The sequence below is a fragment of the Medicago sativa genome, chromosome 7, assembly GCF_051527215.1.
Source record: "Medicago sativa cultivar Bolivia chromosome 7, Bolivia_mono, whole genome shotgun sequence".
NCBI classification, from domain to species: Eukaryota; Viridiplantae; Streptophyta; class Magnoliopsida; order Fabales; family Fabaceae; genus Medicago; species Medicago sativa.
Window position 1 is genome coordinate 82,647,949 of NC_140755.1, and position 139,369 is coordinate 82,787,317.

A 139,369-nucleotide genomic window follows, 5' to 3' on the forward strand; every position below is an offset into this window, starting at 1 on the left:
AAGAAATCAACAATGAAATTAGCAATCTAAGAATAAAATCTAAGTAATAAGTTATCCACTTGCTCCGACGTGATGATATTGCCGTCCACAAAAACGCTCTTCTCACATTCTTCCGATGTGCCAGAATCTTGATCCACCATGTAAGTTACCTTCATTCTTCTTTTCCCTGTCTACATCGAACAAGTAAATTTTATCTAAACAATATTGTCAATTAATTAATTTTAGAACAAGTGGCAGCAAGTCTCTTACTATAACAAAGGGTACAAAAGTTATTATAGAATGATTTAACATCGTGTAATGATTAAGAATGGTAATATAAATAATTACTATGCTATGTATAATTCACATGTGTTGCTGCAAAATCACATGAATAGAGGATGGAAGGGTAACTTACAAGCTTCAATTTTAATTGCTAAATGGTGTATGCAATAGGAACTTTCATTCAATTTGACCAACGTGGGGTTTGAGGTTAGTAGACAAATCGTAAAACCTGTTTGAAGCTTTCTTTTTAGAATATTTACATATCAAATTGGAGCTTCACTATACTAAGATTGTTTTTTGTATGTGAAGAATCAATGAACGCTCTGTAGCCATTCGATGTTTTCTATGCAAATGATAACATGATAAGTGTGATACTGTTAGTCGGATAGAAGTGTGTTAGCCATTTAATTTTCTACCACGACTATAATAATGTATTATGTATAATACTAAGATCTTCAACACATTATGACTCTGAGACAAACCTTTATTACTTTTCAGAGTTGCGATTTCAGCTCTATGTACTAATTATTCTATGTGATATGTGCAGTGTCCTTCATCTTTTGTTTAGTTCATTCTCTTCATTTCTTTAGCTATATTTCCTTTGTACTATTTTGAGTTTGTTTTATCTTTATGTTTATGATAAACATACATATGGTTAAGGGTTTTGAGGTCCTTATGGGAGCATATGGATGTTAAATGAAGTAAAAGGTTGTGGTTATATATGGTCCCCTGTATGTATAAAATATTGTTTAGTATCCCCCTTTTTTTTTTGAGAGAGCCACTAATCATATGGTTAATTATTGACTCACTTTTTTTTGTCAAATTCATCTTTGTGACCATAATGAGTTTGTATCGATTGTTGTCATAATGTAGGTTGTGCGAACGTAGGGCTTTTTAAAGGAAAGGCTGGAGTAAGCTTAATTTGGAGTTTGGATAGTGTTTGATGACTACTAATTGAGTTATGAAGGGAGTTTGCAACCTTTTGGTTCCATTGTGCAGTGAAGAAAAGATGAAAATATAGCTGAAATTGAAATTCTTAACTTATGTTGAAAGGTTATGATTCTCATTCTTCACTCCTGTAATCTCTGGGTTAAAAAAATTCATCTTTTTTGGGATACATGCTTTGATTTCATTTTAGTTTGAATTATTATAGTCATTGAAATTAAAATTGTTGAAAGGTTATGATTCTCATTCTTCACTCCTGTTTTGAAGGTTAAGTTTTTCAGTTTCCTTCCAAACTCAACCTTAAATGAATTTGATTGGATCATATATTTTACGAAAGAGCAGTGATTTGGTTTAAAGGTAACATAATTTTGTAAAACATGGTCCCTGTGAGAAAGAAACAAAATAAGAATTGATATGGTAAAGATTAGTTTATGTGTATTTCTTGGTATAGTTGATAATATATTTTGATGTTTATTCTGTTTGCTATGTTTTTGATCCTGCAACTAGATTATGAATATAAGCTTCTCTTTGTGATGGAAATTCAGATTTATATCTTAATTAATTTCCTTGCAGGTATCGTGTTAGACAAGTTGGATGTAACATCAAACTACGCAGGAAAAGCAACATAGCTACACTTGATAAGCACATATCTTCTGATTGCACGATACCTGCAGAAGGCCAGAAGCTATGGGTTGAACCATTCGTTCTCAAGATATCTTCACAGCAAAAGCAGCAATGAGTTTATTATTGTTTTCTTTTGTTTCAGATCTGATAAGAAATGATAGTAACATAAACTAAGTGTTTGGTTTATGGTCATGATAGTTGCTTAATTCCCAACTTGCATTGGCTTAGAATGACATTTTTCAGTGAATTTTTGACTCTGCTTCAATTTCTTATTGGAAGTTTTTGAGAAATCTAATTTGGTTTGACAATTTAGCCGTGTTTCTGTCATTGGTTTGTTGTTCGGTTTTTGAAAATGTTAAATAAAATTTACATGACTTTTGCTTAAACTTATGATATGCAGCTGAAAACGAAGTCTTCCAAAATGTGTAAACATTGAACACTAATAGACATGACTTTTGGGTACTGTTTTGCTGCTAAAACCACTTTGTAGCCTCCTTTTGGTGTAGTTTAGTGCGGCTGTCTTAGGGCGCGAAGCATGCCTAGCTTTGCTAAGTTGTTATAGCAGCAACTTTGGTTCTCCAATTGTTAGGAGTTTTAGTGGGGCTGTGTTCCGTTTCTGTGCAGAACCTGTGTTAGGAACTATTTATAATTAGATGCAAGTAAGTGTTGTTCTGATATTCATCAGATTTTAAGTTATCCTTATGGTGCTGAACTGTAAATGACTATTTTAGTTGCTACCGTGTTTTTGCAGGGTATTTCAGTATGTACGTGTTGTTATTAGCAATATTTTCATTGTTTAAAACCACTAATGAACAATATTAGCTGCTCAATCCTTCTGTCGATCTAAAGGACATTATCTCTATTGGTATGTTCAATTATATTATGCAGATTTCAGTTTTTAACATGTTTAAATTAAGTTATATATGTTAATATAAACACTCATACCTATAAAACTGTCTGTATTTTGCCAGATTATCAGGTTAATTGGAAGACAACTTTGCATGTTGTTTAGCCATCTTCGTTGTAGGACCTACCCGTAAATGGATCCTTTGAGAAGCTATGATTTTAAATTGTTAATCCATTAATGTATGCTCTATAAGTCGCATATATTTAAAATTCAACAAATGTATTGGCATTATAATATCAGAAACCATCTGGACTATTACAACAAATGTATTGTCATTATGTGATGGAATTGTATTGAGTTAGTTATCTTGATATTACTATTTCTATTTTTTTTATCTCAATCCAGAAGTTTATGGTTTAAAAAATGTGTAGTTATACGAATAAAGGCCTTTGCACACTTGAAACTCTAACTTCCTTTAAGATATGTTTAGGAAAAATTTGATCTTGCATTGTATTGAAAATACGGTGTCAACAATGCGGTTTCTTCTTGGCAGCTTTCTAATCCAGCCATGTTGACACATACGTTGGTGTTATAATTCTCATTCCAAGTATGTATTAATTGGCAGCTTTATAATTCAATCATGTTGACACAGACATCGGTGTAATCCTTTATATCTCAAATTGCAATCAAACTTATAGAGTCATATATGCTCATTCAAAAAAAAAAAAAACTTACTGATAGGTAAAAACTTATTTATATTAAACAAGTTATTGTATATACGTATAACATGAGTTTTGTAGACAGACCTTATGATATTTCGCACCTATATTTTTTAATAAAAAGTGCAGATAATGTTTTGAACTATATATATGACCCGTGCGGCGGCACGGGTGAAAAGTCTAGTTAGGATGAAGTCATAATTAGGCGATTAGTCTACAATCGGTTTTCAATTTGATCACAATTGAGTTTAATTTAATCTTTTTGTTTTTTGGCAATTAGGCTGAAGTTATACATGCCTTTGAAAAAAATCTCCCATACATACATTTCATATTCAATCAAACGAGACATGGCATGCATCTATCACATTCTCAAAAAAAAAAAAACCCTTACATGTGGCAATCTTAGTAATCCCATACAAAAAATTAATTAAGAACAAGTTTTAATGATAATATATTTTTTTTATAAGAGTTTTTTTTTTATAGAGATTTTTTTTTATAAGAGTTTTAATGACACGACTTAAATTACCATTCTATTTACTTCAGTCATATTTCTGTCTCCAAATTATTTTTATTATGTGATCTTTCTTTAACATGTTTCTTTGTGACAAAAATAATCAATATTCAACAAATCAAGTCTATACAATATATCGATAAAATTCAAAGCTGCTAAAATAGAAAAGATGAATCTGCGAAAAAAGACACAACATTCACGCTAACATTAAAAAAAAATGGTAGTATTTTTGCCTCTTAAAAAAATGGTAGTGTACATATGTCTACAAATAAGACTATTTAAATCTCTAGAATACTCATGTCTCTCGATAACGTTGACGTTGCTAAAATCATTGATTGGATCTTGACTTGATCAAAGATAATATTTCAACCCGAATCAAATAAACGCATCACAAAGATGAGAAATCACACTCCACAAAGAAACAAACAAAGTATTACTTTTTAGGAAAAAAAAATTATTTTTATTTTTGGGAAACATGAAATGTTATAAATTAGATGCAAAAAATACGAACATTTTTATTACAAACGAAACATATGGCATAAACAAAAATGAAATTATTGTAAAAAAAATGCAAACAAGCCAACATCATCATTAAAATATCTAATTTTGTGAATGAGTGAAAATATGAGACAATTTGTTGGGAAAACACAAGACAAATATTTGTCACTAATAAATATAAAAAATCATGAGACATATATTTATCATTGATACATAAAAATATACGGGACATATATTTGTCGTTACCACATAAAAAAATGGGAGTAAAATTCATGAGACATATATTTATCACTAATACATAGAAATATTAAACAAATATACGTCACTGAAAAAATATAAAAAACATATACATCGGACTATTATTTGTCATTTATACATAAAAAATACGGGACAAATATTTATCATTGATACAATTATGCTCATTTTATGTGAGAACCAAATAATCATATTCATCCTCTTATATTTTAATTTGTTTACGGTTAATGTACCTTCAACCATAGTAACGTTAGTTTGAGTACAAATTGATATGGAGTAGTTTTTAATTAGACCTAAAATAATCAGTTCAAATCATAAAATTGCACCATTATAATAATCATTTTAAAAGTTAAATTTGAGTGCAATCAACCATTTTAAATGTGAAACAAATACATTATAGTTTGAATTCCATCATAGATTCTGTTTTCTTAAAAAGTTGTCTGTAATTTGACAAGTTTGGTAGATATAAGGAAAAGTTGGATTGTAGAAAAAGAACGTGAGCAACATATCTCTGTGCCATCTATGATTTAACGATACAAAAACACCCATCTATTTTGGTTTTTCCTGTTATCGATTATCGATATAAGATTGTTGTTGGTAAACCAAGATCTGCAAGTTCTTAATTATCTTATCCAATGATAAGATGAAATCTCATTCAAGAAATTAATAACAAAAATGATATTAACTATATTATTAAACCAACAATCACAATATCTCTCGATTCAAAAAAAACTTTCTTTGTAAAGGGTAGCTAAATTAGTACTTATCAGAAAATCCTATTGTCCATACAAATTGTCCTAGAACTTGCTCAAATTGGAATGGACAGAGACAATTGAAGAGAGCACCACACATTTTAGTTCATTGTCTTGCCAAACTAGGCTTGAGTTTGGAATTCGAAGATTTCATAATAAGTAGCAACTGTCTTTTGAAATAAGAGCAAAATTAAAATCCACGTTTTGGAATCATTCAGGAACAAAGTCAAAAAAAAAAGAATAACATGATCAAACGAAGTTTAAAGGGCGGCGGTGTGTGATGGGAGAGAGGAAGAGAAGCAGGATAGGCGGGAGAGAAGGAAGAGAGGACATTTGGAGGAGGGAAGCGAGGTAGAAAAATTGGAGAAGAGGAGGTCAAATTAAAATTAAAGACTTTAAGGGTAAAGAGGTAATTTAGTTTTAAAAACTCATTCTCTTATGAATCAAGCATGTATTTAGTTAAGATCTTCCCACCTCATTCCCTTCCTTCATCTTCCCTCTTTTAAACCAAACATATATTTAATGAGAAATGATATTTTGACAACCACTTTTTGACAACTTTTGGACAACTTTCTTTCTCATACTCACATGATGTTGTTATCTTCTTTCTTCCTTTTTCTCTCTCCATTGTTTTTGACCAATAAGAAGTGAGAAAAACAAGGTTGTCAACAAAGCTGTCATCAAATGGATGTCAAAATATCATTACTCATATTTAATTAAAATATCTCTCATTCATTCCCTTCCCTCCATTAAAATCTCTCATCTATATTAAATCAGTTGGACCCTAAGAAGAATGAAAGGTTCAAAAGCATGAAAGGTTTGGATAATCCTATGCTCTTCCACCAATCAACTAAACTCGACCCCATTTGTAACTAATACTTTATAAAATAATCTTGAACCTTTAATATGAAATAGCTTTATCATCTTGATTACTATGAATTTATATTTTAAGAGAAGTAAAATATTAACATCGTTTTATTTAAAAATTAGCAAATTTTTATTTGTTTTTATATAAATAAAACTTCATACACAGGGATGAATATTTATGAATAAAGTTATTTTAATATAATCGACATCTTTTTATTTTAAAAAGATCAATATTCTTTATGTATAATTAATATTTAAAACCATAGGAACATGAATAAATTTTTACAAGTAAGAAAATATGACAAAGATACTCTACGTGTGCATAACTCAGTTAGTAGGGACAATACATTGTTATATGCAGGGATCCAAGTTTGAACCCCGGACACTTCACTTATTCATCTTAAAAGGTGAATTCTAGCCACTGAGCTATTTGACCAAACAAAAAGAGAAAAATAGACTACATATCTTAGGACGAAATTCGAAGTTGAGTTCGTCACATTATTACTAAAATAACTTTAACAATGGACCATGACCCTTTTATTAATTTCATTATTTTATATATTTGTATAAAAAAAAAAGTTTGTCAATATATTTGTATAAAAATACAGAGTTATGCAGCATGGTATAAAATTATATATAATTTTGAATTTTTATCCCATCGTTGACTGTAAGTTTGGTTAATCTAAAACGTAAAACTAAAGATTTAATTTGTATACATCGATACTAGAAAAATCTTTTACACATATGTTTGACCAAATTACACCATGATACCACTTTTTAAGTTAGTTCCTAAAATACCGCAAAAAAAAATTATTTGACGTGATTTAGCTAAATATAAAAGAATTTACACCATCAATGCATGAAGATTAATCTCTAAAACTAAATTCTTTTTTTAACAGTGATTTATTTACCCGTGCTTGACACGGGCTCCAAACTAGTTACTCCCTCTGGTCCTTAATATAAGAGAAAATTCTTTTTTTAGGTTCATTGAATAAATGATGTATTTAGTCTATATTGTAGTCCAAATACATTAATTATTCAATGAACCTAAAAAAAGATTCTTCTCTTATATTAAGGACCAGAGGGAGTATCATAGAATGAAAGATTAAGTATCCCATTTCTCATTAAATAAAGACAAGACCCAAGGGTAGTTGGTGGTTGGAATAATGCAATTATAGGAAGAGGTCAACGGTAGGTGGTTATATTTAAACCTTCAATGATTGGCATACCCGTTTCTTCTTTTAGTAATGCAATTCATTGTATACTGGAACTAGGGCTGGACAGATTGGGCCGACCCGTCCAAAACCGGCCGGCCCGCAAGCAAAAAAAGATAAACGGGCGGGGCGACCCGTTTAGGCGGGTCATCGGGTTTAAAGATTCGGTTTAAGGTGGTTAGTGGTTGTCGAGTACGGTTCACGAAATCCAACCCATAGATACCCGAAACCCGACCGATACTCTTAATTCAAAATTCAATACTGGCTGGATGTGACTAGGCAGTAGTAGAAGAGAATCAGAGATAACACTAATAAAATAATACCCTTGAAAAGTGGTAGCCACTTTCTAAAAACCATCAATTTTCTCTCTCCCCAAAACCAACGTACAAAACTAGGGGCTGTATTATGCCTTTTGAATTTCATTTTACTTTATCACAGACTGATTTTTTTCCTTCTTTCATAAAATTTCATTCTCTTCACATTCTTGAAGCATGAAGGTGGAAGAACATTAACAACATTAGCAGAGAAAATGTTACAAGGCCATAACTCAATGGATTCTTCTTCTTTCTTTGATTTTTTTATTTACATTCTCCACTTAGATCTTGCTGTATCACTTCTTCTATCTTCTTCAACAAGAGATTTAGATTTGTTTCTGGATGTGTAGTGCTCATATTATGAATTTGAGAAAAAAATTCGAACAAATTTTATTTACTGTAAAACCGATGCAATCCGCTCGATCGACCGCATAAACCGCCGAAACCGTAACCATTGAAACCGAAGAATGTGATGGACGGAGACGGATGATGATATTCCAACCGTGGGTTGTGTCGGTTCTGGATGTTGAACTCGAAATCCGGCCGAACCCGTCCGCTGTCCAGCCCTAACTGGAACTATCATTTATGATCTATTCCTTCAAAAAAAAAATCATTTATGATCTATTGAATTCATTCATAAAAATTAAGTGGGAGAACTATGATCGGTCCGCATATAAAATGGGTGAATTAAAGTTTTCATTCTAAAATTCTTATCGATCAAAGATGAATGATTTAAGGTTAATTTTGACCTAAATTACATAAGAATTGTTTTTAGTTAAATACTAAGTGGATTTCACATGTTTTTAAACTTATTTTGTTTGTTTTTGTGGTTTTGTCGTGTTTGTCCAACTTTGTTTGATTTGATTTTTCATTTTCGTGTGGTGTTTTTGATTTCTCGTCTCGTACAATGTTTATTTGATTCAGGTTGAATGATTAACTTTTAGTAAGTGTTGATTCAATTGATGACTTTGGTGTTGTCAACGTTGCAAATACGGACACGTTAGTTTTCCAGAGACTTGAATATAATCATATTTGTACACATAAGTACTTTGTCTTTTTATGCTATTATAACATGGATGATGTAAGTTTGTTCGCAGATCCATCTTTTTTGTTTTTAGCAACTTTGAATTTGTATTGTATCGATGTACTCGATCAATTTGAATGAATGGATATCGTTTATTTTTAGATTTAGATATGAATTTGTCTCATTTAAGAGTCATCGAGTTCAACTTCTTGAAATTAAGACATGTCAATTAACAAATAATAACCATAATCGTAGTTTACTTTAATGCTGAAACAAAAACATATGAACATGCATATACGACATGTTTGATATATCAAAGATGTTAGAGATAAGTTTTAGGAAGAAGTCTCTTAACGATAACGATCTCAAACATAAAGAGAGAAATACATATAATGATCATCCATTAACTTGTGGTTCTTCCTTCCTCAATCAAGACTTCTTATGTGTTAGACACTCTTCATATGGAAAGAAGAAACAATATACAATTTCTCTGATATATTGGAAACCATAATCTATTTATAGTTTGACGACCGATTAGAATTTTCATCATTTAGCTTCTTAACTTCTTTGATCCCTTAACTCAACCAAGTGAACTAATCATCCCCGTCAATTGGATTTTAAATATATAATCATTTTACTAATACTAGCGTTAAGACGATGACTCATCTTTTCGCTTTTCTATTACGTTGAATTGTATATACATTTTGAACATACTACACTCAAATAGAGATTTAGTCTACATTGTTCCTATTGTAGTTGAGTTGTTTCTATATAATGAAATTTTACTAACTTTGTTAATTGAACATTTATATTTAAATGAAGGGTATGATTAGAAGAAAAAAACCTACACCAAAATCATTTTTGTAAAAGAAAGATGTTCATAACATTTAATTAATAATAAGAGTATCAATACAAGAGGGTATATCCAAATAAGTGGTGAGACTAACTGATAACGTGGCTGCCCTTGCAAGGGCGTGAGCAACCGCATTTGATTCTCATCTATTAAACTCCACTCAAGAGTTTGTAAACTGAGAAGCAAAAATATTCCTTCGCTGAGATATATATTGTTAAATTCCGTAGCAACTACCCGACAGTTGTGAAAGCTGATTGTCGTTGTTTTGGAGTCGAGCACGAAGTCCACATCATCAAATTGTATGTCTGCTAACCCATTTTAAAGCATGAAATAATTCTAACGCTTCAGCAACATCCACATGACACATAGGAGAAAGCACATGGTTCTTGACAACACAAAATCCCCATCCTCGCCACGTAAACACATGCCAATACTTGTTATGTTCAACTGACCTGAGAAAGAAGCTGATCAGCTGAAGTAGAAATCAAATCAGCTTGAGGGTCCGCTGCAACAGACATGGGGGGCTGCTCTAAAGACTATGTCGAGAACTGCATATTCCAAGGTGTAGTTGTGCGAGGTTGATTATGGCGAACATCGTTGTGATGGCGTTCTCAAGCGTCCAATCCTCCAACATTTGATGAGCTCTAACAACCACTTGAGCGACCGTTTTGTGACATCATAAAACCCTTTTTTTTTCAAGTCATAAAATCCCTTTTATAGATAGGTATAGAATTGATATCACACAGGACACTAGTATAAATAGCATGCTTTTGTACCATTGTTTTTCATCTCATCACAAAACAAAGTAACACAACAACAAGTGTTTTGTTCTAGTAGAGTTAGAGAGAAAAAATATAGAAAGAAAGAAATAGTTTTTCCTTGTGAGGCTTCTCCTAGGTAGTATCAGTATTCTCCTATTTACAAGAGAGGGTGGTAATTGTACTCTCCTTGCATTTAGAGAGAGGTCCTGTAATTTCTTCCACTTAGTGAAAGTTCTCTACTCTTGCCCCATGGTTTTTTCCCCTTATTTGTTGAGGGGTTTCCGCGTAAAAATATTGTGTGTTCAGTTCCTCTTTTCTCGTCTCTTATTTTAGCTGCGTGATAATATTTTCTTACTCTGGTACCTAACAATTTTACCCCATCTTAATATTTTTGATATTCTAAATTTTATGCTAGCCCTGTCACTGTTCTCAATATCGCACCAACTATATATAAAGGACCCAACAAATACAAAAACACAAACACACTCGCTATCATTATTTTCAATAGGGGATGGGAACCACTAGCCAAGAAACTATACCTCTTCTTCAAGACATGAAGGTGACAATCCACAAAACTTCAATGATTTTTCCATCAAAACAAATCGAAAAGAAATCCTTGTTCTTATCAAACATAGACAAGGTTCTCGATTTTCACGTGAAAACGGTTCAATTCTTCGAAGCAAACAAAGATTTCCCTCCTCAAATAGTGACCGAGAAGTTAAAGAAAGCTTTAGAAGATGCTCTAGTAGCTTATGACTTCCTTGCTGGAAGATTAAAGATGAACTCTGAAACCAACAGGTTGGAAATAGATTGCAATGCAGAAGGTGTTGGTTTTGTTGTGGCTTCTAGTGAATACAAATTGGATCAAATTGGAAACTTGGGTTATCCTAATCAAGCTTTTGGACAATTTGTTCACAATGCAAAAGATTTCCATAAGATAGGTGATATACCGCTATGTGTTGTCCAGGTACAAATATATTCTTGTCAATTTATCATCCTTAGTAAAGGTTTCCTTAAGTAAAGGTTTTTGAGATTTTGATAAACACATTTTGTTCGTATAAAATCTGTATTTGTCCATAGTTTTTCACAATAATGAGGATCATGACATTGCGACACCTTTGACATATTTTATTTTAGATTGAATTACAATTTCAAATGTTTATATGTTTTTTTTTAAGGAATTGTTTAAGTGATTTTTTTTTAAGGATGGAATTGTTTGAATGTTATGATCGTGTAATTTTAGTCTCTCAAATTCTTATTGCGCAAATTGAAATTTGCAAGTATTACAATTGTTAAAATTTAACCCTGCATCCATTAATCGCCAAATTTTTTTTAATCATCCATTAACCGTTTTTTTGACGTTAACCCTTTGGTTCTCAAAAAGGAGTATTGATAATCCCGGGAAGAAAGTAAAGTTTGACAAAGAATTGTTTCACTAAAAAATAAAACTAGGTTTTGCAAAACACAAGTCTGATCTAGTAAGTTTAAATTTGTCTTGTAGCCCGTCATTAGCTTATTTTTAGGTCTAAGCATGACATTTTCAAAAGAATTTTTTGACATGTTAGCAATCTACTCACAAGAGTTTTACCATTAAAATCTACTCAACTAATCATTTTCTTCGGAAAAACGGTTGTTTTGATCCGTGACTTTTCACCTCACTGTCACAATGATCCATGACTCAGGATTAAATGCAAAATAGTCCCTGGATGTGTACCTCCGTTAGCCAGTTTAATCCTTAAAGTTAAAATGACTGTTAAATGCCGAGTTTGCTATATATAGATTTGTTTGACAAGAAAGTGTGAATGGATCTAGGAATCAAAGTGACAGTAAACAATTCAAAATTAACACACACAAATCTCTAAATCCCTAAATCCTAATTCATCCCTCTCAAACGAATTTGTAACCATTCTCCTTCTTCTTCCCACTCTTCCCATCCAATCAAATGAAGTTGACATTATTTTTACTCAAACTTGGAGCTAATTAAAGACCAGATCGCTGCTATCAAGGATGCAATTGTGATGATTTGTTTGAAGTTGCTCAAATTTTCCAAATATTTTTCAGGGATGAGCTTGTGTGTAGCTTTTCATATTGAAAATCACTATTATTACACCGAGATTATAAAAGAGTGATGCTATTGCTGGCGACAATTATCATCAAGAAAACATAGCGAATGAATTTTCTTCGTTGGATTAGGATGGTTAGTGGAATACAAGGGTGGGTCCAACTAAAATTAAATGTTGCTACAGTATAAATATATGCATCGTGAAACTTTCGTGAAGTTTTTTGTCGCAACAAGTAGCATTTTCCATTATAAAATTCCTCAGCTTTAATGCATTTGAAACATTTTGAAATGTGTTATTATCGCTGGCATAAATTTACACCATCAACAACTCTTTTACAATCAAGTACAAAATCGACATTAACAAACTGTTGATTAGAGATACAATCCAAAGATGTATGCAATCCAACAGCCTTCCCCACATCTACATCACAAAGAGAGGTAAACCATTCCGTTCTTGCAAGAACAAATGCTCGATCATCATCCCTAAGACACATACCCAGCCCAACCTTGTTAAGAGAAGTGGAAAAATGTTTGTTTGTACATTTAAATATGCACTGTTTTTTTTTTTTTTACGGTATGCACATGGTTTTTCTTTGTCATTAAATGCGTTTGTTCTTTCAAGAGATTTTTGTTATTAAATGCGTTTGTTTGTTGTTATAAATGTGTTTATTTTTTCAAGAGATAATCTAATTAAGAGGGTTTATCCACATTGTTATAAATGACAAATAATAGTCCGATGTACTCCCTCCGGTCCTATTTATAAGAAAATTTTCAAAAAAAAAATTTGGTCCTATATATAAGAAAAAGTCACAACTTTAAGATACATTTATTGTTTAAAAGACTTCTCTAACCCTCATTTAATGTTTGTCTTTTTAATATTGGTGGGTATACTTAATACTTCACAAAATTTTATAAGGGTGTATTTGTAAAAATATTCAAAAAATTACAACCACTAATGATTGTCTTGGTTTTGATGATTTTTGGTTTCTTTTCTTATAAAAAGGACCGGAGGAGTATATAAAATCGATTGTATTTAATTCTATCATCAATGTGAGTTAAAATTGTATGGCTAATATGTTAACCAGTGCTCCGAGTGCATTAATTAAAGAAGTCAAAAAAGAAAGTTTTAAGTTGAAAATGACACATTTTAGGTTTTTTAGAAAATGATTGTACAATTTCTAATGTAATATTGCTATATTTGATTCTTGGGTTATGTTAACCGGTGCCCCGAAGCAATGTTTAAGGAAACCAAAAAAAGTTCGGGATAAATTCTTGATAAAATTTCTTGGACAAATAACATTACTGTTTCTTTTAACTCCATTTTAAGAACTTTTCTCTACTTTGCAATCTTTCATTTTTCTCATTCAAGTATGATTAAATATTGTTTGCTTCTTTTCTAATTTGTTTGGATACCTTTTAAAATAATTACTTTAATTACATATGTTTACTATTCAGCATTTCCCTTCGGGAGCGTTTGTTTCAAGTCATATTTGGAGATTCCTGGGAATATGATAGTAGGAAAGATATATTTCTATGTTTGTTTCAAATTTTTAAAATTTTATTCATGGGAATAGAAGTTTCTGAGAATGTTGTTTTGTTCATAAGGAAATTAGGAGGAATAAAGGTGAGAATAAAATCATTAATTAATATCCATAAATATCATTTTATCATTCATTTCCAGGAATACTTTAAATACTAACTAAACACATTTTCTCAGTAAATCCGCGAATAAAATTCCCATCCTTATATTCCCAGAAAAATTATTCCCAAGATTATATTTTGTAAACTTGAAACAAACGACCCCTTATACTATTGATTGGGTTTGGGACGTTTGGCTGGCTTTTTTTTTTCCAGCTACTTGCGATTTGGTGTCCTGCACGTGTTTTCTTTGTCTAGGTTTTGGCTTGTTTTGTTGTTATGTTTCGACAGTTTTAGGTTTGGATATTCTGCATATATACGGCGTCCGTGTTCTATTTTATTTATTTGTGCCTTGCTCTGTGCGTCTTTTGTATATAAAACATTTAATAAACTTTAGTTGTTTCAAAGAAAAAAGATTAGATCTTTAATTTATGTAAATGCAACTCGTTTGGTAGTTTCATAAACATTAGTATACTCTCCCAAAAATAAACATTAGTATACGGCGGTCAGAGTTTAAACCTTAAATTTCCCACTTATCCACACTTATAGTGTGCGAGTATAACAACGAGGCAAGTTGACAAAAAAAGATATTTAATTTTTTGGTTGAAAAATATATGAAACATTATTTCAATTAGGGTTGGGAATAGGCCAGGCCAGACCAGACTTTGATAGGCCTGAGCCTGGCCTATGAAAAAATTTGCAAGCCTGAGCCTGGCCTATGGCCTTTCAGAGGCCTATTTTTTTGGCCTGACCTGGCCTATTTAAAAGCCTGGCCTGGCCTGAAAGCCTATTTACAGGCCTACTTATTATTAAAGTCATTGAATATTCCATTTTATCTACTTCTAAATAGGCTAAATAGGCCTTAAAGCCTATTTCATTGCAAGGCTTGTCTATCACTATAAAGCCTATTTCACTATAAGGTCTTAAAACCTATTTAAAAAGTCCATTATTTGAGTTGTTTATTTAATTTTATGTTTGATATAAATTATATTTTATTATAAATAAAAAATAAATTTTAATAATATGCATAAATAGGCTGGCATATTAGGCTTCATAGGCTTTTTTTAATAGCCTAAGCCTCACCTATTTACTTAAATTGGTTTGTTCAAAAGCCTAAGCCAAGCCTTTTTAATAAACAGGCCAATCTAGGCCAAGCCTAAACAGGCCAGGCCGTAGGCCACTGTAGGCCGGCCTCGCCAATTCCCAACCCTAATTTCAATCATAATTGATCGAAATTAAGTTTAATTAGAAACTAATGCTGTTACATTAATTGCTTCACAGCTAACATCCTTCAAGTGTGGTGGTCTCGCAATAGGCTTCACAACAAGCCATGCAATCTTTGACGGACTTAGCTTTAAAAATTTCTTAGACAACCTTGCTTCATTGGCTACCAACATGCAATTGACTGTGACACCCTTCCATGACAGACAACTCCTGGCTGCACGATCCCCTCCACATGTCAACTTCCCCCACCCTGAGATGATCAAGGTCGATAATCTACCTTTAGGCATTAAATCTGGTGTCTTTGAAGCATCCTCAGAAGAACTTGACTTCATGGTTTTTCAACTGACATATGAAGATATCAACAACCTTAAGGAAAAGGCAAAAGGTAATAACACCTCTCGTGTCAACAGTTTTAATGTTGTCACCGCACATATATGGAGATGTAAAGCATTGTCTAAATCATACGATCCTAATAGATCATCTGCTATTTTGTATGCGGTTGATATACGTTCAAGATTTAATCCTCCATTGCCAAAAGCGTACACTGGGAATGCAGTATTAACAGCGTACGCTTCGACAAAGTGTGAGGAACTGAAGGAAGGTGAATTTTCAAGGTTGGTGGATATGGTGGAGGAGGGTTCAAGAAGAATGAGTGATGAGTATGCAAGATCTATTATTGACTGGGGAGAGTTGTATAATGGTTTTCCAAATGGGGATGTTTTGGTGTCTTCATGGTGGAGGTTAGGGTTTGAGGAGGTGGAATATCCATGGGGGAAGCCTAAATATTGTTGTCCGGTGGTTTATCATAGGAAGGATATTATACTATTAGTTCCTTCTTTTAATGGAGGTGAAGGTGGTGGTGATGGAGTAAATATTATAGTGGCTCTTCCTCATGATGAAATGGAAAAATTTAAGAGTTTATTTTACACTTTTTTGATTTAATCTATATTGATGTATGAAATCTACAAGTCTAGTCTTCATGACATGGTTATATATGCGGAGAAATAAACATAATCGAGTTGTAATAATTATTTAAAGAGGTGTGTTATTTGAACAACCATTTGTGTGACAACTTTTAGGACAACCATATATTTACAAAGAAAAGTAGATATTAACGCAGAAACCAAAACCATAGAGAGAGAAAGTTAAAACATAATGTGGGTATGAAAGATAAAGTTGTCATAAAATGTTTGTACAAATGCCATTTCTCTTGTTTAAATATTGATGTGATTATCTTCTATGCTATATATATAAAGAAAAGAAAAAAACTTAGGTACAATTCCTTAAGTGTTTTTCGAATAGTTTTGTATTAAATTTACTTCCTTTTTCAATTTTACCTTTTGTTAAAGTATTCATTTACTATTTTATCCTTTTTATAATATTACTTAAATTATTAATTAAAAAATAGTTAAATACCATTGTAATAGGAACCAACTCACTATAATAGGAACAATATTATCTATAAAAGCATACAAGGGAATGAAGGATTTTGATTTAGATTTTACATTATTTCAATTATACCCTTAAACAAATTTTCCTATAAGAATTATATGTTGTTAGTGTTATTGAAATCGATAAGAGTTTAAACGCCACAAACTTCTAAACATATAATTTCAACCAAAATCTAACTAATTTTAATTAAAATATAAATTTTATAAAAAAATATTATTAATGATTTACACGCGTTATCGCAATAAAAAGAATAGATAGACGAACATGGGTCCTCGTCTTACGCTAGTATGGATTAAGCATTTAAATATTATTTACGTTTACTTACAAATACTCTACCCGTTGATTTTTTTTTTCTAGTTACACCCCAAAAAATTTAGGTTATAACCAAAATTTCGTCAATATTTACCATAATAGCCCTTACTCTTATATTAACTTTACAAACCCTATTTTTTTTACTCATTCTTTCTCTTCATCTCTCTCACAAATTTGCTTAAGGGTAATTAGAAGTAAAAAAAAAGTCACATAAAAACCATATATTTCTTTTATTATATATATATATATATATATATATATATATATATATATATATATATATATAAGTGGCTAAATTTTGTGGTTGCCCTGTCAATGACATATATGTTTGCTTTTGGGTGGAACGAGGGAGGAGATGCTTTGAATTAGAGGCGATATTTGTTTGTGTGGGAAGAGAAGTTGGTAGTGGAGTGTAGCGCTTTACTTAACAATGTTATTTTACAAGTTAGCAACAGAGGTCATTGACAGTGAAAATTAGATTCGCCGGTTGGTTAGCCTGTCAGTGGAACATATATCAGTTGTTACTTCAGTTTGTTCCCCATGTTCATACTCTTGTTTCAGATCTTCTTTGACACAAGAACATTCCTTAATTTAGGCTAGACATCCTTAATTAAGACTCTCAACTTTGTGTTAGAGGGTGTGGTGCTTCAGAATCAGCTAATCACTTGATTTTGAATTGTAATTTCTTCAGCAGCATTTGTTAGCATGTTCGGCATTGGATTGATTTCTCTTCGGTTGATCCTTCAAATATTTCAGATCATTGTATGCAATTTGTCTTTTTAACATGTTGTTCAAAAGTATGACGATCTTTTATGTATGTTATTTGGTTTTCATTCGTTTGGGTAATTTGGAAACAGAGAAATAATAGAATATTTAGTCAAAAGAAAATCCCTATTCATCATGTTTTAGATAAAGACAAGTTACTTTCCTAGTCGCTGAAGGCATAATATGTTAATTTAACTTTTGGTTATCATGGTTGGTAGCTTAGCCTTTTCTCTTGTTTGAGCATTGATTAACAACACTATTTCTTCTTCTACTCTTTTCAGTCGTTTGTGTTACTCTGGTATTTCTCTTTAGTACATCTTGTACTGTTGTGAGGAATACTTTTTATTGTTAATATAATTCATTTTATTTTGTTAAAAAAAGATAAATTATCTATTGCATTAAAATCTGTGCTTTTTCTAAGGAAAAATTACGCCCATCTCTCTTTAATTTCATCTACAATTACAATATAGAGGAATTTTATGTATTGTTTAGATATATCACAGAAAAAGTGTGTCACGTGAAAATATATGAAGAAAGGGAGTGCAAATTTCTCTCACAGCTGTTTGTTTTAAATAAAAGTAAAATTGAGTGTATTTTTCTTGAAGGATGAGAAGAAACCCAAAAATGATCGATAGAGAATGAAAGTTGAATAAAGAAAAGAATTTTAGTGGGGTCATGGAAAAGATCTTATTAATATTGTTAGCTACTCGCTCCGTTTTAAAATGAGTGTCGCTTTAGCCAATTGCACACAAATTAAGGAATGGAATAAAGTAGTCAAATGTCATAGCAATTTTACCAAATTATCCTAATCAACTATTGGTTTGATTTTCATTAAAGAAAAAATAATACTTTGGAAGTAGTGTAACATAGTATTAATTGAAGGGTACAATTGAAAAGAAAAAGTTATTATTGCATTGAAAACCGAAAGTGACATTCATTTTGAAACAAATTTTTTTGGCTAAAGCGACACTCATTTTAAAATGAAGGGAGTATGCTACAAGTGGTTGTTCATAAAGGCCTGGGGGTATATCTTTTGTTCTGCCAAGTTGTTGTTTGGAGGATAAAAAAGGTTTAGTAATGATTTGAAATTGAGCTGGAAATGACTATTATATGACTTGAGATTCTCTTTATTTAATTGACATTTTAATTTGGTGAGAGATAGATTTATAAAATAAAATAATAATATGGAGTTTAATATTGGATAAAATAATTTTTGTACAGACTATATTTATCTCACAACCGAACTTTGGATTATTAGAACTTTCTTTTCATGGGAACCTGATGATGAACACCAAAACAACATTTTAAAATAATATTATTATATTTTATAAGTTTATCTCTTTGTTAGGGCTGAAAATGAGTCGAGTCGAGTCGAACCTGTCTGAGCTCGACTCGACTCGATAAAAATTGGTTCGGCTCGAAACTCGACTCGAGTTTGAAACGAACCTTTTTTATAGCTCGAGTTCGGCTCGTTTAAAGTTCACGAACAACTCGGTTTGGCTCGTTAGGTTCAACTCGTCTACTCGAATTGTATACTTCAAAAGCTTTTTTTCTTCAAAAAAGTTTTTTTTTTTTGTCAAAAATACATGTCTTTGACTTAAAAAAAAAACAAAAATATAACTTCAATAAAACTATGAAGGTAGAAAGTAGGGCTGGACAAGATGGTCCGACCCGCCCCGGAACCGGCCGAACCGCAAGAAAATAAAGGTGAACGGGCGGGTCAAACCGGGTTGGCGATTTGGCGGGTTGGGGAATTCGGTTTGTGCTGGGTAGTAAGGGACGGTTACGGGGGGTGTGTATAGCACCGTTTTAAACCGAACCCGAACCGCAGTTAAGCCCAATATGTTTTTCAACTCAGTCCAGCCCAAACAGCCTCCATATAAATACTTAATTTTTTTCCCACTGAAACCCTAGATGCATTTGTGCCGCCGTTTCACTCTTTCACTCAAATCTTCTCCAGTTCATCTTTCTGTTTTGCTTCCCTGTTTCTTGTTCAGCTGTACCGCAGCTTCATGAATCTATTCCTGTACATCACAGTTCATCATCTTTATCATTCTATGCATCATCATCAGACTACATCATCACCATCTTCATTGTTGTAGCATAATTTTTCTTTCTCTTCTATTTTCGAATCTGGGTTTATTCGTACTAGATCATAATCTTCATTGTTCATCATAGTTTTACTGGTTTATTTGTGGATGGAATCATATGTCTTCTCCTCTGTCAAATCTGGATTTGTGTTCTTTTAAACCCGATACAAACCACCCGAAACAACCGCCCAAACCGAGAAACCGAAATCTCGGTTACCCGAAGCTGAAACGGACGAAGAAGGGGGTGGTTTTGTCACCCGCGGTTTACGGCGGAATGAGGTTTTGGCCCCGAAAACCGGCCGAAACCGTCCGCTGTCCACCCCTAGTAGAAAGGCAGTAGCACTTACTACTGTAGCGCATACCATGTTTTACGTTGTACTCATCATCATCCACCTCTCTTATATATACACTCTTACTCTCTAATATTTTCAAAACACCCGATGTGGGACTATTTGTGTACAAATGTTTGTTTAAAAGCCTTCAAAAGATATTAACTTTTTTCCTTCTATCATTACAATTATCGTTGATTATTATATAAATTAGTAATAATTCCTATCAGAAAAGTACATAATTATTAGAAGAAGCTTGTAATAAATTACATATTATATAAAAATATGCAAAATAATATTTTATATATATCGAGCTGATTCATGAACCAAACGAGTCGAACCATACTCAACTCAAGTTCGACTCATTTATTTAACGAGCTTAATTTTCAACTCAAGTTCGACTCATTTGGTTCATGAACCAAGTTCAACGAATCAATTATCAAATCGAGTCTCGAACTATTTACGAATTGGTTCGGTTCATTGCCAGCCCTACTCTTTGTAAATCAAAGTGTTCATTAAACATAGAGAATCTTGACCACAAATATATACACACGCAAAAGAAAACATGAAATATCACATATTTTTTAAATGTATAAAATTTTATAAAATTGATCTACTCAATAAAAAAAGTTTAGTTTGACAACAAATCTTATTCCTTGATTAATCCTAAAACAATCACTAAAATATTTCATGAGATTAAATATTTAGCAATTTCTCTCATAATTTTTGGCACTAAGAAGTTTTGAAATATACAAGTATCATATAGGAAATTTAAAATTTGAATTTAATTTTTTTTTTGAAGAGTAATTTAAAATATTTAAATAAAGCAATGTTGTATATCAAGCGAGAGAAAACGTCCCGAGGGCATAGCGAAACTAAATGGACCAATAGAAAAGCAAGGCCAACAAAATTCATGGGAGTTGGGTTGAAAAAATGGGAGTCAATAAAAAAGTGACAATGAATGGAATACACGTCGGGATCAATTTGCTAGATATCTTTCGCGAGATCCATCATTTCCCTTTAAATAAATATTAGTAAATGAGATGTCATTGAATGATGAATGCGTATTCAAACTTAAGGTTGATAGGGCAAACTCTCTATCAACCTCGAGTTTGAATACGCATTCATTGTCTAATTATTTTAAATTGAATTCAAATTTTAAACTAATAGAATTCCCTTATTTATTATGATAACATAATTCAGTTGATAGCTGCATTTGAAATGTGTGAGTCTTAACCATTAAATTATTTGACAAACAAAAAGAATCACCGATTTTTTATCATCATTTTCTCTTCTCATGGATTTCCTCTTCCTCACTTTTCCGTCGCCACAACTTTTCTTAATCTTTTTTTACATTGATTCCTCATAGGAATCACAAATTAGGGAGATTTTGGACGGGACATTTTCATCAGTGGAATTAGGATGTGGGAAATGGGAATAGAGGGAATATTTTCTAGCCAAGAGGGATGGAATCTTATGTCTGTGTATGTTTTTCTTTTTTAGTGCTTGATTCAACATGTATGGACAGTATGGTGACTTGTAAGACTTAAATTTTATCACATTATAATACGAGTGAGTGAGATTGAACAACCGCTCATAACAAACAAGAGCAAAAAAAACATTATTCAAAAATCATTTTTTTTAGATATTATTTCGTAATGTTTTTTTGAAAAAAATCAAAAATGGTATATAGAACAAAAAAAAGGAAGTCTTCGATGCACAAGGTGTGCCTAGGACACTCCTAATAGAAACACTTGTACAATGTTACAAATCAGTTAGTCAATGCCCAAACATAATAAAGGGCTTGACCACCACGAAGTAAAAGTAAAAACAAAGTTTGTGTTACTAACCTTAAACCACCTTAACGAGTAGCGCTTTACTTTATCTAACAACTGGTCTATGGAACTTTCTACATTATTAAAGAATCTATTGTTATGATCATTCCATGTAGTCCAGATAAAAAGTAACCAAACTAGTTGCATAAAAGAATTTATTTCGTAATATTAAATATTAATAGATTGTATATTATATTTTGAATCAGACATAACACTTTATCATAACTTTAAACTATCGTAACTTCAAGGACTTTTTCCTTTCTTATTTTAGAATCCTTAAAGAATATGTTGTGATATTCGTTAACAAGACCCTATTTTTAATCATAAGTCTAATCATATTTCATTTGATTAATTCAATGATGAGATTTATTGTTGTAGTAATAAAAACAAATTTATACACAGTACAGGATTTTTTTTTTTGAAAGATACACGGTACAAGATTTATCTCCTATATTTATGTACCAGACAAATACCCACAATGCTCAACAATAATTGACATTAATTAAAGTAAAAAACAACAATAATTGACATTAATTAAATATTTAATTCATAGACACAGATAATATAAAGAGATTTTATATTAGAAAAAAAACATATTTGAAAAGTTCTTACACAGTTACTCAATCATAATTTGTTTTAGGGTAATGCTAGTTAATGAAGTCGAAAGAGGAAATTTTAAGTCAAAAAAGGAAGTTTTTAATGCATTGATTACACAACTTTAAATGCAGATATTCCCCTTTTGGGGTCATTATTTAAGCATTTAATGCAAATATTACTATAACTGACTTCTTAACCAATATTCTGGAGGCAATGGTTAGCAAGACCCTTTGTTTTATTAGTTAGTTAATCATAATTATTCAAACATTCAAAAAAGTAATTTCATCATATCTAACTTGAAAGTAATACAAATAAATGTTATGATTTATCGACGATGTAAATCTTTTTACAAAGGCATCAAAATTAGCCCCTCATTGTAATAAGAGTTTAGTGGATATATCAACTAAATCGAACTCCGTATAGTTATAATGATTGAATGACATATTGAAAACACATTATATCCTATGTGATTTCTAATTTGAATTATGTTGTTGATTCATTTTTTAGTAAGTACTTTCTCGACGAGAAAGACAAAGGTGTATATAAACAAAAATTAAGATAAAAATATAATCAAAAGCTATTGTATAAACATGTAATTACACAATATTTTACATCCTGATTGTTAATTGAAAATCGGATGATTCAGATTGCGAGCTAACAAAAGCATCTGCAAATAATCTTGATTTTCGATCATAAATTGTGTAGCTAAGTGTTGTGTGTCAAGTGTAAATTAGAAGTCTCAGATTAAATGGAAAAGCGGATGTTGATCAACATAAAAATGATATGACTCATATACCTAATATATTAAAGTTTTAGATTAAGATGTGATGTTCAACTTACTTGTGTATTTAGAGTTGCTTTTAGCCTAATATGATGATCGCTCAAACCCCCCTCATGATCCAACAGTGGTATCAGAGCATATGGTTATTGATCTAATCTGATCAGAAGAACAATGTTTGGTGAGCAACGAGGTGGTTGGAACGACAGGGGTGCACGCAGAAGACACTATGATGCTCAAGTTAGCATGTCAGCAAATACGAGTTAAAGGAGAGATTGATCATACCTTGGAGGACTATTTAATTCCTCTTTTATTGAGTTAAAAGGGGAATCCACCATTAAAGGTAGATATCTATAAATCGACAGTTACAAAAGGTGGTGTTTTGTAACCGTCGACCGTTGAGGTGTAAAAGGGGGTATAAAGGCGTTATGATTCCGTAAGAGTCTTAAGCTTCTATATGTTGTGAGCTTACCCCTCTTGCAAGAGGAGAGTGTGAATAGCGTTTGTTGGACCCAATGGATTGGGCATAGTTCTTGGATCCTATATTAGGAGCAAGGTCTCCGGACAATCTAGAACAATTACTAAAGGGACTGGTTCCTCATCTCAAAAGTCTTTCTAACAACGGTGGTTAGGCCAGACAAGTGTATGTGGATGAAAAGAAACATATGCTCGAGGGGGAACCTAATAAGATGAATGCGATGAACTCACACTTAAAAATCATACATTAGATGAAAAAGAGAATGTTAAATAACATATAAGCGGCATGATCCATATTGATCAAAAGTCCCACATTGATCGAAAGTCATAAGATCTTAATATAAGATATGGTGTCTAACTAACTTTTTTAGTTGTCATTAATCGAAAATATTAATCCTTTAAACTTCCCTAATGATGCAATTACAGTCTAATCCAAATTCAAGAATCGTATATATGTCATTCAAGAATATCAATACAGTAGACAAAAGAGCAAGGTTCCAAAAAGATTAATTAAACAAGTAATGGGTAGCCACAAAAGTTACAAGCTTCCGAGGCCAGTGCTCTTTTTCATTAAAAGGCAAATTCAAAGGGGACGATAAAGTGCAAAAGCTGAACATCACCACGTGCTTGCAAGTGGTTCTAATGGTCTGTTTAATCTTTTAGACAGAATGTAATGAGATTCCTAATAGGAGCACAAGTAGATCAACAAGATGAGGACATAATGCAAAGATGAGTTAATTTCTAACCAATAAATGTTGTAGTTCTTTATATGAGATAAAATAATTATTCCTAGATATTGAATATTTTCATTTTAGCCAATCGGATGCTGAAACGTTTTCGGTCATTTTCATTCAAAAAGTTATGGCTGTGTAACCTAATCATTCATACATTACGGAAGCAAAATCCTTCTAATGTTTTTGTTTTGCATTGCTTTTAACACACATATAGCTAGGTGGGCAGCTTTAATTAGTCGATGTTTTACTAATGTCGAAAACTTGACTGCCATAATTTGAACATTGACACATAACTGGAAGGAGATGACAAATGATTTCTTTTGTAGACTGCGGCTAGTTAGAACACTATATTAGGTTCATGGTTAGAGTAAAGGCTTAGAAAACACATTTTTTTAAGAAGCCTCGGCAACATTCATTTTAACACTTTTTTTTTTTATTGATTAAAATCTATATGGGTTTTGATTAAAGAAAATTCACATGAGTCTTATCAAATTATACGGGTTTTGATAACGTTTTTGTTATTTATCTTTTTTTTTTCTTCTCTATTTTGATTCTTTATCTTCTAAAATGATGATATTATTGTTCTTTTTTACATAATAAATTAAAAAGTCAACAAATCTATTAAAAAGCCCATAAATTCATCAAACTCATAAACACACTCAAATATTAATAACATTCATCTTTATATTCAACACAAACTCAAACATTTGTCAAAGAAACCCATATTTAAAAAGAAAACTCAAATCTCTCTCTTGTGAGCCGTCACAAAAACCCTAGTTTCTTCTCCTTCATCCACCAAAGAGGGGTGATTTAGGATCAATTTTTGACCCAAAATCACCCCTCTAACTCGTTTTTCTCTTTCCCTTTTATTGAAATAAGTGATTTTCACATCTATTTCGTTTTTTATTTTGTGATTTCGTCGTCTTCGTGCGACATTGGTTGTTCGTCGTCTTTGTGCGACGATGTTTGTTTTTGTTACTAATATTTTAAGGTGATTGCTTAACAGGTGTGGCTTGAATGCTCATGTTACAATCACCACTAGAGTTTCATATTAATTCTGAAATAGAAAGGACTTTCAAGAGTACAAGAAAGATGTTTAAATCAAAGACAAATCCAAATCAAGAGCAACTAGATCCTAACTTTGTGCAGATCAGTTGCAGCTCCAACAAAACTAGCTTAGAGGAGGATCATTCAAACAAGACAGCGAACAAAAAAATAACACAATTGATATGCCAAATGACAAGGATATATCGATCTATCAAGGAGTATGCATTGTTTGATCCAAGCACCCTACAAACAAGCAAAGTGAGACCATATATCACCACTGCTCAGTTTGAATTCAAACATGTGATGTTCCATATGCTGATCTACACTAGAAACAGTTCACATAAGTAGTAGAAAATTTAAAGATTCCAAGTGTAGAAGATGATGATTTCAAACTCAAATTGTTCCCATATTCTCTCGGTCTCGCAATATCATCTTTAGGTGTTTTTTTTGTATTGTTTTATGTTTGAGTTTGTTTTTATTTTGTTTTGATAAAATTTTCGAGAAAGAGAGAAGCCATTGTTGTTCTGGCTACTTGTTTTAGCAATTGTAGATTTTCAATGAACAATGATGTGCTTTGTACTTGGTTATGTTATTTGTTGTTTTGCTAATTTGGATTATCAGTTAATTTAAAACATTCATATTTTCACTATATATGTTGACATGCAACATGCAATCCTTTAATAGTCATCACTATAAACTTTTGAGATTTTTTCCCTGGTTTGTAATTTATAAATACACAGTGTTATGTGTTTTCCTGGACCAGGATTTGGTGCTGTAGAAAAGCACACATTTTGGTGCTATAATAAATCCCAGCCACTGATATAAAAATGGACGGTTCAGATTAGACACCAGTTTAACATGGTTTAATGATCTGAACCATTGATCTAAATTGGACAGTCCTGATTTGTTACAGCACCCTGCTGTAACAGCAGAAAATCCAAATCCATGTTTTCCTACCCTAAATGGATCAGATTAATAGAAAAATTGATGATAATTAATTTCTCGTTGTAGGTTTGAGTGGATAAAATTGTAGGTTAGGGACGGGTTCAGGTTTGGGGATGGAAAAACTTCTTTTTTATTTAAAAAATGATTTCACTACAAGAATGGGGATACCCGAGCCAACATGGGACGAGGACGGGGAAGGTAAAAACCATCCCCGCCACATTGCTATGTATACTCTAAAGTCTAAACTATCTAACAATAAACAAATATTTACTAGGTCAACAATACGATGGACTTAGAACACCTCTAATGGTAAACTCCATCCAAAAGTATTTTATGGGTCCCATTATAGGTACATCGTCTTGAATCAGCTCATTTATTTTTTACTTCAACGGTGAAACTTTAAAATACTCATAATTTTACCTCACTTATAAATATTTTATTTATATTTTGGTTTATTGCTAAATATATTATTATGTTGGCGTGGTCAAGTGGAACAACTTCATAAAAGTGTTGTTCTTGGTGTGAAAAACTATTTAACGAAGGTCCATTGAAGGTGCTCCTAGACCATCCACTATTGTGGATGCTTAGCTCATTAAGCCACGAGGGAAGATGTCAATGGTGCATATGGAGCAAGAGCGCTCAATTAAGCACTTTTGTGTGGGTCTCATAGTTCTTTAATATGAGCATAATATAATGATGATAGATTATATTACGTTATTGGTGTGACCTATTTAAAACTTTTTTATTTTAGAAATGTTGGTTGAAATGATTGAGTGCTTATTAAGTATTATTATTAAAAAAGTTATTAACAAATAATGTACAAGTAAGATCTATTTACGTACCAAAAAATAGATATATCTATTTTGGATGATAATGGATCCTCTCATATCCGCGGAACACTTGAGTGGTCACAATCAAGGTTGTCAAAATCGGAACTTTACTTCAGGTCGAAAGGGAATAGCAAAATCGGGACACGTAAAATCGCAATCAAAATCGAAGGATTTTACTCAAGGACTTTTGTAGAATCCATATAGAAAATTGTAAAATCGCAATCAAAATCGATGGATTTTACCCAAAAAAATTAATACTAATTATATGTTATAAATGGTATATAGTCATAAATGACTTTGTTATAAGAAATCGTAAAATCGCAATCAAAATCTATGGATTTTGTCTATTTTGGGATTCTACTATGGATTTGAGTCGTTGAAGGTGAAGAAAGTCGCAAAATCCTGGATTTTAGGATTTAAGTCGGGATTTTGACATCAATGGTCACAATAACAAATGTAAAACATTTGGAGTAAATTCAAGCAGAAAGATTGGTACGCAACAGGAAAGGAATATTTATCCATGACCTCTATCTTTCTTCTATAAATACCTCTAGCAATTGGAGGTTTACCCTAAGACAAATTTGTGTATAGAAGTGTGAGAACTGAGAACCACATATGGCCGGTAGCAGTAGGAATCCACTGGCTGTAGGGCGTGTAATAGGGGATGTGATAGACTCCTTTGAAAGTTCCATTCCTCTCCGAGTGACCTATGGTAATAAAGATGTGAATAATGGTTGTGAGCTCAAACCTTCTCAAATTGGCAATCAACCCAGAGTGAGTGTTGGTGGAAACGATCTCAGAAACCTCTACACCCTAGTAATTTACATTATATAGTCTTATTTCTTTGTTGTTTTTGAAATACATTTTTATATTTAACACAAGTCTATAGTTAGCCTATTATCATAATGTAGTTTCTAATTTCTTGCTCTATTTTTATAGGTTATGGTGGATCCTGATTCACCTAGCCCAAGTAACCCCACTTTTAAGGAGTACCTCCACTGGTGAGTAAATCAATTACATGCCTTATGCTGCTTATGATTTACCTAAGACTTTTGTTAAATAATATATAGCTAACACTCTTCTCTCAATAAACTTTAGGTTGGTGACTGATATTCCAGGAACCACTGAAGTCACTTTCGGTATGGATATTTTATACATGAATCTGTTACTTGTTAGGTCAAATAATATAACAAGAACTCAATGGGCAACTATTCTTTCATTTGTGACTTTTTACAAATAAAGTTAGAGGGTATCTGAAGCATTTGAGTAATCACATTACTGAGTGTGTTTGGATGAGATACTTAGAAATTTTAGAGAAACTAGAATTTTAAGAATTCAAATACTTCAATTGAATTCTCTTCATTTCTAATTTTTCTTGCTTGGATAGAATAATATGATTCTCCAGTCTTAAACTTGGATTATTTTTATGAAATTTCAGAAAAGTTGAGGGATTAACTTCAAAATATGAAAAAAGGACTAATTTACAATTTTTAAAAATTATAGGGACCAATTTGCAGTTTTTGAAAATTTAAAGGGACCAATTTGTATTTTTTAAAAATATAGGGACCAAATTTCAAAATTTTAATAATATATAGGGACTCATGTAATTTTTTTTAAAATATAGGAACCAATTTGCATAATTTGAAAGTGTTAAAAAGATCAATTTGAAATTTACATTGTATAGACTATTAGAGTAATGAAGAAATTTTAATTTTTTTGGTTTTTAGCTGTTATTTGAAATTTCAAAAATTTAGCTTTGAATTGAAGTTGAGTTTAACATAATCACCACATGCCAATATGATTTTGGTAAAAACCAATGCATTAGAACTTCAAAAAAACATTGTGTTGCCATAGTTTTGTCAAATTCAGAGTCAATCCAAACATCTAAGAAATGAAAAATAAATCCATTGTAGCATATTCATTTATTGTTTATGTGAATAACAAATTAAGAACAACACTAGAATTATTTTCATAATTTTACTTATTAAAGAGAAAGACTACATGGTTATGCCTATTGGTAGAATTGTTCATTTGCAAAGTTACATTTTCCACCCTAGTTAATTTTGAGTTTGATTGATTTGCACATAGGTAATGAGGTTGTAAATTATGAAAGGCCACGACCCACTTCGGGGATCCATCGTTTCGTGTTTGTCCTATTTCATCAACAATGTAGACAAAGGGTTTATGCTCCAGGATGGCGACAAAATTTCAACACAAGAGAATTTGCTGAACTCTACAATCTTGGATCACCTGTTGCTGCTGTCTTCTTCAATTGTCAAAGGGAGAGTGGCTCTGGCGGAAGAACCTTTAGATAATTATTATATTAACTATATGAAATTAAAATTAAAGTGGAAGCTTAGGGCTGGTTTGGTATCACAATGTATCATCATGAGTCAAGACATTGTAATAGCAAACATATACGTAGTTAAGTTAGTTAGTAGTTAAATACTGCAACACCCAAATAAAAGTTAATTATATTTACATATACACATTATACACTCACACACGCCAAATTAATACACAATTGTAAAAGTAGCAAATACTAAGTATAGATATGTGTGTCGTTTTATGTTTGTGTCTGTATAATGTATCGTATATTATCATCAATCAATAAAGAGCTTCCCACTGCCCATTGATATATGTCACCGACGTGTGCAAAACGACATCTTCCTCAAACTCAATATATGTTTTTTTCTTTCTTTAAATAAAAAAATAAAGTTGAAAAGAAAGAAAGAAAAAAAGTTAAAATGGCAAACCCTTTCTCAATGAAAATATCTTCAGTGTTGTATTCTACATGGTAGCTGCTGTCACTGCAAACCACAAACAGATCCAATTTTCCACTCATATCAGAAACAGATGAAATAATTTGGTAATCTTTTTTGTATGTTCCCCAAATCAAAAACCATACAGTGAATTGAGAAACATCATACTCAAAATCTCGAATCAAAAACCCTAATTAATCAATGGTTACCTGTGTTAGATAATAACTAGACCATCGACCTGGGTCTTACCGATTAAAAAGACACCAATTCGTCTGTTTTTAATACTTGTCAAGAAAAACATATTATTCCAAAATAAAAGATAGTTCACATATAAGTCGTACCATTTTTTAAGTTTAAAAATCTTTAAGAACGACTAAAAGTGAGTATTTTTGAATGGGGGATCATTTCCGCATTTGAGTAAAAATAGAGAGACAAAAACGCTCCTAACTAAGATGTTTGAACACGTCATATCCTCTTTGATTGGAGCAAGTTGAGACCAATTCCTTCAAAAGAGAGTCCTGTTATACCACAGGTGAACAATGATTACACTTTATCTTATATGTCGTAATAGAAGCAAGTTATATCAATGCAAGTTTAGCAACCGTTATGCTGGCTGAGTTTTTTCTGTCTGTATTTTTCTGTTTTGACAGCATTTTTGCTGCTGTTTCTGTGTAGCAGAGTCGTGCTTTTGTTAGGATCGGCTGATTTTATGTTTTTGTGGGTGTGTGGATTAGTTGTTGTCACTTTGTTTTTAGGCCAACCATCAGAGCACCCAACTTGATCTGTGCAGCTTCACAAATTCTGCGCACAACTATCTTCCGTTTCCACTTGCCGGTTATTTTCATGTGATGGTACGATATAGATCCAAAAAAAAAAAAAAAAGAATGCAGTTACGGCAGTTAGGGAAGAAGCGGAGGAGTAAGGAGTAATAGATTGAAAAACGTGGTTGGGAAATTCAATCAGCTTATACAACATGTATATCAAAAGGTCTGTTACTCAAGTCATCATCAAAAATTGGTATTTGATATTGAAAGTAGCGGCAACGCAAATCGGCCACAAACAATTGCAGAACTCTTAAAAACTTGGTGTTTATTCCTATTCAACTTGGTACCAATTCTATGGTGATTCTAATCATTTTTAATAAGAATGCAAAATATGCTGAATTTCAGTTCAAAACAATCAAATTATGATACAATAAATTCAAGAACAATGATCACAAAAATACCACAAATGAATCAATCCAAGTTATCAAATTCATACCATTATTTTCAACCTCTTGCTTGGATGAACGGTGTTCTTGATCAGCATCAACAGATTCCTCAATTTTAGCTTCTTTGACCTTCATATCCTTCTCCTTCTCTTTGACCACGTTCTCCTTCCTCCCAGAGCAATATGAAAAGGAACTTCAGTTCCACTATTAAACTCAACAACAAACAACCACCTGCGTTACCATGAAAAAGTACATCAACCAAAAATCATGATTCAGATATAACCAAACACAAAATCTCTACCTGATAGATATCAGCATAGCTTAGAGTATGGAATTGCAGAGAAAATCAATTAAGAAAAATTGAAAATACAAAAGGAATGAGAAAGATAAGGCAAATAGAATAACGCAAAAATGATCGAGGTCGAAAGATTAATAGATAGAGATTAAAATCTGATGAAAGGCATCACATTAAGAAAAATAACGTGATTTTCTGCTTATCTGATTTGTTGGGTTTTGGGATTAGTATTAGCGGATTAGAGGAGGGAAAATAGGGAAAAATTGTTAGGCTTTTGGAGTGAATTTTGGTTCATTGTATAGGGTCTCAAAATAGGTTAGGGGTAATACAATAAAAGTTAGCTTAGGTTTTAGGTTAAAATTAGGGCTAAAATAATCACTCGGGTTAACTTTTATATATAAGAAGAAGTATTGGGCTTAAAGTTATTGGACTTTTATATTAGCCGGTTAGAGTCCATTAGGTTTATTATATATTCTCTTATAACATTTTTGTAATGTTAAGCTATTATTACTCTATGAAACCCCAGCCATTTTGTTTTCCCTATTCTCTCTTTCTCTATCTATTTTGTATTGGTATTGTTAACATGGTATCAAGAGCATGGTTTGATCCGCCTTGAACTGTTTGGTTTGTTCCACTTCTTCGGTTTGTTCTTCTCGCTTTCTCGCTCTCTTCTGTTTGATTTGATTCTGTCGTTTAATTTTGGATGGATTTTATAAATTGGATTGGATATCTGTTTGAAAGTCGGTGTCTCTGTTTAGTTTTGATTGCCCTCGCAAACTTGGGTTGGATTATTTCTTCGTCTTGGTTGGTCACGATTTGCAATTGCTAGTTTCAGCATATGTCTAAGTTGTTGCAATTGGAAGCTACGGTCCATGTATTTCTTTGAATTGGTAATTTCGTTTTGTCCTATTGCACCGTCGGTTTGCGGTTTGCGGTTTGCTTCGGTTTTCTTTTTAAGCTAAGTGAAGAATAATGAATTCATCAAAGCATTATAATTTGTTGGTATTTGGTTTATGCATCACGTGTTCATTCACCTTCTTGGATTCTTGCATTGTTATTGTTGTTGTTGAAGACATCCAACATATTGATTATTACTTGGCAGGGCCGTTCCAACGAATTTGGAGGCTCGGGCCGGAAGTAAAATGAGGCTCATTCATACAATGTGTTTTGGAAAGGGGAAAACGCTAATTTTTTTTTTTTGAAACTGCATATATTTCAAGTGCCAAGCACCAGGAGTGCACTAAATGGCAAACTGTTACAACAGATAAAATAAAGTGCCCAGCCTACTATACCAAAGCAAACAGCGGTAAAGGACACAGCAGAAAAAAAAGGCCAGCAACAGGAAAGAAACCAAAAAGCCATACACCAAAAGAAAAATAAACAAAATCCCTCCCAAAATACCGAAACAGCAACAGCAAAACATGCTACAACAGCATAGGAACTGGTATGTTAGTGGGGGGTACTAGGCTGTAAATATTTTTTGGAGGCCCATACCTTGGGGAGGCCTGGTGCTATAGCGCTGCTTGCACCCCCCAGGGTCCGGCCCTGTTACTTGGATAGTAAGTGGTGGATTGATGTGGGTGGCACGTGAGTGCTAATTGGATTCATTGAGCAATAGGTTACTAATTTGATTGCTGCAAGTGATATTATTATGTTATTGGAATATTGTGTTGATAGTATGATGTGGCTTAGCATATGGATGTTGATGATTTAGTGGTTTTCACCATTGGGTACGTGGTCTTGTTTTCTTGGTTTATTTATTTGAGTGTAGCTTTGAGTTTGAGTTACTTTTTTTTAGTCTTCGTGTGTTTCTTTGTGTTTGTATTTGGTTAATTGGTTGTTCGTTTATGTCTGTCTTGGTTGCTTTGGTTCAGCTTCTCTTGGTTCGTTTGGTTTTGTTCGTTTTGGTTCTTCAAGCTGTCTTGATTTAGTTTTGTTCGATTTAGTTTGGTTCAATTTGTTTGGTTGTTGGGTGAGTCAAAGTAGTGCTCACAATTTGGTTTCTCCCCCCCTTCTGATTCTTCAATTTGGTTGTTTGGTAAGTCTAGTTCTCACTTATGGTTGTTTGGTGAGTCGAGTGCTCACAATTTGGTTTCTTCTCCCCGTGAGTCTAGTTCTCACTTTTGGTTGTTTGGTGAGTCGAGTGCTCACAATTTGCTTTCTTCTCCCCCTTTTTGATTCTTCAATTTGGTTGTTTAGTGAGTCTAGTTCTCACATTTGGTTGTTTGGTGAGTCGAGTGCTCACAATTTGGTTTCTTCTCCCCCTTTTGATTCTTCGATTGATTGCACTTCTCCCCCCTTTTGATTCTTCTGATTGCACTTCTCCCACTTTTGATGATTCTTTGGTTACTCCTCTATTGGTTCTTATGTATGATTGCTTCTCTCTACCGGTTCTTTTGTTTGGATGGTTCTCTCCTTGATTGGTTGATGGTGATGGTGATGGTTCTTGCTGCTCTTCCTACGAAGATAACTCATTTTGGTTGGTTGCCGCTCTCCATTGGTTTTGCTGACAGCTGATTTGGTTTATTTTTCTGGGTTAATTTGTAACAAGCTTAAAGCTTAGTAAGCTTCAGCTTGAGGGGTAGTGTTAGAACTTTATATTATTTAGTATGTTTTTCGTATTTTGTTTGACAAACTCACAATGTTTCTTGTTAACTCATTGTGAGTTTGAGGGTAGATGTTAGATAATAAAGTATTGGGCTTAAGTTATTGGACCTTTATATTAGCCGGTTAGAGTCCATTAGGTTTATTATATATTCTCTTATAACATTTTTGTAATGTTAAGCTATTATTATTCTATGAAACCCCAGCCGTTTTGTTTTCCCTATTCTCTCTTTCTCTATTTTGTATTGGTATTGTTAACAACCTGAAAGTGATGGTGGTGGCAGATCTGGAGGTTGCAGTTGTAAGTTGTGTTATTTTTGAAGTTCAATTGAAATTAAGAAATGTTTGTTATTCATTATTTTTACCATTGATTTCACTCAAGACTTTGTTTTAAATTAGTTTAACCATTAGTTGTACCATTAGTTGTACAACTACTGGCGAGTTCATTCAAATTTATTAATTTGGAGTTTAGATTAGATAACCCTATTTTATACTTGACTTTTGTATACTTAGGTACTTTGTTTTAAATTTTCTATTTCTATCTAAGGATGATATTATGGCTGACCCACTGCAGTTCTTGTTTATATTATACTTACAATATATGTATATGTATACAAGGTAATTTCAAATACTACTTTTTAGGTACTTCATGCAACATATACCTCATTGGGGTTCACCATATTTATGATGAGGTTAGTTTCTTGATCTGGCCTAACATGTGATGGTACTGATATGTTTAAGCTTCAGTCACATATCTTTTTCTGGGTAATAGTACACTGTGTGAATTTAGTATTTTTCTTATTCTATTTTTGCAATATTTGCTATTCAAGTAATATTCCTGTCATTGAACAAGTATTGATAATAATATTCCTGTCATTGAACAAGTATTGATAATTAATGAAAATATATACAAAAAAAAACTATTGAAAATAAAATTTTTAAGCTTGTTTTTAAATGAAATATTGGAAGTATGTATCATGTAGGTACTGAAATGCAATAACTATTGAAAATAAAATTTTTAAGCTTGTTTTTAAATGAAATATTGTAAGTATGTATCATGTAGGGACTGAAATGCAATTTTTTTAAGTCAAGGTGATATTTTTTTTTTAGAGAAATGTTAACTTGTGCCCTTAAGGCACACGTTAATGAATCAAATATAAAAACAATTTATTGGAATGTGTGCATTACATTTAATCTTTAATTTTTTAATGGATTGAATGCACAAAATTTTAGAGAATATTTCTTCTTTTGAGTTTCTTAACATGTGCCCTAAGGGCACAAATTAACACTACCTTTTTTTTATGTTCAATTGGTCATGTAGGGACTGAAATGTAAAAAAGTTAATCATAGGGGCTAAAATGAAATTTGATTATTTTATTTGAGGACCAGAACAAATTTTTAGGACCAAAATGAAATAATTGTTTTTACAAGGACCATTTTGAAAAAAATAATTAAGGGACTAAAATGATAAGTATATTACAAGGACAGCACTTTTATTTGATGATTTTTTAAGATTTTTTTTAAAACTTAAATACTCACTTTTATTTTCATTTATATTTATATTAGACACATTTTTTGTACCACAAAAGACACATATATTCTGATTTTACTGCAAAATTACACACATGTATACACTCTTAAACATGATCATATATTCGAGAACATAAACATGACTAAAATGAATTACTTTTAAGTTTATTGCTGGTAGTGGTCAGAAAACACTTTATTGATGCTGTGTTTAATGTAGTAAAATTTAATATAAAGCAGTTGTGACATGTAATTTGTATTTGTATTGCGATTTCCTATTCGTGTAATTTGTATTTGTATTGCGATTTCCTATTGGTTTTGCAATTGTATTAAGTTTAAATCTTACATCAAGAGAAACCCTGCTTGCTCTACATGCTCAAATTAGTCCTATTGCTTTGAGACCTTTTGTCTCACGCTTGAAGCCTTTTCCCCCAAAAATATCAATGAATAAAATAAAAATAAAAATATGCCAAAAAGAAACCCTTTGAACAAAGATAATATCTATCTCCAGCTGGAAATGGAAAAATGAAAATATCTTCAAAGTTTTGCACTCATTGAAAACCTGTGCGTCACATCATTTTTCCTAACAACGAAATCACAATTTCTACACAATTTTTTCATTCAAATCAGAATCACAAAAACAAGTTGAATATAGTATTGTAGATGCAAATTGAGTTGTAAGAGTTCATACTTCATACTTAAATCAGAAACCCTAACTAACTAACTAACATTTCATTGAAATAGATGGTGGTGGAGGATATACCTGATGCCGCGGCGGTGGTGAGGGATGACTTTACTCTGCCGGTGAAAGTCAGATTATGATAGTGGTGGTGTTGGCGATGAGTTGTTTGTGATGATTCAAGTCGATCCACCAGCAGGTATTTTACTGGTTAATAATTTGATAGCCACTTTACACACTTGAGTGATGTAAGTTTGAAGATTATTAGTTCTGTCCAATTCTTGTAGAATAATCACTGTAAATACAAGTTTTTGATCCCATGGAACGAAAGTAATCGCCATGAATTAGTTGGTCAAATATATTGTTGTTCCTAAGAGAAGTAACTTTTTTTTTTTATTTGTTGAAACATAGTTCAATTAGTCATGTAGAGTAACTAACATTCAATTAGTCATGTAGAGTAACTAACAACAAAAAAGTAAAAAAAAATAAAAATGGGGACTAAATATTTAATGAAGGTTTATCATTTAATTCATACTCCCTTCGTCCCTATATGTAAACACCCTTTTATTAGAGGGAAAGGGTGGTTACATATAGGGACGGAGGGAGTAATCACTAACCTCATTTTCTCCATTATCATAATTGTTTGAAGCCATTAGTTTTTTTAAGACTTTTTAGGATTATTTTCGTGAGTTTAAGGTTGTTAATATTTTTCCGAAAAATTATGCTGAAGATATGAATGAATGCGAAAAAATAAAGAGTGTAGGAAAGAAAAAAATGGACAAAAGAAATTATAGTAGTTCCTCTTCTAACCTAGGCGAACCGAATCCACATCAGAATGAGAGGGATCCCGAATCCATGCAAGTATGAGACTACATGGTTAAAAGAATGTTTATAAGAATTGTTTAGTACTATGTATACCAACAAGATGCCTTCTTGCTTTTTGTTGGTAAGTTATGTATGATATAGAGACTAAAAATGTCTTAGACAAAACAAAAAACAAAAAGACTGAAATGCAATTTTTAACAAAACAAAAAGATTGAAATGCAATTTTTAGTCAGTTTGATATTTTTCATGTTCAATGTGTCATCATGTAGGGACTGAAATGCTAAAAAGCTACAGGGGCTAAAATGAAATATAATTATTTTATTTTTTAGGATTAGAAGAACTAATTTTTTTAGGACCAAAATGAAATTATTTTTTTTTACAAGGACCATTTTGAAAACAAAATTAATGGACTAAAATGATAAGTATATTACACTACCACAAAATATAAGAGTGTTTTTAAATTGAACATTTTTTTTGAGATTTTTTTAAAACTTAAATGCTCACTTTTTTATTTTTGGTCATTTTTTATTTGTGGTCAGGTAGCCTAGTGGCTAAAATTTACCTTTTTTAAGGCGAATAAGTGGGGTGTCTGGGGTTCGAACCCTGCCTGCATATAACAATGCATGTCCCTGCCAACTGAGCTATGCTCGCGGGGACTAAATGTTTATTTTCATTTCTATTAAACATGAACATATTGTTGGAACAAAATGTGTTTAACATTACCCTATAGAGTTTTGATGATAATAAGGTATTAAAAAATTGTCAATTGGATATGCTAATATTTGTTCAGGTGTACAGGACCATAGACAAAAAAATTTGGTATCTTTATTAGGTTCTGAAAGAACAAAAGAGAGCAATGAAATCAACAAGAATGAAGCTTGAAGCATCTGAAGAAAAGAGGTTCTGAAGACAAGTGATCCTGAAGTGATGACGTCATCAGAAGCACCTCATCAGAAGCAAGTTCACCAGAAGCACATTTTCCCTAGAAGCTCTGAAGATCATCAGGAGCTGAAGATCATCACAAGCTTAGAAGAATCAAAGCTTCAAAAATGTTGTTCAAAAGATTTAATCACTCCTAGCATTGCAGAAGACCATAAGAGTGAAGCAACGACTAATTCAAAAGGATATGAAGGCATTGGATGTTGGTTTCTTGAAGAGCGTTGAAAAAGGACAATTGTACGAATTGTACAACCACTACCTCCACTACTCTGTTTTGTCTCTGCAACAAGACAAATACAACAGCTATGCCTGCACCAGTGTTCCTCCAGACTTGGAATGGATTTGAAATTGATCCTTCATAGGACAATAACCACATCGGGGAAAAGATCATTGATGATTTGATCACCACTGACCAGTGATTTCAATAGGAGAAAACGAAGAAAAATCTAACACAATAAGAAAAATGAATTATTTTGCAAGTTTAATTTATTGTTTTAACTGTAATTGCAAAAACACTTTAATTAATTCTAAGTTTATTGAGGCTTCATCATTGCAAAAACACATAAAGCAGTTGTGACATGTAATTTGTACTGTGATTCCTAGTGGAAGAGCATCAAGAAGAGTTGCCCTCCTGTACATGCTCAAATTAGTCCTATTGCTTCAACTATAGCGATATTCAGGTCCTCTTTCGCAGATAAAATAAAATAAAATTATTAACAAATGCAACAACAACAAAAATAGCAGGAACGTGTGCGAGACCATACCTCCCACGCTTGAAGCTTTTTTTTCCCCAAATGTATAAATAAACCAATTTTTTTTTTAAATATGCATAAAACAAAGAGTTTAACGACGGTGCGAGAACTGCCCAAAACAATTAACATGGCAATTCTGAGTGTTGGTTGTGGTGCAAAGTTGTTTTGAACTCTCGAGTCATCATCATTAAACTTTAAAACAAAACCCTTTAGGATAATATCTACAGCTAGAAGGGAAAAAAGAAAATATCTTCAAAGCACTGTTTTGCACTCAGTGGATACTTGTGCGTCACCTGGTTAGTAAATCATCTCTCCTGAAAGGAAATCACAGTTTCTGCAACAATTTTTTCTTTTATTTCTTAAATATTTACTATTCCCTTCAAATCACAAGCAAGTTGAATGATGTAGATGCACGGTGAGTTTCAAGAATTCCTACACAATAAGAAACCCTAACTAACCAACAGTTCATTCAAAGACGGATATACCTGATTATTGTGACTGTAAAAGTCAGATTATGAAGGCGCAGGTGTTGATGGATCGATTATTTGCAGTTCAGTAACAATCTGCAGTTTTCCACTGTACTTTGTTCTTGATCCATAGTTCTAACTTCTACACACCGTGCTGGGCTGATTTTGATAATGAGTATGAGGGATTTCTGTTTTTTATTTCAAATATATATCTATATAAAACCTATCTAATATTGTTGTAAAAGTTGTGTGATTATGAATGAAATGAAATTTATGCAGGTTGTTGGATGGGTTCGTTAAGATTTTCACAATGAGTTTTGAGTTTTCTACCTTTGCAGTTTCGGTGAGTTATTTTTATTTACTTTAGTTGTTCAATTAGTCATGTAGGGACCAAAATGCAAAAAAGTAAAAAAAAAATATAGGGATTGCAATGAAAAAGATTTAAGGACTAGAACAAAATTTTGAGGATCAAAGTGAAATAAATTTTTACAACGTCCACATATATTTTGAGGATCAAAGTATTTCTTAACTAAACATATTTTGAGATTCTTTTACCAAACTTTTAAGATATTTTAAAACTTAAACACTCACATTTTCATTTAAATTAAGATAACTCTGTATAAACTGATTTATTTCATTGCATTTTTATATAGTGAATAAAGTGTGTGTATTCATTTAAGAAAAAAGTGCGTGTAAGTGTGCTATATAGTCAACCATAAAATAATCACTTTAAAACTATGAAACACCGATCCAAACACTAGACATGATACTCAAACGTAACTCTGAGAGTAATTTAAAAAAGGGAAATGTTAACCAGTGTCCAGGAATTATAGAGGGAAATATTCTATTAGAAACTGAGTATTCTACTACTTTTTGAAAGTTAAAAAAGTGTTCTTTTCTATGCAAAATTTGACTTTTCTTTCTACTTTTAGTTCCTTAACTAGTGCCACGGGACTAGGATAATATCTCCCGCTGGAAGAAAAACAAAAAGGAAAGCCCTAGTAAATAAAATATTTTCAATGCAAAATGGAAAATAAAATATTATAATTAAAATATCTCAAAACAAAACCCTTTGAACTAGGATAATATCTCCAGCTGGAAGAAAAACAAAAAGAAAATATCTTCAAAGCACTGTAACTGTTCTGCACTCAGTGGCTACTACCATCACCTAGTAAACCATCTCTCTTTGCAAAGAAATCACACTTTAATTTCTGCAGAAACAGCTACTCTTTTTCATCTATTTCTAATCTAACATTTCTCCCAAATTAGAAACCACGAAGGAGAGAGAGTTGGGTAGCTCAAGTGCTTTGAGCAGAGAGAAAATGAGTTAGTGGTTCTTGGCTCAAACCTGAACGAAGAAATAAATCTAAATTTAACAACTAATTACTAGCCTTTGCGCTCGAAATGAAAATAAAAGAAACCAACATGAAGAACATAGATGCAGAGAGATTTGTTAGAGTTCACACTCAAATCAGAAACCCTAACTAACCTGCAATTCACTGAAAGAGATAGCAGTGGAAGATATACCTGATGCTGCTACAGTTGTAGCGGAGGACTCTGTTTTGTGACAGTGAAGGTGAGATTGTGGCAATGGTGGTGTTGAGGGAAGGATTAGTTTCAGTTCAGAAACGATATCCACTCTCCACCGTACGATGTGCTTGATCTACACTTGTACACCGTGCTGATTTTCATGATGAATATGCCTGATTTCTGTTTTCCATTTCCAATATATATCTATCTAATATTTGCAGGTAATGTCAATGAGTTCATTCAAATTTTCATCATGAGCTTTTTTTTGAAGAAAAATCCTGAGTTATACTGCTATCATTGCAGCTTCTGTGAGTTCAGTCAAACTATGGATGAATTTTTTGGTGTGGATTGAACTTTAGATTGAATATGTGCTTGTTTGGGCTGGAGTTTGCAAGCACAAAAGCAAGTTTGGGGGATTTCCAAAGCAAAAACCACCGTGATTTTTAAAATCTAACAATTGAAGCTTTTGGGTTAACATGGGTTGAAAACGTTGTTTTTATAGAAAACGTGGGTTGGAAAAGCTGAGGAACAGGCTATAGTCTATTTTTTTTTATTCACATCTGATTTATTTATTTATTGGGAAATGTTAACCAATGCCCCGGGGCACTGGTTAAGAGTCAAATATAGTAGTATTTTGCATTGAAAGTTGAGTGATCATTGCATTAAAAGCATAAAAAATGTCTTTTTTGATTTAAAGTTTCCATTTTTGACTTCCTTAACCAGTGGGCACTGGTTAACATGACCCTTATTTATTTATTTATGCTTGCCTTTTTGTGATTATGACTTACCTATACGTGTTTTGCTTTATAGGGTCAAATATGGCATTGAATTGTGACGGATCCAAGTCAATCCACTAGCAGGTAGTATTAAATTGGCTAAAAAGTTTTGGTAGTTAAAGTTTGCACTCATGATTTTTTTTATTGAAAGAGGTTTGCACTCATGAATCATGATGTCGGTTGGAAGAGTAGTTTTGTCCTATTATCATAGAGTAATCACATTATTGGGTCAAATTAATCTTTCAACTGACAGTGAGTAGTGTTCAAAACAAAAAAAAAAAAAAATTGACTCAATAATATGATTACTCTACAGTAACAGGACAAAACTAATTTTTCAACCGACATCACACCAGTGCAAACATATTACTCCCTTCGTTCGGAATAACTGACCCATTATCTAAAAAAAAGTGTTCTAAAATAACTGACTCATTTTAATTTTCAATACAACTTTCATCATTCCCAATACAATATAACACTAAATAATACTACTTTTATCATTCCCAATACAATATATTCCACTTTCCCCTTTATTTATACACTTTTCTTAATCTGTGTGAAAAACCAAAGTAGGTCAATTATACCGGGACGGAGGTAGTAATGTTTAGAAAAATTAATGTAAAATACTCCCTCCGTTTCAAAATGAGTGTTGTTTTAGGCTTTGGCATACATATTAAGAAATGGAATAAAATAATCATTGGATATAACGCTTTTACTAAATTGCCCTTACTTTATAAGAAAAAGACAAAATTAAAGTTGCATTGAAAATTGTGTGAGAGAAAAGTTGGAGTATTTATTGAGGGTAAAGTTGAAAGAAAAAAATTAGAGTTGTATTGAAAATGTAAAGTGACATCCATTTTGAAAGAAATTTTTTTTTTGCTAAAATGACACTCATTTTAAAACGGAGGGAGTAGAGTTTAATTTTTGTGAAACGCGTTGGTCAACTTCTAATGAGTTGTTGCATATGCAAATACTCTCCAAGAGTGTGAATTCAACTTTGTTGTTTGTGATATAGAGTATTGGTGAAATCTATTATGGTTACACTGAATAGTGTTGGAATTGGTTGGACGGCCTATAAGGGTCTACTAGGCTGTATTATGTTATGGGTCATGTTAACCAATGCCCCCGGGGCAATAGTTAAGGAAGCCAAAAGTGGAAATTTTAAGTCAAAAATAACACTTTTTAAGCTTTTAATGCAATGACAGCACAAATTTCAATGCAAGATACTACTATATTTAACTCCTTAACCAGTGCCCCGGGGACATTGGTTAACATTTCCCTTATGTTATATATTCCCTCCGTCCCGCAATACTTGACCTACTTGGCCATTTCACACAGATCAAGAAAAGTGTAAAGATGAAAGAAAGATAATGATATTTTTACTCAATTGCCCTTATTATTATTTTTAAACCTTCACTTTTTTAAGTAATGATTACTTTCTTTGTTCCACTACAAACTTTTACATGAAGACCACAAAAAGTAACTATAAGGGGTAAACTTGTCAAATTAAGCTTAAAAGTTTGAGAAAGTCAAGTATTGTGGGACAATTTTTTTTCCAAATATGTCAAGTATTGCAGGACGGAGGGAGTATCAAACTAGACTTTTTTGTTAAATAGGGCAGACTAAAGTTTTTTAGAAGTCTTTATAACTTCAAAGTTATGACCGCGAGCCACAGAAGAAAAAAAAAAGAAACAAAGCCTTTCAGACCTATGATGTTGGTCTACCTAAGTAACAATGGTTAATATTTTTTTATCATTATAAATTTGTTAACTTTTTCGGTAATTTAAAATTATTAGCGCATATTAATTTTTTGCATATTTAAATGTATTATTATAAACTATTATTGAACTATAATAGCATATGTGGTCAAATCCTCTAAAATGTCTTGTTAAATATTCAAATGGAGTTTAATCTTTTTGGTCTATTAGTTCGTTAATATATTTAAACACGGATTATATTACTTTTTTAAATGTCTTCGTATAAAATATAGACTTTTAAATAGGTTAACAAGTCACATCAGACTTTCAAAAGTTAGATTTAAGTTTAAAAATAAGCTTATGATAAACTAAAGTCTAAAATTAGGCCTATGTTTCTACCTTCCCCGTAAGCAACCCAACTCCAAGAAATGATTTTGACATGCCCTACAATTTCTAAAAATTTAAGTTAATTGTTGCTAGAGTTGTCAATTATTTTTTAGGCTAAACTATATCGAACATCCTTTAAGTTATTTAATTATAATACGTTGGTTCTTTAAGTTTTTTTGTATCACTTTGTCTTTTAAGTTAATTAATTGTAACAAGTTTATCTTTAAGTATTTTTCGTAACACTTAGACCATCCTCAATGGTGGTGTCTTTACCAATTAAGACACCGTACCTAATAGGTACCCCCATTGGGGAATTTTTTTTTTGGGGTCTCTTAAGACCCGGGGTCTTATTTAAGACCCGGGGTCTTATTTAAGACCCCCAACTTTAAACGGGACCCGCACATTTTTAATATTAAAAAATTGAAATGTAGTGATATAAAATTATTGATAGTTGATTAGTGGGTCCCATTTAAGAACTTTGTGTGAGATCTGGGTTGGAGGGATTGTGTGCTTATTAGGTACTACTATTAAAAAATGATAAAAGAGTGATGTGTACGTGGGAGAGCCATTTAAGTACCCAAAAATGGGTGTCTCCATTGTGGATTCTCTTAGGTCCCTCAAATTGTTACAGTTAAACAATTCAGAAGATCTAACTGGTACGGAAAAAATTTAAGACAAACTTGTTACAATTAATTAACTTAAAAGACCTATGTGATACAAAAAATCTTAAACGACCAATTTGTTACAATTAAATAACATAACCAATTTATTTATAACCGGTACACTAATGTAAAGATAATACTTTTTGTGAACAAAAGGAACTAGGCATCAAAGAAATAGTTAGAGGTCACCAAGTGGAATCAGCAAATAAGGCATTGAAGATAAAGGTCATGTTTAAGAAGGGCATCTGGTGTTAAATTGTAATTTCCTATCTGTGTTTCGACTGTATATAAAGTTTAATGCTCACATCATTAGTCAATTCGTCTTCTACTATATAGATCAGGAATAGTCAGGTCCTTTCTGCTGATTATAAAACAAATTGCTGAGGCTGCTTTATATATGTTGCGAAGTGTAACAACAAGAATAAAGTATGACCGTGTGCGAGACATATCTCCCACGCTTGTAGTTTTTTTCACCAATATATATATATATATGTATATATATATATATATATAGGTGAAAGGGAAAAATGAAAATATCCCAAAACAAAACCCTTTGAAGTAGATAATATCTCCAGCTGGAAGGGAAAAATGAAAATATCTTCAGCTTACTGTTTAGTATTCAGTGGCTACCGTCACCTATGAGACCATCTCCATTAGCAAGGAAATCACAATCTCTTCAAAATATTTCATTTCTTCTCTAAAATATTACTATTCCCACAAAACAGAAACCACATAATTAAGCAAGGTGAAGAAACCCTAACTAACCAATAGTTAACTATGACAGTGGCGGAACGATTTCACCTGTAAGAAATTCTTGATCTACACTTATACACCATGCTTATTTTCAAGATGAGTATGTATATATGAGTGATATATTCCTATCTAAAATCTAGTATTGTTGTAAAAGTTCTGCGAATATTTGCAGGTAAGTTGGTGAGTTCATTCAAATTTATATCCTAAGTTTTGTTTTTTGAAGAAATTAAATATCCTGAACTATACTAGTATTATCTCAGTTTCGGTGAGCTCAATCAAACTTTAGGTGTTTTTTCTTGGTGAGTTCATTCAAATTTATATCCTAAGTTTTGTTTTTGAAGAAATTAAATATTCTGAACTATACTAGTATTATCTCAGTTTCGGTGAGCTCGATCTAACTTTAGATGTTTTTTCCTGGTGAATGAACTTTAGATAAAATTAAGAGCAATGCTATATGTCTAGAAAAAAACATCAAAAATTCTTCAAGAATAAAGAGCAATTAAAACTTTAGGAAGTGTGGCTGAAAAATAGGAAGTGAATAAATATATCATGCAATTAAAACTTGCCAATTGTGTCTTGAAAAATTCTTGATGCTATTTTTCTAGAGAAGTAGCATTTTCCTAAAATTAATTCCATTTTATTCATATCTGATATCTTGTTTTCCATTTATGCTTGCTTTCTCCATTAGCATATATCTATATCTGTTTTACTTTATAGGGTCAAATATGGCATTGAATTCTGATGATCCAGGTCAATCCACTAGCAGGTATTTTATTGGCTAAAATTTTGATAGTTAAGTTTACACACTTTGATGTCGGCTTGAATAAAGTTTTGTCCTGTTATCGGAGACGTAGTGTGTGATTTTTGTCCACCAGTTTCACTATAAATTGTTGGGTAAAACATATTCTTCTCCTTAAAATATAATATAAAATAAAAAAATGTTAACGAATGTCTTCAGACACTCTTTAAGCACCTAAAGTGGTAATATTTCATCAAAATCTTTGTATTTATTGCATTTGAAATTAAAATCTTTAACTATTTTTAAGAATAACTTCTTTATTAATAATCTTTAAAGAATATCCGAAAAACTTGATAGCAAGACCTTTTACAATACAATAAAACATTAATTTTTTTTTTTTGACAAAATTAAATTTATTCTTATTGTCATCGTTAAGTTTCTATGTTTGTGTTTTTGAGTTTTAAAGTCTACGCTTGAACTTTTTTAACTTAAAAGAAAAAATGAATTAACTTTAGATTAGGAAGATATTAAAAGATATTAAAGGAATCTTCTTTTTGAATAGGAAGATATTAAAGAATTAAAAGAGGTACTTCAACCAATCTTATGATTTGTTTTGATGAGTAAAAGATATTAAAGGAATCTTCTTTTTGAATAGGAAGATATTAAAGAATTAAAAGAGGTACTTCAACCAATCTTAAAATAAAGTCTCATACATTTTTTTTTTTTTGGTCGGGGTTTGAACACCGGACCTTGCATATTTTATGCGTTGTCCCAACCAACTGAGCTAAGATTACGAGGACAAAGTCTCATACTCTACATGGTTTACCAAATATTTCAATCAATATGTCGTTTTCTTAACTATTAAAAAAAACTTATATCATGTTAGTGTAGTGCCCGCAATATCTGTTTTGTTTTAGTCGTATAAATACCTGCTTTATGTTGAAGTAATGCGTATGATAAGCACTCAAATATAAAAATAAATTTATTCATAAAATGTCACTGAGCGAATATGTTCTAGGGACAACGTAGAGAATGTTACAGCCTTTTATTATTCAATCAATTTTGAGATTTTTCGAACTTTTGGATTGACCATCAGCCATGTTTTCAAGACGACAAGTTTGTGTGTAGGAGTGTGAGAACAAGCAAGATTGCTAGAGTATATGTTGAACCTAGGATACTAAGGTTGGAGGGTAGATTTTCAACCAATTGATTTAAAGATAATCGGCATTTTCGAACCCCTTTGGCAGTGAGATTAGGCTCATTTGAATCATTTGGAATTATGCGTATTTACTACTTGCTTTATATTAGCCAAATCTTTGGATGTGAACAATTGTTGGAAGTTAAGGGTGTGTTTGTTTCATGTTTTCTTTGTAGATTCCTGCGAATAAAATAATAAAAATATTTATTCTTTTATTTGTTACAAATTTATTATATTTTATATCCCAATATAAAATGTTCCTTGATATAGAAAAACTTTCACAAAGAAAAGGGTGAGAATAAAGAAGTTTCCATCATGATGAGAATAACTAGTATCCTGGGGCACTAGCTGAGAAAGTTAAAATAGAAATTTCTCATTAAAAACAACAAATTATTGACATTCAAAAAGTTAAATACACAATTTTTTCATATTTTCCAATACAATATTTCTATATTGATTTCCTTAACTAGTGTTCGGGGCACCGGTTAGCATTTCTCTAATTTATATTACCTATAAACCTCCCTACTATAATGGTTCATGAAATTATTGTAATATTAACTAAATATATTTTTTTTAAAAAATCAAAGAATAAAACTCTCATCGATTCTTATATTCTAGAAAAATTTATTCCCTGAAATAAATCTAGTAAACTTGAAAAGTTATCCCATAAATTTTGATTGATGATCATGATAAAGAAATACTCTTAGATAATAACACAATGTGATAAGAGACATGTTATAGTCTTATTCTATCATTTATTTGATGTGCACCCAACATGTAAGTAACTAAATATTATATATTTAGAAAGACTAATAAGGATGTGATAAATATTATATGTAAATGACAAAAATACCTTGTGATTAAACAATATTTGATTTATTAAAAAACTACAATAAAAGTGTATGACGTCAGGGCACTGCTTTCATTCCAGCGCTTGGCACTCTAACTTTACCAACACTAACCACTGAATAAGGAAGACATATCTCTCCCAGTGTGGTCAGCATTGGGTGTTTCCGAGCAGTGAGGCTTACACCCATTCACATTAGTTCATTCAAAGTTTCTCGCCCTTATGCACGAATGATTGAATAACTCATCTTCCTATCAAGGTTAAGGAGTCAATTGAGCATCTCAGCATTGGGATTGAATAACAGGATCGAGTCAGAGTTCATGCTGCCCGCCCTGAACAAATAGGAGGCGTAGGCCACAAGTCGCACATAAGCCGCCGAGTTGCACACCAGAAGAACACCCAACATACAGATGCACACTCCAATGTGAAATATTCATCTTCGTTGGAGCTTAATTTTTCTTTTTTTATAAATTTTTCTAAAATAATTTAATTTTAAATATCTCTATTTCAATAAATTTTTTTTTAGTGATATTATATAAAATGGTAAAATTTCCCTCAAGAAAATGTTTACATACAAATAAAAAAAGGGTCCTGCTAACCGGTGCCCCCGGGGCACTGGTTAAGCATACCATAAAAGGGAATTATTACCATAAAAGGAAACTGTTTTTGACTTTATTATAAATTAATTACACAATTTCAATGCATTAACTACTATATAGTTTCCTTTTTCATATCCTTAACCAGTGCCCCGGGGGCACCGGTTAGCATTTCCCATAAAAAAATTATTAGAAAACTATTAACTAACTTTTCATGAAAAATATTATTTCAATTAATATTTCTATTTTTTTTGTAACACTTTTAGCATTAATATCATTTTATTTAATATATGTGGGAGAGACCAAATTGCACTGGAATTACATATAGATAATGTTGAACCATTCAATAACATATCAAATGGGTATAGATCATTTTATTTAACGAAAACACATTTTACAAAATCCATCATCAGATTTTAAATTTATGTTATATAGATTATTCATGTAAAATTTTACATAAATCTAAAATCATTTGAAATATCTTTGAAACTCATCAACATTGTGCAGTTTTATTTATTATCGTGAATCTTGATCTATCACGATAACATATCAAATGGTTATAGTTTTGTGTACTATTTTACATTGATGATATATATGATGTAAATTTCAAACTAGGTTTTGTAAAATTTGTATTCGTCAAAAAGTTATAGAGTGGTGTAACATTACTTAAATGTTACGGCGATGTAATTTTATTTATCTCTCACCATATATATACATCTGTATAATTCAATTTTTATATTTAAAATAAGTTTTATAACTAGAGAGAGAGCATATGATTTGATGGGATTCAACTATCATATACTGTTGACTCATAAAATATTGGATTGAGACAAGATTTCGTAGTTCATCCTATCATGTATCTTTTGTTCTAACCAATAAATTGGTCTTTAAATTTTCTATGTTTCTAATCAACTGAGAGTGAATAATGGCATAAACAACCACAAAAATATGTAACCCCAAATAATGTTTTTTAATTAGGTTTAAATATGATTTTCGTCCTTGTAATATAGGCGTGTTTTGATTTTCGTCCCTGTCAAAAAAAAAGTTTGAATTACGTCCCTGTAAAAAAAAATTTGTTTGAAAATGGTCCCTGGCCCCACTGTAGAGCTGACTTGGCATGTTTTGGCCACGTGGCAGTTGCTGACTGTGCAACTTTTGCCACGTGGCGCTGACGTGGCGTGCCACATAATATTAAATTTTAAAAAAATATTTTAAAAATTCTGAAAATTGTTTTTAAAATTAAAAAATATGAAAATAAATTTAAAAATCATAAAAAAATTCCGAAAAAAATCTGAAAATTATAAAAAAATTTCGAAAAATCTGAAAATAAATTTAAAAATTCTGAAAATAAATTTTAAAATATTAAAATAATTTTCTGAATTTATTTTTTTTGTATAAATTTCGATATAAAATTAATTTTTTTGAATATTATATATTCTGAAATTTCTGAAAAAAATATTTTTTTTAAAATTAGAATTTTCATAAAAGAATAAGAAATTAGATTTTTTTATTAAATTATAATTTATTTTCGGAAAATATAATTGCCATTGTTTTTAAAAAAAAATTAATATATAATTTTCAAATAAAAAAATCTACTTTTTAAATTTTTTTATGATTTTTAAATTATATTTTGACGGATAATAATACTATAATAATAATAATAATAATAATAATAATAATAATAATAATATTTTTTTAGTTTTTTAGGAATATTATTATTATTATGAAAAATGAAAAAAGTCCATGAACTCCCTCAGGGTTTTATCGTTTTGTACTTTTATGCTTGCATTGATTCATCATCATCAACAACAGTGTAGAAAAGTAGTTTACCGTCCAATAAATGCCCGAGTTTTATGTTTCTCCAAAAATAGTAATAATAATGATGATGATAAATGATAATAAAGTTAAAATATGCCAAACCCTCTGAACTAGTAGAAAGTATCTAATTCTGGTTATAACAAAAAGGCTAAAATATTGTTTTGGTCCCTGCAAATATACCTCATTTTGGTTTTAGTCCCTGTAAATTTTTTTTGTTATTTTTTGTCTCTGCAAATATGTCTCGTTTTGGTCTCTGGCCCCACTTTTGTGATGATTTGCAAAAAGGTCCCTGCAAAATATTTTACTTTTGAAAATAGTCCCTGGGACCAGGACTATTTTCAAAAACAAAATATTTTACAGGGACTAAAAACAAAAAAAAAATAAAGAAAATAAAACAGAAAATATCTATCTAGTTCTGGAAGACGGTAGTGGCAGCCGTTACTTACGAAATCACCCCTCCAAGGTACGCTCGCCCCACCACCACCTCACAACAGATTTTTTCCATCAAACCGTCCTAATTTTCATCTCTATCTAAAAAAAAATCTTATTAATCCCCCAAATCACAGATCAAAGGTGAAAAAGGACACTCAGTGAGTTAAAACAGTTCACACTCAAACACAAAACCCTAACTAACCACCGATCCACTCAAACTGATGTGGAGGTTGCTAGAAGACTCAGTCGTGCGATTTCCATAGAAGGTTGCAGTTCCGGAACAGTTTCCACCGTACGATCTCCTTGATCTACACACTTTGCTGATTTTGATAGTGAGTATATATGCTTGATTTCTGTATTTGAGATCCATTTCTTTGAGTGTCTGAGGTTGATAATAACACTGTTTTGTTTTCTTCTTGGAAGTGATTTGAGCTTGCACAAGGAACAAGAATTAGAAAACCTTGAGGCTTATTTTTCTGAAGAAAAGAAAAAATTCGATCTAGCTGTGGTAAGTTCTTTGATGAACCTCCAACCTTTTGAAATTACAAAATATATAATTATTTACAGTTAAGTAGGCAGTATTTACCAATGATTTCGTTTCAAATTAGTTTTAAAGTTATTCTTGGGGTGCAGGAATTATATCATGAGTTATACCCTTATACTATCATCATTCCAATGTTGGTATTGGTAAGTTCATGCCATTTTATTCATACCTGTCTTTTATATTTATGCATTTGCCAACTACTAAGTTTTATACCAGACTTATATAACATTTGAAGCATTTAGACACTTCTTACACCATGTACAAGTTTGTTTGTACCACTACATCAACAAGTTCCACCATTGAAACAAGTGAGAGGTATAATGAAACTTATTGATCATATGTTGAAAAACAAACTTGTACATGGTAACATGGTTTTAAATTGAGACCGCGTATGCGGTTCCGAACTCTCTATCACTTTTTTTAATGTTAACCCTCCAGTTCTCATGGGAAAGGAGACCCTAATAATCATGAGTTCGGCTAAGAGGTAAGTAAAGGCTGACAAAGAATTTTGCCACTCTATCATTTTAAAATATCGTTAATCCCTTTATAACCCTAAATTTATGATATGAAGGAGATGAAAGCTACAAAATTAATATTTGATAGCACTACATAGTGTGTTGTGGCCTGAAGTTGATCGATGCGGCCTTTGTAACTTTACCAAGCAATTTTTATTGTGATTTACAATCACATCGTAATTGTGGCCTAATGCAATTGCAGATGTTTCTGCAACCGCAAAATTGATGTCGCATCACGTGATGCAATCTCTAATTTGAAAACATGCATACTACAATATTATCTTGCTTGTGCACCATAGACTAAGTCTAGTTTTACACGTATGTTGAATCATATCTCATCATTTAGATATTGATCTGGATATTTTAGTAAGTAATAGTATTATATATCTGCATACATGATGAAAAGTGTCACTATTAACTAAAAAATTCTCTTTTAACTTCCTTAACTAGTGCCTCAGAGGCATTAGTTAGCTTGTCCCATAAAAAAAATCAATTTTAAATTTAATAGATACAAATGAACAATTCTAAATTATACATGCCATCTCATATCGATTTTAAACTATGATAGTTACAAACAAACATTTAAAAAGTACACCGTTTTTCTCTTTATTATTCTTAATATCAAGTTCTTTTTTTTTTGGTACAACTTAATATCAAGTTCTACAAAACCTTTCAAATTTATCATCTTCTTTCCAATTTTTTGTTTTATTCTTTTAAAAAAATTTAGATCTCAAATAAATTTATCCCTAATCTATCTTTTTTTTTTTTTTAGGGATTATCCGTAATCTATCTCTAAGGTTTAACCCCTCAAAAAAAAAAAAAAAACTCCCAAGGTTTAAATGCTTTTATCCATGTACAAAACTGAACTCTTCATACTTTTGGGATGATTTTTTTAAGTGGTCTTCATAAAATTTTGTTTCATTTTTGGTTTCAATATTGTGCAAGTCCTTGAAAATAAATTTTTTGTTTACTCCTTATATTCAGCTAGTTAGTGGTGGACAACGGTCGGGCTCGGTCGGAATTCGGGCTCAAAATTCCAAACCGAGTAGGCCGACGGGTGAGAAGTTCAAGTCCATCTCCGTCCATTTGGTGTTGTGGGTTAGATCGGTTTCGGTTTTGACGGTTTGCCGGGTGAGCGGTCGAGTTTCGTCGGAGTTCGTTGATAGAGAAAAAAAACTCGTTGCAAGAAGAAATTCAGAAAAACACAACTTCATCCAAAGGATTAGTAACTGAAAAATCAGAGAGAAAGGAAAAGAAAAAGAAAAAGAATGGTTGAAGACCAAGAAAGAAAATCAATTAGCAATAGTTTACAATAAATTCATGGCATGTTCAAAGGTATTGAAGGGGTTGTGGTTTCTGGATTTATTGAAATAAGGAGGAATAGACGATGAATGAGGAGAGAGTGGTGGCAGACGTATTGATGTTGATGATGGGTTGAAATGGGAAAGGTTAAGAGAGATAGGGGTATTGATATACAGCTGGAACTTTATCATAATTATAATTATTATTATTATATTAACTTACATACTCCATTTCTCCTTTTGACAGAATACTTTATTGGGTGAAGAGAAAGTAGTAAAGCCTTCTATTGAGCCACGTGATAGATCTAGCAAGCCTTTTAGAAGAAAAGTCGGACGGGCTCGGATACCGTTGGGACAATTTAGGCCACCCGAAACCGACCCCAACAACCCAAAGAAACCCATTTATTTGCAACCGTCCAACCCGGTTTATCCGACAAACCCGACCCGAAGTGTTTCGGTTCATTCGGTCCGGGCAGTTTGGGTCGGATACTGATTTTTTGTCCAGTCCTACAGCTAGTCATTTATGTTAGGGACTAGATTGTGAAAAAAATACATTATAGGGACCTATTGTGAAAAAATATAGGGACCAAAATGTAAAATTATATACTTTACGGACTAAAATGAAAATTATTTGGGGACTAAAATGTAAAATTTTATACAATAGGGGCAAAAATGAAGAAAAATATATACTACAGGGACTAAAATGAAATAATATATAGTATAGCTAGGGGACCAGAAAAATTATAAGGACCCAAGGGAAATAGAAAAAAAAAAAAAAAAGCTTATAGGGACCACAAATATATTAAAGTCTTGTTTTATGAATATAATAACTATCTTTCATTTTGTTAAGCACTGCATATCCCTGAATTTGCATTTCATAATCATAAATATGAACAAATTTATAAGCTACATAGCAATAAACGAATATCTGATTCTCATCTCCCCTGCTTTTCCTGTATAAATAAATAGCTCTAGCTCTGGGCTGGTGTTGTTGTACTCAAAACCCTAAGGCAAAGTTGTGTGTAGGAGTTTGAGATGGCAACTGGTGGCAGGCCAAATCCTCTTGCTGTTGGGCGTGTAATAGGGGATGTATTAGACCCCTTTGAAAGTTCTATTCCTCTCTTAGTCACCTACGGTAATAGGACTGTTACCAATGGTCGTGAGCTTAAACCTTCTCAAGTTGCCAATCAACCCCAAGTGATTATTGGCGTCAATGACCCAACAACCTTCTACACCCTGGTAATTGCATTAGGTAGTTGCTATGTCTATATTTAGTATATTATCATATTCTTGTTTCTAATATTTAACTTGATTCTAATGCAGGTTTTGGTAGATCCAGATGCTCCTAGTCCAAGTTACCCCAGTTTTAGGGAGTACCTTCATTGGTGAGTTATATAAATCACTTTGCTTACGGTTGAACATTTAATATCTATGATATTTTAGTTGAATAATATTGTAACAACATCTTTCTCTCGATGGATTTTAGGATGGTGACTGATATTCCAGCAACTAATGCGGCTAGTTTTGGTATGTATGTTATTTCCATCCATTTCATAGGCCAAAGAGTAAACAAGAATTAGAAGTTTAATGGATAATTTATTAATAGTAATAAGATCAACGAAAAAAATTCAAGCATAATTATTATTTCAAACTTTCTTTTATGAAAAAGCCACACTTCTATACTCTCCTAATTATAGAAGTCAGCATTTGCATTTTAGGGCATGGTGGAAACATAAAAATCATTTAATATTTTAAAATAGTTTTCATACAAAAAAAAATGATTGTATGTTGAAATTTTTAAAAATAGTTACTATAAAAATCATTATACAATTAACAATTTAACATCTTTCTTTTTTGAAAATATATAAAGGCTAATTGTGGTTTTAATTGATATGCACAGGTAATGAGGTTGTAAGTTATGAAAAGCCACGACCCAATTTAGGGATTCATCGTTACGTGTTTGTATTATTGCGTCAACGGTGCAGTCAAAGAGTTTATGCTCCGGGATGGCGACAAAATTTCAATACAAGAGAATTCATTGAATTTTACGATCTTGGATCACCGGTTGCTGCTGTCTTCTTCAATTGTCAAAGGGAAACTGGCTCTGGGGGAAGAACCTTTAGATGAGTTAGCTTTATTACATGAATAATAGTTTTAATGCAAACTTAGGTAGTAAACACTATAAAAAAAAATAAAAAAAAAAAAAAAAAAAACTAAATGTTATAGATATATACATACACAAGTAATGAGGGTGGCTAACATCAGAAGTGATAAAAGGGCAAATTTCGAATTTGGAAGTATTATATTTGAGTTTCAGTAGTATTCTCATAGAGAAGTAAAGTGAAATTCATTTGAGTGTTTATTGAGCTATAAGATCTCTTTTTTTAGACTCGTCTTTACCCTAAATTTCTTATATCAAACAGAAAAGGAAATGAGGGTTGCAGGTGTTGCTGCATCAATGGTGGTATAAGTTGTTTGGACTTTGAATTATATGAAGCCCTTTTCTTTCTTACCAATCTTTTATTTACAAGATTTATTTTACATTTGGGGTTTTGTCAAAATAAATGGCCTATACTCACTTTACTAGAAATAATGTTAACGGTTAGTAGTACTTTTCTTCAACAAAAAAAAACGGTTTGTAGTACTATTAAATAAACCTACGATCTGAAATTTTTAATTTTTGATTTTGTGTTATTGTTTGTGGTGAAGAAGTGATGATGATGATGAAAAATGATGGATGGGATGAAGATAACAGCAAAAGAAATCAAGAAATCTTAAGTTGAAAAAAAAAAAAAACAAGTCTGCTGAATGCTGATTTAATAAAAATAAATTTGGATATGAATAATTAAAGAAGGAAAATTAGAGAGTAGAAAGAATTGGAATTAGAAAAAAAAAATCATGTGCAGAAGGTGTATCACAATAACATCGAGACTATGTAAATCTAACCATTAAGATTAAAAAAAAAAAAAAACTGATCCATGGTGGAACATATTAGGCAACTGGTCCATATTAGAATTTGTCATATTTTGATAGCTATTTTACACACGTGATTGATGTAAGTTCGAAGTTTAGTTATGTCCTATTCTCCAAGAGTAATCACTGTAGATAAACATTTTTGATCTGGGGAAATTAAAGAAAGTAATCACTATAAATTAGTTGGGTTGAGTACCTGGTTAGTTTAATGAAATTTTTTTTGCTTAAAAGAGAAGGGAAATGTTAACGCGTATGTTAAAAGCACTTTTTAACAAACTTTAGATAAATTAAATAATTAATGTATGCAATATACAATAAAAACTAAATATATTAATTATTCGATGTATTTAAAAAAATTGAGTTTTGTTTATAATAGTGACCAGAGATAATAAGTTGTTTTTTTATAGATAGCAATGGATTCTTTTTTTTTTTGGTTACAATAGATAGCAATGGATTCAATGCATTGTATATTGAACTATTTGACTTTTTAAATAATAAATATTATTTTAATTAAGAATCATTAAATAGTGCACTCGTTAACAAGATCCATAAAAGAAATAAAAACTATAAATTAGTTGGTCAGGTATATTCTTGTTCCTAAAAATCAAATAGTAGTAGAGTTTGATTTTAATAGTTAGTCCGATGATGTTTGATTTTTTTTTGCTATCAATTTGGATGTGTTAGTTTAACTTTTTTAAAAAATACTTGGTTTTTTTTTATCCACTATAAACAAATTCCCAAAGACCATAAATCACAACCAATATTAAGTGTAACATATTAGTACTTATAAATTTTGTCACAAAATTGTTATTAATAAAATGAAAAAATAAAAAGGGTCTAAATGCAAAAAAGATGTCATTTTTATTTACTTTAGTTGTTCAATTATCATGTAGGGACCAAAATGTAAAAAAGTAAAAAAATATATAGGGACTGCAATGAAAAAATTTAAGGACTAGAACAAAATTTTGAGGATCAAAGTGAAATAAATTTTTATAACGTCCACGTATATTTTGAGGATCAAAGTATTTCTTAGCTAAACATATTTTGAGATTCTTTTACCAAACTTTTGAGATATTTTAAAACTTAAACACTCATATTTTCATTTAAATTAAGATAACTCTGTATAAACTGATTTATTTCATTGCATTTTTATATAGTGAATAAAGTGTGTGTATAGCTCAGTTGGTAGGACAATGCATTATTCTATGCAGGGGTTGGGGTTCGAACCCCGGACACCCCACTTATTTACCTTATAAGGTGAATTCTAGCCACTAGGTTACCTAACCAAAAAAAAATTCATTTAAGAAAAAAGTGTGTGTAAGTGTGCGTGTGTGTAACACGCACACACTCGTTATTCAATATATAGTCAACCATAAAATAATTACTTTAAAACTATGAAACACCTATCCAAACACCAGACATGATACTCAAACGTCCGACGCTGAGAGTAATTTAAAAAAGGGAAATGTTAACTAGTGCCCCAGGGGCACTGGTTAAGGAATTATAAAAGGAAATATTCTATTGGAAACTGTGTATTCTACTTTTTTAAAGTTAAAAAAGTGTTCTTTTCAATGCAAAATTTGACTTTTCTTTCTACTTTTACCTCCTTAACTAGTGTCCCGGGAGCATTGATTAACAAGACTCTTTAAAAAAAATGATTTAGTTGTATGTAATCACATGCGTTGGTGTCTACAACGCTGAAACATGAACATATATACACACGTCAAGTATACATATTTTTGTGACATGAAAGATAAAAATTTAATTTTATTGTTGCTAGAGTTGTCAATTATTTTTTAGGCTAATTTATATTGGAGATCCTTTAAGTTATTTATTTATAACATGTTGGTTCTTTAAATTTTTTTGTATCACTTTGTCTTTTAAGTTATTTAATTGTAACAAGTTAGTCTTTAAGTATTTTTCGTAACACTTAGGTCCCTCAAATTGTTACAGTTAAACAATTTAAATGACCTAACTGATACGGAAAAAACTTAAATGACCAACTTGTTATAATTAATTAACTTAAAAGACTTATGTGATACGAAAAAACTTGGACGACCAATTTGTTATAATTAAATAACTTAAAAGGACCTATAGTATAATTTAACGTATTTATTTATAACCGGTGCACTAATGTAAAGATAATACTTTTTGTGAACAAAAGGAACTAGGCTTCAAAGAAATAGTTAAAGTCACCAAGTGGAATCAGCAAATAAGGCATTGAAGATAAAGATGATGCTTAAGAAGGGCATCTGGTGTTAAATTGTAATTTCCTATTTGTGTTTTGACTGTATATAGTTTAATGCTCACATCATTAGTCATTCGTCTTCTACTATATAGATCAGGGATAGTCAGGTCCTTTCTGCTGATTATAAAACAAGTGCTACTTTACTTGCTGAGGTTGCTTTCTGTTACGAAGTGTAGCGACAAGAAAAAAGCATGAACGTGTGCATGGAAATCACCATCTCTTCAAAATATTTCATTTCTTCTCTAAAATATTACTATTCCCACAAAACAGAAACCACGTAATTAAGTAATGAAGAAACCCTAACTAACCAATAGTTAACTATGACAGTGGCGGAACGATTTCACCTGTAAGAAATTTTTGATCTACACTTATACACCATGCTTATTTTCATGATGAGTATGTATGAGTGATATATTCCTATCTAAAATCTAGTATTGTTGTAAAAGTTCTTCGCTTGTGAAATTACGAATATTTGCAGGTAAGTTGGTGAGTTCATTCAAATTTATATCACGCAGTGAGTTAAAACAGTTCACACTCAAACACAAAACCCTAACTAACCACCGATCCACTCAAACTGATGTGGAGGTTGCTGAAGACTCAGTCGTGTGATTTCCACAGAAGGTTGCAGTTCCGGAACAGTTTCCACCGTACGATCTCCTTGATCTACACACTTTGCTGATTTTGATGGTGAGTATATATGCGTGATTTCTGTATTGGAGATCCATTTCTTTGAGTGTCTGAGGTTGATAATAACACTATTTTGTTTTCTTCTTGGAAGTGATTTGAGCTTGCACAAGGAACAAGAATTAGAAAACCTTGAGGCTTATTTTTCTGAAGAAAAGAAAAATTCGATCTAGCTGTGGTAAGTTCTTTGATGAACCTCCAACCTTTTGAAATTACAAAATATATAATTATTTACAGTTAAGTAGGCAGTATTTACCAATGATTTCGTTTCAAATTAGTTTTAAAGTTATTCTTGGGGTGCAGGAATTATATCATGAGTTATACCCTTATACTATCATCATTCCAATGTTGGTATTGGTAAGTTCATGCCATTTTATTCATACCTGTCTTTTATATTTATGCATTTGCCAACTACTAAGTTTAATACCAGACTTATATAACATTTGAAGCATTTAGACACTTCTTACACCATGTACAAGTTTGTTTGTACCACTACATCAACAAGTTCCACCATTGAAACAAGTGAGAGGTATAATGAAACTTATTGATCATATGTTGAACAACAAACTTGTACATGGTAACATGGTTTTAAATTGCGATCGCGTATGCGGTTGCGGACACAATGATTGTAGACATTGTAGTTGTTGTGATGCTTATTGCAGTCGTTGCAGCGTGAATTTACTTTTATTAACATAAAATGTTTTAAATTCTTATTTATCTTACACCTCACATAATGAAACACTAACATGAACATTGGACAGTGGACACGACACTGATATTGACATGTTGATCGATAAAAATTTAAGAAAGTGAACGAATTGAACGTAATCACATGTGTTGTTGTCAGACACTGGGCATGTCCTTGATCAAAGGTATTAGTGATATAGAGTTCACATATCTCTCATTTACTCTCTAAAATCTCATCATATCTCATTCCAAACTCTCTATCACTTTTTTTAATGTTAACCCTCCAGTTCTCATGGGAAAGGAGAACCTAATAATTATGAGTTCGGCTAAGAGGTAAGTAAAGTCTAACAAAGAATTTTGCCACTCTATCACTTTAAAATATCGTTAATCCCTTTATAACCCTAAATTTATGATATGAAGGAGATGAAAGCTAGAAAATTAATATTTGATAGCACTACATAGTGTATTGTGGCCTAAAGTTGATCGATGCGGCATTTGTAACGTTACCATGCAATTTTTATTGTGATTTACAATCACATCGTAATTGTGGCCTAATGCAATTGCATATGTTTATGGAACCGCAAAATTGATGTCGCATCACGTGATGCAAGCTCTAATTTGAAAACATGCATACTACAATATTATCTTCCTTGTGCACCATAGACTAAGTCTAGTTTTACACGTATGTTGAATCATATCTCATCATTTAGATATTGATATGAATATTTTAGTAAGTAATAGTATTATATATCTGCATACATGATGAAATTTGAGTAGATTACGGTGTAAAATTATTTTACATATTTGTGTAATACACATTAAACTCTATTTGTGTATAAAAAGGGAAATCCTAACCAATGCTATGAATACTGGTTAAAGAATCAAATATAGTAGTATTTGTGTTGAAGAGGAATGCTAGCAACACACATTTTAACACACACTTTTCAACACACACTCTATGACTGGTTAAAATTCACATGGGTCCCACCAAATCATGTGGGTCCCATATAAATTTGGTGGGTCCCATGTGAATTTTAACCAATCAAAGAGAGTGTGTTGAAAAGTGTGTGTTAAAATGTGTGTTGCTTGCTAGAGGAAAACACCCCACGTTAACAATTAAATTGAAATAATCACAACCATTAATTATAATTAAAATGAATGGTCATGATTTGGAGTAAGTGTTTAGACTTACTCTTGGAGTCAATGGATCCCTTCTCTAAAAATAATATTAAGAAGGGTGTTCAAAAGATAACGTTGATAATCAAATGCTTTTATTTCCTATGCATTCGGTTCAATTGTTTTTTAGTAGGAGAGAGAACGAGTAAAAGTGTCATAGGTAGGGATGGCAATACGGGCCAGCCCGCTCCGTTTAGGCCCAACCCGCTATTAACCCGTCAAAAACGGGGTGGGGCAGGGCGGGCCAACTTGAGGGGTGGGCTCAAACTCACACCCCGCCCCGCCTAAAGGCGGACGAGCGGGTTGGCGGGCTGACCCGTCTACTTTTTAAATATTTTTTATCGATTGTTATTAACAAATACGCTGCTATTATAAAAACAATAAATTCAATATAAAGACTCTAACATTAAACAAATCTCAAAATAAATCCGTCATAGATCCAACATAAAACAAATTACAAAATAAATCCATCAACATGAAATAAGTCTCAAAATAAATCAACCATAAAAAGTCTACATAATTTGTTCAACGTCCCTAAGTTAATCATCGTCTAGGTCATAGACATATGATGCTCCGGGTGTTGCTGCAACAGAGAGAGTGGGCAAATTGAGGTTGGGTTGGGTATCATTTGGCCCAATTTTTTATGGGGGTGTTTAAATTAAAAATTCGGTCACTAATAGTAAAAAAAGAAAGTTTAATAAGCTCGTGGGTCAGCCGCTCCACCCCGCTATGATCCACTTTTTTAGCGGGCTTAACAGGGGAGGGCCAACTAGAGAGATGGACTCAAAATCTCACCCCAGCCTGTAACGCCCGTCTTAATTATTTGATTATTTAGAAATATATTTATATATATGATTTAAGTGATTTTTATGATTGATATGTGTGAGTTTTATGATTCATGAAGTTGAGTGGTTTATATGATTTATAACTAAATTATGTGGGGTATATGATGTTGTGAAGTTGTTATGTTGTTATGACTTATTTTATTTATTAAATAAAATAAGATATGGAAATAAAATAAAAATATTAGAATTTGGGCTGTGATGTGAAAAGAGCATTTTTAGAGGTGTAAAGAGAAATTAGAGTGAGGTTATAAATAGAAGGAGTTAGGTTGAGAAAAGTTTTTAGACAGAACGTACGTTTTTGGAGAAAAGGGAGAAAAAGTCAGAAAGAGAGAAGAACAAGAGGAGGCTGTCGATTTTCTTCAATTACCAGGTAAGGGTGAGACTAACTTTCAATATTATTAAGGATATAATTCTGTAGAATGAATTTAGCATGATTGGGTTGAGTTTTGGTGAGAATTAGGAATTAGGTTTAAGACCGATTTTGATGATTGAACCATGAAAAGATGTTAGATTGATGCAAAATTAGTGTACAGACCTTAGATATTGCCTAAGATGATAATTAGATGCTATTTGGATGAAAGAATCATGAAGATAGGTGAAAAGTTGTAATTTTTAGGTTTCTGGCCGTACTGACATTCATCGCTCGCAACTGTGAGCTAGGAACCAGAGCTCGCCACTGCGAGCAACACAACCACTCAACTGCGAGTGACCTGTAAGCTCGCCATTGCGAGCAGGATAGCTCGCCATTGCGAGCAAGGACTTTAGGAATCCCAGAGTGCACGCTTTGCTCGCCATTGCGAGCAAAGTTACTCGCCACTGCGAGTTAGGCTGTTAGTTGCCCAAAATTGTCCCGATGCGATCCTTTCGCACGTGTAGTCGTGAGTTGACCTTAGAAGTAAGAAAGAGGGTTGTTTAGGATACTTCCAGAAGTTCCAGAAGTCTGTTCAGGTGACTGAGATTAGTAGTGATGATGCATGAGTGATATTATGATGTTTTATGATATTTATGCTGATGTAATTCATTCCTTAGATGGTGTTAATGCATTCAAGTATTACTATATGATGTATCTTGCTGCTGTTTTCTGCTGTTGACTGTTAATGTCTTGAAGTTGCATGAGTCGGTCTAAGTCGTCAGAATTTAAGAAGTTGTCCATGATTATGAGTTGTATAAGATGTTCACGTTGTTGTCTAAGTTGTTGGAAGATTGAGTCCATTGCATACTCATTAAAGTTGGGGGCTTTAGGCCCGGCAGCCTTTGTGCTCATTAAAGTTGGGGGCTTTAGGCCCGGCAGCCTTTGTGCTCACATGTCGAGAGCCTAATTACGCTCATTTACGTTGCTGAATGGTACCACATGCATTTGCATATCAAGAAGTTTCACGATGGTTTAAAGTTGTTAAGTTGTTAAGTTGATAAGAGTTGCATTGTCAAGTCGAGTTGTGTTGTCGAGTCAAGTGTTAAGTTGAACATGATATTTAATGATGATGATATATGATGATGGTATTTGTTTATGAAATGATAATATGCTAAATGATAAATGTTTGATATGTTAATAATGTTTTATGTTGCTAAATGCATTTTAATGAATTACATGCTTAATTTATTGACTGTGAAATCTCACCCCTTCTGCTTGAAAATGTTTCCCTTCGTATGGGTAACTTGCAGGTAATAAAGACTAGAAGTGTTCGTGAGTGGACTCCTCACTTTGTGTCTAGGTGCTCTGATACATAACGGGATGGGGCTTTGCTTTCATATCTATTCCTTACGTGTCTTTTATGAACCCTTTTTATGATTAAGTATTGAACTATTTTATGAGATTTTTGATAAGGCCTGCGTGCCAAGACTTTAGTATGCTGAATTATTTTCCACTGCATGGTTTTAGAATTTGATGTTGAATTTGAGAGATAATTATTATTATCCATTTTATGACTTTTCAAGAAGTATGTGACACTCTGTTATGATTTAAAATACTCTGATTTATGATGAAATTTTTATGTTGGGAAAACGGGGTGTTACACAGCCCGCCTAAAATGGCGGGTTAAACGGGTTTGCCCGACGGTCCGGGCCCGTTTTGTCACCCCTGGTCATAGGTGATGTAAATTCCAAAACACCCTCCAAAAGTATATATGTCAAAAACTTGAACGCAGAGTTGCAGCAACATTCGTTCAGCAGCTACGGAAATCACTTCGGCTTTCAACAGTGAGGACAGTTCGACTCATTCCGAACGATTAGTGAAATGGAATAGCAGAAATCACGAGGACCACATTCTCAATGTCGATGGCAGCTGTATTGGAACCCCTTCCCACTCTGGTTACGGTGGTGTCCTCCGCAACAGTGTAGGTCTGTTCATCTCAGGCTGCTCCTGTTTCATACCGAACTCGACGGACATTTTGCTGGCCGAGCTAACAGCTATACAGCAAGGACTGAATATGGCTATTGATTTGAACATGAATGATCTTATGTGTTACTCGGATTCCCTCCTTGTTGTTAATCTTATTATGAATGATACTCCGAGATTCCACATCTACGTCGTTCTCATTCAGAATATTAAAGACTTGCTAGTTGATCGGAACATCTCTCTTCATCACACATTAAGAGAGGGGAATCAATGTGCGGATTACTTTGCTTAATTAGGTACTAATTCGGATGCTCACCTTGTCATCCACCAATCGCCTCCAGCTGATCTCCTTCCTCTTCTTAGAGCTGATGTGATAGGCACATTCTTTGTTAGAAGCTAGCCGTCTGTTTTTCTTTGTTTCTGTTTTCTTTCTTTTCATGTTCTTTTTTTGTTTCTGTTAGCACTCATGTAACCAAAAAAAAACAGAGAATATTAGTCAACGTAATTTTGTCTTCACATATCAAGTAGAATTTGGACTTGCTTCAACAGATAGATTACGGAAGCCGTACAACATTCAATATTATATTATTAGAGTACAAAGCGACAATTTCAATAGTATGTTCCAAAATTTGATATGTATTGGTACATTATTATATCATAGTTTTCCTCAAATAGATTTCTGATTAGATTCACACATATTGCGTGTGCAAAAGTGAAATATTTGAGATTCAAACCTTAATGTTTACATATAATATCTTCGATAACTACGAATTACACTATACTTACAAGACTATTCTATCCTAGTTTAATTAGTTTATTTTTTAATAAATATTTTTCTATCTTTTAAATTATTATAATTAAATAGAGCTTTGCTAAAATCTTAGTTTAATTAGCTTTTTTTTAATAAATATTTTTCTATCATTTACAAATGATAATTAAATATCGTTTTCCTTCAAAAAAAAAAGTAATTAAATATTGTTTATTAACTTGGGGGTATTTTCATAAATTCTCACGTGCCTGAAACCCCAAGGGCACTTTCGTCAGTCCACTCTAATTTTATGAATCAACAATTGTCTTTCCCACTCTGCTATGATTAAGTGGGCTTAGGTACCAAAACACAAGTGATTAATATTTGCAGGGAAAAATTTATAGGATTAGGAAATACAGTGACCAAAACTCAGATGACCCATATTTATAAAGACTAAACGTATAGGTAATCCTTCTTTAAGATAATCTTGTCTCCGCACAGCTACTTGTTGGTGTAAATGATTTATTTCAATTAGAAATTATGTTCATATTAGCGGTGATTTACCTATTGTTTAATAATTAGTGTTAATTTTTTATCACAAACAACTTATTCCGCGTATAATATTTGTGTTAAACTTTGTATCAGCGATAAATTTTGGTCTCGTGTTATTTTGTATTTATCAAACTCACATATTTGTCTCATAATTTTTTTATATATATTTATGTGTCACAAATCTTAATCTTGAGTTTTTTTATATATATATTTATCAATCATAAATTTTGGTCTCATGTTTATTTTATACTAGCAACAGACCCGTGCTAAACTCGATTTATGCGTCAAAACGCATTTACAATATCATTTGATAGACTGAGACTCTGATTGTGTGACTGAAATGATTTATGGTTTGATCAGTTTCTTTTTATATAAAAAGGGGGCAATAAAATGTTTTTCTACATTTGGGACGAGTTTGAGTATGGGTTTAGGGTGGGTATACCTATTTCCCCGTTACTCATCCCGTACCCGTGTTTTAAAATCGAGGAAAAACCAAATCGAGTCAAAGAGGGGAAAAATCCATCAAATTGAGTTCGGTTCGGATGGGTACTCGCGGGTATGGGTTTTGTTGTCATGCCTAGATACAATACTTAAAAAAAATCAATTTAATTAATTAATGTGACTGATTGCTGTCCCATGTATGATTTGTACAACAATATTAGTTAGTGTCTAATTAATTAGAGAGTAACGTTTGTCTTGTATTTTTTTATATAGTCATTCTTTGAAAGGATATAATGATTAATAATGAATAACGATTAAAAATATTAATTTTATAATATGATATTAAGATAAACCAAAAAACGTATGAAAATCATTAATACAAAAGAAGTAATCTTGAAGATGTGTAATTTTATGTAAAGTAGTTGTATTTCTCATAATAAATACTAACCCCGTGTATAATTTATAAATGAGAAAGATTTTGTAACTCTCTCAAAGTTATGTTATTTGTGCTTATTCAATTGGATATACTTGAATAAATTTAGATGTAAAAACATGTATCAGTGAGAAATAATCCTATGTTTTTTTTGTAAAAAAAATCCTGTGTTTTTTTTTCTTTTTTATTTACTCTTTTTTTCCGTGTTTTTTTAAGTATCGGTATAAAATGTTTCTCCTATATTTTTTATATTATTCATAAGCGAAATGTATTTATTAATGTTTTTTATTAGAAACACACGATGAGATAAAATCACATGTGCGTCATATAGTTTATTTTTAGTAAATGTATATTAAATATATGACAAATTTGTTACGAAATGAAAAAACGTCATTCAATAATTTATAGATATTTTTATCATGATAATAACCACCTCATAGGGCCTTTGACCCTCTTTTGTTCCAAAAAAAAAAAACACCTCTTTGAAAAGAACAATTCCGAACCCTTTTTTTTTTTTTTGGTTACAAGGGAAAATGAACAGAAAAAGAAACAGAAAGAAAAACAACAAGAAAAGGGGCGAAACTAGCTAACCCCTGGGGAAATAGGTTCCCCATGCATCATTCCTAATGAGCGGTAACAACCCTTCCGGAGGTGAAACATAAGTAGTCAACACAGAATCTGAAGCAGCTCCTAACTTAGCAAGAAAATCAGCACAATAATTCCCTTCACGAAGAGTGTGTAAAACAGAAGTATTGCTGAGGTTGAGCAGGTCTTTGATATCTTGAATAAGGGTGGCATAGATATGAAACTTCAAGGGAGACCCATTTATGAGACTAACAGAATGGAGGGAGTCTGAATAGCACACAAAATCAGTAATACCCAAAGCTATAACCATGTGTAAACCATTGAAAATGGCAGAAAGCACAGCAAGAAGAATATCATCAGAGTTAGCAATGTATCCTGAGAAGTCGTTTTGTTACAAATGAGAATAAAAGTGATTTTGATATCTATTATTTAAGAGAATTTATATAACAAATCACGATTTATTTTGTTTAGTTATTGTAATTAAAATCACATGTTTTAAATAATTTAATTTTTTTTGGATACAACTATAAAAAAAGTGGATTTTTTTGTTACAAAACTACATCAACTTTAATAATTAGAGAAAGATTAACTTTAATAATTTGAGAAAGATAATAGATGTAACATCCCGCTCGTCAGCTAATGGAAACTTTATCTGTTAAATGTAACAGAGGACTAAGATTTATGTAAAATGCTTATGGTGAAGAATGTTAAGTACGACGGACGATATTATTATTAAATATCAGTCGAGTATGAACTTATGTATCAGTGTCAGGTAAACACGACTAAGACGAAGGGCATTTAAGTATTTACGCACAAGGGAGTATATAAGTATTTTGGGGTGGAAATCTTCATAATTTCCTTCACTTTCTCTCTCTATGTTTTGGGAAGAAAGTTCTCTCCTCCTTCTCTCTAGGAACCGCCCTCCCTCTCCTCTCTTAATCATTCAAACTTCATCTAAAACATGGATTTTGGTAGCTTGGTAAGCAAGATACACATGGAGGAAAAGATTAAAGCAAGGTTTGGTTGAAAAGCTTTGGATCAAGAATGATGGGGAAGCTAGGGTTTGATGCTTGAAGCTTGTAGATATGCAAGAAACATGATTAGGTGAGTTCCATAGATAGTTTACCTTCCTTGGGTTGTGCAAATTCCATGTTTAAAGTATAGATTTATGTTTATGAGAGGTTTAGAACCCTAAAGGACCTTTGATAAATTCTTGTTGATTACTTGTTAGTTTGCCATGAAATATGTTTATAAATGTATATATATGTTGCTGGATGATTATGGTGCATTGCAGGATCGATTTGGATAAGTTTTGGGTCAAAACTGGAAATTTTGTACCAATAGCAAAATTTTCAGGATGAGCCACGCCCCAGCTGAGCTATTAGCGCAGCTCTCTGGACTTGGCCAACTTGCTTTGGCCTGTTGGCCCAGTTCAGGGTCCGTGGCGCATTCCGAAGCTTTTCTTTCAACGTTTTATAACTTTATAACTTCATAACAACATCTAGGCAATGCACATAACATCAAACAATTCTTGAAATGAAAATCATGGCAAACTTAATAAGAATGGCAAGAGTGAGTCAAGAGAGTTTAAGCCGATATTACTCGGGTAGCAATGATTTAAGAAGGGCATGAATGTAGAGCCTCGACATAGTTGTTGAGAACTAGCAAGATAGCATGAATCTCTAAGTATGTCAAGTATAGGAATATGAATACATATGTAAGTAAGACGCGAAGTGTAATCTCTTCGCATATGAGCTAGATGACTTAGCAAATATGTAAGTTGTGGATTGATAGGTTAGATCCCTCCACCATGTTAAGTATGAACAAGTATAAGTTACCATTAATCGGATCGATCAAGGTTCCGAGGTAAACAAGCAAGTATGTATATGTTTAACTTATATGCACGACAAGACCATGATTAAAATGTGTAGGTGACATGTCTCTTGCTATCCACATCAGGGGGATACAAGGGGTTCTCATAATGAGAACGATTCATGTCGTAAGGGACCCGCATGTCACTGAGTAAGTAAGACGTAGGTAACGTGAGAACGGGATAAGCTTCTTTCGAGAGGGGCCCGCACGTCACTGAGGGAGTCCGATTACCTTAGCTAGGTATTTTCAGTATATATGGGATTGTACTCGGGGTTACTCCATCCGGGGCTTTCCGTAAAATGAATCAAGATAATGAATGATTGTTCAACATTGATATTGTGAATGTATGAATGTTTATGATTATGTTATGATATGATGTTAGCTATGAACGAGTCGTGCATTAGAGTATGATATGAATATTATACCGATGACGAACTTAGGTTTCCCTAATCGTCCGGTTTAGGACTGTGTCATGATTATGTATGTTAAGTCTTGATGCGTATATCATATCTTGAGATTGCGGTCCTAGGTTCCCCTCGATCGCCATGACACGAATAGGAAGTGAAGCCTATAACAAGTTAAGATAAGACTATGACGGCTCTAGTGTGCACTACCGTCTAAGTATGCAAGTCCCCACACAAGTATAATCAACCGTCAGGTTGTAAAGTAGACACGTGGTGACCGTAGGTTTCCCCTGGAGGTTGCCTTTAGCCTAGGATTTAGGGGAACTCACTGAGACATTATGTCTCATCCCAATCCTTATTTGTTTCAGATAAGCAGGATGTTTATGCAAGCTCGTAGCCGGATGGATATTACTTCAAGGGTTCGTTCGTACCGCTGCAGGACGTGATGGACATCAAGGATGTATTTTTATGTATGGATGAGATGTATTATATTTTTATTTATGCGAACGGGACTTGACGTAAATAATATTCATTTGAAACTTTTATTGTTGTATGTTTTAATGTATCCAGTACTAATAATAACGTTCGTGCCAGACTTTCTAGATACGTCTGGTATGGGTGTTACATTTGGTATCAGAGCAGGTCGATTCAGACCGTGCCTTGGGTCATTAATGTTACAACTAAGGTAGTGGGACCATTGGGTTCCGGGTAAATGTTCTAGTTGTTGTTGTTAGATGAGCCTGATCAACTCAATTTAGCATTCAACGATTAGAATGGATGCCTGAGAGCTGAATAGGACCCAGGAGGAACGAAGTATGTGATGAAGATGCACTGGAAAGTGTGAACTCAAGAGTAAGAACTCGGAATGAGTATTAGTAAGAGGTTGATCGTGCCAGTAGGTGGCCGGTGAACTAAGTAAGTATAAGTGTGAATCCTCCGGGAATTTAAGGCAATGTTAAGACAGGATGTTCCGACAATGTCAGGTAAGATGTTAGCGATACTTGGTGTATCCGTAAGTGAATAAATTGGATATATGTATATGAAAGACCGAAAGTTCGGTAAGAGTTGTTGTTGGAACGAGTTTATAATATTCTGGAATGTCAGAACAAGATTATAAGATAAGGATTTAAGAGAAAGATTTATGTTATCAGGATTAAGGCATTGATTTCCGACGTGCCAAGAATTGTGTTGAAAAAGGTTGATGTTGCCATGCATATGTTATAGAATATTCCACGATGATAGGAGATAATGATGTGCATTTTATACTTGAGAATATAAATTTCATGCGAAGAATGTTTTCTGGAAAATAGAGTTATGATGAACAAGATATTAGTTTCTAATGTGCAGTGAATTGAATCGAGTGATGTTAATGCTTGCCATGCAAAAGTTATAGAAATGTTTTTAAGATGATTGGAAGGAATGATGTGCACTAGAGTACTTGAGGAAGTAAAATTTTTATGTAAAATACGATTTTTTAGAAAACTGAGTTGAAGAAAATACGCCAATAGCATAAATTTCTCTAATAGCGAAATTACTCCAGAGAATTTCGCTAATAGCGAACCTGGAGCGAAAATTCTCAGTTTTTTTTGGAAATTGTCATCTCGTCTCCAGGGTCAGTAGTAGCTATTGGGGTTGTTTTCACAATCTTTTATGCAACAAACATTCTTTATAACATCAAGTATCAAATACACATCACCCCCTATGATTTATAAGGAGGAGAATGCATGGACAAGTATTAACGGAATCAATCCGGTTTAAGGTAACATTAAAAGTTAATGTGGCAAGAGCTAACGAAGAGCTTGAGTTAAGAGTTTTAAGGTTCCGGCATATGAAGGGATAAAGTGAATGCAAAGTCATGAGATGGAAAGTAAATGGTAAAGAGTTATATGAGGGCATGAGTTTCACGAATTTTATGAAATTATGAGTACCCCTCGGACCTAGGTTTTGGCTTGATTGACTTGCTAAGACTCGTTATGATGATGAATTCTAAAGTTTACCAAAATTTTGAAAAAATGAATACATGCATATGGGTGATTGGAGATGGCGTTCTTGGATTTAAAAAGAAATTTTTGCAGGTACCGGTTGTTACGACTCACGTAGAGTTGCTAAACTCGCCGGAACTAAGGTTGGATGACACAGTTGCGTTGTCAACTTATTTTGTGATTTTAGAGCAACGACTGGGGCCAAACTTATTACGTTTTTATATAAAGAGGGATCGTCAACGCCATTGACCCGCGTGCTAATTGTGAAGTTTCTTTGAGAAAGAATATTAACGAGCAAGCATTAGTTGATTACGCAAAACATAGTATGTGAGAATACAAGGATGCACTGATGTATGATCAACAAAGACATGTATGAATTTATGATGAATCTATTATGGGGATTCGAGATTTCTCAGAAACAAGTTTATGTATGAAAAGTATATGTTATGAGGTGAACTCAACCAGTGAGATTCAATCTTGCAAGGTATTGTGAGGTGCATGTTTATGGCAATGGTTGTCACATGAAAGGTTTGAGAAAGGCTCAAGAAAATGATGCTCATATGGGAAAAAGAATGTGAAGTTCAGTCGTCTCAATGGATTAGAGTATTGGTTAAGGTCAACTGGTGGGAATCAGAGTAGCACAACGAAAGTTAATTGGTATAAGTTGTTAACAGTAACCATGGAACAAGAAACTGGATAGTAAGAGTCTTCTTAAGAAGCATTATGGAACAAGCGAGGAGTTACTTTTGAAGTTCCAAAATTTCATTATGGATGGAGGTATAAATCATGAATTATGCACGATGAAGTGCATACCCTCTTATGTCAAACTTGTTAAATGTTCACGATACTTGTTATGAAGATTTCGAACTATGGTTTAAAAAAAAACCCTTGAATTTAAAATGGGTATTGAGAGACTTGGGAACGAAATTGTTTTAACATGATATTTTTTTCACAAATTCTTTTAAAAGGTTATGTCTCTATTCGTTCCAAGGATCCGAATACTCATGTTTAGAAAACTTCTTAAAGTAATATGTTAGGATGAGTATCGTCATTATTTAACAAGAAACGACACTTGAAGGTGTGTGAATGCTATGGAAAGCAAAATGTGTTGAAGTGAACAACAAATATATCTGAAAAGTTTTATGAGACGCACAAGTATATGTTAAGGGTATTCAAATGCAAGAAGTCTAAGTCGGGAGTTTTAAGAGCATGTAAGTTACAAGATGGGTTGATGAATGATATATGCATCGGCGTGTTTAATTGTACTCCTTCCCGACAAGTTATATGAGTTACCCATGAATTTGGGTGCAATAAGAATGGTAATGAAATCGGAAGATTTCTTGAGACTCTGAAAAGAGATTCGTAGAATCGACAAGATAAGTAGTGTAAGAAAGAGGCACATGTGTATCAAGGTATAGTAAGTAAAATGATGTAAGAATTATGTGGTTACACGATAAGATGTTTTATGTTGCAAGCAAGCACTGCAGGGCGAACCTGGATTCCATGAGGACCCAGTTAAGATGCAAGAGGAGAACATGATGCGATGAATCCTTCGGATATGTATGAATGGAAAACGTTTGGCTCAGACCATAGATGATAAGTTTTTGATCATGATGATTGATAGTTGATCTCTAAATTTCGAGGATGAAATTTTTTTAAAGGGGGTAGAGTGTAACATCCCGCTCGTCAGCTAATGGAAACTTTATCTGTTAAATGTAACAGAGGACTAAGATTTATGTAAAATGCTTATGGTGAAGAATGTTAAGTACGACGGACGATATTATTATTAAATATCAGTCGAGTATGAACTTATGTATCAGTGTCAGGTAAACACGACTAAGACGAAGGGCATTTAAGTATTTACGCACAAGGGAGTATATAAGTATTTTGGGGTGGAAATCTTCATAATTTCCTTCACTTTCTCTCTCTAGGTTTTGGGAAGAAAGTTCTCTCCTCCTTCTCTCTAGGAACCGCCCTCCCTCTCCTCTCTTAATCATTCAAACTTCATCTAAAACATGGATTTTGGTAGCTTGGTAAGCAAGATACATATGGAGGAAAAGATTAAAGCAAGGTTTGGTTGAAAAGCTTTGGATCAAGAATGATGGGGAAGCTAGGGTTTGATGCTTGAAGCTTGTAGATATGCAAGAAACATGATTACGTGAGTTCCATAGATAGTTTACCTTCCTTGTGTTGTGTAAATTCCATGTTTAAAGTATAGATTTATGTTTATGAGAGGTTTAGAACCCTAAAGGACTTTTGATAAATTCTTGTTGATTACTTGTTAGTTTGCCATGAAATATGTTTATAAATATATATATATGTTGCTGGATGATTATGGTGCATTGCAGGATCGATTTGGATAAGTTTTGGGTCAAAACTGGAAATTTTGTACCTCAGACCCGAAGAACCACGCTATTATCGAAATCTACGCTAATAGCAAAAATTTTAGGACGAGCCACGCCCCAGCTGAGCTATTAGCGCAGCTCTCTGGACTTGGCCAACTTGCTTTGGCCTGTTGGCCCAGTTCAGGGTCTGTGGCGCATTCCGAAGCTTTTCTTTCAACGTTTTATAACTTTATAACTTCATAACAACATCTAGGCAATGCACATAACATCAAACAATTCTTGAAATGAAAATCATCGCAAACATAATAAGAATGGCAAGAGTGAGTCAAGAGAGTTTAAGCCGATATTACTCGGGTAGCAATGATTTAAGAAGGGCATGAATGTAGAGCCTCAACATAGTTGTTGAGAACTAGCAAGATAACATGAATCTCTAAGTATGTCAAGTATAGGAATATGAATACATATGTAAGTAAGACGCGAAGTGTAATCTCTTCGCATATGAGCTAGATGACTTAGCAAATATGTAAGTTGTGGATTGATAGGTTAGATCCCTCCACCATGTTAAGTATGAACAAGTATAAGTTACCATTAATCGGATCGATCAAGGTTCCGAGGTAAACAAGCAAGTATGTATATGTTTAACTTATATGCACGACAAGACCATGATTAAAATGTGTAGGTGACATGTCTCTTGCTATCCACATCAGGGGGATACAAGGGGTTCTCATAATGAGAACGATTCAAGCCGTAAGGGACCCGCATGTCACTGAGTAAGTAAGACGTAGGTAACATGAGAACGGGATAAGCTTCTTTCGAGAGGGGCCCGAACGTCACTGAGGGAGTCCGATTACCTTAGCTAGGTATTTTTGGTATGTATGGGATTGTACTCGGGGTTACTCCACCCAGGGCTTTCCGTAAAATGAATCAAGATAATGAATGATTGTTCAACATTGATATTGTGAATGTATGAATGTTTATGATTATGTTATGATATGATGTTAGCTATGAACGAGTCGTGCATTAGAGTATGATATGAATATTATACCGATGACGAACTTAGGTTTCCCTAATCGTCCGGTTTAGGACTGTGTCATGATTATGTATGTTAAGTCTTGATGCGTATATCATATCTTGAGATTGCGGTCCTAGGTTCCCCTCGATCGCCATGACACGAATAGGAAGTGAAGCCTATAACAAGTTAAGATAAGACTATGACGGCTCTAGTGTGCACTACCGTCTAAGTATGCAAGTCCCCACACAAGTATAATCAACCGTCAGGTTGTAAAGTAGACACGTGGTAACCGTAGGTTTCCCCTGGAGGTTGCCTTTAGCCTAGGATTTAGGGGAACTCACTGAGACATTATGTCTCATCCCAATCCTTATTTGTTTCAGATAAGCAGGATGTTTATGCAAGCTCGTAGCCGGATGGATATTACTTCAAGGGTTCGTTCGTACCGCTGCAGGACGTGATGGACATCAAGGATGTATTTTTATGTATGGATGAGATGTATTATATATTTATTTATGCGAACGGGACTTGACGTAAATAATATTCATTTGAAACTTTTATTGTTGTATGTTTTAATGTATCCAGTACTAATAATAACGTTCGTGCCAGACTTTCTAGATACGTCTGGTATGGGTGTTACAATAGATTGTAAATTGTTTTTAACTCTTTAGATATTTAGAAATTGAATTATAGAAAAATCTATTTTTATTGGGATTAAGATTAAGTTTGTTTGTTTTTAAAAAAAGATTAAGTTAGAGTGTTTTTTTTTTGGTACAAAGTTAGAGTGTTTTATCAAGTGAGTTTGTTTTAATTTGTTTTTAAGAGAGAAAATATAGGGGGAGGTTGAAGCAAAAGACACAAAAGAATATAATTTTGACGATGGCTCAAAAAATTAAGAAGGGGTAAGATTATATTTTTGGTACATTAAGTTTCATAATTAGAGAATAGATAATTAGAAAATAAAAGATTAAGTTTGTTTGTTATTTAAAAAAGATTAAGTTAGTGTGTTTTATCGAGTGAGAGTTTGTTTTAGTTTGTTTATGAAAGAGAAAAAATAGAGGGAGGTTGAAACAAGACACAAAAGGATATAATTTTGATGACGTGTCAAAAAATTAAGAAGGGGTAAGATTGTATTTTTGGTAGACATTAAGTTTCATAATTAGAGAATGATTTATAAAATAAATCATGATTTATTTTGTTTGGTTATTGTAATTAATATCACATGTTTTAAATAATTTAATTTGTTTCGATACAACTATAAAAAAATGGATTTTTTTTGTTACAAAATTACATCAACTTTAATAATTAGAGAAAGATTAACTTTAAAAATTAGAGAAAGATAAACTTTAATAATTAGAGAAAGATAATAGATGGTAAATTGTTTTTAACTCTTTAGATATTTAGAAGTTGAATTATAGAAAATTTATTTTGATTGAGATTAAGATTAAGTTTGTTTGCTCTTAAAAAAAATTAAGTTAGAGTGTTTTATCAAGTTATTTTGTTTTAATTTGTTTTTAAGAGAGAAAATATAGAGGGAGGTTGAAGCAAAAGACACAAAAATATATAATTTTGATGACGACTCAAAAAATTAAGAAGGGGTAAGATTGTATTTTTGGTACACATTAAGTTTAATAATTAAAGAATAGATAATTAAAAAATAAAAGATTAAGTTTGTTTGTTATTTAAAAAAAGATTAAGTTAGTGTGTTTTATCGAATGAGTTTGTTTTAATTTGTTTTTAAAAGAGAAAAAATAGAGGGAGGTTGAAGCAAAAGACACAAAAGGATATAATTTTGATGACGTGTCAAAAAATTAAAAAGGGGTAAAATTGTATTTTTGATAGACATTAAGTTTCATAATTAGAGAATAGATTTATTAGGCACAAATATTTATCCCTTGTTATTTCAAATTGACTATTTTAAGATGAGAAATAAACAAACGTTGCACAAAAACGATTGATAAAACAACGTCATAGTGAGATAACGAATTCATCAAACAAAAACCTAGATCTACATAAAAATAATCATATATTTAGATCAAAAAGAAGAAAAGGTTCCCTCAAAAAAAAAAAGAAGAAAAGGTGATTTTTGGTTAAAAAATATCCAAAGCCACTCACTCAGTATTAAAATGATGAGTTGTGTTATTTGAACAACCATCTGATAAACAACATTTGGGACAACCATAATTTCACAAAGAAAATGAGGTATTGGCACAAAAATCAAAGCAATAGAGAAAGAAAGTAAAAACATAAGAGAAATGATATTTTGACAACCACTTTTTGACAACTTTTGGACAACTTTCTCTCTCATACTCACATGATGTTGTTATCCTCTCTCTTCCTTTTTCTCTCTCCATTGTTTTTGACCAATAAGAAGTGAGAAAAATAAGGTTGTCAACAAAGTTGTCATGAAATGGATGTCAAAATATCATTACTCAAAACATAATGTGAGTATGAGAGATAAAGTTGTCACAAAAGTTGTCAAAAAGTGGTTGTACAAATATCATTTCTCTAAAATGATAGAGAGACTTTAGATAGAAAAACTATGTCGGTTTATTGAAAATGACGACATTCTTATTTTATTTTATTTTTATCAAAATGTTTTATTATTATTATTATTATTATTATTATTATTATTATTATTATTATTATTATTATTTTATTATTATTATTTATTATTTTAAAATAGTCTGTTACTTTTGGCGAATTGTCTCCTCCTTCCTCAGCACTCATTCAAGTGAGTGAGGGGACTAAGCACTTTTTGCATTAAAGTTTTGAATATAATGAAATGATGGAGTTATGGAGACACATTTTTAAAAAATTGGATGTGATACTTGAATTGACAAGCTCTCGTCTCGACTCATTTGTGAGCAAAATCTAAAGTTTTCATCTTCAAAGCAGTACTTTTATGTTTTTAGCCATGCCTATAAAGTCTGTACATATATATAATTTTTTTTATCAAAAGGGCTTAAACACCAAATATAAAGTAAATGTGCAATTGTTTCAAGTTATATTCGTAGATTTCTGAGAATAAAACGATAGAAATATATATGTCTATGTTTGTTACAAGTTTACTAAATTTTATTCCCGGGTATAAAACATTCATGGGAATAGAAATATTTTCCAAAAGAAAATGGTAAGAATAAAGTTCTCATGAAGATGAGAATAAATTCATATGTAATTACTTATTATAATCTCTATATTTATGGTTCTCGGAAATATTATAATGTTTAACAAACATCTTTTTTCTAAATATCTTGGAATAAAATTCTCATCTTTATGTTCCAAAGAATGTTATTTCTAGAAATAAATTTGGTAAACTTGAAGCAAACACACCCCTAAAGGTATGTTTGGAGGGGTTACTTTTCATTTTTAAATTCGAACACTATAAAATATTTTTTAAAAAGTTAATATATTAACATGATAAACAATCATATGATCTTTCAATCAAACTTAATTTATTTTAGAAAACAGATCCACATGGGGTTACATGACATCATTAATCAAGTCTCTAAACTCGTAAATAAAGAAAAGTGTAAGAGATTAAATTGTAGTATTTGGGAGGATAGGTGGATTGGGGAAGAACCTTTGTATAAGATCTACCCGAGACTTTTTGCGCTTTCTTCACAAAAGGAGGCGAAGGTGGCAGAAGTGGGGTTGCTTTTAGGGGGGATGCTTGATTGGAATCTTACTTGGAGACGTCAACCTTTCCTTTGGGAGAATAATCTAATTAATAATTTGTTGGCTTTTTTTGGAGGGTGTTACTTTAGGGAATGAAGTGGATAAGTGGGTTTGGCTTCCGGATGACGGAGGGATTTTTTCGGTTAAGTCTTCCTACACTGTGTTGGAATCTATTATGCTCGTTGAGGAAGGTGTTGGTGCGCAAGAAGAGGGGGTTTTCTCATTACTTTGGAAGAGTCCGGCTCCATCCAAAGTGGTGGCATTTGTAACACCTACGACGTGGTACAGTAACAGTGGCGGAGCCAGGCCGACCCCTGACTTAAGCGGGATGAGTCGGACCACCGGACTGTTACAGGTACTATCGTTAATAAGAGGAACCGAATCACATCGGAATGAGAGGGATCCGGAGGCCGTGTAGGTATGGGACTACATGGTTGAAGGAAGACTTATAAGAATTGTTAGGTACTACCCATATCAACAAGATGCATCTTCTTTTCGGTAGCTCAATCCATAGGAACTCCATAGTTAAGCGTGCTTGGCTTGGAGTAGTACTAGGACGGGTGACCTGCCGGGAAGTTTCCCGGTAAGCATGTGAGTGAGGACAAAGCATGCTGAAAAGACTCGTGTTGGTTTGTGGGGTTAGTCGGCAATCCTAAAAAGCAGTCTGGGATGTTACACTTGGTATCAGAGCAGACCTCTCTCAGTACGGTGTGGTTCGGGGACGAACCAGGCGGAAGCTGGTGGGCATGTAACACCCACGACGTGGTACAGTAACAGTGGCGGAGCCAGGCCGGCCCCTGACTTAAGCGGGATGAGTCGGACCACCGGACTGTTACAGGTACTATCGTTAATAAGAGGAACCGAATCCCATCGGAATGAGAGGGATCCGGAGGCCGTGTAGGTATGGGACTACATGGTTGAAGGAAGACTTATAAGAATTGTTAGGTACTACCCATATCAACAAGATGCATCTTCTTTTCGGTAGCTCAATCCATAGGAACTCCATAGTTAAGCGTGCTTGGCTTGGAGTAGTACTAGGATGGGTGACCTACCGGGAAGTTTCCCGGTAAGCATGTGAGTGAGGACAAAGCATGCTGAAAAGACTCGTGTTGGTTTGTGGGGTTAGTCGGCAATCCTAAAAAGCAGTCTGGGATGTTACAGCATTCTCATGGACTTTACTTTTTGATCGGATACCGACGAGAGCTAATCTTGCAATTAGTCACATTTTAGACCCGGAGTCATCTCTAAATTGTGTTTTGTGTGATAGAGGTGTGGAGACATCTACACATCTATTCTTGCATTGTGATGTATCTTCGTTGATTTGGCGTGGAGTTTTGAATTGGCTAGACTTTAATTTTGTAACGCCGCATAACCTTTTTGTGCAATTTGATTGTTGGAATAGTGAGGCGAGTTCGAAAAGACTCAAAAAAGGGGTTTGGATGATTTGGCATGCAACAATTTGGACGATTTGGAAGGAAAGAAATGCGAGGATTTTTAAGAATCAAGCGAAGGATGTGGATGAGATCGTGGAGGAAATCAAAGTTATATCTTGGTTTTGGGTGTTAAGTAGACTTAAGATAGCTTCCTTCCTCTTTTATGAGTGGACTTGGAACCCTAGAGAATGTCTTAATAGAAGATGAAGCCGGCTGTCTTTTTTGGATCTGTTATAGGCATCTGTCATGTCTGTTTTCAGCTGTTATGGATGGGGTTTTTTGAACATCATTTCTGGTTGTGGGGAGGGGTTTCTGTGCTTAGGTGTTTTTTTGGTTTTGCATTTGTTTCATGCCATGTACAGTTGTTGTGCTGATTGTTTTGTCTATTGTAACAATCTGCCTTTTGCACATCTTGTGCTAGGCTCTTTTCTATATATAATATGCTGATTAAAAAAAAAATTGTAGTATTATTTTATAAATTTTAAGGATTAAGTTGTTCAATCTTTACATGGTCAAAAATGTGGAATTACTCTTCCTTTAAATATACAGTATTCTTTTGTAAACAACATTTTCTCTCTCTAAAAACATTTCTCTGACCTCTCTCTAGATTTCCGCCGTTGCCCTCCCAATCCAACCTATATCCTCCGTGATGTAGACATAATCGTTGGTGGTGCGACGACTGGCTTTGGTCGTCCGCATCACTCGGCCACCATTTTCTCTGGTGGTTGTTTTCTCCATCGCCGGCGTTTATGGTGGTGTTGGTTTGCTGCATTTTTGTGGAGGTTTGTGGTGGTGCTGATGCTAGTTTTCGGTGGTGGTTCTTAGGGTAGTTCATGGTGGTTCGTGGTGGTTTTTATGGTAAGTCTACAAGATTGCAATTGCTTCAAGATCTAGCAATTGCATAAGGCTCACGTAGATCTAGGAATTGCATCAAGATTCTGTCAAGGCTTCAAGATTGCAATTGCATAAGCCTACTAGTGTTGGTACCTATTCTATCATGAACCATTGGGTTCTGTCTTTAAGCACGTGCTACTGGAAAATACTATTTGGTGCATCTTTGGCAGATTTTTATTTTATTTTTATGTGGTTTATGTGGGTGTTCATTGGTGTTGGTATTACTAGGTGGTAGCGAATGAAGGTGTATTAGTTGTTGGCGGGTGTTTCGGTGGGAGTGTAGGTGGTGACGGGGTGGTCGGCGGTGGTGACGGGGTGGTCGGCGGTGGTGATGTTTGGTACCAATATGTGTGATCCGTTTCCAGCGGCTGCAGGTGTGGTGACATCTATTTCATTCACGATTAATCCTCCTTCAACGAACTCCCGGATCGTTTGTCGTCGTAAGGATCGTGGTGGTTGTGGTTCTTCGCGTCGGTGGCTGTGGTGTTTCTGATTTTGCTTGTTTGGTGTCAGACCCCCCACTCGATATCACTGTGTGTTCGTTTACTATTGACGATGTATTCTGTTTGTGTGGTCATGTTGTGGTCGTGGTGGTGATGCGTGGTGGGTGTTTGTTGAGGGTGATTTCCTTTGGAGGTTGTCTCTGTTACTCGGGTCCCTGTTCGTCGTCACTAGCTCTTGTTTGTGGTTTTTGGAGTTGTTTAGGTGTTTAGGGTGTTTGGAGGAAGCGGGTCCCGTTGTGTTGAGCTATTTCCTTTTGATCTATTTTGTTGTTTGCACCACCTCATATCATGTCGTTTGCCATACTTTTTGTGTGCTGGTTGCCGGTGGGCCGGTTAATTTTGATTCAAGATAGGGAGTTGGTGTCTAGCTGCAGTTTTGTTTGGCGTGATTTGGTATTTCTCTGGTGTACTGAGGGTGAGGGGTGCCCTTCTGTTTTGGTCCTAAAGTCTGGTGGGCCGATCACTTTTGATTCGAGATCGGAGTCAGTTCTTTGGATCAGTTATGGTTTTGGGCTTTTTATGGTTTCTTTCAGTGGATCAGAGGTTGAGGAGTGGTGGAAGCTGAATGATCTTTCGGATAGGAACTTTTCGGATGTGGCTCAGCTTTGGTGGTGGGTGTTTTTCTTTGGGGGGAGTAGTGACAACGGGTGGTGTTGGATATCGTTTTTATAGTGGTCGTTCTCGTGTAGGAGTCAATTTTAGGTGGTGATGCGTATTTTGGTGGGTGTTGTCCTCAGGGGTGTTTTTTATGGTGTTTATTTTTCGGGTGTTCCGCCTATATACGGCGCCTTTTGTTTGTACTCTCATTCACCGGTCTTGTTCGTCTTGAACAGGGATCTGGTTGTTTAATAAAATTTGATGTTCAAAAAAAAAAAAAACTCTTCCTTTAAATATACAACATCGACTCAAGTGGTTATTACAAGTTGAACTTAAAAACTTGCACATCATCTCGTCTCCAAAATATAACTTTTCTTTTAAATATACAATACCAAGTCAAGCGGTTATTATGAGTTGAACAGAAAAATTTGCACATCATCTCGTCTGATCCAAAATATAACTCATGTGATAAAAAAGTTGGGTCATGCTATTTTGTTCCCTTATAGCACATGTTAAGCAACCTAAAGGTAGAAACTTTTTCTTAAATTTAAATGCATTAATTACAACAAAATATTTCTATTTTGACTCATTAACTTGCGTCATGAGAGCAGAGTTAACATTTCTCTAAAAAGTTACATGAACGTTTAATATGATGAACACAGGTTCAAACATGCAATTTTTCACTTATCAGAACTTTGTAAGTTTAAGTTTCGTAGCGTGACTTTGTTGGCAAAAATTGCACAACTTTTCATGGTCACAAGATCAAATATATAGTATTAGACACGTATCTCTAAAGTGTAAGATCATTATTTTTTTTATAATTATTCTAAAAGTTTCTCTTTTGTGTGTACGCCCAAGCACTATATATATTTGATATTCTAACCATACAAGAATTGGTCCTTCATGACTGGTTACCATACAGCAAAAATCAAGATTCGTTTGTTCAATGTTCAAACAAAAGGAAATAGAGTGACAGTCATCGAGTTCATCGTTAGAAAACAAAACATCGTACTAATAAACAAAGAGTTCATGGTTCGACAACGCACACAAAGAACAAACTGAAGAATCTATTGAATTGATGGGACAAAAAGCAAAAGCAAAAGTAGATGCAAAGGAACAAAATTTATCTATAAGTGCAGGTGTAGGGATAAACAAGCTGCCAACACCAAACGAGGTACAGTTGAATTATCTATCTATCTATCTATCTATCAAGAAGAATATCATGCCACAAAATTTGGTCGACCCTCTTGGTGTTATAGGAGATGTTTTGAACCCTTTTACAAATTCTGTATCTTTGAGTGCTATCATCAATAACAGAGAGATTAGCAATGGCTGTCTAATGAAACCCTCTCAACTAGTTAATCGTCCAAGGGTTAATGTTGGTGGTGATGATCTCAGGACTTTCTACACAATGGTAAGTATAGTTATCAACTTGTTCATGTTGTGTACAAAATCTAAATTAGCACCATGTTTAGCATCTTCATGTAATGTGCATTAATTTTTGTTTGGTTGAGTCTCATTAGGTTATGGTGGACGCAGATGCACCTAGCCCTAGTAACCCTTTTTTGAAGGAATACTTGCATTGGTGAGTTATATTGCCTCTTTCTATGGTAAAATGGAAGAACAAATTGCTTAGACTTATATACTTTTGTTATTATTACAGGATGGTGACGGATATTCCAGCAACAACAAGTGCCAGCTTTGGTATGTACAAATATTGTTTGTATAAGTTGTTCAACATGTTTAAATTTGGAAAAGTGTCATAATATACATGTTAAGGAATTTAAGATGAAAACTTTTAAAAAAAAAAAATGTGTATTGAAGTTTCTATCTTTTAATGTTATATTTTTTAAGAACAAAGACTAAATTCATATAATAGTGAGTATAAACTATAAAGGGTACTGCAATCCTAATACAAATCAGTACTACTATACAACAAACATTAAAAAGCACCACCCACACTACTAAGATTACTCCCTCGATATACATTTTAAACGATCAAATCATAATCAGTAGAAATTGGGACTTACATTTGGAAAAATACACTCATTTTGGATCTATGTAACAAAGTGAACAAATTTATAGGTAGAGCTAATTGATATATACACAACCAATTACAAACGCATGCCAAACGAAATGTTAGTTTTGATGAGTATTTTTTTCTGATATAAAACAATTCACATGCCCAACTATTAAAAGAATTAGAAGTGGTGAAGATCTTATTAAACGTTTATGAAAATCTTAATTACAATGTTGGCACTTATATTCAAGTTGAATATAATTTGACGGTTTAACAACCTATACATCTGGAACCTATTAAGTTTATCTTATGAATTTAGTTTGTATACATTGATTGCATAAAGTAGTGTTTATACAAACGTCTAATTAGATCTCACAATTTGAAATAAATCAATGCATTCAAACTAGATCCATCTTACATGCAACTGTTTGTGTAACTATCTCCATAAACAATATAATGATTATAATTTGATTAAATTTTATTGAAGAAAATCAATGCATACAAGTTGCATATAATTTGCCCGTCCAACTTGTGCCATTTAGATCTTCACCGCTTATTTTAAACCGTCAAGTTCATGCAGTCAATGCATACAAACTAAATTCAAAAGATAATTTGATAGGTTCCAGATGTATAAGCCATAAGGTTGTTTAAATGGATAAATTCATTTAAACTTTTTTTCCTATGTTGGACAACCAAAACTTGTAGGTCCAGAAATTTAATTAATAAATACTAGCATGCAGTCATAAAGTATTAACTTTCTTGTCTATCCGTTTTAATTTTCTTGGTCAATTGTTTCTCTTTCCCTCTTCTTTTATAAAGACTAAATTATGAATAAAATTGTTTAAAAGAAAGATAAAATTGGAACAAGAAAAAGTTACACAAATGGTTGGTATCTCCTTTGTATACGATACACAAACAATTGACCAAGAAAACGCAAGTTAAGTTAGCTCGAGTAGTCGGGGTACACACACAACACCCATTCTAAGGGCTCTCTTCCGTCAAGTTCTTAATGAAGTCCCTTGGCCCATATATCTTCAGATTTCATTCAGTGGGACGTTCTACGACCTTTCGGATTTCACTTCACATGTGATTAGAGGTTTAAGGAGTGTCAACCTAGTTGGGATGAGTTATAACTTTTTTGATGTCGTTATGCTCTTGATTAAAAAAAAAAACCTGCTTTTTATATAGGTATAAAATATTAAATTATTTGGTTGAGTAGATAAAGACAAAATTAGTAATAAAACAGTTTGATTTTATATGGGTATAAAATATTAAATTATTTGGTTGAGTAGATAAAGACAAAATTAGTAATAAAACAGTTTGATTAAAGGGTGAAATTGAAAGGAAAACAATTTTACCAATTGAAAAGTTAGTATCCTCTTTATATATCTATCATATAAATATTAAAGAAAAATGTTTAAGTACTATATATATATATATATATATATATATATATATGGATTTTGCTAGAAGTCATCCATGAAGGTGTATTTTAGCAATCCACGCCTCAAGGTGTGATTTCCACAAAAGGTGTCTTCTAGCAAAACCCTATATATATATATATATATATATATATATATATATATATATATATATATATATATATATATATATATATTGGGGCTGCTAAGGTGCAAGTTAGCAAGCTGCACACACTTATAATTTATTAAAACACCCTTTTGTTTATTTTCGAATTAATTTTAAATAGAAGGACAATTTTGTAACTAGCTTAAAAAAGATCCTTAAACAAAGAAACAAAAAAGACAATGACATGCTTAAGGTACAAAACATGTAATAAAGACAAACTTATATGAAAACAATATTTAGAATGATGAAAGTGGGTGTAAGTTAGTGAAGGTTGCTAACTTGCACCTTAATAATACTTATAAAAATGAGTGTAAATAATCAAGTGGGTGTAAGTTGCTAACTTGCACCTTAGTGTTTTTAGGTGGGTGTAAGTTAGCATATATATATATATATATATATATATATATATATATATATATATATATATATATATATATATATATATATGAGACAGGATCCGTTGACACCAGGTGTCAACGGATTCGTTGACACCAAATCTCATCCATTGATTTGATTTAATCCAAAGGTTCATATTTAATTCACGTCTCTATTCGGTGAGTGTACTTTGTCTTTGCAACATACTATTATTTTTTTCCAATTATTAAAAACAAAAATCATGAAACTCCTCCTTGTTTTCTTCCACTGCCACACGCTCTTGTTGCAGGGACAAGTTATTCCAAATAAACTTTTTCCATTGGAAGAAAGTAGTGATTCATGGAAGATTTTGGATTGTACCTCTGTGAGAATTTGAATGTTGGAATTTTTACCAAATCATGTACCTTTTTCCCTAAACGCCCAATTGAATTGCTTTCAATCCTCCGTCATAAATCACTCAATTGGTTTAATTATGCTACCTGACATTAATTGGATAGAGCTAAAACCATCGATGGGGCAGTAATGGGAGAGAGAAGCGATGAACAGACTGCATAGGCAATTGAGGGTTTGGGAAAAAAGAAGTACGAAGGTGGAAAAAAAAATTGGTTTCACCGTGCACTTTTAAATTAGCCTTTGGATTAAATCAAATCAATGGATGAGATTTGGTGTCAACGAATCCGTTGACACCTGATGTTAACGGATCCTGTCTCATATATATATATATATATATATATATATATTAACGAATAATATGCTTAGTTTATTGTTATTACTTTCTTATGCTTGGTCCATTGTCAAGATAAAAAAATTGAATGTTCATAATTTTACTCTTATATGTGAAATATTTATCTTCGTGTAATAGTATAAATATATATCTTATATTTCTCATGTTCACCGTATCATATATTTCTAAGTATACTGTTTATTTAATTGTTAGAAAAGATTGCATTATATATTTTGGAAGTTCATTTCCCTCAAAAAAAATATATTTTGGAAGTTCATATGCATCTTTTTATATGATGACGCGAAATTTATGCAGGGAAAGAGGTAGTGTTTTATGAGAGCCCGAAGCCTTCAGCAGGAATTCATCGATTTGTGATTGCATTATTCAAGCAACTTGGCAGAGACACTGTTTTCGCCCCAGATTGGCGTCATAACTTCAACACTATGAGCTTTGCTGAAATTAACAATTTGGTAATTGTTGCGTCAGTTTATTTCAACTGCCAAAGAGAGCGTGGTTGCGGTGGAAGGAGATGTTAAAAGATTAAAAGAAACCAAGTTGGACTTGATTAGTTCTGTGCAATTTGATAACTCTTTGAGTTTGAGATGAGAGACGTTCACATTTAGTGTCTGGATCTCTTCAAAACAAGATTTTCATAATATAGGAGAAAACTTGCGGATTCTTAAAAAACAGTCAGAAAACAAGAAAGGAAGAAGTGAAAGTTAATATTTCAATGTGGTCTTTTAAGTCCTAAGATTAATTACATATCTGCATTGTTTCTTTCCTTGAACAGATCAACCGGTATGTTAGTTTTTTCTCCTTTATTAGAATTTGAACACGAGTCCTACAACTCATTGCTTTGGGATATTATAAGAGGCACCGCCTTAATCAAGAACTCCCTTGCCAGTTATGGATAATTTTATGATAATTCTGAATCTGAATGAGTTTTCAGCTTAGGGATAACTTTAAGAACTTTATGCAAAGGATTAGGCATGACTTAGGCAGTGGCGATCAATACCCCTCTTAGGTTCATTTGAACACCCATCCTGAGATGACTTGTCCAGCTTCTCATTGATAATCAAGAAGGGTAACTTCAAATCAAATTGTTCAATAACACAGGTTAATGATTAATTCATTTATAAGGACATTTTTATTCCTCTTGCACGAAACTGTCAGTTAAAACAAAAAAAAAAAATACAGGCCTCTGGGGGAAGGGGACCAAAGCGAAGAAACTCTCCTATGGTACGGTAGACAAGCAAAGAAACTCTTTATTGCACTTAAAAACAACCAAATAACCATAAAACTAAAATTGACTTCTTCAGTATCAGTTATAACAATTAAAATCATGCTGGTCTCCCTAGGAGAATGGAATAAAATATAAATGACTGAAGTAATGCAGTTCCAGATTAACATCAACCTAGAAATAGCGAGATAAAATGTTTAACATAACAGAACTAGATCAACTGGTCTTTGGGTCTGGCATTGGAAAGAGACCAGCACCTGCACCCCTTGGCGGTGCAAAACCCAAGAACTTCTGCAAATTTGTTCTGATACTAATGGAACACAGGAAGTATAGAAATGCCATGGAACAATCAGTGGGATCATTACCTTGCAACCCTCGATGGCTCATCTTCATAACAAGCCCAAAAGGCTTGAATGGCAATTTGGCAACTACCTTGCCTTCAAATAGCGAATTGAGCAGCCCAAATACCACAAAGAGAACCAGAGCAACCACACCACCGGATTTAAACTTGAAGAGAGACAAGTCACGACTAGATTCTTTGAGGCTAGTCTCAACACGGTCAATTTTTTTGGTCTTCGACTTCTTAATGTTGATTTTGTTGTTGTCTGTCTTCATAGTCTCGAGTTTCTTGGAAGCTTTGTCGATAGAGGAGCGAAGGTTCTTGTAAGAATTGGTGCGGTAAATAAGAACCCATGAGATGGCCTCACAGACAATAGCTGTACAGAAAGAGATACCCACAACAGTGAGGCCATCCGAGTACTTGAAATCTGAGAAGGGATATGCCATGGATGGTAAAGAAAAATCTAGAAACAAAGACAGCAAACTTGGATCTTGATCAGAATTGCTTGAATTTCCAAAACCTGTATAAATACACAAACTTTATTTATTATATAACTCCTGTTTATAGAACATAAAAAATGAATATAGGTTTGGAGTATAAAGTTATAAATAGGCAACAATTTAGAATCAGACAGACCTAATCCATAATCATATCTTTGCTACTTTTATGAGTTTTCATTTCCTCTATGTTATGTTAAGAAAGAATGCATCACAGCTGAAGTGCCTCTTATGTTATGTTAGAAAGAATGCACACATCACAGCTGAAGAATGCGTAATGTCCAAAAAGAACAAACAGCAAACTCGGACCTGTACTTACTGTTAAACATATAATGCTCAAAACAATTTGGTTATAAGACGGTAAACCAAGGTAACCGAGTTCACAAATTGAGTATTCTAAGCTACATACAACACCAACCAAGCCTTATCCCACTAAGTGGGGTCGGCTACATGGATCAAATTACTCCCTAACATTCCATCATTAACCATATTTGGATCCAACTCATTAATCTCGAGTTTTCTAAGATACATATTGAATAAATTCATTAAAATTGTAGGATTATTTTACGCAGAACAGCAGCTTCCTTTCAAGTAAGAAGATAAAGCATAAGCAAATTGCAAAACAGAGCAGCAACCAACTTCATATATTTTATAATTTATTATATAACGAAACTTTCGTTTTATATAATAAATTTATGTAATCAGAACCCATTTTCCATGTTATTTTCTATCATACTAATCCGTTCGTTAAGTATATCTATAATCAACATTCAATTTTGCAATAGCTCCAAAGTACTTTCTTAGTGGACTATCTATGTATAGACATTAACACACGGGGAAAGATTCTTGGTGTGCCATGGCATCTAGCAAGTCAACAGAATTGCTTATTACTCTTTTATTAGCAAACCAACCAATTAAAGCATACATTAACGCTTAATTTTTTGGTCTTTCTGATTGCGCTACATATTATGCATTTGAGTAAATTCCAACATGCCAATAATCGTGAAATTCAAACCAAGAAATCTACATCTTCAGCCTCTTACTTCATCTTACTTCAGAGTTTAAAGTTGTCAAACTGTCAATAAATTTTGCTCATTATAAACTAGCATCGATCAATTTATTAAATCTAACACCCGAAAAAATGGGAGGGGGGCTCTATCAAATAATTTCACCCCATGAACTTAAAGTTAGAGTTCATGGCTTGTGACAAAACTTATGACGGAAAAGTTCAGTTTTTAGTGACATTATGAACATCAATTTAGATCGTAAACAAAACCTAAAGTAATCGATGACAGTACCAAAATTCAGCAGCAACAGATCCTAAAGTAATGCACAAATACCTTCAAAATTAAATCAACAGGAACAACAATTTAACCAAATCCGAGATAGATGTGATTAAGAATTTAAAGAAACATAGTAGATCTGAGAAGGGTGAATACCTTGAGGAATCGCAAGAACGTGAACGAAGCCAAGGCGCGTGCGTTCACAGCTCAGCGATTCGCGATGAGAGAAAGAGTTGACGAAGACGGTGATGGGTTTTGGTTCTTCTAATATCTGATTAGGGTTCTGAATTGATTGCACTAACCAGAGAGTGAGTGAATCTGAATCAAGTACACTTTTTTTTTTTTTTGAAGGAGGAATCAAGTACACCTTTTTAAGAATGAAAACAGAATGAAAACAGAACTTTATTTAAATAAATAACAGACTTTTTTTTAGTGGTGACCGGGTTCGAACTCCGGACCTTACGTATTTTATGCATTATACTACCTCCGTCCCGGTATAATTGACCTACTTTGGTTTTTCACACAGATTAAGAATAAGTGTATAAATAAAGGGGGAAGTGGAATATATTGTATTGGGAATGATATAAGTAGTATTATTTAGTGTTATATTGTATTGGGAATGATGAAAGTTGTATTGAAAATTTAAATGGGTCAATTATTTTGAGACACTTTTTTTTAGAAAATGGGTCAGTTATTCCGGGACGGAGGGAGTATATATCAACTGAGCTAAGTTCACGAGGATAAATAAATAACAGATTAAGATAAAATATCAAGTTTCTGTTTCAAAAATAAAATAAAATATCAACTTTCTAAAAAAAAAAAGAAATCCCTTCAAAAAAAAAAGTTTATGCAAAAAAATATTATGTCAAGTGAAGCTAGTTAGTTTTGTGTGGTTAGAGCCGGTTTGTTATAGCTTTTTTAAGAAAAAATCATTTTTTAATAAAATAATCACTTTTAAGAATATCGCATCCGTTTGTTACAGCTTTTAAAAAAAAAAATCAGAATCTAAAAAAAATCTAAAAACAACTTCTCAAAAAATAGATTTTTTTAGAGGAGAGAGAAAATATGGATCAACAGATTGAACTAATTTTGTAACAAAAAAATCGCTTTTATATAGCTGTATCCAAACAAACTAAATTATTTTTTAAAACAAGTGATTTTTATTAAGGTAAACAAACGCAAAATAGATTATGATTTTTCATAAAATCTCTAAAAAATTATCTCTAAATTATTTTATGTTAAAATCATTTTTATTTTAATCCGTAACAAACGAACCCTTGGTTTTTTTCCCATCTTTTGACAAAAGATTTTTCTAATTGAGAGTTTGTTTGTTATAGTTTTTTTAAGAAAAAAAATCACTTTTTAAAACAATATAATCACTTTTAAGAGTTTTGCATGCGTTTGTTATATCTTTTTAAAAAAATCAGAATCTAAAACAGAATCTAAAAAAAATCTAAAAACAACTTCAAATGAGAAACTGTTAAAAGCAACTTCTCAAAAAATAGATTTTTTTTAGAGAAGAGAAAAATATGGTTCAAGAGATTGAACTAATTTTGTAAAAAAAAATCCCTTTTATATAGTTCTATCCAAACAAACTAAATTATTTGTTTAAAAAAAGTGATTTTTGTTATGTAAACAAACACAAAATAGATTTTGATTTTTCATAAAGGGTCCGTTTGTTACGGATTAAAATAAAAGTGATTTTCGCATAAAATAATTTAGAGATTATATTTTAGAGATTTTGTGAAAAATCAGAATCTATTTCACGTTAAAACAATATAATTACTTTTTAAAACAATATAATCACTTTTAAGAGTTTTCATGCGTTTGTTATAGCTTTTTAAAAAATTCAGAATCTAAAACAGAATCTAAAAAAAATCTAAAAACAGCTTCAAATGAGAAGCTGTTAAGAGCAGCTTCGGAAAAAAAATATATTAATTTTAGAGGAGAGTGAAAATATGGATCAAAAGATTGAACTAATTTTGTAACAAAAAATCGCTTTTATATAGCTGTTTCCAAACAAACTAAATTATTTATTTTTTAAAAAAATATTTTTATTACAATAAACAAACACAAAATAGATTCTGATTTTTCATAAAATCTCTATAAAGTAATCTTAAATTATTTCATGGCAAAATCACTTTTATTTTAGTCCGTGACAAACGGGCCCTTAATAGCTTCTCATTTGAAGTTGTTTTAGATTTTTGTCTTAGATTCTGATTTTTTTTTAAAAAATTTGTAACAAACTCATGCATTATTCTTTTTTTTTTTTTTGAAATTAAACTCATGCATTATTCTTAAAAGTGATTATTTTAAAAAAATATATATATATTTTTTCCTCAAAAAAGGTTTAACTAACGAGCTCTTAGTTTTGCGTGGTTCGTTTTTTTTCGTCTTTTGACAAAAGATTTTTCTAGTTGAATCTAGATTATTTTTTTGGTTGAATCTCGATTTTTTTTAATCTAGATTAATTTAAAATTATATAATAACAATATGTGTGCAATATTCCTTGTAAATTTATTTTTGTATATTTCCCTTCCATTAAATAGAAAAATTGGTTAAAACAAGAATAATTAACTATAGTTGCCATTGTAAAAATAAATAAACTAGACTAACGAATTTAAAAAAAAATAAAATAAATCTAAGTACAAGAAGCAATGATGCATGGGTTTTAGAGATTCCAAGGCTTTCTGCGAGGTTGCTTGTAAACAAAACTCTAGAATAATGACTAATCAGAGCTATCTAGGTAACATTTAAAGTTTTTTACCGAGAGAAATTTCACATTCTCTTTCACTCATCGACGAGGGATGATTTTAGATCATTTTTTGACCTATAATCACCTATCTGCATCCTTTTTCCCTTTCTTTCAATCAAATTAATAAGTGAGTTCCAAATATAAAGTTTTTTTTTTCTTTAGTGATTTCGTCGTCTGAGTGCGGCGGCATTGTGTTGTTAGTCGTCTTGTGCGACGTTGTTTGATTTCGCAACTTGTTGCGGTGTTCGTTTGTCCCTATTGAAATATCAACTTCAGTCAATCAATTACAGATTCAATCAATGATTTAGACGTCAACGTTGCAGATCCGACGAAATAAACAAAAGCACGCTTTTAATTAGTCTTGTTAGTGTCTCTCTCGTCCCCGACATCATCTTGCCAGAAAATCTTTCCGCCGGCGAAATAAACAAAAACATGATCAGAGAATTAAGAAGCTCTTTGAATCGAAGAAAAACAACGATTTTGAAGGTTTAAGTCAGAGAAAAACAACGATTGACTGTAAAATTACGTCGTTTGATGGAGTTGAATTCGCAAGAAAATGAGAATGGTAGATTTTTTATCTGATTGGATCCTAGAGTGTGAGGTGGTTAGTTTGCAGATAACGTGAAATGTTGACCTGAAAAACTTGTAGGCAGACATGGTGTTATTTTGAAAAAAGATTAATGAATGGAGTGGAGGAAGAAAGAAGAAAAAGATAGTCTATGAAGAAAGCTTATTGAATACATTGAGGTGATCAGATGAAAAATTTAGGCGATGTCATTAAACATTAGTATTGAAGAGAGAGAAATAAAAAATTTCCTTGCAGCCAGTAAAACGTATAATGGTCGATCAAAGAGAAAGAAAAAAATTAATTTACAATAAAAAGTGTCATTAATAAGAATCAGAGAAACCCAAAAAAATAATGCATTTATTAGTTCTTAAGTTGTGCAAACCTTCGTGGTCACGAAAGTTGAGACCACCGTGATCCTTACAAGCAGTCATCTTATCCTAGTTTAGCCAATTAATACTTCTACCACTAGGGATGTCAGTGGGGATTTTTTAGAGCGGATCCCCGCGGGGATTCCCCATTCGGTGCCCCATTTTCGGGGAATTTTCCCCCACGGGGGCGGGGACGGGGAGAAATATTCCCCCGTAGACACTTCGGGGCGGGGATCGGGGAAGTATCCCCCGCCCCGTGGATTCCCCGACCCCCGTGAAAATACTGTAATGTCCTTGTGTTTTTAAAAAGCTTTAAAATTTTTCGGTGGGTTGTTGGACTTTTCACATATGGTTTAATAAAATACTGTAATTTATTCTCATCACAATCTCACATTCACGCACACTTTTCAATTTTCCTTCCTTTTTCTTCTTTCTCTCTTTCTTCTCTTTTTTTCTTCTTTTTCTTTCTTCTCTCTTTTACGCTCCTGGTTTCTTCTTCTTCTTCCTTTAATTTTTTTTTATCCTGGTTTCTTCTTCTTCCTCTCAATTTATGGGTTCTACAACTTCTTCCCAGCGTACAACTTTATGGGTTCTACAACTTTATGGCCGTGACTCTATGACCGTGACTCTATGATACGATCTCTGCAGCGTCGCCGTACCATGTTTGAGCATTTTCTGTTGGCCGTGACTCTATGACCATCTTATTCTTCCTTCTGATAGATCTGCCTTTTGACTATTCCTGTTTTACGCTGGGATTCAAAGGTTCCTCATCTTTGTTTTCCCCACAGAGCTCGTGGCAAAGATCCAGATCCAGATCCAGTTTCGGGGATCCGCGGGGATAACGGGGATCCGTGGGGACGGGGATAGGTGAAAATATTCCCCCGTGGCGGGGATCGGGGACGGGGAACGAATACACCGGCGGGGCGGGGATCGGGGAAGTATCCCCCGCCCCCGATCCGCCCCATTGACATCCCTATCTACCACCATTATCTTAGAACTCCAATAAAATGAATTCATCACACGCTCAATTTCTTCTTAAATGAGGTAGGGAGCAGAAAAGCGCTCATACTTACTCTGAAAGAGATTGAGCATTCCAATTTTGGATATTTTTCCATATACGCTCTTTGATAAAAGTGAATATTGATTTTTTTTTGTCTCTTCCTACCATAGATGGGAGGCCAAGATACTTATCGTGCTCATAATTTCCACAACACCTAAGAGATGAATGATATTGTTCTGGAATGTTGAATTTGTATTCCAACTGAAAGTGTGGAGGATTTTTTTATAGTTAATAGCTTGGCCACTAGAAGTATCATAAGTAACCAGAATATTCATGAGGGTTGTCACTTCGGAGATAGTAGCCTTACATAAAAGAAAACTGTTGTTTGCGAAGAGGAGATGGGTAATCGATGGACTCCTCCGAGAGATGCGTGTACCGTGGATAAGCACGATATTGTCATGGCGCCTGATGTAAAAACTTAAACCCCCCCGTTAAAGACCACAAAGAGGTGCAATAGGTCCTACACGATCGTTGATGACAAGCGCATGATAGTTGACAGAGAAGACACATTGCATAATCCAACTAATCCAAACATTTGAAAAACCCATTTTTTCCATCACCGCTTGTAGATAACTCCACTTAACCCTTTACTAACATCAAGCTTTAGGGCAACATTTCCTTCTTTACCTCTAGTCTTGCATTTTATATAACGAAGAACTTCAAAAGCAGTGAGAGCATTGTCATGAATGTCCCTACTAGAGACAAAAGTGGCATGTGAATCAGAGATGCACTTATGGAGGATTTGTTTGAGCCGAATGACAAGGACTTTTGAGAGAATATTGTAGATATTTGATACTGATACCCAATTATTTTTATACTATTCCATAAACAATTCTTTTGATACAATATCCAAAATAAATTGATCCTCAATGTTTGACTTTGCAAACAATGCGAGGGAATCAAGGCATTAAAACAATGAGAGGGAATCAAACCATTAGAGTCAAGTGATTAGTAGGGTCTCATAAAAGAAGAATTACCAATAGAATCTAAGTTAGATATCTTGATGAAACAATCTTATATTTTATTTTATTTTTCGGATCAAACTCTATATTATATGAAACAATCCCCTATCCATAGAGACAAGAGGTTAGCACAAACAATAAGAAGGGGTTAAATAATTCAACTGATTTGAGAGAAAGAAAAAACAAGATAGAGATTAGGTTCCAACCGAGGCAAAGAGTAAAATACTAATTTAACAAAGGGTTAATTATGTTTTTGGTCCCTACAAAATTGCGATCTTGTAAGTTTAGTCCGTACTTAATTTTAATAGCATTTTTAATCCCTACAAAAAATTTCTGCACTCAATATTAGTCCTTACTCAATCCAAATTTGTTTAATTTATGCTTAAACTCTTAAGTTTTTCAACAATTTTTTACAGGCGTGTTAAGAACGTTATTAAAAGGTCTTCCGAAAAAAATATCGCAAAAATTTGATTTCTACGTCCATATTTTTGTTACTTATATCTTAAACTTTTGTCGTTTTAAAAAATTCATATTTAATTTATTTCATGTTAAAAAATTATAGATTTTAGTAAATGAACCTTTCATAGTGTTCTAAACTTGTATAAAAAGAATCGTTAAAAAATTTAAGAGTTTAAGGATAATTAAACAAAATTTATTTTAGCAGGGACTAAAATTATATGTAAGTTTTTTTTTGTAGGGATTAAAAGTACTATTAAAATTAAGTAAAGACTAAACTTACAAGGTCGCAATTTTGTAGGGACCAAAAACATAATTAACCCTTTAACAAACTAAGCACTACGATTTGCCTTAAAAAAAAAAAAAAAAAGTTGATATTGCTGACGCATAACATGATATGATCCAACCCATATAATTAGGTGAATCATTCGCATTTCACCTTCTTCCTCGTCAACAACATTCAACACCAATTTAAAACCCATTCTTCCTCAACACTCATCTCATTCATTCACAAAAACAAAACGAAAAACAACAACAACCTTTGAATTGAAGATGGTGGGTGCTGTAAAAGCAGCAATAGGAGACTTAGTATTAACATTCATGTGGGTGTTTTGTTCTTCCATGTTAGGTATAGTTTCAAGTGCTATAACCAAAGCCCTTGATCTTCAAAACGTTTCATACAATGGTTTCCCTTACCCTTCTTTGATTGTAACAACTACCCTTGTTTTTCTTCTTGTTTTCTTGTTTACCATCATTGGTAATGCAATGGGTGGTGCTAGCTTTAACCCTACTGGTACTGCTGCGTTTTATTCTGTTGGCCTTGGTTCTGATACCCTTTTCTCTATGGCTCTTCGTTTCCCTGCTCAGGTACTATACACCCCTATCTTCTTTTCAACATTTTCATTTTTTTGTGATGTTAAAAATTCAATTTTTTTAGGGTTTTCTTCATTTTTTTATTCCATGTGTTTTGAATTATATAAAAATGTGTTTTTTTTTTTAAGGAATTGGCCTTTTTTTTTGTTACAAAAGGCATTGGTGAATTAGGTTAACTGAAATTTGAAATTGATCTCTAAAATTGAAAATTCTCTTTTACAAGTCCTAATGAATCAGCTAATTTAGTTCTGAGATAGTTGCAATGATAATGATGTGTCAGCTATTTTTTTTTCGATTTTTGATCATTTTAGAATTTTGAATTGATGAGACTAAATTGATTATTTACTCTAGCTAATTTCAAAATTCAAGCTAAATTTAACTTGAATTCAGCATCTCTATGTTCAAACCAGTATTGTCAGAGCAACAATAACGGCGTTATAGCATTATTGCATAGTGGAATTTGAACAAGTTACTTTTGTTCCATGATATGCTATTTCGTACAAAGTATTGTCAAATAGTGGCTACTGCGCGCCATAACTTTGTAGCATAGTGGAATTTGAACAAGCCTCAATTATCTGCTATCCGCAGCTGATAACACTTGTTCAAACTCAATTGGATCCCAATCATTGTTTTTTAAAAATAAATAAGGTATATCAGATGCTTACCCAAAAACATGCATATTTGTTGTGTAGGCGCTCGGTGCTGCGGGTGGTGCAATGGCAATTGCGGAGTTGATTCATCCGAAATACAAACACATGATCAGGGGTCCTTCTTTGAAAGTGGATTTGCATACCGGGGCTGCTGCCGAATTGGTTTTGACATTTGTGATTACTTTTGCTGTTCTCTGCATATTCCTCAAGGGACCTCGTAACGATTTAATGAAGATTTGGTTGCTGGCTATGTCAACTGTCACTTTGGTCATGGTTGGCTCTGCTTACACTGGTCCATCCATGAACCCAGCCAATGTGAGTTTATACTTTTTTTTTTTTCATTCTTTATATAATTGTTTTGATGTGTGCTACTGGAATGAATGTTTGGTTATCTGAGAACTTGACTTTCAAATGATTTTGATTTTTATAACTTCGATTTCGATATGAAATGATTTTAAAGGGAGGTGATTATGTTTAATCACCTTTTTGTTACTTGAATAAGTGTTTGGTCGATGTGTATGTGACCTTGATATCAACTAAGGTTTGTTTTTGTATTTTTTTTTGATAAAAAATGGGATTGAAAGGAAGTGAGTATGATAGGAGTAATATTGTTTAACGTATCACTAAAAAATACTTTTGGATGTGTAATTACTAATAAAAAGATGCAAATACTGTTAAATTGATACTATAAATGTTTGCAGGCGTAAAGTGAGAGGAGTAATTATTGTGAGGTGAGAGGGTCAAATTTTAACCATCGGATCAAAAGGAAAGCTCTGATCTATCTTTTTATTTTTTATTTCGTTTAAAACCTGCAAGTGCGTTCTTCACTTTTCATTCAAGCCCATTAATCTTCTTATTCGACATCTGCCATCTGGTGCTCTTTGTATTTGTTTTCTCTAAGTTTACTTCATTCAGAACCTACCCCCTTTTACAACCCGCCATTTTTTCCCCTTTGTTCTTCTACAATCATCAAACTCCTATTAGTTCCTTAGGCTGTTTTCTGTCGTTACCTTCGCAACACAGTAAATGTTTAACACCTGAAGAAAAGACGTCGTCCAATTATGACATTCGATTTTCTGAGCAAAAAAATTGGTGCCATTCAAATTTCATTTTAAGAATCGTAGTTTATAACTTATTGTTCACTGCGTTATGGGAGGGAGCATATTTTTAATTATAATGAGATTCTATCAAGATTACACAATTAACTTCTATAGTTGAATCATTTATTAATTATATGTATTATTAAAGTATTGAAGAAGATGGAACCCAGAATCTTGAATAATTACGACTATATGTTAACAAACTTTAAAAAAAGAAGAAGAAGCATTCATGCGGAAATAGAGAGAAGATATGGTAGAAAAATTAAAAGGGGTTCCTCTGATCTTCTGTAAGTTTGGAGAAGTCAATTTCAGTATTGAACCGCTGAATTGTGTGTCAATCATGATTTAAAAAAAGGAGAAGGCTGAAAAATTTGTGGACAGGTAATCAGTGAATATGTATTAAAGAACGTGTGTGCAGTTTTTAAAGCAAAAATTAGATCACAGCTGTTCGTTTTAATCCTATGGTTAATACTTGATCCTTTCACAGTAATCACTCCTCGCACTTGATACGCCTGCCATAATGTTATATTGTAAATATGTTTTTGTCAACATTGCTATTTGCTATAAAAATGAAAAACATAAATGTTACGAAAATAGGCGGAGCTTGGTTCCCCTTAATCAATGTATCTAGTTCGAGTATTGTGAATGAGAAAGCATGTGCGGAGAGATTTGTTCCCTTAAAATGAGGTTGAGACTATAGGCTTGGAATCTGTCATATGTTTCACAAAATGTGCTCTAACGGGATTTGCCGTTGTTGATATCACTATCAAGCATTAACCCTCTGCTTTTTCCTTGCTGGGATGGATAGTGGTATCAACCCTTGTTGCCATCTTCATTATGGCTATCGTGAATAGATCCTCTGTTTTGACTTATTGCATCCCATTTTGATTAGGTTCTAATTGGTTGTTCAACATCAACATTTTGCATAAGTAAAAGCTAATATCATTCAATTTGAGTATGGTTGAAATCGTCAATCTCCATTTGATGCTTTAGTTTTACCAATAGCCATCTATTGGTTATGTCTATGATTGCATACCATATAGTAGGTTGCTTCTTGATCACAATGCTGATAAAAGCATGACCAGTTTTTTTTCCCCTGGACAATATGGTGTTGTTTATACTTTATTTTTTCAATGAAAGTAGTTCATATATCTCAATTTTATGACAGAACATGGCTAATTGTCAGATTCATGTTCTCTGATTGGTTTTTGGTAGCACAATTTACCCCTTCATCCCGTTTTTCTGAATATTGTACATCTCTATTCTATTATATTGGTCGATATCAGTTAAGTGTTTGGTTTAGTTTAGTCATCATATATTTGATGTTGATCATTCTTAAATAAAACAGTAATAAGTTATGCAGATTTTCATCCGAATTAGGCTGGTTATGGTTTTTTCAAGGACTGCTTGGAAATTGCAATTGTCTTTCTAGTTTTTGAGTCAACATAATTGAAGGATTCCTAAACCTACCAGATCCCATCCAGTCTAATTTGGAATTTATTAGCAACACACTCTTTGAAACTCTGTTTTGTACACCCTATCCTACTAAATAACCTTGATTCACTCTATATAGTAGTGCCAACATAATCCCCCCTCCCCCCAAAACAATAGGCGTCAAAATTGTCTCCCCATCTTCCATATTGTCATGGTTTGACTCCAAGCAATAATCTTAACATCAGCAATGTGATGCTCTTCATTGTATTCCAAATTCTTTGAAGTTCCAATAATTTATACCTAGATTGAATCACGATTTTAGTCCTCAAAATTGTTGAGGTCGGGCAATGTGATTCTTGAAATTGAAAGTTCTAGTTAACATTAGTATTTTTGGACCTGGTCTATATACTTCTTGAAATTGACCTGAAGGGACTAATGTGGTCCAGAATTTTCAATTTAAGAAATCATATTGAAGTTTGGTTAATTTCAGTGACTAAACTAGTGATTCATATTTTGTATTCATCTTCTTATGTACACTTTCTTTTTGTATCCTTTTGATTATAATGCTAACAAATAACATTATGGTTGTTGGCTATGCAGGCCTTTGGTTGGGCATACTTAAACAACTGGCACAACACATGGGACCAATTCTATGTATACTGGATTTGCCCCTTCACTGGAGCAATATTGGCTGCTTGGCTATTTAAAGCTATCTTCCCCCCACCAGAAGTTAAACAGAAAAAAGCATGAAGAGTCATGAATGATAGCTTTGTTTCTTATGTCAAGTTGTCAAATATCAACCATCATTTTTCAGCTCATGATGAAACATGTTTCATTAAGCAGTGTTAAATTTGAAATTAGTGTTAAGTTATTGGATAATGCATAAGTGCATAACCCATATATTCAGTTTTTAATTAGAAAAATTCAATAAAGATTTTAAGTAGGTTTGGATGTTGATTTGATTCACATTGTTGGTTCCTTTTTGGTAAAACCCAATTCTTTATGCATGAATATGTATTAGAGATTTACTTTTCCCACCCTATGCTTTTCCTAGCGCGCCCTTTTTTTTTCCATTTTTACCCCTGGTCTGGATTTCGTTTTCCGGGATCGATTGTTAGAATTTTGCAGATGTATCGGATTTTAAAATCCGGAATTGTTTTCTTCCAAAACTTTTACAATTTCAAGCTTTAAAATTCGTAAAATAAAATGCAAATAAAGTAAAAAAAAACATAAATAAAAAGACACAAACATAAAAACAACTCATTTTATTAATATATGAACAATACATTACAATAATTTTCAAGCTTTTTAAGCTTATTACATAAGATCCTAAATCTATTTCTAATCTCCTAAGAGCCTAACCACTGCTATGTGATAGGACATAGCAGTAGTTTCCCTATTGGAGGGCAACCAGAGGAGGAGGGAAGAGGAGGGCGGGAAGAAGAAACCAATGCCCCTGAGGGAGGTAGGGGGTTCTCAAACTTACGCCCAGACAGGCCAAGCTAAGAACCACACTGACCCGCATGACCCCCTGATGAACCGCGCTTCTTTGTTGCGCGGTTCCATCCTCATTGACCGTTCATACAAACCCTGAAAGTTTTCAACGAGGCCCTTATCTATGAAAGGCCAACGATGGAAAACCATGGTTGTAGAAGGAGGAAGAGGAGGAGAGGGTGGGAGAGGATGGTGTGAGAAATGGTGGGGTTTGGAAGGCTATTTATAGGGAGGGGGGGTCAAAAACGGTTGGGAGGTCATAAATGTAGTCAAAAAACGTGGTAAAACACGTTTTTTGACTTGACCACCGACAAAAACATGTGGTGCAGACCACTGACCATGACACTGATGCAGTCCGGAAAATACAATCTGGAATGCACCTTTGTATTCCGGAATATATTTTCCGGATTAATACGATACTGGTGAACGAGGGAAAAGTTGGCTCTTCTTGTAGGGTTAAGGAAGTTCCAGATTGTATAATCCGGAAAGCTTCAGCATTGGATTCTTTTGAAAGAGAGTCATTAATGTAGGTTTGGACGGTTACAACCACTAACACGTTTTCATTGACTGTAATAATGACCTAGGACTTGTTTTAAGCTATAAATAGGCTTCCATCTTCAACAAATACCTTCATTCTTCACTTCACCTCTTTTCTTCTATATTCTTCAAATGTTTTTAGTTTTTTAGGGGTGTCGGTGGTGTCATGGTCATTGTTGACCGTTCATATGAACCCTGCAATTGCATTGCAGCGTGTGTGGGGTTCATATAACGGTTAACAGAGACCCTTGACATCAAAGAAAGACACAAAAAAGCAACAAACATCGGTTCCGGAATTCGTTTTTCGTATATAACTAACAATCTGGTCCGAATTATATAATCCAGACCAGGGGCATTTTTGGAAAGTTTGCAAGGCGCGCGAGAAGGAAGCAGGGTGGAAAAAGTAAATCTCTATGTATTATAGTCTGACTTTACAACCCTTTAGCCATCCCAACAAAAAAAATGACAAAACTTAGATGTAGTGTTCTAGATGCTGTTTTTGTTGTCCCTCTCACAAAGAGACAAAATAAAAAAAGTGTCTCTTTATGAGAGAAACAGCGTAAACAACACCATTTAATCTAAGTTTTGTCGTGAAAAAAAAAAACTTACCTACTCTACTTCCGAGATTTTGATATACTACACTACTGTAGTACGAGTTTCCAAAAAAAATAATATGAGTTTCCAAAAAATAAAAACAAATTATGAAGCCATTAACTTGGAACTTGGGCATATATTTTAGGCTAAATTATACCAGAATTTTTTTTTTTTTTTTAAAAATTATACCAGAAGTCCTTTAAGTTAACTAGTAACTTTGAACATGTTATTTTCAGAAAAAACAAGTAAAAAATAGAGTAAATTACACTCCCCTCCCCTCAAAGATGCTTGAATTACACTCCCCTTCCCTTTTATGTTAAAACTAGTATAGTGACCCGTGCCAAGCACGGGAAATAAAAAACTTTTTTGATCAAATGTATAGATTTTATATTATGTTATCTTAAAGTTATAAGTGTGGTTATAATTCAAATTTGATATGGAAAAAAATATCATCTTAATTTTGTTAATTTTGTATATATTTTGAAATATCTAAACATTGCACATAACGATTAAAGTATTTGGATTTATACTTATACTAATTATTTGTAGTATAAGATGTACTAACTGTTAAACTTAGCATATGTAATATTTTTGCAAAAATACACCAACGTACTGTATATTATTATTTGTTGACATAATGTATTTTATTAATCATAAAAACTAAAAAATTTGTATTTTTTATATCGTAGTCAGTGTCAGATGTATACACCTAGTCTGTGAATGAACCCGTTATTTTTTTACGGGTGTGTATAAATATAGTTTGGGCTACAGAAACGCCGATTGTTATTTGTTTTTATTTTTTACAAAACCAATGGTCTAATGTAAGTATTAAACATGGCAACGGGGCGGATCGGAGGCAGGTTTGTGTATCCCCGTCCCCGTCCCCAAACCATATCGGGGGAAAAATTGAACACCCAACCCCGCCCCCAATGGGGACGGGTCTCCCGGCCCGGCCCCGCCCCAACCCCCACCCGCGAAAACTTTATTTTTTATAAAATATTTAAAAAATGCATATTTTTTCATTTTTTCATAACAACAAAAACACAATAATTATATCAATAATTTTCTATCTAATAAACTTATTTCAAAAGAGCAAAATAATTATTATAAATATGTTTCTAAATAATAATAATATATTAAAATAGGTTGGTGCTTATGGAAATAAGATTATAAAATTTAATAAACAAAATTTTAAAAAGCGGGTGCGGGGCGGGGTGTAAGCATCCCCCGCACCCGGCCCCGCCCCCGTACTAAAACTCCAAATTTCCCCCACACCCGCACCCGGTTAAATCGGATTTTCCCCGTTAAATTCGGGGCGGGGGCGGCTGGGTCTGGCGGGGGCTGGGTTTGTTGCCATGTCTAGTAAATATTGTATTTTAGGGTAACAACGATGTAGAAAAAAAAAGTTCCGCGTATTGTTATACCTAAAAAGTGCATCAATTAAAAGTCAATGGTAGGAGGATCTGCTTATATAGAAATTGCATGTCTTGTAATGACCAGTACGCCTTACAAAGAAATTAAAAAAAATGACTTCCAAACAATACGCAACTTTAGTTTTCTAAATTATAGCAACAACAATTCTAAAACATAATCAATGATCATACTTTTTGAAAAAACTTCACGATACACAACATTTGTGGTCTCCTTGCAAACATTATTATTTTCATCCAAGATGAGCAGCTTCAAACCTTTTCTAGAATTAACTCGAGTTACAGCGACATAGAGTTGTCCATCTATGAACACGGGTTAGGAAGATAAACTCCCACTTGAGATAAAGATTGACCATGACTTTTATTTATTGTCATTACAAAACAAAGTGTCAATGGAAATTGTCTGCGCCTGAATTTGAAGGGTAGTCCTGGATCACTCGGAATAAGATTCATCCATTCCTGGGAATGAATACCCTGGTACCTGCCCTTTTTCCTGTTATTACTGTAGCAGCTATCGTGCTCTTCCCTAGATGTGTAACTGTCAGCCTCGTACCATTACACATTCCATTGGCCTGATCGATGTTTCTCAATGATAAGCTAGTGTGATACCCATGCTAAGCACGGGAAATTAACGTACTTATTTTTTTTTACTCAAGGAATTAACGTATTTATTAATGTTTTATAAAATACTATTTTAAATCCAAAACTAATTTACACAAAGTTAGCGAGTATTTAAGTTATTTGATATATAAATCAATATAAATTTAAAATATCTTTAATATAAATTATAAAGCTTTTTGACAAAAACTATAACTTGTAATATTGGTAGTATTTGTAAAAAATATTATATAGTTGTATTAAGATATTTACTTTTACAAATATAAAGTTTATATATGTAGTTTACAAATATATATATATATATATATATATATATATATATATATATATTTTAAACTAATACTTTTATCCTAACTAATAAATTGTTTCGGGGGTTGAGTAGTTCAAATGATTTGAGTTAAGGAAAGTTTCGGGTGTTGAGTAGTTCAAATGATTTGAGTTAAGGAATAAGGAGTTGAAGGTACTGGGTCAAACTCAAACGACAGAGTAAATATTAATTTAACAACTAATTACTAACATTTGTCATAAGAAAAAGGACAATTGTTTGAATCCCTCCAACATGATAATATTTACCCCAAGAATATATTACATTGACATTTAAAAAAAAAAATATTTACTATTGTCAAATTCACCTTTTGAAAATGGTTTTTCCTATAAGGTCTATGGTAGCCCATGTTTCTATTATGATTAGCAAGTCTTTAAAGATATAGATATACACTTCGAACCCGTACCGAATGTAGAAATATATTAATATGTAACATGCAAGTCTCTAAATATTATCCATACTTTTGTGATATTTTGTAACTTTTTAAGATTTTTTTTAAAAAGTTTGTGTAATTATTTATTGATCCAACCTAACGAAACTTCATTGTATCAGGTAATAGATTACAATGAAAACCGATCCATCCTGTGAACACCTATAGGCGTGGATGCAACAACATGTATAAAACACCAAGTATATATAATCACAAATGGTTTGACCAATTTTCTAAACTTGCAATTCTACAGTTATCTTGTAGATATCTTTCACATGTAAGTATTTTTAGAAAAAATTTGGTGTGATTATAGTCACACCAAACCATATGGTGCATCTGCCCATGGACACACACACACACACACACACTCATAAGAATGATATAAAATATCATAATTTTTTTTTTAAAAATCAACAATTAATATATTAATGTAATACATTTGTAAATGTTTGGTCTGGTGGTAAAAAGATAGATCTTGGACATTAAAGAGAAATTAACAAATTATATCAACTTGTGATAAAATGAAAATGGACTGGTTTTCCCTTTTTATTTTAATAATACTTAATATTTTAATCTATTAATGTATAATTATAGTTATAAAAAATTGAATTTTTTATTTATTATTATAATTATAATTATTAAAATTTGACAATAATGAGAATGTCCTTATTTGAAAAACATCATTACTCGTTAAGGAAAGTATTCATTAAAATTAATATTTATTGAAAATATTACAATTTGATAATATCATTTAAATTGCTTATGATTCTCTTAGATATTTGTCTTCCTTCATAGGTTTCTTTTAATATGAAAAAAAAATTATATAACTATAATATTTAAAATCTTAACAAATTTAAAAATAAATATCAAAATCATTTTAACCATGTACCTTAGATTAAAAATGATTTGAATTTTAGAAAAATCAAAGTATTTTTATTTATACTTGTTCAACAGATAAAATGGTAATGCCTATTGAATGGTGAATATTTCCTCATTAAAGGTCCAAGGCAATGGTAATGCCTATTGAATGGTGAATATTTCCTCATTAAATGTCCATTAAAACAATGGTTCCTTATAAATTTTGGTACTTGGAAAAAAAATTAAACTAATAAAAAAATATTAATGTAAAATATATACCTAGAATGGTACATATATCGATTAATTTAGGATTTATATTATAAAAAATACTTTGAAGGGTGAATATTTTGAATCGTAGGATAATCCGTTTATGATATAAAAGGGTGAGGTTTATTTGGTTCTTATAACAAACAACAAATGTCTATGTTTTTTGTCGATGATAAATTTAATCTCGTTTTTTTTTTTAAAAAAAATATACCATCTTCTATTTTATTTATTAAAATTAAAACAGTGTCTGAAAATATATGTAACACTTCAACCGCATTAAAAGTTTTGATCAATAATAATGTCTATTGAATAGTAAATATTTATTAATCATTTCCTTGGAAAAAATATTAGCTTTAAAAGTTGTGGTTAACAATAATGCAATAATTGTGCTTTAATTATTTTTAAAGGAATTGTGCTCATTATGATTTAACTTAAAATGCAAAGTTATATGGGTATATTTTAATTGCTAAATGGATAGCACTGCCATGAGAAAAAATGGACATTTAACGTGTACCATATATCCTACATGGATTATCAATATCATTATGAATAAAACAGTTCGACATAAATGGATAGTTCATTTTAATTCAACATAAAACTCATTTTGCTCTTGACTTATAAAAAAAATTAACATAAAACAGTTCAATATAAACGGTTCAATAACTTCTTTTTGACAAAAAAAAAACGGTTCAATAACTTTTTTTGTTGAAGGATAGTATTTTATATTGTTTTATTTTAATGATATTATTTTTCTCATTTCTTTGAAGATTATTACCATCGGATGAAACAAAATGGTATGGGAAAAAAAAAACCAATCTTGATAATTTTTATTATAGATGGAACATTTTTCAATTTTAAAGTCAAATATTAGTAAAAAACTAAAATCGAAAATCATTAAAAAATCTAAAATTCAACAAAAAAAATGAATAAATCACCATTAATGTAAACTACTAAAAAGTTCAAAAATTAAAAATCAAAACTGCAACCCAATTTTATTGATTCATTAAAACCATTTCTAAAGATTTAGAAAGTTTGTCTCTATTCATGTCCCACACAAAGTCATAGGCGAAAGATTTGAACCACGATGTTCCATGTCTCTTAAAAAGAAGATCTATAATTGTATTTTGGTGCTCATTAATTTCTTTGAATAACAAATTACAAAGAAGCAAATAACAAATTTCTATAATATACAATAAGATCTTATCAATATTATAATATTAAGACAAAACTCATAATGAACATATGACAATTCTTACAACATTTTTTCGTAGATGCACATCAAAGTTGAAAGTACAACATAATCATTAATCTATAGAAAAACTACTATTTGGAATATGAAATATCTATCATTTACAAAAACAGATTATATCTCTAAAACTAATTAGATGAATAGTTGTACAAAAGAATAATCATTGCTTAAAAAACTAATAAAATACATCCATTCTAATCAAAGTGTTTAATCCAATTTCTTCAAAGTTCAAACCATATGTTGATTCTTTCATCACATTCAACGTTTGAGATCCAATTCTGCAACAACTAAATAGAAAGTGAATAAAGATCAAGAATAATTGACAAAGAAAAACAGAGATCAGAAATTTGTTTAATTGTTGTACCTATGAAAAAATATTAGAAATTGATCCAGTCTTAAGAATTAGATCTAAGAAGAAAAAAAATGAGAAAAAGAAGTAAAAATGAATAAAATTAAAGAATGATCTCGAGAAAATTTTTAAAATTTTAGTATGAATCTCGAAATTGAGTGAGAATGTTAAAACCAAAAAGCACAATGTATAGTAGTGATATGAAAATTGTGAGTTGTAACTTAAAATGGTGTAAAAAGTGTGAGCTTCAAACACAATATTTATAGCCAACATGTATGAAGTAATCACAAAAAAATTTTCATGGATGTAGTAATTGACAATTAAATGGTACATTAATTATCAACAATTTGTACGATTAAATTAGAAAGAAAAAAAATACTCATGATTTATTTAGGGGAAACAAATACTCATGAGGTACATCTTTATTAAAAAAAATACTCATGATGTACATATCTATTTAATTTTTTTATTTAAATGTGTAAAAAAATGTAAATGTGTTCAAAAACCAAATGTATACTTTTTTTTCATGAATGTAGAAAATAATTTGACTAATATTAGTTAATTGTGAAAACGACATAGCTCATGTTGTCAAGTAAAATTTAACATCCTTGCTTTAATATCATAAAAAAAAATGAGACGAAAGGTGTACTGATCTTTTTGGTAGTGAAGGTGTACTGATTTTAATGTAGTAATAACAACGTCATTAATATGTCAAAACAAAATAAAAAATGTCATTAAAGCCTTTTATTTGTTTTATTCGGCGATAATAAATTACAAAGATATTTTGTAGGCTTTGGCTTAATGAAACAGTCTATATTACTCCATCCGTAAATATCTTTAATAATCTATTAAAAAAATTATGAAAAATTGATATTTTAAAAATATTAATCGAGACAAATCCAACATCTTATATACTATATTTTGTCTTTATATATTAGTACAAAAATATGATCAAATTATATTATGTAAACAATATATATTTTTAAATTATGTCATTTAAAATGGGACAGAGTACTTTTTTTTGTTACCGGTTTATATTACTACTTAGTATTACTTATTTGCAGCCATCTTTCATTAATGCACTTAAATAATTGCACTATTTTATGGGATTATATCATATATTATATTAGTACAGTCTATATTTTTTTTGAGCAACTATTGCAGTCTATATCAAAAAACATTTAAGGTACGAATAATAATATATAATAGGGCAATAGAACAATTATGATAAAAATGGAGTTTGCTACAATTGAATTAATCTAAAAGTACTAAATATAATAAATTTGTTCCCGATGTAAACATTATGTTAAGGTATAAATAATAAATCCAACAAATTTAAGGGAAAAAAAAATTCTAAGAAAATCAACCACATGATTCGATCATTGATACTTCAAATTTCTTTATGTGAACGACATATATCAGCAACGAATTCAATGAGCATCATACTCGATTGAATCAAAAAAATAATAAAACAAACAAAAAGATGAACAACGAAAAAAAAAAAAAAGGAAAAAACTAAACAAACAGAAAAAGAGGCAAGGTTGTGATTTGTGATGTGAAAATTGGTGAAGCCATAGGTCTAATTTATAGTAATTTTCAGAGGGTAATTTGGTAAACTAAATGGATCTAATTTGGCATGAGAGTAATTACACGCGATCGTTTTTAATTTTCGGTTACATATATTCTCTAACATAAGTCTTACTATTTTTTTTCCTGCCCTTTTTAATCGATTTGCTATTTTTTCGGTCGACTTCTATATGCATCTCTTACATATGGTCTTTCCCTTTTTTTTTGAGGGGAAGTTTTTCCTTATTATTAAGGAAAATCAAATCATATTGTGTTTAATTGTTTTAATGCCACTTTGAATAAAATATCTTTGACATAATTACAACCAAATCAATTGTTTCACATCATTTGTAAAAAAAATAATTTGTCCAACATCATGATTATTATTATTACAAAAATAAAAATTAAGAAATGTATAACATTATTTTTGTTTTGTTTTGAATAAACACTGTTATACGGTATTATTATTATACAATATACATTTGAAAATAGAAACAAAAGTATATTATCTTAAAAAGGAACATGTTAATTCAAATTATATAAAAAATTAATGGTTATTACCAAATCTAATTAAAATTATTTTAAAAAGTTACACTCTTATCAAATCATATTTTTATTATTTGACATACATCAATTATTTATCTCTTTAACATTTAAATAATTATTCCATTACTTGTTTTATTTTAATCTCTGCATTCAAATATTTTAATTTAAATTATTTGTTTATTAAAAAAATTAAATTATTTGATTAAAATTTGTATTTTTTGAATTCTAAATGATTGATTTCTAAAATTTAATCTCAAATTTGTATTTTTTTTGGTTTAAGGCTAATTTTTTTTAGAGAAGGTTTAACGTTTATTTTAGCACAGGGATAAATATCAGCATGGGTTAACCTTTTATTTTCAACGATATTTTTTATTTATTCTGCACGTATTTTCATGTTATAATTGAAATATCATATTATATAAAACAATCTCGTTAAAATTTCATTCCTTAATACCAACTATAAAATATATGATAACTAAACACTACATTACACGATTATACAAATAATATAATAATACAATATCATTGGTCTTCCAAAAAAAAACATTGAATTGTAACATTTCCATAAAAAAATAACATATAATAACACAACTTAATTGGTCTTCCAAAAAAAAAAACATTGAATTATAACATTTCCATAAATAAAATATTAGAATACAAGAAGATTAGAGCGCCACATGTCGCTCTTTGAATGAAACCTTAAAACCTTTAAAAATAGTGACACTTGTCAAGAAAAGGAGAGAAGAGGCTTGAAATAGGTGATAAATTTATATTATATAGATATACACTCTCCTCCCTTGAAAAATAAAATTTATACTCCCATCCCTTATAAGATGCTTGAATTACAACCTCCTCCTTTAATAATTAAATACGCACCACACTTTAATCTATTTTAACATAAATAAATATTTTTATGATATAATATTAATTTTAAACCCCCATTTAAGAAAAATTAATTCATTTTTTTATAATTTAAATGTCAATGATAATTAAATTTAAATATTTTGCTACTGATTTTATAATTTATAGTATACAATTAACTTTTAAATTGTCTTTAGTAATTTTTCACATATTTTAATTTTATTTTGAGTTGTTTCATATTTTATAATAGGGTTTAAAACTATATGATAATTTTATTTTGAGTTGTTTCATATTTTATAATAGGGTTTAAAACTATATGATAATGAAATTGTGAATAAAAAATAGCGAAAAATATGTATTCAATTTTTATTATATTAAAATAGACCAACAATACTATTTTTTTCGAATTGTGTTAGATTATTATTTTTTCCTAGATTATTAAAAATAAAAAAATAATATTGAGGGAGTAAAGTGTAGATTTTAACATAAGAGGGGAGGAAAATATAATTCAAGCTTCTCTTAGGGGAGCGGAGTGAAAAAATTTCTAATAAGTTTTGAATAAGAGGGGAGGAGAGTGTATATTTTAACATAAGAGGGGTGAGAAGTGTAATTCAAGTATCTTTGAAGGGAGGGGAGTGTAATTTACTCTAAAAAATACATAGTCAGAAAATAGATTCCAATAGAAATTAAGGGGCTTTAGAGCAATACGGAGCCTAAAGAGCAATTATTAAACATTGATCAGCAGCACATGAGTGCCCATATTCTGCTTCAAATCAAATAACATTTGCTTCTTAAAAAAATCAAATAACATTGGCTTCTTATAAAAAAATCAAATAACATCAAGTTAAATATTGTTTCCCGTGCTATTTTAGGAGATTCTAGTTTACTCCTTTTAATCAATTTTTTTTATTCTAACCTTTTAATTTAAAGATTCTTTGCCTTTAAACTAAACGTTCGTGAAATTTGAAGGTACAAAATAGATTATAGGACATAGGGTAAACTAGAATTCGTTTAAATGTAAGGGGACCAAAACACCTTTATTTTTGAAAATAAATTTTAAATTACATATTGGAATCTATAAAAACACTATTTTTTGTGTGGTGTCCGGGGTTCGAACCCCAGACCTTGCATAAATTATGCATTGTCCATAACAGCTTAGCTAAGTTCACGGGACTATAAAACACCATTTAACCCAATAGCATTCTACAGAGACGGTCTATCAGTCTATGAGAAAAAAGGTGGTAAAAAGGGTTAATTAAGTAAATGGTCCCTATAAATATCCAGAATTTTGTTTTTAGTCCTACAAAATAAAATCACACTGTTTAGTCCCTATAAAATTTTCTGTCAGCATTTTTAGTCCTTATAAAATTTCTCCATCATCATTTTTAGTCCCTCTTAAAGATTTCTGTCAACATTTTTGGTCCCTAAAATGCTTAAGGAAAATGTCACATGGACTAAAAAGTGTGATTTTATTTTATAGAGACTAAAAACAAAATTCTGAATATTTATAGGGACCATTTACTTAATTAACCCTGGTAAAAACTAATTCCCTTTTATGCATCTCATTGCCTTTTAAAAGGGGTGGCATTTAAGGTACACAAATGATAGAATTTGTGTACCTATACCCAAATATAACATTAGCCATTGATCTTTAACTTAAAATTTCAAGGGCAACAATTTTAGATGATATATTGAGGGTGAGAAGTATGCAGTTATTTTCCGATCAAAAAGTGATGTGTACAATGTATATTTATAGTTATAGGCCATGGCTATGGCTACGGCCTGCAGTGCTTGTAAAGTTTGTAAACAATGAATCTTGGTTGTATGCATAATATACAGTACTCTTTCCATTTTATAGTTCTTAAAATTTTTATTTAAAATTTCGTATCTAAAAAATAAAATAAAATTAGTAATACATATGTCTATGAGAAATGTAATTATCAAGTCGAAAATGCTTCACAACTAACATAAAAAAAATGGATTAAATATATTTAGGTTTTTTAATTTAGCTTTTTATATCATGTGTAAAAAAAATTAAAATAGTATGTTTAAAAAAAAAATTAAATATGTATAAATTTTAAAAATATAATTATTTAAAAATTTGATACTTAGTTGTTTTAACACATTCAATATAACACATGTTAGACAAACCTATATATTTATGTGTTTTCTCAAAGAATATTTATATATTAAAAATGAAACACATAAATATTCCTTTGAGAAAACATATTTTGATATTTATGTGTTATATTGCATGTGTTAAAAGTTAAAACCCATTTTGATATTTATGTCTTAAAAAATGGAACTGTATATGCATATACAACCAAGATTCATTGTTTACAAGCACTGTAGCCATAGCCATAGCCATAGCCATAGCCTATAAATATACACTATACACGTAGCTTTTTGGTCCGAAAATAACTGCATACTTCTCACCCCCAATATACCTTCTAAAATCGTTGCCCTTGAAATTTTAAGTTAGAGATCAATGGGTAATGCTATATTTGGGTATACCTACACAAATTTTATCATTTGTGTACCTTAAATGCCACCTTTAAAAGGAGAATCGTAATCCACCAAAAAAAAAAGGAGGAGGAATCGTAGCACAAAGGACCAAAGACCACGAAAGACCAAAAATCAATACATCAATCGAGCTGTCGGAGTCTCCAACTTCTCTGTGAGTGTTATGTTAAATGTCATTTTAAGCAACTTGATTTTTTATTTTTTTTAGTAGAACAACTTGATTATTTATTTAGTCAAAAAACGATTTTGATTATATAAAGTTGTAACGTTTTTTTTATCACTATTAGGCAAAAGGTGTAATGGAGCCTTTGATGATTTCCAACCCTAAATTGCTTTATTGCTGCAATTGTTTTCAGCCCTTAAGTATTCCCGTCTTTCAGGTATGCTTTTGATTTTCTATTTTGTTGTCATCATTAATTTTGATACTCATAGTATATGTCAAGATTTGTATTCAATAGTGTCCGCTCTACACTTCGCACGACGTGAAACTCCATGGTGTTGTGGTTTTGAGTAGCACACTTGTAGCATCACAAGCTACAACTCTTAAGTTCTCAACACACACCCCTCACACTATATTAGACATCTAGAATAGATCTTAGATATGCTTTGATACTATCTTAGAATTAGGGTTCGATCTAAGGCGAGATATGCTTTTATCTCAACCCGGGATTTTTAACAAGTAATTCACTTTGGAAGAGGGTAAAGTAAGTATTATCAACCAATAATTAGAATATTAATGATACATATTTGAGGTGCATCATAACAATCAAGAGTTTTAAATGAACGACCTTGATTTTCTAACTTTAGAGGAATCAAATTCCTCCAAAAAAAGGAGATTATTTGCCGCCCTCATCTTATGCGGTTTTGTAGGCAGCAGAAAAGAATAGGGAACCAAGCTGTCCTTATAAAGACACAAAACACTTGGGGAGAAAAGGAAATAGATGCATAACAAATGAGGTCTAGCAGTTAAGAGATTGAGCATGATGATGATAAATAAGTGGTTAGAGATAGTGATTCTATTTCAGGAATCACTTTTGTTTATTTTAAATGCTTCAATGAGTTATTTTAAGTCTTCGAGGCTAATACTTATTTGTTTTACATTGGGTTTGAATATTAGTAACAATGAACTTTGATTAATAATTATGAATCTCTTTAATTTAGTATATCCTATTTTTGAGCTTCTATATATGTATGGTATGAACTTCTTGTATTGTTCCTGTAAGCTATGATATAGTGGCCATACCACTACCAGCTATACTGCTGTAGCCTTTTGGGGCCCTGCCACAATCTGTAATAGATTTTGAGAAGAATAAATTGAGAATGATTAGCTTTATGTTGGTTATACTTTTAATTGCATAACTTGCTAATAAGCCTTATAAAGAAATCTCCTTTTTTTATTCTAGAGCAAATGGTTCAAAGTCTAATTTGATGATTTTCTTTTTTGTTGCAATTCAGTGTGATAATGGTCATGTCGTTTGCTCTACCTGCTGTCCCAAACTTAGGATGAAGTGTCACAAGTGCTCATTGTACACGAGTTCCAAACGTTGTAAAGCCATTGAGAATCTATTGCTATCTATCCAAATGCCATGTCCAAACGCAAAATATGGTTGCTTGGATAAAGTAAGTTACACTGGAAATAGGAAGCATGAAGAAGAATGCATCCATAGGCCGTGTTACTGCCCTCATTCAGGTTGTGACTTTGTTGCAACATCAAAAGTGTTGTCCAACCATTTCAGTGACAAACACAAGGATTCTCAAATCAGATTTTCTTATGGTCACTCCTTCATTGTCTCCTTGAAGTCCAATGATGAAAGCATTGTTCTTCAAGAGGAAAATGATGGCAAACTATTTATTCTCAATAATAGTACTATGATTTTGGGAAATGCAGAGACTCTTCTGAGTCCAAGTATAGTTATGATATACTGGCTAGGTCTCAGACATGCAAACTAAAATTACAGTCTTTTGCAAAGAACGTCCAACGGTTTACTTTAGCAACTCTTTCATCTGAGTTCCTTGTGATTCCATTTGGTTCTTCTGAACCTCTCAAGCTAGAAATTTGCATAAACCCCCCCATGGTACCTCCTATCTCCTTTTCTTTTCTTTGCTTGGTTGTTTTTTCCTGCCAATTGAAGTCTTGTTATTTTATTTTATGTTTGGAATTTATACTCTAGCATTTTATTTCAAATTCATCAGTTTTTCAAATGCCAAAAAAAGGTTGTCAGTTTTTCTATTTTGGGATCAGTTTTTGAAATATCAGTCTCAAATTTTCCTTATTTATTTGATCATGAATTTCTTTTGCCTTGTTGTGTTGTAATAAAAATTGCAAGGGGTTTGGTTTTCTTTTTGTTGCTTTTATTATTGATTAATGTGTTGGCAATTACGGTGCAGATGCAAATATTCATAGAGACCCTGGGTGGAGAGACGTTCCCTCTGATGGTTAAGAGTTCAGACAGGATATTCAATGTGATGGAGAAGATTCTTGACAAGGAACATATCCCAGTGCAAGATCAATGTCTGCTCTTTGACTATAAGCGACTAGATGGCAACCTGACCCTTGCATATTACAACATCCCAGAGAATTCAACCCTCATGCTCCTGCTCCAACAAATTGGGGACTCGAAGACCACCGCGTCATCGCCGAACTACCTCAAAGAGCAGACAACCATCCACCCTACATTCACCACCGTCAGCGACGACTCTTATCATGAAGACAACAGCCATATATGTAGAAAAGTCATACTTTATTGATAACATAGAGTCTTTGAGTTTTGCTTTTCTTATTAAGGATTTGACTTTTGTTCTTTTTTGTCTCGTCTTGTGCTGTATAATGATTTCTTTTACTGGGGATGTTTTTAAGCAATTGAACTTTCCAACACTAGCTGAAAAGTATAATAATTCTCACATAGATAGATACATAACATGCAGTGACTCTTGCAGTAGAGTCAGAGTCAAGTAATTTGAATCCACTCATGTTTACTTTTCAACACTGCCTGGTTATTTAAAGCTATCTTTCCCCCACCATAAGATAAACAGAAAAAAGCACGAATGATAGCTTTGTTTCTTATGTCAAGTTGTCAAATTTCAAGCATTATGTTTCAGCTCATCATAGAACATGTTTCATTAAGCACAATATAAATTTTTGAAATTGTTAAATATTTATTGTGTTATTCATTAGTGCATAAAACTTTGAAGACAGGATAAAACTTTGATATCAAATTATTGTGAAGATGTCACATTCTTCGGATCTATTGTAGCCTATAGGTGCATTTTAGTATGCAACCATCACAAGACCTAAAATTAGCTATGCAGTAAATAAAGCCTGTCAGTTCTGTCGATATTGGATTATAACAACAAGAACATTTTAATCTTTAACAAGTCAATCGAGAATGGCTTCCAACCGAACATGATGGGAAATAGGAACTCATATGAATGTAAATAACATGAGTAAAGACTGAAAGTTAACTTGATGCTTAACACAAACAATAATTAAAGAGTGTCATACTATTTTTTTTGTCAGGTAGCCTAATGGCTAGTATTAAAGAGTGTCATACTATTTTTTTTTTTGTCAGGTAGCCTAATGACTAGTTTTTTTTTTTTGTCAGGTAGCCTAATGGCTAGAATTCACCTTATAAGGTGAATAAGTGGGGTGTCCGGGGTTCGAACCTCGACCCCTGCATATAATAATGCATTGTCCTACCAACTGAGCTATGCTCACCGGACTTTTTTTTTGAAAGAAGAGTGTCATACTATTATATTTAGGTTCACTTGCATTTTTGTCCTCCTCCTCCTCAAGTATGACAATTATGCCATTTTGATCTGCCATTTAATATTTTGAGCAATTCTTTTAGTCCTTTGTATCTTCTCCTTTATTATTAAATACTTTTATTTGTGATTGTGATCGGCCAAAGTACAGCCTTGCTATTTCTCCCGACAATTTCCTTCCCGAGAGTGTCCCGAGTGACATGTTGATTACGTGTAAACACATCTGGACAAATAATCAAATCTTCCCCAATTCAAAAACTTCCCCAATTCAAAAAACTCTGTAATCCTCTATTCCGCGACCACCACACCCTCATCCTCTCATCCTGTTTCCGTCTCAGCTTCATCTTCCTGGAACAAAAAGAAAACAGAACATAGAACAAAGAACAAAGAAAATACCCACGAGAAAAGCATTCTGACCGTGACCAAGATCCAGAAGCTTTCACAAAAACCTGCACCAGACAATGATTTCTGAACGCCTGCAACAGATCTAGACTAGAAGCAACCGGCCTAGCGACGAACAAAGCAAAATCTCGTCTTACTGAACAAGGACAGCCACAACGGTGACAAAATCTCGTCTTATCTCACCACCTTCTACAAAGCTTACATGGTGATAGAATATGTTTGGATTGGTAAGGGAGGAAGATGAGAGTTACGGCGGTGGAAGGTTTCCTTAGTGAGATGTTAGAGCAAAAATTCTAGAGAGAGAAAGTGTCGGTCAAAGAGGTTGTTGTTAATCAAAAAAAAAAAAAGAGAAAAAAAAAAGAGGAAAAAAAAAAGCCACGTCACTCTCGGGACACTCTCGGGTTGAAAAGTGTCGGGAGAAACAGCATTTTTCGCCAAAGTATTTCTCTGCCTCATCACCATAAACTTCGACAAAAATCGAGAAGAGAATACGAAATATAGAAACTTTTGGTTGATCACAATTTTAAATAAAAAGTTTTTGAGCACACGTACACAAAATTATATACTTATTTAATTATTGTAAAAAACACATCATTTAATTTTTTTTTTTCCTTTGTATCTTTTCACTTTTTTGAATAGGTGCCTAAATGTTGTATCTAATTCTTACTAAACAAGACTTTCTCTATCATACAACGTTTATTGACATGTCACTCAACTCTCATTACCAATATGACATTTCTTTAAAATTAAACATTAAAAATGACAGAAAGTTTAAAACCCGAATGAGGGATTTCAATTTGCTCTCACCTAAATGAGTTGATTTTTGGCGTATTTTGTTATTAATTTTTTTTTAATTTTTTGTTTTCTAAAAAAGTCCCTCAATGTTTATAACAGTTAGGTGCCACATGAATAAATAATGTCTCATTAGTGTTAATTTTGGAGGAAATTGGAAGGAGAATGCCAAATCAGAAAAAGAAAAAACATGAGGCCAAATCGCTTATAGAAAAAGTGGGACTCCAAAATTGCACAATATCATAATACTTGAATAAAAAAAAATGCAAATAATCCTTTTATACAATGTTTACATAAATGAATTCTGTTGATCCAAAAGTACATAAAGTATAAAGTTGGTTGATTTTCTTCGTATGCAAGACCGTATACAATACGTAATCTTCACTTGGCTTCCTTCCTTCACAATCTTACATTACATTACACCATTTAACCATTTTTCCCGCACACACAAATCACAATCACTTCTCTTCTCTCTCTCACCACAATAGAGAAAAGAGAGTGAAACCAAACCACACTACACGACGTCGTTTCACAGATCCACCCCCAAGACACAGAGCTGGATCCCTCACAAGATCCCAAACAATATCAGGCTCCACCTGCCACCACATCCAACGGCCACGGTCAGATCCGTTACCGATCACCTTCCTCCGCCGAACTCTCCGCCGTTCAATCCACTTCTCCTCCTTCCGATAACCACTCCTCCGACTCCGAATTCACCAAAATGCTCAAACGTCCAACTCGTCAGGAGTCACTCTCCGATAAGATCTACAGATTCCGTGGCACTCTTCTTGTTGTCTCGATCCCTATCCTTCTCATCACGTTTGTTCTTTATATGATGCCGTCGAGCTCGAATTATGATTCTGCCGGAGATTACGCACTTCTTAATCGGAAACTTTCGCCTGATAAAAAATCCGGTGGCTCTTATGCTGTTATTTTTGATGCTGGTAGCTCTGGTAGCCGTGTTCATGTTTTTCATTTTGATCAGAATTTAGATCTTGTTCACATTGGCAAAGATCTTGAACTTTTCGAACAGGTCAACACAATTTTCTCTGCAATAGGAACATTATCTTATTCCATAAAATAAAAAAGATGGAACAATTTGCATTTTATTAGGAGTTTATTTTGATTTATTCACCAAAATTATTTGAGTGTGGCATGTGCTAAATTATTTATATCTAGATGCAATAATATAGATATACAATTAAGCGCAATAGGAAAGCAGACATGTTTGAAACAATATTTATATTTAAATAAATGCAGCTTATGTAGTTTTGATTCGTGTTTTGCAGCTTAAACCTGGTTTGAGTGCGTATGCTCAGAAACCACAGCAAGCAGCGGAATCTCTGGTTTCCCTTTTGGAGAAAGCGGAGGGTGTTGTTCCACGGGAATTGCGATCAAAGACACCTGTTCGAGTTGGGGTGTGTGGTTTTGTTTTTTGGCATTGCATTTATGATTTGTTTTGTGTGTTGTTTTTATGAAGGAAATTTGAATTGAATTTATTTGGTGATGCAGGCAACTGCAGGTTTAAGGGCTTTGGAAGGAGATGCATCGGATAAGATATTGCAAGCGGTAACTATTGCTGTATCTTTCTCAATTTCAGTGGTTTTAGAAGCTGTGCGCATTTTATTGATTTAAATTTCGTTGATGTAAGGTAAGGGATTTGCTGAAGCACAGAAGCTCCTTTAAATCTGATGCTGATGTGGTTACAGTGTTGGATGGAACACAAGAAGGTGCTTATCAATGGGTATGATTTATGAACATAATACTATCAGTGATTTATTGAAGTTTTCTTATTGCGTGCTCATGGCTCTATGCTGCCATTCACTAGTATTATATGAATGCATCACAATTAGAATGCATCCTGACTAGAGGAGAATTGACGAGTTTTTATTAACAATTAACAAAATCTATATTCAGGAAATCCAATTCTATTCGTAGTAGAGGAATGGTTTCCCACCACTGGTAGGAACTTAAATGAAGGCATAAATTTGCAAGTCTTTTAGCACATTGATTAACCTCCCTGTAAATATGAGACATGATGAAAGTCATCTTGGTAGTGAGAACCATACAATTTCTCTATCTATTTGTATGACTCCAAGGAACACTTGTATGGTTTTTGCAGGTAGATATAGAAGAATTTTATTTTAGATACAGTGATTAATAATAATTAATTTTTTGGCTGTATGGTAAGAATATCTTCTGGGCTCTGGTCAACTTAAAGGTGCTCTTTTAGTTTGAAGAAAGCAGTTAGTAAACATGTTACATAACATAAGCTGATTTCATATTGGCATGAACATGAAGTGACAACTATTAGAGACCGCACTGAAACATTAGACGAATAATGCAATTAATTAAGTTAATAGTTTAGTCATTACTGAAATTTATTCTATCAATTTCTTTGGAAAAAAAAGAACTGGCAAAGTTAAAGATATGCTGTATTTCTGAAACTGTATTTGGTAGAATAGACATGCCGACCCTCTTGTGAAAACGCAAGATATTTAACAATATGGTTCAGTTTGATAAGGTTTTACAGTACCATTACCATAACAGTTTCAAAACAGGGATGGGTAATGGCATCTCATTGATAACTTCTTTAATTCTTTCTCATAATAGTTTTAAAATAGTGATTTGCAGTACTTTATGAGTTTGAAAACTGGGATGAATATGGACAACATTAAAAAGATTTATAAAATTTTGAAATCAGGGTGGGCATCATTATCAAAGTTATATAATATTGATGATGTGAAGTCTGAAGAACGGCGTAAAACATTTTGGCTACTTGACTTGATTCTAGTTCATGATTGTTAGATACCAAAAAATTTCTTATACTTATATCATAATGCGAAAACAAGATATTTAAAAATATGGTTCATTTTGAAAAATGTAAAACATTCTAGTAATTGTTCCACTGGATGAATTTCGGCGTCAACTTAACAATGAAAAGTGCGGATTCCTCCGAAGAACAGCATTATGACTTATGAGATTTATGGATGGGCATCATTCTCAGTTTTCTCAAATATGGATAATCTTAACTTGAAAGATGGACATAGGACGTTAGCTTGTTTCTTGTTCCTGATTGTTAGATTCCGAAGATTTGATTATAATTCTACCATAATGCAAGATAAATTGTTACATTGGATAAATTTAATCAGAATCAGTTCAACAATGAAAAGCTTAAGGTTCCCCTGTTTAAATAAAATTCTTTCATATGCTGTTTTCGTTAACATAGTTGAATTTGGTTTTTTCTATTTGAAGAGGATGATGGTATGATGACTACTTAGATATATCAACAAAATACAATTTATTTGAACTCTGAAATCTAAAGAATGGTCTTCAGAACACTAGAAAGTTAGAAATCCTATATTTTCTCAAAAGTTATACCGGATATATTCTCAGGTAGCTTTTCCTAGCCACCAATTCACACCGGTAAATAAAACCTGTTCTGATCAATAGTTTAATAGTTGAAAGCATATAATATGAACTGCTAGTTATTATTATATCTTACGTATAATTAAAAAAAAAATTGTGTTTTCTCTCTTCTAAGAGTAAAGAGCTGATGCAGTATTTTGTTTGTGTTACCTTGTCTCGTTTTATTTTAGGTTACAATTAACTACCTATTGGGGAACTTGGGAAAAGATTATTCAAAGACTGTTGGGGTAGTTGATCTTGGAGGTGGATCTGTTCAGATGGCATATGCCATCTCTGAGTCTGATGCTGCCATGGCTCCACAAGTAACAGATGGAGAGGATCCATATGTCAAGGAGATGTTCCTCAGGGGAAGAAAATATTACCTCTATGTTCACAGGTTTTTCTACTTGATATGCTTGTCTACAATATTTTTCTTTTCTTTGTTCACAGGCCTTTAATACTAATAGCATTAACTCATGGACCTGGATACTTACACTTTGCAGTCATAGATATCTTGTAATAGACTAATAGATTTTTTACTTCTCGCTCTCAGTTACTTGCGCTATGGTTTACTAGCAGCTCGTGCAGAGATTTTAAAGGTTTCCGGTGATGCTGAAAACCCGTGTATCTTATCTGGCTCTGATGGTAATTACAACTTCTCCTCTCTGTATCCCTGCCAGCCGGCACTGTTTTGATTGAGTTGCTTTTCATCTCTTTTGATTATCCTTTCATTAGTTGATACGAAAAAAGAGTACCGAATAATTATACTTTTTATATGCTTTTTCTTCATGTCTTAAAGTTCTGATGACAAGTGGATTTTTTAAAATTCTTCTTAGGAACTTACAACTATGGAGGAAAGTCATTTAAGGCTTCATCCTCTGGAGCAAGCTTAAATGAATGCAAAAGCGTGGCTCACAAGGCTCTCAAAGTCAATGAGTCAACATGTACACATATGAAGTGCACTTTTGGTGGGATATGGAATGGTGGAGGTGGGGATGGACAGAAAAACCTATTTGTTGCCTCATTTTTCTTTGACCGGGCTGCTGAGGTATTTATTTTTTCATTTAACGCTTCTTGGAACAATTGTCAGAAGTGCTTCTAAATTTCTAATTCTACTGTATTGCCATATTACTTGTTCACAGGCTGGTTTTGTTAATCCAAACTCACCAGTTGCAATTGTTCGTCCTGCGGATTTTGAGGATGCTGCCAAGCAGGCTTGCCAAACAAAACTCGAGAATGCCAAATCCACTTATCCACGAGTTGAAGAGGGGAACCTTCCATATCTTTGCATGGATCTTGTATACCAGTATACATTGCTTGTTGATGGGTTTGGTAGGTTTTATTCCAAAGTTTGGATAGTTATACATGACGGTGTTTCTACAAACTCTGAGTTACTAACTATCTTCCTACGCTTATTGCTTTCACTTGTTTGCAGGCATATATCCATGGCAAGAGATTACATTGGTAAAGAAAGTTAAATACGACGATGCCCTTGTCGAGGCAGCTTGGCCGCTAGGAAGCGCCATTGAAGCAGTATCATCTACGTAACAGCACCGATTTCATGAGTTAGATTACTCATCCAAAATCTTGGAGCATGAAATTTGTGGTGAAACACTGCCTGTCATTCATGGTGATCAGAAATTACTTCAGGCAAAATTGGAATTGGATATGGGTCTATTTTTCAGGAATAACGAGAGATTATAGCTTCATTATTTTTCATACGTAATTAATTCACAATATATCTGATTTACAGCTCTGGCAGATTCATTCGATTCATTAAGTGCATCTATATATCTTGTCTGGAAAGATGAACAAAATGGTGATGCTTACACCATTTCATTTTTGTTTAAATGTTTTCGTTTGTGATTATAGTTAATCCTTTATTTCTTCTCATCTTGTTGTGGCATCTGGGACTAATGATTTTGGTAACTCTTACTTGTGAATATAGTCAATTGTGGATGAGTTCATGTTAATCACACAACTTATTTTGAGATTCTTGCATAGAAATCTAAAGGAAAATTTATTAATGGTAATCAAAATTTCAAATATTTTAATCAGATTGTTGTATGTACTAATTCAAAACTGTCTTAGTAAAAAAACTGTCTTAGTAAAGCATGTCCATGCCAGTTAAAGTATAGGGAAAGCAAATGATAATCATGTTCGTGTTTGGTAGAGGAGAAATAAGAAAGAGAGAAAGAGGGAAGAGAGAAGTTGGATAGAGAGAAGCAACTTCTCCTGTTTGGTTTAGAAGAGAGTTTGAAGAGAGAGACCAAATATGGTGGGACCCACGCCTGTTTTATTTCTCCCTGGAGGTGCGAAGAAATGGAGCAGACGGCTGATCTTTTTTCTCTTTTCCAAAATTGTCCCTGCTGATATACAACTATTGTACTGTTTTCTTTTTTTACTACTATTGTACTATTATCAAGTTTTTGTTGTAGCATGTCCAAAAAGAAACTACATCTCTCTCTGCCATTACCTCTTCGATCCCTCTTTTATATTATCATAAATAAAATAAAATTAAACTACTTTTTGTTGAACAAAAAATAAAATTAAACTACTATTTAGTTAACTAATGAAATAGTTTAACCGACTAAATTATAAAATTTTAAATAGATAATTAATTAAGTAAATAAGTTATTAAATTTCTTTGTAAAAAATTAATTCAAATATAATAAAATTGTATATTAAAGTTTAGTTTAAGGATATTTTGGTCTTTTCAAAAGTTTAACACACTTCTTTCTTCCCTATTTCTCTCATTTCTCTTTTATACCAAATAATATGTCAAATCTACTCTATTTCTCACTTATTTCTCTCTTCCTATACTCTCTCTTCACAACTTCTCTCTTCACAACTTCTCTCCTAAACCAAACACACAATGATTGTTTGGACGATATGACAATGTGAATGATGTTTAATGATGGTTAGGAAGATATGATGATGTGGGTATAACTTGACTCGATCTGTATTCTATTGATAAAGCAGACTTATGTTAATCTGGTGTTCAGTAATTTTTTTTTTTTAGGAGCTGATGATTCAATAGTATTAGACATATATGGGAAATGCTACTTGTGACCCTACATATATTTAGTATTGTGTTTAACATTAAGGGTCATGCTAACATTAAGAGCACTTGTTAAGAAGTTGAAAATGGAATTAAGTGATAAATTCAAGATAAAAAAAGTCAATTTCTAAAGTTTAGAGGTGTTAAACACATCATTTCTAATATAAAGCGGATTTCTAATACACTTGTTAGCATTGCCCTAACATTAATAATATTCTTCATTGTATTTTACGTAACATTAAAATTAAAATGTTTCCTTCGAAAAAAAATTATTGTTCCTCTAATATAAAATGCGGACATAGCAAGGTTGACTTAAACTTCTTTCAACCAGGTGTGCAAATTTTAAGAATATTGTGGGGATTAACTCTGAAAACTAAATAAATGAAGGACTAAAGTTGAATATTTTTTTTTTATGGGGAATTAGTCACTTTAGTCCCTGAATGCAGAGAAATTGCAAAATAGTCCCTGAATGTAGACTTTGTTGGTCAATTTCAGGGATTAAAGTGACTAACAGAGTCTATATTCAGGGACTAAATTGACTAACTGAGTCTGCATTCATGGACTAAATTGACTAAAAGAGTCTACATTCAGGGACTATTTTGCAATTTATCTGCATTCAGGGACTAAATTGACGACTCCTTTCCTATTCATGGACTAAAGTAACTAATTCCCCTTTTTTATATAGAGATTAAAAATAGTTTCAATATATTAAAATGTATTTTGGGACTAAACCCTTGTGCCTATTTTGTTTTTGAAGGATTACTTGTGCTTATATGTCGTAAAATAAGAACATTTAAGAATTGAAGGATATCAAACCAATCAAGTCTTTGAGTTATAATTCAACTGCTTTAAACCAATCGAGCTGTGATTATCGGGATTACACTTTTTTCCCTTTCCTTGTGTACATTACGTCACTGAATGTTTTCTCTTTGCTTCTTTCTGAGTCATTTTTACAAACACCTTGCCTTCAAACTTCAATTGACTCGGTAATTATACTCTTACGCTCTATCCAATTTCAACATTGATTTCATTATCTTTATATCATGATCAGAATCAGATCTAACCTATCTGTTCTTTCTATTGCTCTAGTACGCATAAGGCAAAACTCATTCACCGTCAATCACTGTGATATAGTTCACAAGCCTCTTATAAATGCTTTTAATTCTTCAAATTATTACACTTTTTTCGCTCCACCGAAATTTAGTTTTTCAGTTAGGTTCTTTTCTGCTGAATCCTCAAGTGACGATGACGATAATGAAGACGACGACGATGATGATCATGATAAGAATAATAGTCAATTACATTTAAGGGATGATGGTTTTGTCGAAGATGTGAAGACCATTTTGGATATAATTCACAAACCGGGTTCTGGGCCCTATGAGATTAAGCAGAAGCTTGAGGATTGCAATGTTAAAGCATCATCAGAGTTGGTTGTGGAGGTTCTTTCGAGGGTTCGCAATGATTGGGAAGCAGCTTTTACTTTTTTCTTGTGGGCTGGAAAGCAACCGGGGTATGATCATTCTGTTCGTGAATATCATTCAATGATATCTGTTCTTGGTAAAATGAGGAGATTTGATACTGCTTGGGCATTAGTTGAAGAAATGAGAAGAGGAAAAACGGGTGAATCTATTGTTACCCCACAAACTCTTTTGATAATGATAAGGAAATATTGTGCTGTTCATGATGTTGGTAGGGCTATAAACACTTTCTATGCTTTTAAACGGTTTAATTTTCAAGTTGGATTGTATGAGTTTCAAGGCCTTCTTTCTGCGCTTTGTCGGTACAAGAATGTGCAGGATGCTGAGCACTTATTGTTCTGCAACAAAAATGTTTTCCCACTTGACACCAAAAGTTTTAACATTATTCTTAATGGATGGTGCAGTTTGATTGTTAGTGCTCGCAATGCAGAGAGGATTTGGGAGGAGATGAGTAAGAGACGAATCCAACATGATGTTGTCTCGTATGCAAGTATAATATCTTGTTATTCAAAGTCTTCTAAATTTTATAGGGTGCTCCAGCTGTTTGAACAAATGAAGAAAAGGAATATCACTCCTGATAGGAAGGTTTATAACGCAGTCATTTTTTCTCTTGCGAAGAATAGGATGGTGAAAGAAGCTGTAAATCTTATTAGAACAATGGAAGATAACAATATTACTCCGGATGCTATTACTTACAACTCTCTGATCAAACCTCTCTGCAAATCCCGCAAAATTGATGAAGCAAAAGAAATTTTCAATGAGATGTTGAAGCGAGGCATATCCCCATCTATTCGGACTTTTCATGCTTTCTTCCGAATATTAAGAGTCAAGGAAGAAGTATTTGAGCTTTTGGACAAAATGAAAGAGCAAGGGTGCAACCCAACTATTGAGACTTATATAATGTTGATAAGAAAGTTTTGCCGGTGGCGCCAACTTGATGAAGTCAAAAGGATATGGAATGCAATGAGGGAAGATGGAATCGGCCATGATCGTAGCTCGTATATTGTACTGATTCATGGTCTGTTTCTGAATTGTAAGGTGGAGGAAGCATACAAATATTATATAGAGATGCAAGAGAAAGGTTTTCTCCCTGAACCAAAGACAGAAAATATGCTTCAGACATGGCTTTCTGGGAGACAAGTAACAGACAGCCAGGTAACAGATCTAGAACACAAACAATTGGAACATGGTGGTGTTAAAAAGAATGTCAAACCTATACAAAGTAAATTTGATAGGGAAAAGGATTTTCTTCGTGAACCTGAGACCAGAAGTGTAACAAGAGAAGGAGGCTTTTCTTTCTGGGAGAAGTAAATCCTTATCTAGCAATAGGTTCAATTGCACTTCCTTTGTCTACGATGAAGGCACCACTTGTTGGTCACTATACTTTTTAAATTTATTGAATACTCCAAACAGGTGCTTGGCATGCACTTTTGTTGTTGTCCATTCAGACTTCAACTGCCTTGCCTTAAACAAGAGCTGCAAGATGATGCAACTTTAAAAAAACATAGGTCTGTTAATTGTTACAAAATTGGAAACTTTGGGTTAATTTGCAGTGATATAGTCATTGTACTGGTTGATCTTGGGGGTTTGTTGTAATACAGGAGCTGAATTTAGGTGCTTATATGTAACTTTAAGCGCATCACCAAGGGTAGAATCGGTTTAGAGTTCTTAACTTATTTTTAGTTAGCCCTACAATGCTTCATCAATACTATGAACATGTGTTTTGCAAGTTATTTCAAATATTTGTGTTTTAAAATGACACATTCTTTTAATGGTTAAGAACCAGTTCTTACATGTAACATATGTGTTATAACTTGTAAGAATCTCTATGAACCCTGCTATGATGCTTTTGATTGCCATTTAATAATGTCAATTGATAGTTAGCACAGATATGAAGTAAAATAAACTAACATAGACCATAGGAATTTATCACCCATGGTACTATACTAAAATCTTAATATACACCTGGATTTAGATTGCGATTATTATTTTTTATTTATTCTAAAAAAGAAAACTGCAGTACATCGAAACATCAACAATCAACTTTTTTAAACCCATGGCATGGATCAGTTTAGGAATTGCAGAACATCTTTATTTTAGTTCATTTCAGGGTCTTTGGTCCCTGCAAATCTGCTGTTACTGTTTTTGGGTCCTGGAATTGGATGCAACAGGCTGCTTAGCTTGAACTTCAGCCTATCCCTGCACCCACACTAGGTCTTAGGTCTCCTTGGTAATATCCCTTAAAGAAAAAACGAATATTTTAATGTATATCAAACAGGTTTGGTGGATTGCCTATCATTCAAAAACACTATGGAGATTGGGGGTCATTTTGATGCCCTTGTGTGTATTTTGTTTAATTGATTTTTCTATCCATAATTGGTATTATATTTCTTATTTTATACTTTGTAATTGTAATATATGTAAGAGTAATGCTGTCTATACAATTTTTGTATTTTTTTTTCAATAGTTAAAATTTTATTAATAAAGGTCCAAACCCAGCATCAAAGTAAGCGAAACTTTACCCGCCTTCTATAAAGGGTTGCAGAGAGCCCACACAATCATGTGTTCGCAAGTTGGACAAAACATCGTACAAAAGTTTGATACACCAAAAGTGCCACCAGCCTAAAGGCTACACTTATCCAACCAGATAAACAACAATTAGATCAAAAAACACCTAAGGCACCATGATGCTTAGTCTAGTAAAATTTACAGCTATCAAAATTCCAAGAGTCTACCCTATGGCACGCAGGGTGCAACCTGTTTGATAGGATAGATTAAATAATCCTCAAAGCCAAGTACACTCCTTATAATTCACCATCCTTCAACTCTTGATACCTTGAAGCATAGACACTTTACCAACATATGTCATATCAGCAAGCATGAAAGATATGATACGAAAGTTTCAGAAATTACGAACACCAAAGCTGCCCAAAGAGCTGAATAAGGCAGCAGAAATTGGAAAGCCAAACACCAAACTGAAAAGATGACTAGTTTGACAAAGAATGATAAACAGATATGCAAACAATAAGCCTCATCAAAGGCGAGAGGCCAATTGTCGAGAAACACAGCCCGTGCCTCATGATATCTAGATACGCTAGCAGCAAAACTCCCAAAACAGATCTGATGCCAAGATGAAACAATCCACGCCAGAGAAATAGCACACCTGAAAGAACACCAAAATCCGTCCAAAGAACTAATTAAGATAACATGTCACAACAAGATTTCCACCTTAGACCCAAAGCAATATTTGGAAATCCATACTCCTTGACATTACACCAAATGAAATGAAGATTAGCTTGATAAAGAATGCTAAACAGATATGCAAACAACAGCCTCCTCAAAGGTGATAGTCCAATTATCGACAAACACGGCCAGAATCTCACGATGCATAGCCTCGCCAACAACAAACTTCTGAAACAAGTATGTTACGAAGATGGGACAAACGAAGCCAAAGAAATAACTCCAATCCACTGAGCCACCCCACATAAGTCTTTTAGGTTTCTGCTGAAAATGTACACTGAAGCTAAAAATATAAAATCCAGCACACCACAGAAAGAGCCAAAACAGATATGAATGAACAAATCAATGAAAATCCTGACAAAATACGCTCACTTTATCCTATATTCTGTGTGAACCACTCAATAATCCTCCCATTAATTGTCACTCCTCTCTTGGCTAGCAAATCATCAGATTTGTTGGCTTCCCTATTCACTCCTCTCTTTTGTATTTTCTGTCAAAAGAAAACTTAGCTCCATTTGAATCAATGTAGCATGGCTTAAAACTTAACGTATCAAACCTTACATGGATGGTGTTGCCATTGGATGGATTTGCTTCCAGGTAATTGTAATTAAATGCTATGAGCTTTACACTATCAAAATCTGTACTCTTAATTGCCACATGTTGATTCTTATCAAAGTGGTTTCTGAAAGAATTTGTGGATTCATTGGCATTTAGTATGTGGTTCTTACACTTGCTAGAAGAGTTTATGATTTTTTACTTTTGTTAATTTTTTTTGCTGCTTTCATAACAATGCATGGTTTTGTTCAAATGCAATGGCTTGTAGACCTAATTGATGTGTGTTGTGCAAGAATTGAAGTAAGAAAGTATAAGTGTATAACATAATTCCTTAGCTTGGTGTATATGTAAAGTTATATTCATCAGTTATTTTTAGTTGCTGCTGGTCTTTCAATTTCTCTACCATGAAAAGTCCATTTGTGATTGAAACCAGTCTGGATATTGTTTGGAAATTAAAAAGCGGTTTAATTTGGGAATGTTGCCATTCATATAATACACCACTAAAGCTCTTGATTTTCATCGAGTATCTGATGTCAAAAACCTTAAGTAGCATACACTATTTTAGTTTCACATTAGCAGCATCCAAAGTTTGCAATTGATGCTATTAGAACAGTGATTTACAGCAAAATATGAGTCATTTCTTCTCTAAATATCCTTTGCTAACTCACATGTAACAACAGACATACACCCATTTTTCAATTGACTTCTGCAGTTTACACATTGAGGTTCTAGTAGGTAAGCACCCTTTTCCAAATTTTCCTATTTTTAACTCCATATTTTCCTATTTTTTGATTCCATATTTTCCTAATACCAATTAGATTAAACTCTATTTTGATATTTAACATGAGTTTTTAGGGAACTTGACTATATATCATATCATATTTCAATTCTAGTTTATAATAATACATTTAAATATGCGAAAAATTAATGTATAATAATAACCTTAAATTACTGAAAAGGTTAACAAATTTATAATTTAATTCAAAGTACAAAATTTTATAATATCATAATAAATAATATTGTTCGTATTTACTTAAGTAAGCCGACCTATTAAACGTAAGAGGCGTGAGAGGCTATATATATAAAATACTTCTAACCATGTGTCATTGTTTGAAGTCACTTAATGATAGTTTTGTCAATTTCATTTTTTATTTTTTTTTGAAAAGAAAAAAAACTGTTTTTCCTTTCCGTGTGAATGCTTCAATGGTACTACTTCGGTGATTTTAATTAATTTATACACTACGCTCAACAATCAAAATGGTATTATATTACTTAAAAAAAAAAATCAAAATGGTAGAATATTGCATCAGGATACGTTGAAATTTTTTTAGTAATAGTAAATTACTAGTGCTGCTAATTCCACCTCTTGAAAACAACTACGCACATGATAGGTTAGAAACTAGGATTTTTTTTTTTCCTTTTAGAAAAGATTTGGCGCCTTTTATACCTTTTTTTTACATTGTTAAAAAAAGAAACATGTTCAGCGTGCAGTGCTTTAAGAAAAAAATAAGGGACCTGGTTGCAACTTTAAGGAAACATGTTTGTTATATTTTGTTTTAAAAATAAAATAAAATATACAACATTATCACGTTCATAATACACTAACGCATGTTAAGTCACGTGACGTGACTTAACATGAGCTCAGAATACACTAGTGCATGTTAAGTCACGTAGTGTGACTTAACATAAACTCATAATACACTGACGCAAGTTAAGTTACGTAGGGGCATTTTGGACTTTTACTTTGGGAGTGAGCAAAACTATTTGGGTAAAGAGCAGAATTCTTGTGGATTTACGTGGTGTTGGTGGATGCGTCTGCCTTTAAACATCTTAACACTATTTTTGGAATGTGCATTTTTTGTTGATGTTTACTATAATTTAGTGCTTGTTTGGCTGGATATTAGTTGTCTCATGCCAAATAGTATGTTAAAACATGCTTAATCATTTGGTGGTCTATGCTTGAATTGTAAAGTGTATCGTCAAATGTTATGTGTAATTTGGATGACTTGCGTATGAGCTATTTGCTCAAAATATCAATATCTTTTAACAAAAAGAGCTTCTCATGGGTAATTTTTTATTGTCAATTGTAGTAATATTTTGTGTCCTTGCCATATATTGTACCACATTTAAACAATGTGTTGATTCTATCAAGATTAAATAATTAGAGCACCCATGCCACAATGTTATTAATTAGTCCACTAACAGCGGTATATAACATAGTTTAAGAGAAAGAAAACGCGAGTTAATCATGTCATTTAAATAATTAATTGATCTTCACTTTTGCCAGTTATACATAGTGGGTTGTGAATTATGACAAACACATGATTAAGCTGGTTAATTAAGCTGTGACCAATTTCAGAATTATTTTGCTCTGTCCAAAAAATTAAGACCATGGAGTTCCTAATGACACTAATCACGACTCTTCTACTCATGCTAATGCCTACAATCACTTCCTCACAATATTTAGGAAACAACCTACTCACTAATCGAAAGATTTTCCAAAAACAAGAAACAATTTCCTCTTATGCTGTCGTGTTTGATGCTGGTAGCACTGGTAGCCGTATCCATGTTTACCATTTTGATCAAAACTTAGATCTTCTTCATATTGGCAAAGATGTTGAGTTTTTTAACAAGGTGACAATAACATTTTTTTGCATCACATTTTTTTGTTCTTCTTCATTAGTATAAAGTTACTCCCTCGGATCTTAAATATAATCAAAAAGTCAAATGTATTTGGTCTAAATTTGAATCAAATACATTTGACATTTTATTTATATTGGAGACTGGAGGGAGTATATATATGTAAATATATTCATGTCAATCAATATTCTCTTCAATACTTGCTTCATTGTGTTATGTTGTAGATAACCCCTGGTTTGAGTTCATACGCGAATGATCCGGAACAAGCTGCAAAATCTTTGATTCCACTTCTACAGCAAGCAGAAAATGTGGTCCCTGAGGATCTGCATTACAAGACACCAGTTAGACTTGGGGTGGGTTTTTTCTTCTATTTGGTGTAGTCACAAATTCATAGATTCGCGCCGTAATCACATCGATGACAGTTAGATCGAAATATGCAGAAAGCAAACAATTTAAAAAAAAAAATTTAAAATATCAAATTTCAATTCTGGAGTGATCTTGTTCCAACAATCATTGATTTACTGACTACGCAAATGTGTGAAATATTTTTTTGTGTTAACCCTAGGTTCTCATGGAAAATGGGCCCTGCTAATTTGATGTTCTGGCCAAAATAATCAAGAATTGTTCTACCCATAAATAAATGAGTGAAATGTGTAACAACATATTTTTTTCATTTTTGGTCTATGTTTATATAATTCCATCATTGAAATTAGAGACAGAAAATATCAATTACTCTGATAAAAAATAAATCAAATTTATAATCACTGTTAATTGTTTCAATATGTAAAAGGATTAAATAATTTGTAACATAATTTGCATGATAATATTATTGCAGGCAACCGCAGGTTTAAGGCTTTTGAATGGAGATGCTTCTGAAAAGATATTGCAAGCGGTAATTATTAGTTTTATTTTGTTATTTTATTTTTCAATATTATAATTAGCAATTAGATCTAAACTTTCCATGCTTTAATTAGAGCTTAATTTTGTGTTGTTAATTGATTACCTTAGGTAAGGGATATGTTCAGCAATAGAAGTACCTTCAACGTTCAACCTGATGCAGTTTCTATTATTGATGGAACCCAAGAAGGTTCTTATCTATGGGTATGACAAATATAGAACTAAAGTTTTTTATTTTTATTTTTTATATTCATATCTCTTTGAGAAATAATATGACTTTAGAAATAATGATCATTGTCAAAGTCAAACGATTTCAATGATCTACTAAGTAAAAAATCCTATGCATTGGTATTAATTATTTTCATTATTTTCTTAATAGGTGACAGTTAACTATGCATTGGGGAATTTAGGGAAAAAGTACACAAAAACAGTGGGAGTAATGGATCTTGGAGGTGGATCAGTTCAAATGGCATATGCAGTGTCAAAGAAAACAGCTCAAAATGCTCCAAAAGTTGCTGATGGAGTTGATCCATATATAAAGAAGCTTGTACTTAAGGGAAAACCATATGATCTCTATGTTCATAGGTTTAATTTTCTTCTAATTCAACATGTATATGAAATTTTTAATAGCATATATATCATGGCTAATAATATATTGTTTCTTTCAGTTACTTACACTTTGGTAGAGAAGCATCTAGAGCTGAGATTTTGAAGGTCACTCGTAGTTCTCCTAACCCTTGCCTTTTAGCTGGATTTGATGGTAAACACTAATAAGTTTCACAAGTTATTGAAGTTTCAAATTGTTTGTTAAAACTGAAAAATCTTCGATCACACTATTTCGTCTATGATAATTTCAAAGGTTAATTTGATTGAAACACAAATTTTACACGATCAACGATTTCAATATTTTAATTTCATTAATTTTAGAGATCAATGTTTCAAATTTCAGTAAATTTTTGTGTTTTTGTGTGTTTTTTTAGTTGAATATTATGATATGTTAATAACATAGGATTATTTTTTGTTCTTAAAAGGGACATACACATATGCTGGAGAGGAGTTTAAGGCCAGTGCCCCTGCTTCTGGGGCTAACTTTAATGGTTGCAAAAAGATAATTCGTAAGGCTCTTAAATTGAACTATCCATGTCCCTATCAAAATTGCACTTTTGGTGGAATTTGGAATGGTGGAGGGGGAAATGGACAGAAACACCTTTTTGCTTCTTCATCTTTCTTTTACCTACCTGAAGATGTATGTATAATGTATTATTGTTTTCTTTTATAATTTCTTAACCACTTTGATTTGATGTTATTTAATAAAACCTTGCTAATTACATCGTCAATTAATTATTTTAGGTTGGTATGGTTGATCCAAAGACACCTAATTTCAAAATTCGTCCTGTGGATCTCGTGAGTGAAGCTAAGAAAGCTTGTGCATTAAATTTTGATGATGCCAAATCCACTTATCCATTTCTTGCTAAGAAAAATATAGCTTCATATGTATGCATGGATCTTATATATCAGTATGTGTTGCTCGTTGATGGATTTGGTAAGTTTTTGCTATGAAATTTGATAGCTTTTAGTTGTATGAGTTGAAAAATTACGATTTCATGATTCCATGCAATCATTTTTTCACGCATTCACACAGTCATGACTTTAGTGGTCCTCTGATTTTGATGGTCATCAAATGTATGACTGCGTGTGAGCGTGACGATGATTTATAACTTTAATATAGATTTATTTGTAAAGAAATATTGTTGTAGACTACAATGTTTTCATGCAATAATTGCTTCCATTTTGTTGGCAGGCTTAGATCCATTGCAAGAAATTACATCGGGGAAGGAAATTGAATATCAAGATGCTGTTTTGGAAGCTGCATGGCCTCTAGGCAATGCTGTAGAAGCCATATCATCGTTACCTAAATTTGAACGATTGATGTATTTTGTTTAAACTTCTGGATATTACTATAAGATGTTCCAGCACTAGAAGGCAATTATGCGTAAAATGAAATAAATTAAGTCTGATATGTTTTTTCTATTGAGAAAATTTATTTTAAATATTTAATTTGTGTTGTTTATGAGAATATGACGTTGAGAATATCCCTGTTTATATGCAAGTTTAGAATATATTTTTCAATTTGAAATTCAACTTAGGACTCAAACTTCTAAAAGATCAAGATTGAGAGATTTACGATGTTCAATTAGCTTGGGGTTGTTGATTGTCGATGAAGATAATTGGAGTCCAAAACTATTGTGTATGTTGAAAAGTTGGGATGAATTTTTCGGTTATAAAGAATCGGAGGTCGGTTCTTGATAATAAAGGGGAGGAGAAAGTTATCGGAGGAGGAGGTGGAGGAACTTCATTCTCTTTCATCCCAACTATTCTCGCTATCAAAGTTTCATAACAGTGTGCAGTGGTAGAAACCTAGACTGAACTGGCATAAGGAAGGGGACCAACAAAAAAATTCTTCCAATGGGTTAATGGCTAGTAGATGAAGGATCAATTCTATTATTTCTATCAATGTTAACGGTGCTCAGGTGGTTCATTATGGAGTTCTGGTCCGAGATTAAAGCATATGTTTTATGATTCATATATGAGTTTCATCGAAACGAAAAACTGGTGAAAGACTTGAATTAACCTTTATAGCTTTAATTTTAAAGGTTGAGAATCCTCAGTGTCTGGCCGAACTCACACCCATTTATCTTGTTGGTTACATCTACAAAGTGTTGGTGAAGGTCTTAACAAATAGGATTTGTCATGTAATCGGAACTATTATCTCTAACGCTCAGTCTGAATTCATCAAAGGTCATCGAATTTCTAATGGGATTCTTTATCGCTAACGAAGTGGTGGATGAAGTGCGCAAGAAAAAAAAAAGAATTATTATTTAAAGTTGACTTTTAGTGGACTGAAATTATTTAGAAGTGGTAATGGGGAAGATGAATAACTAAAAAGTGGCTAAATATACCCAAATATGTATGTTGGTAAAATAAACCTTCATAAAAACTAGCGGGTGTCCTAACAAATCCCTTTTAAAAAATAGACACAACTCCAAATCAAAAGTATTTAGACACGCATAAATAATAAAATTTAAAGGGTCATGTTAACCAATGCCTCTGGACATCTGTCAAGGAAGCCAAAACAAGAAATTTTTAAGTTTAAAATAACACTTTTTGGACTTTTGAGGAGTTGACTACACAACTTTCAATACAATACTTCTATATTTACTTCCTTAACCGGTGTCCCGGAAACACCGGTTGGTATTTCCCAAATTTAAAAGAGAAATAATTAAGTCACATTACTTAATATTATTTTACTTTTAAATTCTATCATTTATGTGTGTGTTTAAATAAATTTTATTTACGTTTGTGTCTATATAAAAGTTGTTCTAGTCTATGTTTGATTGTTGGGTGAGATAACCAAAACCTGAGCCTATCCCTCGATAATCAATTTTGTTGTGTTTGGTTTTCCTTAATACCTCCTGTCAACTTAAGTTTTGCTTTTTAGAATCAACCACTTCAACCAATTTCTCTCTCTCTTTTGCCCTTGAATTTAATTGCCTTTCAGCTACCTCGTAACTCTCCTTTTAACTAGACATGGCAATGGGGTGGGGTGGGGGACGAATTTTACCTTCCCCATTTCAATGAGGGACTCTTATATACTTACATGTTACCCTACCCATACCCAATGGTGATGAGAAATCGAATCTCATCCTCGTCCCCAACGGGTTCGGGCATCCTCGGCCCATCCCCATCCCCGCGATTGATAATCTTTTTAATAAAATAAAAGTATTTTTCAGCCCCGAGCACAATGTTGTAATACATTATCCAGCAAAGTGATGATGACAATCGATGGCTATGGTGATTGAGAAGAGAGAGGCTGTGAGTGTGAGATATGGAAGGAGAAAAGAGAGAACCATGATAAGCGAGTTTCATCTTAAAGACCGAGACTCTAATTGTGTGAGTGAAATGATATAGAGTTTGAGTTTCTATTTATATAAAAGGGGTAGTAAATTGATTTTCTACATTCGAGACGGGTTCAAGTATGGGTTTTGTGTGGATACATATATCCCCGTTACCCGTGTTTTGAAATCGGGGAAAACTCAAACCTATACCCAAACTTAGTCAAAGCGGGGAAAACCCATCAAATTGGGTTTGGTTCGGACAGATACCCGTGAGTATGAGTTTTGTTGTCATGCATATTTTTAACACACATGTTAAATCTTTTTTAGTATTTCACACATCCAAAAACAACTCCTGACACAAAATACTCAAACACAAATTTTCATAAAAATCACTTCTGTTTTGAAGATATCCAAATATAAATTACTTTAAATTGAACTCACTTTTGACCTTAATAAATTTTAAAATCAACTATATCATTAATGTTATCGTGATTTTGCTTTTGGTAAAGTAAGATTAAAAAAATACAACTTTTTTTTAGATAACACTATTGTAGCGTATGAATAAAATAACATATATTATATTTAAGCTTGGATTTGTAATAATCTGTTTACTATAATAAAAGAAAGGATATTAATCTATTCAAATTGATAAAATACTTCAAAATAAAAACAGAAATTCACTATGACTAAAAATTGAAAAGGGTGAATTTGTGAACAAACTCACAACATTTAAGTTAATAAGATAAAACTGCAAAATAACTAAAAATAATATGACAAAAATCAAAGTGGTCATAATACCTTGTCTTTGGATCTCTAACGTTTAAGACTTAATAATTTGGTTGAATTTGTAGTTGATTGATTTTGATATGTCAACCTGAATCAAACAAACACTACACCAAGATAAGATGTCACCAAGACGATGAATAAAATAACGTTGCATAGTTTCGACAAAACCACACACAAAAAAAACCTAGATTTATGTTAAACCATTTATTTAGATGAAAATAAAGAAAATATAGATAAAAATGGATGATTCCAAAATCCAAATAAAAAATAACCTAAACTCACTTCTCAACGAAAAAAATGAAAAGGAAAATCTAGAGAGAAGAAACTAAGGCTGCCTGCTTTTGTTATAAAATTTGTTTCAAATGTTATGAAATTAGTTATCGAACTAATTTATGTTGTATTTATTTGATTTGATTCAATTAAGACTCGAACTAATTTACGAAATTAGTACTCGAACTAATTTATGTTGTATTTATTTGATTTGATTCTAATTAGAAACAACACCAAAAAGTTGTACCAAAAAAAAAAACAAGAAACAACACCAAAAATTTAATTCATTTCATTACTTCGATTACATTTTAACTTTATCTAATTATTGGTTTAGTTTGACGACTATCTTCTCATACAGAAATTTAAACAGTTATCATGCCAAACGCAACAATCAATGTAAGATATAG

At 32.5% G+C, this 139,369-nt stretch overlaps 10 protein-coding genes, 6 long non-coding RNA genes and 1 pseudogene across 21 annotated transcripts; 13 read left to right on the forward strand and 4 right to left on the reverse strand.

The window, feature by feature from the left end:
• The first annotated feature begins 333 nt into the window (after nt 1-333).
• On the forward strand, nt 334-3,048 carry LOC146909279 (uncharacterized). The gene is made up of 5 exons (XR_015019413.1): nt 334-468; nt 1,135-1,314; nt 1,780-2,489; nt 2,582-2,695; nt 2,810-3,048. It is a non-coding gene; the product is annotated as an uncharacterized LOC146909279 (long non-coding RNA).
• A 6,662-nt stretch (nt 3,049-9,710) lies between these two features.
• GLC (HXXXD-type acyl-transferase family protein) lies at nt 9,711-16,609 on the forward strand. The gene is made up of 2 exons (XM_085727170.1): nt 9,711-11,412; nt 15,427-16,609. Exons 1-2 carry the CDS (start codon nt 10,957-10,959, stop codon nt 16,309-16,311), a joined length of 1,341 nt encoding a protein of 446 aa, XP_085583296.1. The 5' UTR covers nt 9,711-10,956; the 3' UTR covers nt 16,312-16,609.
• Nucleotides 16,610-28,031: 11,422 nt separating this feature from the next.
• Nucleotides 28,032-30,205, forward strand: LOC146909281 (protein HEADING DATE 3A-like). Of its 2 annotated transcripts, none has more exons than XM_085724643.1 (4): nt 28,032-28,376; nt 28,500-28,561; nt 28,659-28,699; nt 29,649-30,205. In XM_085724643.1, the coding sequence occupies exons 1-4, from the start codon at nt 28,176-28,178 to the stop codon at nt 29,873-29,875; spliced, it is 531 nt and encodes a 176-aa protein (XP_085580769.1). In that variant the 5' UTR covers nt 28,032-28,175; the 3' UTR covers nt 29,876-30,205. The 2 variants fall into 2 exon arrangements, with proteins under 2 accessions (XP_085580769.1, XP_085580770.1); XM_085724644.1 differs by having other exon boundaries at nt 28,135-28,334.
• Nucleotides 30,206-30,245: 40 nt separating this feature from the next.
• LOC146909282 (uncharacterized) lies at nt 30,246-37,608 on the reverse strand. Its single transcript, XR_015018173.1, has 3 exons — nt 36,722-37,608; nt 31,583-31,763; nt 30,246-30,370 (listed from the first exon to the last, which is right to left on the reverse strand). It is a non-coding gene; the product is annotated as an uncharacterized LOC146909282 (long non-coding RNA).
• Nucleotides 37,609-40,647: 3,039 nt separating this feature from the next.
• On the reverse strand, nt 40,648-41,286 carry LOC146909283 (uncharacterized). Its single transcript, XR_015018175.1, has 2 exons — nt 41,148-41,286; nt 40,648-40,968 (listed from the first exon to the last, which is right to left on the reverse strand). It is a non-coding gene; the product is annotated as an uncharacterized LOC146909283 (long non-coding RNA).
• An 88-nt stretch (nt 41,287-41,374) lies between these two features.
• Nucleotides 41,375-45,015, forward strand: LOC146909284 (uncharacterized). The gene is made up of 3 exons (XR_015018174.1): nt 41,375-41,458; nt 41,961-42,010; nt 44,854-45,015. It is a non-coding gene; the product is annotated as an uncharacterized LOC146909284 (long non-coding RNA).
• Nucleotides 45,016-45,219: 204 nt separating this feature from the next.
• On the forward strand, nt 45,220-48,703 carry LOC146909285 (uncharacterized). Its single transcript, XR_015017828.1, has 2 exons — nt 45,220-45,472; nt 46,140-48,703. It is a non-coding gene; the product is annotated as an uncharacterized LOC146909285 (long non-coding RNA).
• A 1,832-nt stretch (nt 48,704-50,535) lies between these two features.
• LOC146909286 (protein HEADING DATE 3A-like) lies at nt 50,536-55,908 on the forward strand. Of its 3 annotated transcripts, XM_085723774.1 has the most exons (8): nt 50,536-51,083; nt 51,187-51,384; nt 51,476-51,560; nt 51,686-51,739; nt 54,439-54,651; nt 54,736-54,797; nt 54,899-54,939; nt 55,313-55,908. In XM_085723774.1, the coding sequence occupies exons 4-8, from the start codon at nt 51,728-51,730 to the stop codon at nt 55,537-55,539; spliced, it is 555 nt and encodes a 184-aa protein (XP_085579900.1). In that variant the 5' UTR covers nt 50,536-51,083; nt 51,187-51,384; nt 51,476-51,560; nt 51,686-51,727; the 3' UTR covers nt 55,540-55,908. The 3 variants fall into 3 exon arrangements, with proteins under 3 accessions (XP_085579900.1, XP_085579901.1, XP_085579902.1); XM_085723775.1 differs by having other exon boundaries at nt 50,537-51,384; nt 54,382-54,651; XM_085723776.1 differs by lacking the exons at nt 50,536-51,083; nt 51,187-51,384; nt 51,476-51,560; nt 51,686-51,739 and adding an exon at nt 53,101-53,575 and having other exon boundaries at nt 53,660-54,651.
• Nucleotides 55,909-59,147: 3,239 nt separating this feature from the next.
• Nucleotides 59,148-59,863, forward strand: LOC146909287 (uncharacterized). Its single transcript, XR_015020720.1, has 3 exons — nt 59,148-59,320; nt 59,412-59,495; nt 59,621-59,863. It is a non-coding gene; the product is annotated as an uncharacterized LOC146909287 (long non-coding RNA).
• Nucleotides 59,864-67,120: 7,257 nt separating this feature from the next.
• Nucleotides 67,121-68,270, reverse strand: LOC146909288 (uncharacterized). The gene is made up of 2 exons (XM_085729339.1): nt 68,246-68,270; nt 67,121-67,494 (listed from the first exon to the last, which is right to left on the reverse strand). Exons 1-2 carry the CDS (start codon nt 68,268-68,270, stop codon nt 67,121-67,123), a joined length of 399 nt encoding a protein of 132 aa, XP_085585465.1.
• A 14,734-nt stretch (nt 68,271-83,004) lies between these two features.
• LOC146909289 (protein FLOWERING LOCUS T-like) lies at nt 83,005-87,273 on the forward strand. Its single transcript, XM_085723779.1, has 4 exons — nt 83,005-83,250; nt 83,360-83,421; nt 83,500-83,540; nt 86,858-87,273. The coding sequence occupies exons 1-4, from the start codon at nt 83,059-83,061 to the stop codon at nt 87,076-87,078; spliced, it is 516 nt and encodes a 171-aa protein (XP_085579905.1). The 5' UTR covers nt 83,005-83,058; the 3' UTR covers nt 87,079-87,273.
• A 543-nt stretch (nt 87,274-87,816) lies between these two features.
• Nucleotides 87,817-90,343, reverse strand: LOC146909290 (uncharacterized). Of its 2 annotated transcripts, none has more exons than XM_085723777.1 (2): nt 90,059-90,343; nt 87,817-88,642 (listed from the first exon to the last, which is right to left on the reverse strand). In XM_085723777.1, exon 2 carries the CDS (start codon nt 88,566-88,568, stop codon nt 87,999-88,001), a length of 570 nt encoding a protein of 189 aa, XP_085579903.1. In that variant the 5' UTR covers nt 88,569-88,642; nt 90,059-90,343; the 3' UTR covers nt 87,817-87,998. The 2 variants fall into 2 exon arrangements, with proteins under 2 accessions (XP_085579903.1, XP_085579904.1); XM_085723778.1 differs by having other exon boundaries at nt 87,817-88,659; nt 90,059-90,273.
• A 6,177-nt stretch (nt 90,344-96,520) lies between these two features.
• Nucleotides 96,521-101,094, forward strand: LOC146909291 (aquaporin SIP1-2-like). Its single transcript, XM_085723780.1, has 3 exons — nt 96,521-96,938; nt 97,637-97,909; nt 100,729-101,094. Exons 1-3 carry the CDS (start codon nt 96,624-96,626, stop codon nt 100,876-100,878), a joined length of 738 nt encoding a protein of 245 aa, XP_085579906.1. The 5' UTR covers nt 96,521-96,623; the 3' UTR covers nt 100,879-101,094.
• A 12,716-nt stretch (nt 101,095-113,810) lies between these two features.
• LOC146909292 (E3 ubiquitin-protein ligase SINA-like 10) lies at nt 113,811-116,684 on the forward strand (annotated as a pseudogene). Its single transcript, XR_015019814.1, has 4 exons — nt 113,811-113,929; nt 114,063-114,155; nt 115,231-115,850; nt 116,164-116,684. The product of XR_015019814.1 is annotated as an E3 ubiquitin-protein ligase SINA-like 10 (transcript).
• A 2,490-nt stretch (nt 116,685-119,174) lies between these two features.
• Nucleotides 119,175-124,032, forward strand: LOC146909293 (apyrase 2-like). The gene is made up of 9 exons (XM_085723781.1): nt 119,175-119,764; nt 120,021-120,149; nt 120,244-120,300; nt 120,383-120,475; nt 122,331-122,536; nt 122,693-122,784; nt 122,976-123,187; nt 123,282-123,471; nt 123,575-124,032. The coding sequence occupies exons 1-9, from the start codon at nt 119,453-119,455 to the stop codon at nt 123,685-123,687; spliced, it is 1,404 nt and encodes a 467-aa protein (XP_085579907.1). The 5' UTR covers nt 119,175-119,452; the 3' UTR covers nt 123,688-124,032.
• Nucleotides 124,033-125,942: 1,910 nt separating this feature from the next.
• On the forward strand, nt 125,943-128,477 carry LOC146909294 (pentatricopeptide repeat-containing protein At5g15010, mitochondrial-like). The gene has a single exon (XM_085723782.1). The coding sequence runs from the start codon at nt 126,244-126,246 to the stop codon at nt 127,987-127,989; it is 1,746 nt and encodes a 581-aa protein (XP_085579908.1). The 5' UTR covers nt 125,943-126,243; the 3' UTR covers nt 127,990-128,477.
• Nucleotides 128,478-132,792: 4,315 nt separating this feature from the next.
• Nucleotides 132,793-136,041, forward strand: LOC146909295 (nucleoside-triphosphatase). The gene is made up of 9 exons (XM_085723785.1): nt 132,793-133,107; nt 133,338-133,466; nt 133,949-134,005; nt 134,122-134,214; nt 134,390-134,595; nt 134,679-134,770; nt 135,042-135,256; nt 135,361-135,553; nt 135,812-136,041. The coding sequence occupies exons 1-9, from the start codon at nt 132,865-132,867 to the stop codon at nt 135,952-135,954; spliced, it is 1,371 nt and encodes a 456-aa protein (XP_085579911.1). The 5' UTR covers nt 132,793-132,864; the 3' UTR covers nt 135,955-136,041.
• The last annotated feature ends 3,328 nt before the right edge of the window (nt 136,042-139,369 follow it).

Coding starts and splice junctions, on each gene's coding strand:
- GLC (XM_085727170.1), top strand. CDS start 10,957: ATGGGAACCACTAGCCAAGAAACTATACCTCTTCTTCAAGACATGAAG. Junction 11,413..15,426: donor TACCGCTATGTGTTGTCCAG/GTACAAATATAT, acceptor ATTGCTTCACAG/CTAACATCCTTCAAGTGTGG.
- LOC146909289 (XM_085723779.1), top strand. CDS start 83,059: ATGCCACAAAATTTGGTCGACCCTCTTGGTGTTATAGGAGATGTTTTG. Junction 83,251..83,359: donor TCAGGACTTTCTACACAATG/GTAAGTATAGTT, acceptor GAGTCTCATTAG/GTTATGGTGGACGCAGATGC. Junction 83,422..83,499: donor TTGAAGGAATACTTGCATTG/GTGAGTTATATT, acceptor TTATTATTACAG/GATGGTGACGGATATTCCAG.
- LOC146909293 (XM_085723781.1), top strand. CDS start 119,453: ATGCTCAAACGTCCAACTCGTCAGGAGTCACTCTCCGATAAGATCTAC. Junction 120,301..120,382: donor CGGATAAGATATTGCAAGCG/GTAACTATTGCT, acceptor CGTTGATGTAAG/GTAAGGGATTTGCTGAAGCA. Junction 120,476..122,330: donor AAGAAGGTGCTTATCAATGG/GTATGATTTATG, acceptor GTTTTATTTTAG/GTTACAATTAACTACCTATT.
- LOC146909290 (XM_085723777.1), bottom strand. CDS start 88,568: ATGGCATATCCCTTCTCAGATTTCAAGTACTCGGATGGCCTCACTGTT.
- LOC146909291 (XM_085723780.1), top strand. CDS start 96,624: ATGGTGGGTGCTGTAAAAGCAGCAATAGGAGACTTAGTATTAACATTC. Junction 96,939..97,636: donor CTCTTCGTTTCCCTGCTCAG/GTACTATACACC, acceptor TTTGTTGTGTAG/GCGCTCGGTGCTGCGGGTGG. Junction 97,910..100,728: donor CATCCATGAACCCAGCCAAT/GTGAGTTTATAC, acceptor TTGGCTATGCAG/GCCTTTGGTTGGGCATACTT.
- LOC146909286 (XM_085723774.1), top strand. Junction 54,652..54,735: donor CAACAACCTTCTACACCCTG/GTAATTGCATTA, acceptor ATTCTAATGCAG/GTTTTGGTAGATCCAGATGC. Junction 54,940..55,312: donor AACTAATGCGGCTAGTTTTG/GTATGTATGTTA, acceptor TGATATGCACAG/GTAATGAGGTTGTAAGTTAT.
- LOC146909295 (XM_085723785.1), top strand. CDS start 132,865: ATGGAGTTCCTAATGACACTAATCACGACTCTTCTACTCATGCTAATG. Junction 134,215..134,389: donor AAGAAGGTTCTTATCTATGG/GTATGACAAATA, acceptor TTTTCTTAATAG/GTGACAGTTAACTATGCATT. Junction 135,554..135,811: donor GTTGCTCGTTGATGGATTTG/GTAAGTTTTTGC, acceptor TTTTGTTGGCAG/GCTTAGATCCATTGCAAGAA.
- LOC146909294 (XM_085723782.1), top strand. CDS start 126,244: ATGATCAGAATCAGATCTAACCTATCTGTTCTTTCTATTGCTCTAGTA.
- LOC146909281 (XM_085724643.1), top strand. CDS start 28,176: ATGGCCGGTAGCAGTAGGAATCCACTGGCTGTAGGGCGTGTAATAGGG. Junction 28,562..28,658: donor TTTAAGGAGTACCTCCACTG/GTGAGTAAATCA, acceptor AATAAACTTTAG/GTTGGTGACTGATATTCCAG. Junction 28,700..29,648: donor AACCACTGAAGTCACTTTCG/GTATGGATATTT, acceptor ATTTGCACATAG/GTAATGAGGTTGTAAATTAT.
- LOC146909288 (XM_085729339.1), bottom strand. CDS start 68,270: ATGGAATTTGCACAACCCAAGGAAG. Junction 67,495..68,245: donor ATTTGCACAACCCAAGGAAG/GTAAACTATCTA, acceptor ACGACTTCTCAG/GATACATTGCTAACTCTGAT.